This window comes from Crinia signifera, chromosome 6 (assembly GCF_055691185.1).
Source record: "Crinia signifera chromosome 6, ASM5569118v1, whole genome shotgun sequence".
NCBI classification, from domain to species: domain Eukaryota; kingdom Metazoa; phylum Chordata; class Amphibia; order Anura; family Myobatrachidae; genus Crinia; species Crinia signifera.
The window spans coordinates 156,647,423-156,791,601 of record NC_139222.1 but is presented as its reverse complement, the minus strand read 5'-3'; the positions used below and the strand labels follow the sequence as shown (position 1 = coordinate 156,791,601).

General features: G+C 42.8%; 2 protein-coding genes across 6 annotated transcripts; one reads left to right on the top strand and one right to left on the bottom strand.

Annotated features, from left to right (window-relative positions):
• Window positions 1-27,634: 27,634 nt before the first annotated feature.
• Window positions 27,635-90,724, bottom strand: ARHGAP40 (Rho GTPase activating protein 40). Of its 4 annotated transcripts, none has more exons than XM_083147718.1 (15): window positions 90,616-90,724; window positions 48,066-48,235; window positions 44,774-44,982; window positions 44,267-44,348; window positions 43,918-44,045; window positions 42,162-42,327; window positions 38,593-38,684; window positions 38,368-38,445; window positions 36,029-36,188; window positions 33,791-33,873; window positions 32,328-32,534; window positions 30,620-30,754; window positions 30,179-30,339; window positions 28,423-28,478; window positions 27,635-28,340 (listed from the first exon to the last, which is right to left on the bottom strand). In XM_083147718.1, exons 1-15 carry the CDS (start codon window positions 90,657-90,659, stop codon window positions 28,234-28,236), a joined length of 1,878 nt encoding a protein of 625 aa, XP_083003844.1. In that variant the 5' UTR covers window positions 90,660-90,724; the 3' UTR covers window positions 27,635-28,233. The 4 variants fall into 4 exon arrangements, with proteins under 4 accessions (XP_083003844.1, XP_083003845.1, XP_083003846.1 ...); XM_083147719.1 differs by lacking the exon at window positions 90,616-90,724 and adding an exon at window positions 89,653-90,114 and having other exon boundaries at window positions 27,636-28,340; XM_083147720.1 differs by lacking the exon at window positions 90,616-90,724 and adding an exon at window positions 82,474-82,595 and having other exon boundaries at window positions 27,636-28,340.
• On the top strand, window positions 89,659-112,543 carry ACTR5 (actin related protein 5). Of its 2 annotated transcripts, none has more exons than XM_083147722.1 (9): window positions 89,659-90,131; window positions 101,704-101,933; window positions 102,101-102,270; window positions 103,167-103,384; window positions 107,899-108,060; window positions 108,465-108,575; window positions 108,666-108,805; window positions 109,312-109,444; window positions 112,077-112,543. In XM_083147722.1, the coding sequence occupies exons 1-9, from the start codon at window positions 89,778-89,780 to the stop codon at window positions 112,335-112,337; spliced, it is 1,779 nt and encodes a 592-aa protein (XP_083003848.1). In that variant the 5' UTR covers window positions 89,659-89,777; the 3' UTR covers window positions 112,338-112,543. The 2 variants fall into 2 exon arrangements, with proteins under 2 accessions (XP_083003848.1, XP_083003849.1); XM_083147723.1 differs by lacking the exon at window positions 89,659-90,131 and adding an exon at window positions 90,250-90,273.
• Window positions 112,544-144,179: the final 31,636 nt, after the last annotated feature.

Here is a 144,179-nt window from a genome sequence, read left to right as displayed (position 1 = left end):
AGCAAAAAGTCCTGCTCGCAGTCACCGCTCGCCCACGGCATTGAATATATGCCATTTAGTATTACCTGAATGCAGAGCCGGCCTTAGGCATAGGCAAACTAGGCAATTGCCTAGGGCATTTGGATTGCCTAGGGGCACCAGCAGCTTCTGCTGATTAAAATGATATGCAGCATGCTTATATTCTGCGTGAGTGAGGCTGTATCTTTATATGAAATAGTGTATTCATGGAAATCACTGTAACATAGCATTCTGTACGCAGGTACAGCCACAGTCGCACACAGAATAAAAAGGCACCCAACGTTAGCAGAACTGGCCAGGAGTTGCATAGACTATTGAGGCAAAATGTATGAGGAAACATCTGTATCCAAGCAGAGGCAGAGGTCACAGTGTTAGCGGCTGTGCGAGTGCTGTCTGTGGGTGGGTTGCTTGTGCAATAGTGTTCGACATATGTGTAAGAGGCATTATGTGTGTCATGTATAAATGCATTAATAATGTGCAACATATGTGTAACATGCATTATGTGTGTCATGTGTATAAGGGCATTAATAATGTGCAACATATGTGTAATGGGCATTATGTGTGTCATGTGTATAAGGGCATTAATAATGTGCAACATATGTGTAAGGGGCATTATGTGTGTCACTGTGTATGAAGGGCATTAATAAAGGTTGGCCTAATGTGTAAGGGGCATTATGGTTATAAGGACATTAATAATGTGTGTCATGTGTAAAGGGCATTACTGTGTGGTATTATCAGGGGTGCAGAGAGAAAGGGGTAGGGGGTACAAATTACCCAGGCCAAAGTCTGATGGAAGGGCCCAGCGGGGGCCCCGGGCCCCCTCCCCTTAAGTGACAGCAGCAGCTGCAGCTCTTCTCCTCTGCCCAGCACACACTGCTTTGTGCTGGGTTGCAGTGTGGCCATGGAAGTGCTTAAAATACAATATTTTCTCAGGATTTTTTTCTAAGGGTATAATGTGAATAATGTGAGGAGTAATGTACATAAGGTAAAGTGGTACTACTGTGTGATGTAACGTGAATAAGGGACACCACCGCATAATATAATGTGAATAAAGTTGCACTACTGTGTGGCAAAATTAGATTTGGGGGTACTATTGTGTGGCCATGCCCCTTCCCAGCAAGAACACACCCCTGTTTGGGCTGCACACCGAATGTGTGCGCTGTTTCTATTTAAAATATTGCAGGTAGGAGCTCAAAATGATGACTGCTATGATGAGGGTTGATGGTGCTGGGAAAGGGGAGCAGGGTCAGAGGCGGAACTAGTGGCGGTGCTAGGGGGCACCAGACAAAATTTTGCCTAGGGCGTCATTTAGGCTAGGGCCGGCTCTGCCTGAATGTATTAAAGGGCTTTTAAAGGAGCTTTCATGAAAAACTGTTCCAAAGCCTTTAACTTTTGTTAACCAGATCGCATTTCCTATACTTCTAATTGGAAATGTGATTTGGGCAAATTTACTTAAAAGCCTGTAAAACAATACTCCACAGCGAGCCCTGTAATAAAATGTCAGCTTTAGCTGGCGAATTTACAGGTCTCACTGGTAATCACGGCTTCTGCACAGCTTTTATGCCACTAGTGTGTGTATGTGTGTATGTGTGTGTGTGTGTGTGTGTGTGTGTGTGTATGTGTTTGGTATATCGTGATATGGCAGAGAGAATCATCATGGGGATGGGGCTTTCTTGCCAGTTCTGTCCCTGCATGCGATAATTGATACATCCATGCTATGTAGTCAATTAAAACATTGATAATTGGGAGGATACGGATGCAGATGGTGATAAATCGGCCCCATCATGTTTTATATGAGTTATGGATCCCTTTTATTAGGTAACATTGGGCCTTATTCTGGTTCATTCGTTCGGACACGTGCACGCACTCTTGCAAATTTCCCAAAGCCCGCCTTGCGAATGGTTAGCCTGCACCACCCATTCGCACACCAAATTAATTTGCAAGGCTTGCGGATGGATGGTTTACATGAACATCCATTCACATGCCAGTGGGAACCTCGAATGATGACAAAGGCGCACGCATATGTAAGGGTGGCCCAGACCACTCGTACATATGAGCAAAGAAATGCAGGGAATTGGGTGGGCAGCTGACATCTGGCCCTGCACGGGCATCACAATCGCATTACCATTTGTATGGCCAGCATTTTAATGGGAACGTCCAAGAAATTTAGGGAGTACACATATGCTAATGCCCCGGCCCAGCACCCCATGCTCCTATCCACCCCCCACTCGTAAGGCTAGGAGCATGCACTCAGCGACCAGACTTCTCGACGAGTTCACAAGACCCCTTGTGAACGAAGGAGTCTGAGCGAATGAACCAGAATAAGGCCCACTGTGTAAAAGAAATATATATATTGTATCTCCTTCATTGCATAATGACACTAAAGGGTCGATCCTACTATGCATGAAGGGTGTGATTGCCGTTGCCACTGTGTATTTTTGGCGGCAACAGCACCCAAAAGCACATCCTTCACAGGCTGAAATCAGCCTGAATTTGGACAAAACTGTTCGGAGCCTTATGGTTGTACGAATATCGGCCACCGTGAAGATCGTGTCTAATTAGACGGACCCCTAAAAAATACCATAAATCTGTGGCCCACCTGGAAGTGGACAGGGCCGTATGACATGATTCTATTGTTATTGTGTCATTTTGCCTGAGAATACTGTTGTACCCCCACAGATGCAGACATCCTCCCTGCAAATCCATGAACTTTCCCACAATCCTCCCCATAATCTAGGCATGTAATAGAGCATTTTGCTGCAGTCTTCACAATTTTATTATTTGTAAATAAGCTTTACTCGCACTCCAGTCCTAATGGTACCCAATGCAAATACACACATAACCCACTCATTTTAATTTCCAATATAATTACTAACATCAGCATTAAGCCAATGTACTGTTCCTTTTATGGGACATATTCTAAACAGGTATAAAAGTAGGATTGGTATTAAATTGCTTTTTGAAATGTTCTTCTCAATAACTGTATACTGATTAATGGTGCAACGACAAAAAGTGTACCGTACTAATAGGTTAGAGTGGAGGTTGAAAAAAATGTCACATGCAGTAGTAAAATAAGCTAAAATGAACTAAATTCCCGATACATCAGTAAAACCTTTCATCTGAGATTAATATATTGCTTCTAAAACATATTTTATCATCTTTGATACTGTAACATAAACAAGGGCATTTTTACAATGGGAAGAGTCATGCACCTGCTGGCTGCCACCTCGCTTGTGCTGCACCTGTGCAGCTAATTGGAGATGCCGATCAGTGCCGTAGTATTACACAGGTGCAGTTTAATTGAAATAAAAAAAATAAAAAAGCTATAAGCAGGGGAGGAAGACCTCTGCTATTGGCCGAGCCATCCTCTGCTGCACATATTTTAGCAGCTCCTGGGGAATAGATAATGGTGGCTGCTGCTGGCTAGTGTCCTGGTATCCTCTTTGAGGCTGTAACTGTGATTGGCAATGAGCATGTAATCCCCTGTGTCAATGAGCATGTTTCCCCTCTGGTATCGAGCATATTAATGCCTGGTAAAAAGCATGTAGGTAATAGTGGTGTGGCATAATGTGTAATGGGCATTACGGCGTGTGATATAATGTGCAATGGGCTTTATAGTGTGTGGAATAATGTGTTATGGACATTACAGCATGGGGTATAATGTGTAATAGGCATTACGGCATGTGACTTAATGTGTAATAGGCATTACGGTTAAACAGAGTATATTGATTTAAGTAGCCTGGCACTGTTTGGGCTTTGTGGGTCCTACTCTCGAATGCACATAGCAGTTTCTTTAAATCCTTAGTGGAAATGGTCAGGTGAACTTATCAGTAAAATACCAACACTTACTTCATCCTTCGTACTCGCATGCATTAAAGGTTATCTTTAACAAAAACCCCACTGAGATTTCAATCAGCAAAAAGGAATCAGAATAACTTACTTGGGTACTCATGTAGAAGCAGGGTGCCCACTAAGAAATTTGCTTAGTGGGCTATTCTGCGTAAGAAAATCGCATCGCATCGCATGTCCCATTTTAGTGCCGTGTGATGCGATGAGATTTTCCTATGTAATTTATTCACTGCTCTCTTGCCGCGGGCGGATCGCATCGAATGCGATCGCACAGTGCACAAAATCGCATGTGATCGCATTTTATATGCCATTTACTTTTCTATATACTTCTATGAGATGCAATGAGATTTAGGCACCCCCCCCCACACACTTTCCACGCCACCCCGAAGCATGGGGAGCGCAGGGGAGCGCAGCGGAACGCGTCCTCCCAACCTTTTCAGAGCCCCACTATCCACGTTGGCGTGAAGTTGATTTTATAGGCCACACTTCTTGTAATTAGCCACACCCCTTTTGTGCATGCATGCCTTCGTCGTGCGAAATTTATTCTATACAAATTATCTGGGGGCACATTTTAACTGCTTGCACTGGGAGCCAAATTGTCTAGAAGCAGCCCTAAACACAAATCACAATCTTGCTAAATTAAGTTGTATTATACAGTAATTTGCACCAGTTTACAATCATCCCCCATACACACACACACACACACACACACTGATTACATATGCAGGGGAATTCCTAGGGTGACCAACTCATCCCTTTAATCCGGGACACATTAATTACACAGGTTCTGTGGCAGTTTAAAACCAGGTGAAATGGAGTCTTGAGGTGTGACAGTTTAAAACCAGGTGAAAGCCAGCCACAGAACCTGTGTAATTAATATGTGTCCCGGATTAAAGGGATGAGTTGGTCACCCTAGGAATTCCCTTAATTTTACTTTCTCTGTCTCATGTCCACATTTCTCCCTGATAACTCTTTGTTCAGTTATCCTTTCATACTATTTCTCAGTAACATTTCAGATGTTTTCCTTTTCCCAAATAACTGTTCCCCCTGCCATCTTCTATTCCCTGCTCTGACCATTCGTCCATATTCTCTCCTGCACACACTTTTGATATAGTCCATATATTCACAGCGATTGTCGAGCCCTCTTGATGTCCCTTTGCCTGCCTTCCTCCCGGAGCCAGCAGATTATCTGTGCTCCGCCAGCCCTCCCCTGGGACACTAGAACATAATTGCCTCGTTTTCTGTGTCAGAGTTGATAAGAGACTGATTATTTCTCCACCGCCCGGCCTCTCCCTGCTTCCACGCCATCTCTATTGTGGAAGAGATTTCTGGATAAAATGGATGCAGCACTTTGGTTTTTGATAACGATTTAATGTAAAATAAATACATTGATATTTTGATTATTGGAAAGGTCAGCATCACATGAAAAAATATAAAAAGACTATATGTAGATAGGGCTGTGCTAATGGTGCAAGAGAATATGCTATCCTGAGATGTTACATGGGTCTTTGTGTACTGTATATGGAGTATATGGAGTAGTATGTAAGTGGTATAGGAAGGAAAAATAGATATTTAATTTAAAATAAATAATAATTTTATCCATATAGTAAAATGGTTGATGTTATGCAGTTTCTACAGGGTTTCAGAAAAGGTAGGGATCACACGGAACCGAAAACAAGGCAAGCAGAAACACATCATTCACTGATGATGACTAGGGCTGTTTCTAATGCTTAGTACACGCTGAATGATAATTTTGTCCAATTAATCGAAATATGTCGATAGTCAGTGTGTACAAGCGATATGCCTGTGAACGTAGTCATTCACAGACACATTGTGTCACTTGTGCAACACAGCCGCTGCCCAATATATCTAAAGATATATATACAGTATATATGCATTGTGCTGTGTGTACAGGCAATCCGCCGACCACCCATACACCCGCGCCATGAGCCGGCAGTGCTTGACAGCTCAACTGGGTGGGCACCTGTAAATGTGCCCATCCAGTTGTGATGTCAATCAGGATGGATCGATGCAGTGTGCACGGAGAACAGGCTGCCCGATCCGAGAGATATATCTACAGATCAAATCATCTTCTAGTATGTGCCCAGCACAAGCAAATTGGTTGTTATTACAGGTAGCAATGGGAGCCAGATTGTCAGAGGCGTAACTAGAACTTTGTGGGCCCCATAGCAACATTTTTTAAGGGGCCCCCCAACTCAGATCTCCACCATAGTGAGTGTGGCTACTGGCGCACAAAAGGCCACTTTGAAGTGCCAGATGACAGGGAAATCTTGCTGAGCAAATAGTCCACGGAATTAGGCATGAGGAGAACAGTTATATGTGTGTGCCATACAGCAGGTCCACAATTACATGTATGCTACAAAGTGTTGGCAGCAGAGAAAGGGGACAGCCTGGGGGGACCCCAAGTCACCCCATGTCAGGAGAGGGGGGGGGGGGGGGAATACATCAGGAGGAATACATGTTGGTTCTTTGTCTGCAGAGGGGAGAATAGGCTATAACACTGTCAGCATAGTACAAGCAATACCATGTCTAAAGCTCCTGGACACATACAGTAATAAATAAAATATTTATTGAAGTGTATGCAAAAATAAAAAGTGCATTATTCTGTATTTTATATAAGAACATGACATGTGTATGATATAGCTCTAGAATCCCAAATTATAGTCCTCCAAATAGGTTTACATCTAGTAATCCTGAGTGGCATATGTGTGGCATCATTAGGGAGCAGCGTCTGCAAGGATGGGGGAGCATGGGTTCTTCCTGTGGACTGTGCAGCCTAGGGGACACACAGAGGACAGGCTGATACAGGGAATGTGCAGGTGGGGGTAATACATAGAATGGGGGGGGGGGGGGGGCACTGGGAGCAGCAGGGCAGGTAAATGGTAAGGGGGATTGTTACAGGGTTGTTTATTTGTAGCAGGGAAAAGAGTGCAGGGAGGGCAGTTACAAGCAGAGAGCAAGGGTTTAAGTTGTAGGGAGGGCATTTAAATTGAGCAGAGGTGGCAGTTATAGGATCCAGGCATGTTAGATACAGAGTGAATACATGAAAGGTGCAGGTGGCAGGGGTGGCCAGTTACAGGGTGCTGGGAATGGGTAGACAATAGGAGATTAAGGAACAAATGGACACCTGCATTTTATACACATACACACAGATACTGTAAATGGCAACCTTCTCCCTTACCTTACAGGGTAGGGTAAGAAGTAAGAACACTCGAAGAACAGCTCCTCATTCCCCATGCTGCTGGGCTGCCTTGAGTGGCTGCCGAGTAGCCCCGCCCCCTGCTTCTATTCCTTCACTGGCTTTTCACTCAGTTGGAAGCCTCCCAGTGGGTGGAGCCATAGACGGAGTCAGGCAGCATCATAGAGTTGCTGGCTCTGTCTCATGTCTGCTTGTGCTACGCTTCAGCATTTTAGAGGGTCCCTGTATGTAAGTGTAAACAGAACCCACTTCAGCAGCGTGACAGGGTGCAGGGGAAGCAGCGGGCCCTAGGAACAGCTCGGGCCCCATAGCAGCTGCACCCCCTGCACCCTCGGTAGTTACGCCACTGCAGATTGTGCTAACTTCTTCTAATGCAAGGTGGTGTACAGCAAACACATGTTGAAAGCCATGGCATCCACTCATGTTATTCCAGCCACCGCAACATCCATCATTATTAGCGACAACTGCACCAATTCCATAGTAGGTGGAAGGGATCCACTAGAAACAGTCCTCCCTTTTCTTTAAGTTTCCAGTAATACCCACAATGCTAGCCTACATTCATATATATATATATATATATATATATATATATATATATATATATATATACATACATACATACAAACAAAATACCAATCTGTGCAACACTTAGGTGTGTTCAGGTCCATCCAATGAATAGTAATAGGTGCAGCTCACTCCAACAGAGGCTTGCTCGAGCCTCAAGCAATAGAGGACATGTAAAACAGAAAAGAAGGAGCGCACAAATGAGCAAGTATATCAAGTTTTACTTAAAAAAGTGTATAAAGCTCACATACAAGATAAAAAAGAAATGTCGGCATATCCACCAAGTCACCAGCATACGTCCATGTCTGGAGCCAAATGCGGGGATATCCAGCAGGAGAGATGGTATGAATCAACCTGGCGGTGTGGCGGCGTCAGCAGCACGACCAAAGAAGACAGATCTGGACAGAACAGCAAGTTCTGATCAGCACGTCAGGTAACCACGCCCCAACGCGTTTCGTCACTGGGGACTTATATATATATATATATATATATATATATATACACACACACACCCAATTATCCTATAAGAATAGGAAAAAAAACACTCTCCAAAAGAAACAGTTTAGGTTTGAAACAGTACTATGCATGTAATCCAGTCATGCAATGTTCAATAATATTAAACCTGAACACGTCCTCCAACATCTCGGCCCCGTTGAGGGACCTTTGTCAAGGAGTAAACATCAGGGATCAATCCAGCAACAGCGTTCAACAATGTAAATGGAGACAGCAGGTAAATTCACCCAGGGAGCTGGATCCACAACAACCGTCTCTGGTCGCTGATGAAAATGGGACACTGAGCAATATATTGGACCATGTGTACACAGCTTTACATTAACACTACTGAATTGTTTGTATACCTTGATAAAGGGGTTTTTATTGCCCTGAAACGTCGGTTTCACTCACCACTAAAGTTGCTTTCTAAAAACCCAGTGGAGTGCTGCTGATTGTTCTTACACCGCCGTCTACATCTTTGATCCAGAAGACACCCAAGTCAATCACCCCATTGAGGAGAGTGCCGGGCTGAAGCATATATATTGATCTATCTACACATAGGACTGTCCTAGTCAAAGTATGTGGGTAATGTTGAGAAATACCTAAAGAAGTTAATATGATCACAGAATGATTTCCTTCTCAGCATCTCTTCCTGTGGTAAATGCAGGAGCTGAAGATGATTGAACAACATTATCATATTGATAGAAACTTTGAAGATGCTACAGAAGGGTGGCTACTTGTGTGTGCATTGCAGCACTGTCTGATAAGTGGCCATAATGAATAATTTCCATCTCACACTAAATAAGCACTTGCCTATGATAATATTAATGTAGATTGCCTTGGGATATTGTGAGCACAGTTATGGTGGAGTATGCCACTGCTGTCAGCAGATCTGGGGTCTGTGCCTTATGCAAAAGAAGGTTTTGTACATACTGGCACATTAGCTGCAGAAACATCCTTCCAACAACCCCACATCCTGAGAAAAAAAATCTATCACATATATAAAAATATGAATTCAGGATCATCAGTAAATTTTTACTGATGATCCTGAAGAGTTTGTATTCATCATGTTGATATTGACATTTTGTCAGCTGAATATCTACCAAGAAATGTATTGAATTTATCATTTGTAAGACCACAAAAGAAAGATCTAAAGCTATTTGGGCTAAAGCCAACTTGCCTACATTACCTTTACAATTATTCTGGTCTAGGCCGAAACAAATATGAAACATGAGCAAATAAACTCATTCATAGTTGTCAGAAATATACACAAGTAATATTTAAGCCAGGTCTGCTAGCACACATCATCAAGTGACGATAGTCCAAAAAATAATGCACGTTGACTAAAATGATCCAATGTCAACAACACAAATAGCAAGGTGTTCTTTTAAAAAACCTGTATATACTGTAGGTCTTCATACAGCTTCAGAAGCCAAGTGGGTGATTTTCAGACTTATGCGCAAACGCAGTGCCCGTGCATTAACTTCCAAAGTGCAATCACAATATGTCCGGAGTATCGGGGGGGGGGGGGGGGGCAGCAATGCAGTGCTTTGGGGAGTAATCCGCAGGTGGGTCCGAATCGTTTTCAGGGAAGATGCTGCAAATGGAAGGATGGTGGTGGTGTGTCTGCCTTCACAGCCATGCTGTGCAGGCAGGGGTCGACCCTAAATGCTGTGATCATGGCAATTCCTGCAATGCAATCGCAAAAAGATTAAAATGGCAGGGCAGGTTGGACCTTCTCATGCTAGGTAGCCTTGTCCTGCGCTGGTTGTCCACCAGCACACGATTTTAGCAAAACTGCAATTGAAACTGATTAAGGCCCATAGTATCATATACTCAATGCACTGTGGTAAGTGCTTAAAGAAAGTAAAAAAAAGCTAACTAAGCCCATTTTTAGCTACATCTGCTCAATACCTGATAAAAGATTAATCTTAATAGCATAGTCTTAGTTGAATAAAATAAAGCAAAATAAAGAAAGCGGACAACCCCTAGGAATAAATGTATCTAAATTAAATTAAACTAAAATATGAATTACTCCAGCCTGGGTATCTCCTGCACAATTGTAGTTATGGCCCTTGTATGAGTCAGACATATTGGGTCGATCCTATTAGGCGGATGATTTGTGAGAGTGAATTATCACGGCACTGTGCGCACTTTATGGCGGACTGAATTCGCCTAAAAGCACTCGCACCTCCATAGGGATGCAAGCAACTTTAGGTGAATTCGACAGGAGTTTTCTCCTCGGATTCATAGGACAAATACCCAAAAATAGAAAGGAAACAGAAAAACAACAATAGTGTGATATTGTTTTGGCATCTTGACAAAAAGACCATTGTGGTCAGGAAACGCGTTGGGCGTGGAGTGGAGGGCAAGGAACTTTGGACTTTACACCAGGAGAGGCAGCAGGGACGCCTGTGTTACACCATCTGCCTATTTTGTCTACATTTCTTGTGTGGACAATACTGCTCGGTGAGAGTCTGATGTTTTAAAACCCTGCTGTATGTATTTTAAATTGTGTGTGAATAAAGCGGTATTACACTATACCAGCTTTTTTTATTTCATATACTACAAGTGAATGAGTGGACAACGTGGGAATCTAATGGTGATCTGACCGCCCCTATACAAGCGATTTAAGTCTACCCTAAAAAGTAGACCAACCTAAAGGGTACGAGTCCCCCTGTGTCCATTAAGGATTGAAGTGTACTGATTTAGGATTGAAGATAGTTCACCAAAACAATATCACACTATTGTGGTTTTTTTGTTTCCTTTGTATTTTTGGGTATTTGTCCTATGAATCTGAGGAGAAAACTCCTGTTGAACAGCGCCTAGAGGACAGTGTTGGTATTTCTCTTGTTTGTATTTGTGCTTTGTATGTAAGGTGATTCATACTTTCCAACATTACCTAAGGCTGCGACCCAGCGCACTGTTAATCCAAAAAAGTCCCTTTTATAATTTTTAGGTGAATTCGGCCCAGCAAAGGGTGCGAGACCGGTTTAATTTTGGTGCCCTTGCCGGTGTTTACATGGCACCCAAGAGGCACCTCGCAACCTTTGGAGCTAATAGGATGGACCCTATAGTGGGAAGAAGTTGGAGAATAGGAAACAGCAAAGTTTGATTATGAGATATAAGCTACTTTTAAGAAAATGAGGGGGTGGGGTGATAGAAGGATGAAGGGTGAACAGTAGAAACTTTCAGATAAGGGAGGTAAATTGGTTTATGAATAATCTATCTGACTTCTATTAACCAGGTGTAACTGATTAATTCATATAACTGCAATCTAATGGAGTTTGAAGCATATATAGTAATGTAGTAACTTCCAGAAAATAGTTCTGGGCCTGGGTATTGTTGGGGGCATGGCTTATTTACTGACCAGTCCTCCTTACCTGCAGATTGAGAAGACTGCTGTTGCTCAGCGGCAACAGGTTATTGAACTGGGTACCGACGGCAACAGATTATCAGACTGGGTATTGATGCATACCTCCCAACGTCTAGGTACATTGAAGAGGGTCAAAGGCACATGCTCAAAATTAGGGTGTGTGGCTTGCTGAGAAAGGGCATGGCCTATAATTGCATCGTCTCACGAGGTTACACTTCCATTTTGATGCTGTGGGGGCGTGGCCCAGAGGCAACAGCATCTATTTAGTGCTGCCCCCCCCCCCCCCCACAGGAATATCCCCAAAAAACGGGATGTTCCCACAGTAAACAGGACAGTTGGGAGGTATGCTGATGGCGACAGGTTATCAGGCTGTTCTGCTGAATCCCAGACTGAGCACAGAGACTATCAGATGGTAGCAAAGGTGGAGAAATGCAGGAGTCTATCTTGCAGCAGGAAAGTAACCAGGAGCAATAGCAGCAGAATCCAAACAGGAATGTAAGAAGCAGCCTGGAGCCTTGGGAGAACTCTAGAACAAACACAGGAAGCAACAAGTTGTTCAAGGCACTGGAGGGTAGTGGGAGGCCTGCTTATATCCCCCCTGATGCTTGATGGATTGGCTGCTGGCTGCAGCAGCAACCTGGAGAGAACCAGGAAGCTCCTGCACCTGGATTTACCTGTGTCACATGATCGCACCTGGGATTACTGGAGGTTCTGGATAGATAAGCGGAGATCACCTGATCAGAGGTGTCATGGCGGCGCCCATGTCCAGGATGATTTGGGGAAGACACATGTCACCACGTGGGAACCTGACACATGGACATCATGCCATCCCGTTCTAACTGCTGCTCTGAGGCACAGCATGCTCCAGCGGGCCGGTAGGTCACATGCATGGACCCTGCTTAGCGCACAGTCCGTTATTCCTGAACCATACCTCTTAACTGCCCCGATTTAGGGGAACAGTCACATTTTTTGGGGATGGACTCACTTCGCACCCATGGCTGGCAGTATTGCACGGGTGGGGGCAGTTGGGAGTGCCCCCTGTCACTTGCTGCAGTGAAAAAAAATGCTGTGTGCATGCTCTGTATTAACAGCAGCCAGAGGGACAGGGGGCCTGGCCAACAGCTCATAGAGCGCTAGCCATGCCCCCAGACAAACATGGGAGGCGTGGCTTGTAGGATCATCATTCCAGCAAAGCCAAACCCACATTAAGCAAGGCCACGTTCCCTAAGGCGACAGAATGTTGGAAGGTAAAAATGAACCTCTTTCATGTACAATAGTATTGTACCTAGTCAGTTAGTGATTCTGTGGTAGTTTCATAGTTATACCACCTGAAACCTTGCCTTACAATTACCCGTTTATAGTAGGGATGCCATCGACCATAGAGGATTGATAATCATCGAAGATTTATGGTCTATGTAGAATACTTTTGCCATTGGTGGTCTTATATCGATGGCACAGCATAACTGAATACTTCTTTTCCATCAGGTGCTGGCACAAGGAGCATAGTTCTTCCCAGACAACCGTTAAGCCCCACTGCCAGATTTTGATTGGCCCATGATAAGTATTGGCGGTTCTTGTATAGTTTCATGGCGCCGTGCTACTTCCGGGTTGTACGCTCGCCAAACTATATAAAATAAAGTAACTTAACTCAATGCCAACGTGGATAGTTCATACCCCCACTATCCACGTTGGCATGGAGATGATTTTAGATAGCGTGGCGAGCGTGGCGAGCCACCGAGCCCGCTGGCGCTGTGAAACTACACAAGTACCGTATTGGCTAAAACACCTGTCCAATTAGGAGTTCCAATATATCACAACTCAACTTTGGGAATTTTTCAATATTGACTTTGCAATTGTAATGATAAAGGTGTACTCCTAGTTGAATAAATCACTGTAAATAACAGTGAATCCTCTTTCAAGTTGGTCGAGACTAAAGTGGAAAATTCCATTAATCATTTAATGCTATTTTTATCTTTGACTACAACAAAAAAATAGATGAATGAATATTTCAGCAAATCAATGTGTAATAAAGCAATAAGCCAGATGATATATTTTTTAATGTTTAGTCTGTCCTCACTTCATGCTGCGGCACTGACACAATCAGAGGAGAGCCATGGGACACAACGTGTATGCTTAGAAAAGTAATTTTTTTCTTAGCAAAATAACAATTCTACCTGTTATTGCCCTGAGGTGACAAAGCAGAAAGTGACAAAAGTCATTTGTGTTTACAAGGAGGGAATTCTGTATTGAATACACATAGCTTTGGGCCAATCCCCCTCCTCTTTTCACGCTCCATCTGAAAATGTGTGTGGCATTTTGTTGGCATTAAATTTTCATTTTATTTTAAATAGGCAAGCTGCTATTTTCAATGCTCCCTGGTGAGAAGATGATTGGCGGTGGGTGGGAGAGAGACAGACATACAGAGGGGCGGCAAATAGAGAGAGTAAGCAGGGAGGAGGGGAGAGAATGGGACTAGACATTCAGATGGATGATCAATCTGAAGAAGGCAGGCACTGTATGTAAGCCAGCTGTTATTCACCAAATAATAAGTCTTACATCAGAGGCAGATAATGACTCTAATTACACCCGCCCCCTCCTCTTCTGTCACTGGCCAGACAGTTTGACCCTTTCCATGCCACACCTGGCTCTGCTATGCTGTATCTCTAGCAGAACACGGGTTACAAACATCAATAGGGTAATGAATTTGACTTTTCCTGCTGAGTGTTTAGTAGCCCAAGGGCAGCCAAAATCAGTTCAGGGGGAGCGAAAGCAGAAAGGAACAGAGCAATCATGGCAGCTTGATGTTCAGTCAGAGACGTTCAGAAAAATTGCTGCACAGGACAAAAAAATGATGTTGCCCTCAGCAACCAATCAGGCTCTTGCTTTCCTTGTATAAACTGTTCTTGAAAATTATGGCTAAAATTTGATTTATTGCTACTGACAGAATTTATCAACCGCAGAATATATATATATGAACAGTACATTTGATTGTGCTTAAATTCCCGTTTATCCATGCATAAACATCCACACCATTCTCTGTTGGTTACCCCAGCACACTTCCCTACTTTCTCTACCTGGCTTCTGGGATATCCCAGGAGGAGACGGTGCAGCATAATGCCACTATACCAGTGGAGAAATGGGCAGAATGCTGTAGGATTGCCTATCGTTCCAGGAGCTGGAAACGTTCTCCCAAATTCAATAGACTCCCACAAATTCCAGAAGTAGTGGCAACTATGCTGCTCAGTAAAGATGGTCACTGAAACCTTTTGTAGGAATGTCAGTAACAAACATCAATTCAGAGCTCAGATATTTATTAATTTTGTGTCATCCCCTTCCATAAAAATTGTATTCATTCTTCTGCTACAATACTATTTGCCCTTCATTTAAATTAGGGCAGTAAGGGCATATCAGGACAGGACTCATTCTATATACTGGAGGTCAAAAGAACGGTCCTGGCATCATGATATGGAGATCACTTAAGGGACCACTGGACATGAGCCTAACTCTCTCCCTCTACCCACTAACCCTTCCTTGCAGCAGCCTAACCCCTTTCACCAGAGCCGGATTAACAATGGGCCTGATGGAGGTACAGCTCCAGGCCCACTCTCCAAATAGGCCCATTTTGTAGCTGAGGGTCAGGGCTTTCCAACGAGCCCGGCCCCGCCTTTCTAGCCCCCCGGGAACCGGAGATACTGCCAGGCAAAGCTGAAACGTTTTCCCCATAGGATAACATGAGACCCGCAAATTCCGACTCCCACCTGGTTCCAACAGCATCACAGAAGCTCAGTCTAACCCAAATTGCTGGGCCTTCAATCTGATACCAGGCTGGTCCATATGGGTTCATTGGCTCTAGAGATATTGCGGGTAAACCGATTTTTTCATTTTTGAAATGTAATTTCATGGCTGTTCATGTTGTTTCACAGGACCAAAATCATTTGAAAATAATTCGAAACCCACATGTAAAGGGTCAGTTGGTTCCGAAGATATAGCTGGTTGTTTAAAGGGGGGGGGGTAGTTTTCTCTCCTCCTCATGCCAGAAAATGCAGGAACTAGGCTGGTGGTAAAAGGGGCCAGCCTGGGTAAATCCCTGCATTTTCTGGTGTGAAAGGGGTATTATTTCTAATAGCTGGGACCTGCATTTCTCTCAATACAGCCGGGCAGCCCCCTGCTCTCTGTCCGGCTGTCAATGGCTGTCATTTCTGCCCAGCGGCGGCTGTCCCCCAGTTACTGCAAGCATGTATTCCCCCTTGGCAATGAGCATGTAATCCCACATGGCAATGAGCATGGCGTTTGGCTTAATACGTAATGGACATTATGGTGTGTGGCTTAACATGTAATGGACATTATGGTGTAATTTTTAATTAATTAATGGTATAGTGTGTATTTTGTCTCAATCCATGTGGCAAAATGTGAATTTTGCCTTAATCTGTGTGGCATAACGTGAATTTTGACTCAATCCGCGTGCCATAGTGTGAATTTTGGCTCAGTCAGTGTGAATTTTTTCTCATTCCATGTGGCATAATGTGTAAGAGTATAAAGGGGTGTGTACAGTATAAAGGGGTTACTATTGTGTTGCATGATTTGTCTAAGGAGTATATGGGGTCCGGTATGATATGCTGGCGGTTGAAATACTGCCGCCGGACTCCCGACCGCCGCAATGCTGACAAGGGGGGGCTGTGGATCGCTCCCCCTTTCGGGCTTGCTACACTCGCCACGCAGACGGCCCGGTGCCTTGCTACGCTCGGCACACTATTTTATTCTCCCTCTGTGGGTGTCATGGACACCCATAGAGTGACAAAGTCTATGATAGCCCCCTGCTTTTTCCAGGCATACTGTATATAATTAGTTGAAAGAATTTACACAAATAGGGACACACCCATGAGCATACCACCCAACCAGGACACTGGTCATGCCCCCCACATTATTAGGTGCTGGCCGCATCCCCTATTATTGCACATAATAGGCCCTTGATAATTTTCAGCTCCAGGCCCATTTAGACCTTAATCTGGCACTGCCCTTCACCCCCCTTAGTCCTCCCATATACTTGCCAATCAGCATGCCATCTGTTGGTATTCCATGTCAGCATCCTGATCCTTTTCAAACTTCCATCAAGATAGTCTTTATTTCATATAGTAAGTCAGATTTTTGGGTTGTAAGGTGCACCTTGCTGATGTTTTGGTTGCTGAATAATAGAGAATATAGAAATAAAGCGTTTACAAAATGAATCCTGGCACACACATAGAGACAGAGCTGTGGATTTGTGTTGCTTGTGGTGAGGCAATTTTATTACACAGTATGACCTCTTTTATGTGCAGGCCTTCCCAAGGACAAGTTTAAAAAAGAAAAAGCAATTTATACCTGATTTTTATTTATAACTTAACATGATAAAAATGTCTAGGTTTTTTTATAAAGTGCAAAGTATAGTAGAACCTAGAACCCCAATTATCTGGGTCAAATTATTGTGGTGGTGCAAACTAACCAGGCAGCTAAACATATTTCTTATTTTTAATACTCACTGGTACCAGTGGTGTCACAACGTGGGTGTTACCTGCAGAGGTCAGATGTGTTGAATTTAAGCTGTTTTATGGAGATGTATGCATGTAGGCAGCCATCTTGGGTGCCAGACAATACCTACTGTATTTGGCATAATGTGCAGTATTACTACTGTGGGCATTATATGCAATGGAGAAAGAAGTCAAAATATTGAACTCTTTTTCATGTTCCTTATACCATTCTTGAACAATATCCGCAGTGGGACAGGACACGTCCTTCTGAAAGAGGTCACTGCCATCAGGGTCCAGTACACTGTTGCAAAGAAAGGGTGTACTTGGCCTGCCACAATGCATAGGTAGGTGCTAAGTGCCAAAGTAACACCCACATGAATGGCAGGTTCCAAGGTTTTCTAACAAACCGTTGTCTAGAGCATCACAGTGCATCCACTGGCTTGTCTTTTTCCCACAACATATGCTGGTGCCATCCCTTCCCCAGGTAAATGACACACATGAACCCAGACATTTACATGATGCTAACTTTGCTCCGTACCTTTGGGTCGTACTAGCCACTGCATACTATAAACACCCCACAAGACCTGCTGTTTTGAAAATGCTCTGAATCATAACAACATGGCCTTTGTAAAAAGTCATTCAGATTCTTACACTTGCCTATTGGTTCAACAAGTTATACACAGAGTATTTACTGCCAAATGCATTGCGCCCCTGAAAACTGTGCCATTGTAACAAGATAATCAGTGTTTTTCACTTATGAGTTGGGAGTATACTGTAAGAGAACAAACAGATGTATGGAAGGATGATCGTGCTGCATGGAGTTACTGCAATTCTCACTCTATTTCACAGGGTCTCATAATGGAATATGCACTTTTGGACTAGGTTAGGACATAGATTATTTCACACAGGACAGGGACATGTGGGAACATCTTACATGTCAGCCCCAATCAGTGATCAAAGACGACTATTTTGAAGCCTGCAACTCAAATGCATCACAGAGAGGCAGTAGCGCATGCAGGGGGGGGGGGTTTCTGAGTACCCAGAACCCCCCCCCAGGAGTCTAAGGACCCTAGCCTTAAAGCGGAGGGTCCCCTCTTTCCATGGGTACAAGAATTTTAAAAATCAGCCCTTGGGAACCGGAGATATCTGACTTCAAAGTAGTGGTCCCCATCCAAGCCTGTTAATTGCTCTTCCCAGTCAGATATTTCAGGTTCTGTCTGACTTAGAGTTTTTTCGAGGGTATATTCCAAAAGCTGAGACTCTCCCCCTTTGAGCGGCACTTGCAGCTTGTCTCTACTGTTCCCAGAACCAGAGATATCAGCCTTCCAGCAGCTGGTTACTGCTTCAGCTCCACACACCTGGTATGTAGTTCTATATACTCGTTGCCAGATTGCTCTGCCTCCTGAATTCTGATCCCCTAGTTCCCAATAGCATTTGATAGGTGGGATTCTCTAGTTTTTATTTCCATTAAAATCTAAGAAATCTATTTCCGGGAACTGGAGATATCTGCAGTCAAGCAAGCTCTCCTCCCACCAGAAAATTATGAATAATAAGCCCACTCCACTATACACCCCTCCTCTGCGTATTAAACATCCTCTACCACCCTGGAAGTTATGTATCAGGGCCCCTTCATTCAGCCCAATGCCCCCTTCTCCCACCCCATCTCCCACCATCTGTGCAGTAAAGGGGTAAAATTACTGATCCAGGCCCTACATGCTGAGCGGTTGATATAATACCCCCTACCACCCGCGGGACATCAAAGCTTCCCCCACCCCTACCGCTGGAGGATCGGTAGGGGCCCCAATACATTGCTATGCCCAGGGTCTACACCGCTGTTATATTTATATGTGTGTGTGTGTGTATAAATATATATATATATATATATTATTATTATTTATATACATTTGGTCTATCTATAATACTTTAACTGACCCGGCATATACTGGGTCACCTAAGTGTCCATCTCCGTGCTTTGCTCCGCCCCTCTAGAAACCCCCTTCTGAAAATCCTGCGTTTGCCCCTAAGAGGGGTAAGCGACACATCAGAGCCAGCCATAGACATATGCAAACTAGGCCAGGGGGTCCTCAAACTATTTTGCTCTGGGACCCCAGCAGACAATAAAAATAATTACAGGATTCCAACAAGTTACTGCAGAAGGTGATCACATCACATGTGTAGTCAGCAGACAGCACATACATGGTAGCATTGTGGAGGCACAAAATCATGGGAGGAGTCTAAAATAATACCCCTTTCAGACAGAATAATCCCAAAAACCCAGGTATTTCCCGGATACAAAAACCCGGGTAGAACTAGGCAGCAAGGTGCTGACCCCCTTTCACACAGGAGCAAAAACCCGGGTATTTCCCGTGTCGACCCCTTTCACACAGAAGCCGGATTTTTCCTGCAAAACTCTGTGTGTCATAAGAAAAGGACAGTTTTAAAGGCACACAGAAATGAGGTCATCAAAAGTGGGTGGTGACTGCTCACTGCATTGTATTAACCATGGCATGACACAAGGATATGTGGTAAACAAGTTTTATTGTTTTTATATACTGGAAGGTACATGTTACCTCACATGGCTGTCAGTATATTTGCAATGTTTGAGTACACGGTGGCATCTTTGACTATCCCAGTCATCTATTTGCCGATATACTCCTCCCCTCTCACTGCCAGTAGCTCTCACCTCTTGCTTCTATCAGTGGGCCATGCTGTCCTTTCTTCAGCTCCCTAATGACCTCAGAGGCCAGCCCCATTGCCATGCCCTCCCAGCCAATCAGAGAGGCCCATCCTCACAACCAATCAGCCAGCACCCCACCAGGAGAGCCAATCACTGCCTAACAATGTGTAATAATCCCCAAAACCTGGTTGGTTCAAACAGCCGGCGACCAAGGTTTTTGGAAAACAGACCCGGGAAAAACCCAGGTAAATTCCTGGGTGGAAGTCCTGGCATTTTACACCCGGGTCTTTTTTTCTGTCTGAAAGGGATATAACAGACAATTCAACTGATTTTTCAGACACCTTGAATCACTGACTGGAGATTAGAAAAGTGGACAGCAACATGGATTCGCCACCCCATGCTAAGAAGGTCAGGACCCACTTTGGGGTCAGGACCCACAGTTTGAGAACCGCTGAACTAGGCAAATGATTAGGTGCAGTAGTTCCCAAACTTTTTCATTCTAAGGCACGCATGACTTTTTCAATGTACCCTTAAGCCAAAATAATTAATATGGGTAAGTAGGTGGCTAGTGGGAAAATTTCACATGCGACCCGGGACCCCCAGCATGCTCTGCCAGGGACAGCAGCGAGCGCGGCACTGCACCCACCTAACCTTTTTACCCACTGCGCCAACCTGCACTGCAACACCATGCCACACTACACCCACTTAACCCCCTACACACACCTGCACTGCCAGCCCCTGCTACACTGGTACCCACCTAACCCACTGCACCCACCTAAACACCTGCTCCACTGCAACCACCCACACTGCACTCGCTTAACCCCTGCCAACTGTACCTGCCTAACCCCCTACCACACTGCATACACCTGCACTGCCATAATGCGCCACCTGCACAACACCACTGCACCCAGCTGTGTGCTGAGTGACCTAGTTAAGTACAGATCGCTTAGCACACAGCACTGCACCAGTGCTGTGTGATGAGCGATCTGTCACTGCCCATGATATTACTAGAGAGAACAGGGGTGATTACTAGATTTTGACTGCATGCATCAGAGTGATTTGTGCTTCATTTCTAAGTGATAGTTTAGAAATAGAGCTGAAATACCCAGTTTGTATGCCCAATTAGGTAAAAAAAAAAAATGAAATAATGAATGAGGGGGTGTCCACTGGAACTCTCAAATCAGGCTTTGCCAACCAGGAGGAATCATCAGATGAATTCAAAGAGATACTTGGAGTAGACAGCAAAATGCAAAGTGGAGGTGTTTTGGTCAGAAAGGGTTGGGATCGTTTGGTCTACAGCATGTTGGTCGACAAGCATTAGGTCGACATGGGGAAAGGTCGACACAAGCATTAGGTCGACATGGGGTTTTTCACAGTTTTTTGACCCGAATGTCGACACAGTGAAGATGGACACAGTTTACAGGGCACCGGATCCCCTCGCATCGCTTGCGATGCTTCAGACACGGTGCCTCGTTGCCCTCAGCACACTATTTTATTCTCCCACCATGCCCTAGTGGATGGTAGGGCATGAAATACCGCCTGTTGGCACATGTCGGCTCAGCGCGCTTGTGCATTGCACCCCTGGGACCGGAGTTGCCGCTGTGGACATCGGGGGATGAAGTAAACAAAAAAAATATATATATATATATATATATATATATTCTGGGGAAAAAACACGGTTTTCGGAATATTTCAGTTTTTGGAATAAAGGATATGTATAATATAAAAGGGAGAAAGTTGTTAAGGTAAATATGGGAATATACAGCACAGGAACATGAATGGAGAAATTAATACAGAAGCAAACTGCATACTACTGTAGGAGGAGGATGGGAAGGAGAGGAACTCACATATAAATGGCAATCATTCCCTTCCTGCACACCCATGCTAATGTCCTTTAACCACTACTACAGAGTTTTTTAAGTTAATAGGTACTAATGGACTGATGCGATGCAATGAAGTACAAAAAGTACTGTCTGCAGATACCTTTTGTGCTTTACAATATTGTACCTGTGGGGATGAGCATCACATCGCATCCCACCAGGTACACGGTGCGATTATCACACATGCGATGCGTTTTGTACTTTAAAAGTACAAAACGCATGCGATAATCACAGCGTGTATGGGCACCTTAAGGCTTAATTGATCTAATTGTGAAGATCAACACTATATTATATACACATACACACAAAGTGTGTGTGTGTGTTACATTGCACTGAAAAATTCTAACATTGTACATGAAAACACTAAAACTTATAACATTTTGATTGAAGAGCCGGTTAAAAAACTGTACGGATGTATTACACCCAGAGCAGAGCCCAGATATTATTGTACGGTGTGTTTTATGTCATGGACGGTAATATACACAAATTCAGCTGACAGGATCCTCACTGGGCTGCAGACTGGGCCCTGTGCAATGCGGGGATCCTCTTATCTGACAGCACTAGGGGATTTACACATATCACAGGCGTACTGGGCATTGTTGAGGTGTTATCTCCTGCTGCACAGAGACTCTCTGCTGTGAATGGGGGAACGGGGGATCTGCGAGTCTCCAGCAGTAAGCATGGACAGGCATTTGCTAAGGCAGGAAAAAAAATACAAGGATTGAAATAACAATATGTGCATTACAGTTACCAAGAAACTTGGTAACTTACCAAAATAATAATAATAAAAATGACCAAGTGATACAGTACCTAGTACAAAAAAATTCTATATACTGTAAAGGACAGCTGATGGATTTGCATTGTGACATTTACACAGGGCTAATTTATTATATTTATTTAAGTCTTATTTATTAGATCCCCCTATAAATATATTTCCAGTGTAGTTCTTTATTAGTAGTTGCCTCCACCCCCCACCTGTTTATCCTGTCTCCCCACCCCCCTTGCTCACTCTGCTCCACTTTCTTTACAAATTTCAAAGCTGTAATTTTCCCTGTAATGGAACAATTTTCTATACTTATGCACAATCAGAGTGAGAGGGGTAGAGGGGGGGGGGGGGCTACTATTATTTCTAGCTGCAGGAGCACGGAGAAGAGGTGGGTAAAAATTGACAGTGGAAGTGGAAACACCAAAATGAGAGACTGGCATGTCCACAGCGCAAGTCATCAGAGAGAAATAAGCAGTGCGAGATAATCCTGCCCGATTACTTAGAACGACCGTATTACAATCTATATATAAAAAATGTAGATCTTACTAATTAGACAAATAACACAGGAAACGTAAACATGTCTAGCTTAAACACAAATAATGAGCTGCTATTTCTGACTGTTTTACAAAGCAGTGCTCACCTAGAGAGAGCGCCCCCCAGTGACTATCAAGACTTCCTCTACATGTGCAAGAGGATGGAGCTCACAGACCACCATCCAACATAAAAAAGTGATGCAATGAGTTAATATTACACAAACGGGGGAAAAGCACATTTCACAAATGAATTCTTTGTATGCAGAATGCTACGTGTACAGACACCTGTACGGGAAAAATATCCACACACTTTATATCTCCAATTCTACAGTCTGCAGCTGAATCTCTTCTTTTTTTGTGACACACTAAGCTGTTTTTTTTGGGGAGGGTACAGCTATTTTGGATAGGCTCAGCTATGGACCAATCTGGGTTGCCTGGCAACTGTGAGGCCTGCACTTTGCTGATAACACAGAGGCATCATTTCCATGGCTGAATGGCTTGGAAGCAGAGAAGCTAATCAAGGCAGTGAGCACAAGAGAAACAATTCCAGCAACATTTTAAAAACCCTCTGGCCGTAACATACGATGGGGTTTGGAGGGAGGGAACGTGACGCCAGTGACAAACGACAAAACAGGGGACAAAATGTCCGACAGTAGCAGTAAGTCAAAATGGAAGGCAGGAAGAGAGCAGTAAGACCCAGGTACATATCACAAATACAAGCAAGGGAATTATGTTAATGATAACAGAAGAATATTAATAATCATTAATACTACAATAATAAAAATAATTTATGCAAATGACAATGCTGCCAAATAAAAAGCTGTTGTCACAGACATATTATTTATAGCAATCCAGTCAGTGTGTATACCTCATGTATTGTGTACAATATTATTGGTATTGCAAGCTTCTGTTCATATTAATCCAAATAGCTGCTGGCTAATTCACTCTGCTAACTATCATTTATTGTGATGTGGCCCAGCAGGGAAATGCTCGCTTTTCATGAATTAATACAGAAACAATTGCTAGTTGAAGGCCTTGGGGCAATGTTGATTGAAAGTCTGTGTCTATTTTCTTTTAAGTGGCCGGAGGGATTTCAGTAGCGTTTAACATTTATTGCCTCACAGTTAAACCTTGTGACAATCCCTGTAATCTACCTTCAGTACTATGTGAATCAATAAATGCCTGGATAGGCTATGGAGAACCAGTTCATGTATTTACCAATGCCATGTTTTTTAGGGTGCTCCACTTACAGCAGGGGTGTCAAACTCAAATTCATCGGGGGCCGCATCAGCAGTTTGGTCACCCTCAAAGGGCCGGTTGTATCTGTAGGTCCCCCGGTATAATTATAATGCCATGACACCACAGGCTGCTCCCCCTGTATAATAATAATGCCATGACACCACAGACTGCTCCCCCTGTATAATATAATAAAAGTAATGCCATGACACATAAATGATTATACAGGAGGAGCAGTCTGTGGTGTCATGGCATTATTATTATACACGGGAACACCTCAGGAAACAGCAGATATATATATATTTTTTATTGTGAGTGTGATCCTCATCCTCACTTACTGTTTCTCCATCTGTCCTGCAGCTGCTGCGGCTTCCAGCTTTTCTTCACTGCTTGCTGCGGCCACACTGTCCCCGACTCCAGGTCCAGCTTCCCTGCCTGCTCCTACTTCTCTACAGACACATGGGCGGGCGGCGTCATCGTCATGACTTCCCCACCCAGTGTCTGTCATTGCCGGGCATCAGAGGGAACAGGCGGCCGGGCCCTCCTCCACGTAGCCGTGGAGGCCGGTGGCCATGTTTCTGTAGCCGCATACATATGTGCCTACAGGAACAAGGCCGCCGACAGTGGAGGAACAGGTAAGGCGGCCGCGGTGGGGTGGGTGAGAGGAGGTGGCCTAGGCAGGAGCTGGGACACACTGCCCTGCGTGCTATCTCCTCGCGCGGGCCACATGATGAGGTCTGGCGGGCCGGATTTGGCCCACGGGCCTTGTGTTTGACACCCGTGACTTACAGTATCTATTCAACTTTTTAGGTCATATGCTTTTAGTTTAGAAACTATGGGGAACATTACTTCGAATTTTATCTCACGTGTTTGCCAGAGATTAAACATGGATGAGATCGACAAGAACTAAAACACAGCAATTTACTATGTGTACATGTTTTTTAATTAATCGTGTTTTTTATAGTATACATATTTAATGGACGTGTTTGCTGACAGCCAAAACACTCACGAACAGGAAGCCTGCACCGATCAGTGAGATCTGTGCAGGCTTCTCTGTTAAAATGTGTTTAAAGTGTCAGGCATAATAAGCCCCAGGTTCTCTGAGGCGGTCCTGGTCAAAAATCCAGGAGGGAAAAAGTCCCCCTGCAACCAGCACGTGCTCTTGGACCGGTCCTGGTTTCAAACCTCCACCCCCCTTATTTTTTAAGCCAGGACAGGGCTCCCTCTAGCCGGGTAGGTGAGGCCAGAGCTAGGTTGCATGCACACACACACACACACATGGTGGTACTTGGAGAATCATACATACTAGCATGCAGAGCATTAAGGGCCTGGTGGTAGATATAGTACACCAGTAAAAAAAAAAAAAAGTGTTAAAGAAAACAGCGCACATGCCAACATAGAATAAATTGAATAAGCACTCTTGCATACTCACAGACTCACAGACACACATACTTACCTACACTCCATGTAGCCTTTCAGTCCTCATAGACTATAAATACATCAAGTCCTCTTCAGTACAAGTAGGCAGCACAGGGGTAAAAAAAAATAATAATAATATACTTGCAAGACCTGAACCAAGACAAGACAGACATGAGGAAGTGTATGTGTTAATACATACTGTACACTTTCTCTATGTGAATGAGCACCCACAGCCCAGGGGTGCCAGTTATAGCAACAGGCTTCAGCCCTGGCCCTGAGTGCCTCTTTATTGGGGGGGGGGGGGGGGGGGGGGGGGGGCATCCCCATTCAAACACTGGGCATGAATGGAAACTACCTCAGAGTTTGTCCAATGATGTATTTATCATATATACACGTCTACCAGTGTTTTGTACTTCTATTTGAACAAATACTTGTGTTTGTTCTTTAGTAAATTCCCATGACTGAAACGGTCAAGACTACCGTGTTTGCCAACTTGGGCAGAGAAGGGGCTCATGTGAAGGTTGAAACCTGTAAAATCAATAAGCTCTGAAACACAATATATTAAGTATTTACACCCCTATATGTTGAGTCAGAGGTATCAAAATATGCATCCAACTGTACACTAGTGGTGTATGCACCAAGCTTTGTTTTATTTGTTTTGATAGCAGAGAAATGCTGCTGTTAAAATTTTTATAAATAAATAAATTAAAAAAACATACACCACCTAAATGAGCATACACACAGGGACATTTGGGCAAGAGATGTGTTATGAACAATTTCAGTGTGGGAAATTTCCCACTGTCTAGATCTCCCATACATACTGAGAGATTTGCGCTGAGCAATCTAGTATGGGATATTTGTGTTGAGCACAAAAAAAAATAACATTATGGGAGGGTATTACAGGAGTGAGGGTGACACAGATCGATCAGATCGTTTCTTGCTAAGCGATCTGACTAGACATACAGTATATACTGCATGATTGAATGATCTAGTTCGGTGATAGCCGCACGTGGGGCAGGCATCACCATCGCTATGGGGCACACACACTGGGCAAATTGTGCTTGATTTCTAAGTGATTTAGTAAAAAAAAAAAACTACACAAACAAAAAAAAATCACAATATTTAGGCCTATGCTCAATCAATGAAGAAATCTCCTATCAGCTGTTTGCAATGAATCCACAATCAGTAGCAGCTAGCTAGAAATGAAACAGTCATTGTGTATCAGTGAATATATATTGTAGCTATCACTTCTCGTAGGATTACATTGGAAAGAATAGGAAAAGCTTGGAACTTGTGACACAAAATGGAAGAGATAAAATTCTCAGCAAGATGAATGTAAGTACATCAGAGCCATGTACTTTCATTCACAGAGTACCAGGTAAGGCAGCCATTTTGGGCTTACTACATTGGTTTACAGTGCGCAAATAAACATTACATGGAAAATAGAACATACAAGGATAAAATAATGAACTAACAGGATATCACCTACCTGAATAATTCCATGGGTTGCCCATGCTGCCCTTTAAGTACCAAGTAAGGCCACCATCTAGGGCTAACTACATAGATTACTAGGGGCAGGATAAGCAATCCAAAGCATAACATACAGTGGAAAGTTGCATAGAAATGTAACAGCTGGTGTGACACCTTACGTCACCTCAGTCACACCACATACACACACTATCTTTTACTAATCCCATTTCAAACATACAGGTGTAAATGTGCTGGAACATGAGTGACATAATAATGCAGGTACATTGATGTGTTCTAGTCTGGCTGCAGTCTGATGACTGGATTGAAGCTCACAGAAACATGAAATAAATGTGAAGAGGTTAATACTTGCAGCTGGTGATCCCCAGCCATCCCATTTAATAAGCCCCATTAAGTGCTTTTTGTTAGAGGGGCTAATAGATTTCTTAATTACAGTTATTTCCCAAAGTTGGACACAGCTGCCAGTTCTAACAGATCAGAAACAAATTTATATTACAGACGATGGCTTAGTAAGAGAAATATGGGTTCCACAAACATGGGAATGATGGCAGAACGGAGATTATATTTTCTTTAAAACAGAGTAAAGCCCGTAACATTTTTATTAGTAAATGTTCAATAAAATCATGTTTATTTAAAGTATTAAATACAGTTGGAACATATAAAAACTGCAAAAAAGAAAAAAAATATATATATAAACCAGCTCTGTGTCAACATACAGAACGAACACATTTATCTGTACAGTCCATGAGAAAGGATCTCTAAATCCTGTGCATACAAAGCACAAAGTGGAGAAGGTGGCCCTCTGCTGGCAGAGATCAGCACCTTCCTGCTTCCATTTTGCCCAGTAACCTTATTCTCTTTACCTCCTGGAACAAACACTGCCATGAATTTGTACTTCAGATGGTGAAGAACTGGAAAAGCTGCACTGTAAGCCTTTCTCATGTACAGATATGAAGGCCCATAAAGACCTAACCTGAGATCATCAGTTTGCATTATACACTCCTCTAGGGAGAATATGTTAAGACCACTAGTCAGACTTGTCACAGTATGGCCGGCATTACAAGTATGGCCTAAGTATAAGTGAAGACTTCATAAATCTTTGAGGCATACAGCAATCTTATTCCTGGACACACTAAGCTGTATAGACTTTCCTCCATTGTTCTGAAATTCCAGCATTGAAAACAGTATAACCACAAACAAGCCTCATAACCCTAGGAAATGGGTGTTGAATGAGGACCTGGTTTAATCACCCACTCTCCATTAGGATTGGCATTGTATAAGTCCAGCATGTAGGTATCAGGATCCAAACAGTGTTCACCTACAAATATAAGGCACAGATTAAATGAAATCTCACAACTGTTATCTGATGGCTTAGTGGTTTAATATCAGGGCAAACGTACCTATATTCCCTCCTACTTCATACAGCTCCAGGTTGGGAAACGCAAAGGGACCATTACTGAAAAAACAGAAACAGTTTCATTTGCTTAGTACATTACGAGTAAATGATAGAAATGTAAACCATCATATATTTTTTCCACTGCATGCTAGCTAACCTGATATACGAGTATAATGTATTTGTTTTATATGTATTATGGGGTAAATTTACTAACATAGGAGTTCTATTTCACATAGGATGTTGCTAGGGGCAACCAATCAGATACTATTATCTAGAAGGTGCTCATAAAATAAGTAGATTCTGATGGGTTGCCCGTAGCAACATCCTATGTGAAATAGAACTCCCATCTTAGTAAATTTCCCCCTAAGAATCAAATCTCACCCATGTTTGACAGAGATCAAACATGGATTTACTATGTTCCCAGGTGTTACCACAAGACTGACCTCCACTGACCTTGTGGTTTTCTCTTATGTGCGGGTAGCAGAATATGCTGCTATGGCACTTTCCCCCCATACCAGTTTATAGGATCCGATTATGAACTCAGAGTGGCACATATGCGGTGCTCCCTGATTGGTTTCTGGATCCTCTAGTTACAGAAGTCACATGGAGGCTGGCATTACGAAAGGGGATAATTCCCCTATATTGGATGGTTTGGTTAATTCATTTTTAACTCATGGATTCCTACATGGAATGAAAAGGACCAATCTACACAGGAAACAGGTAAGTATTTTTGTTTTTCTACAGTTTATGTGGATTACTCCCAGAGAAGAGGACTGAGAGGGAAATGGGGGGGATGTAGGTTTGCATGATTGAGTATGTGTATTTCTGTGAGTAGGGATGAATGCATTAATAAAGTTGTACTATGTATGGTGTGTACTGTACTTATTGTAATATTTAATTTTACAGGGGGACTACAGGTACCCGCAGATCCCTTCAATGCCCCCACAAGCTCATACTTGTGGTTCTTCAAGTACCAGCAATGCAAGGGAGGCCTACTGTGACCTGTAGTTTCACCTGGAAAAGACAATGTTATTTCTGTTTTTTTACATTTCAATGCTTTTGGCTCAGAACCTACCGAGCGCTTTATTTATCTGGTATTTTTAGAATCATTACCAACCATAAAGATCCCGGGACTGATCATTTTGTTTTTAACCAGAGAATCACTGCACGGATCTCATTGATCTCTGTAGGCTTCTCTAAACATGCTGCAGGGACGTCTAATTGCAAACTGCATTTTGATCCCAATTGCACTAATTACATGTGTGTTTGTAGAAACTATTCTACAATTCTGTCAGTTTTCTACTGATGTCTATGGGAAATACACCAGTGTTTGGTCTTTAATAAATTAGCGAGATTGCAATTACCCCCATGTGTCTATTACACATAACGTATAATAGTTATGCAAAATTATTTTGTGTACACATACGGATGAGCAGTGTCATTTCTTGGTAATGACGTTATTAAACTCTATATTAATAAGCTGATCACTGATAATAAACAGCATCAGTCCACATCCAGAGTTTCTAGAAACAGCACCACACATGTTAGACTGGTATGAAATAACTAACAATTACAACATCCGATGGCTATAATGATGGCATTACTAGTCCTCAGAATTTTCTAATGCTTTTATTTCTCCACCATAATTTGCTACATACAGTACACTGAAGTGTACCCACATACCCACAGCCCTGCGTAGATCTATCTGTTGATGTGCAGCTACACTATACACCGGTCTAATGCAGAAATTACCCATGTACCATTTCATCAGTCCCATAGTGTTGATCATCTGCCAGCTACGTTTTGTCAGATGCTCCTGAAATTTCTTCATGACATCTGCTGCTTGCAAACCTTCCTCCAGTGAAATGGCCAAAGAGTCATTTAGAAACAGAGAAGCCCGAATCTGTACTTGTTTACATTGCTGGAGTGGAGGTAGGAACACGATAAGGCAATGTCATTAAATTCCTGGTTATCACATTCAAACATTTATTTTTAAGGATATCCATCACAAGAAACGCAGCTATTTCATACAAACATTTAATATTCACAGCCTATGAATTCACTAGGTGACATAACAGAGAGAGTTACAGTGTTTTCTGATTTACGTGATGCCCAACACCATCTATAATATGCCAGCTCAGGTCTTTATGCAGCCTTGACCCCAGCATGTGTTTTGCCACCTCCCACAAATATGGACACACCTTGGTATGATTCTTCTCTGGCCTTTCCTTGTCCGAGTGGATTTTACGTAGGAAGTTCAGTAGCCGTCGGTCATTGAATCTCTTAACACTATTCTCATTCAGCTTTCGTACTTGGGATAGCAGAAAGGTGGGAACCTGCAAAATAACAGCAGATGAATTTAACATTTTTCCAGAAAAAACATAACAGCTATTAGCGTTATAGGACTATGAAACCATATTAACAGGCCTTAAATCTGAGGTACAAAAAAGTCACAAAATCACATTGCAGATTTTCCCCTGCACCCAAAGAGGAGCGCAGGAAAATCGATGATATAGTAACAACCATAACTGACAAATACATGCACAGCAAAGATATGCTCAGTGGCACATGAAGCCTAACTGAACCGACCAGGGGCTTTTAAGTGAGTGTGCTGCTTTCTCTGGTCAGGCCCCCTCCTCTCTGCCGGAAGCAGCGCTCTGTAGCAGGGTGTGAGCACTAGAGTGCACAGACCATACTAAGCATGCGCCATTTTCCTGGCGATTTGCACTGTGGAGTCTGATTACTAAAATGCTCAGACTCCACTGCGTGTGCACAGATTGCTGGAAAAATGGCCACAGCCGCTGGACTCCAGAGGGTAAGTATTAGAAAAATAAGTGCAGCATCTCTGGTGTGGGCCCCCCTGGGACTCAGGGCTCAGTGTGCACTGCACACACTGTACCCATCATATATGCACCACTGGAACTGATTCCTTATGTTTGCAATAATACGTTTATACTGTATTTAGTATATAGCATGTGAGTGTGTGAGTTCCGGCACACATGCATTTCCTAAAATGAAGGTCTGTGGTGATGGGCAGATATGTGGTGGTGACTGTAGCTAAATCCAGTCTTGTATGGACAGGAACTATAGGTAAGCCGCTCTGTAGATGTGTTTACCATACTTATCCTATACTACTAGAGCTCTCTTCTTCATGGAAATGATGCTGCTATTTAACAACAGGACTCAGGGGTGGAAACGCTTGTATTAATTGTATACCTTTTTAAGGATTTCCAAACAAGAGCTGATGTAGTATTATTTGTTTACAGTATCACACATCTCCTTATACAATGTGATCTTAGAACACTGTTATTAAGAAGGGCATGTATCTAAATTGTAGTTAATGGGCAGTTACACAAACAATAAAAACACCTGCAACTCTCAATATATATAGCTTGGAGCAGAGAAGCGAAAGGGAGGACATTATAGAAACTTTCAAATATATTAAGGGTTTTACCAAGGTCTAGGAGGGAAGCATTCTTGATCAAATGAAGAGAAGTATTAGAACACAAGGACATGCACTGAAACCGGATGGAGGGAGGGTCAGGGGAAATCTAAGGAAAAATGACATCACAGGAAGGGTAGTGGACAAGTGGCATCGTCTTCCATCAGTGGTGACAGAGGCTAAGAAAGTCTAAAGCTGTTCCCGGACCGTCCGTTCTGTACTATGAGATGCGCGCTCCCGCGCATCTCATCGTACGGTACAAAAAGTATATGCTGCACATACTTTTTGTACTAGCTGCTCATCACATTGCATGCACACTGCATGCACAAGGCATGCGATGTGATGTGATGTGTACTATTTAAGTCCCGAACGGATCCGTTAAACGGACCGTGTATGGGCAGCTTTACAATTTAAACATGCATGGGATAGACATAAGAATATCCTTACACAGAAATTAATGTACTTACCGTCCATAGTAAGTCCTGATAATGAACCATGGCCATGACCAGGCCAGCCACTTCCTCTGCTTGCTGTTTCTCCCCGCCCTCTGAGTTCTTGGGGCTGCTCCCACGATACAGAAAAAGGTTAGGTGCCATAATGGTGGCAATATTCCACAAAGACATGAGGTTACTCTTTTCCTGAGAAGCCACTTTGTGAAGGAACTCAAGCAAGGCCTGTGGGTTACACAATTATAGAGTTGAGGTTACTAGATACAGGTAGAAACAAAGTTTGAGGGGACAAGCAGAAATGGAGTAATGCCCCACACTGAGGGACAAAATAAAAAATTGAACAACAATGAACACTGATTTTTTTAAATCTTTCAGATCCAACACTTGACAATCTCTACAGTTTTGGTGATGTTACCTTAAGCCGTGGAGTGCAATATTATTTGAAACATGGTACAAAAAATAAATACTTGTTTCCTAGCAAGGCACCCAGATTTTCTACGTACGGCACCGTAGTGAAATCGCATCGCATTGCATGGGCCATTATAGCGGCATGCGATGTGATGTGATTTTTTTCATGTACTTTTTTTTTCTCATTGTACACCACTATATCGTATGTCCCGCAAAATCGCATGTGATCACATGCGATTTCATAGGGTGTGCGATGCCATGACATTAGGTATACAATAATATGATTGTATGTCCCAAAAATAGATTTAACGCACCCCCCCCCCCACTATCCACGACACCCCTCGCAGTGTTCGCTGCGCTTGCCATGCTTTGGGGTGGCAGAACGCATCCTGCCACTTTTTCATTACCCCACTATCCACATTGGCGTGGAGTTGATTTTATATAGTGTGGCGAGCGCACGCGGATTACTTTACATGTATTCCGCGTCTGCTCGCCACGCTTCGGGCTCGGTGGGTCGCTGTGCTCGCCATACTATATAACATCAATTCCACGCCGACGTGGATAGTGGGGTAATGAAAAAGTCGGAGGACGTGTTCTGCCGTCGCTCGCCACGCTTCGGGGTGGCGTGGATAGTGGGGGGTGCGTTAAACCTATTTTTATTACAATCATATTATTGTATACCTAATGTCATGGCATCACACACCCTATAAAATGACATGCGATCGCATGCGATTTTGCGGCAGATGCGATGTGATGGCCCAGGGGTGAGAGCAGTGAATAAATTACATAGGAAAATCGCATCGCATGGACCTAAAATGGCCCATGCGATGCGATTTCACTATGCAGAATAGCCGACTAATTCTGCATTGGTGTAACTGTGGTCAGCGATTTCTTTTTTGCAGTCTTATTGTTATAGGAACTGCTTAAATTGGAACCAAAAATAATTTTTATTATCTTTTGAACTTCCTTTTACTGGGAAAGATATATAATTATTTGTATAGGTTAACTAGACAGCATGAAACAAGTGTGATGGTCAGGAATAGGTATATGAAATGTGGCATTGAACACATTACCTTTAAAGTGAAGCGATTCGCCTCTGGAAGGACCATAATCAGTAGGTTCAGAGCTTGGAGTCTTTGTTTTAGGTCAGATATTTCTAAGTGCAAAAGATAGCATTATTATTATATTTTACCAGCTTCTATTATTTCCTTGTGTATGTTACACACTACAATACAGGCAGTAATATTAATAACATTGTGTGGCATAGATTTCAAGAGCATATGAAAAATACATGGACACTAGATTAACTCCTTGATCACATTATGAATCACATTTTTCAGCACGAAGATCAGTCTGGTTTGGAAATTCACCCTTGTCACACAATGCTACATTAAGGGGGGTATTCAATGTGCCGCCGCTATTTCCGACGGGGGAAATAGTGGCGGCTCACTATTCAATGCTATCTTTAGTGACAGCATTTAAGTGGGATCACAGCAGAACAAGCCCGACTTTAGAAACTGTCGGGCCCATTCTGCCGATAACGGCCGTTGATTGTCGCGATCCTGGCCGCAGATTGACAATCCACGGACGTTTTCGTGGCCATGCCCCCATTGCGCCGATTGGCAGGCGGGACATTGAATCCCGCCTGTCATTCAGCTGTCGGGCTGACCGCAAATGGGCCAGGATCATGGCTGTCGGCAGGGATAGACAGCTGTGATCCTAGATTGAATACCCCCCATATGACAATACAAAAGCACTAACACTATTCTCCTGCAAATCTATTATATACCATGTAAGTCAGGTTATCTTTCTTATAACATCACACATTTGTCTCAATCATTGCTACAACAACATTACATACCACACCACAGAACTTTTCAGTATGCACAAATGGTGTTGCATATGTCAAGGTACATAAAATACTATTCCAGACTTTCCTGATGTACCTTTCTCAAGGCAAATAAATATATGTTCATAGGGATGGCAATAGAGGCGGTGTCATCTGTAATTAACATTGATGGCATGGATAGGAATCCATCAATGGCTTGCACTGACCAATAGACATCTTTGCTAGGACAGACAGATGGAAAGCCAAGACAAGACTAAGCTCTGTTTCCCAAAAGAGGTGGGGTGGAGTGTGATCATCTTGAGAATAATGATGACTGCTCTACCATCAATAGCAGGGAACCACTGGCACCCTACCATCAATAGCAAAACCATCAATCTGAGCAAAATCACTTAGGGTTCTTAAGAGTCAACGGCCATTCTACATTCTTAAAATAGGCATTTTGTCAAGGGGCTGCTTGGCTGAGAGGAATCTGTCATTTTGATATTAACAAACTCTAATTCCAGCTATCAAGACTAGTTCTTAGTTTAGTCCCAAGTCTAACTTTATATAGAAACATGCATGTTGTACTACATTGAGAAAACCTCTTAGTGTTAAATGTGTGTACACACTATACAATATCGTTAACAATTTTGCCCTTGCACTGCCTATGTTCCTGGAAAATGATAAAGTGCATACACACAGAATTGTTCAGAAGCCACATCAAGAAACATGCTCTCACTGACGAGATTTCATGCTCTCACTCATGATTTCACTGCATATTCAGGTGAAGGGGGATATGGGGTCGATAACAGATCGCGGGAGCAAGCATCGTTAATGATATAGTGTGTAGTATACTAGACAATATGCATGATAACATTGTTAGCTAGCGTTAGCAAGCATATGATTACAAATAAGTTGTATAGTGTGTACGCATCTGAAGACACTGTGGCCCTTATGTATTAGCTTGTGAGATGCAGAACCTGTCACAATTTGGAGAATTTTGGCCATAGATTTAAAGCAGCACTTTAAAATGCAAAACTAATCTAGAAGCTTCTCTTCCTGGGTTTTATTCACTAGATGTTGGCATTTCAGTGAGATAAAGGTTTTAGGGCAGTATTCAATCTGTGCCGATATTTCCTACAGAGGGAAATAATCGTCACACACATATTCAATGCTGCCGCTACCAACAGCATTGAGTGCTGTCAGTTTCTTATTTTATTATAGACTAAACTGTTTTGTTAGAAACGGCCGTGGATCTATGAATTTGCGCTTATTTCCCAACAATCCGTAGCCGTTTTCACTGATCCACGGACTTTCCAATACTCAATAGTATGAACATTGAATTCCAACTGTTGAGCTAGTGTCGAAAGTCAGCAACAAAGGCCTGGATTCCGACTTTCAAAAAACTGGATTGAATACCCCCTTTTTGTACAATGCAGTTCTGAAAACTATTTTTAAAAATGGTACAACTAGCTGCACTTACGCTGAACAGCAGTGAACGCCGGCAGATATTCAGCAGTGAGTAAGGGGGCAGGAAGCTCTCTGAGGAACATTTTGAGGAGACCAGCAGCATCATGTGGATTAACATCATTCCAAGAGAAGAGCCCAGCATAGAAATTTCTCTCCAGGTTCTGCTGTAGGGACTGAAAATATAAAAGAACACATCAAAAAAACAAGTTGGAGTGACAGTAAAAATAAATAAATAGGAAGCTATAATCTATATATACAGTATATATAAAATGCTAAATACTTCTCAACTCTGAGGTAAAGTACTGCCAGTAACCACTAGAGGCCACTCGATGGACAAAATTACTCCTCAACAGAAAATGAAAGCAAAATTATGTTTCAATTAGGAATAGCATTCGTTGCATTTGCCATCGATGGCAAATGTGCAACTGGCCATCGATAGTGTATAACTATACAATGGATGACCATCAATGTTTTTACATATCAATGGTCATCCATTTTCATTGATTGGCCTGTGGGCCAATCAAAATATGGGGGTGGGGCTTCATGGGTGTCAGAGGTGGGACTAGGCTCAGTGTTTCGGCCCCTTGGGCGAAAAAAAAAAGCAATACTATTTGTTGAAGCTTGACATCGATGGTGGAAAACTATCTGGTTCTCCCCCCTCAATGTCAAAACTATTAGACATCGGCCATAAACCATCGATGATTTCTTATCATCGATGACCATCCCCAGTTTCAATCTTGCTTGATATAGAGATGGAGCTGTAAAGACAGAGATTGGATTAATAGCATACGCAGCAATAGGACACAGAAATGCATTCTACTTATCCACAGTCATTTGTCATGTTGTATTTAATTACCAAATTAATAAATTATCTTGCAGACAGGATACGTTATCCTTTAAATAACATGTTGCTTTGTTTGACCTGAGCGACCTAGTACCTGCAGGGCCTGTTATAACTGTAATTATACACTTGTCTTATGTGAGCTACTTCTTTGAGGAATTAGTACTTATTGCTTCATGTGGTGAAAAAGATCAAACTTGCCACTACTGTGTTCATTGCCATGGCAGGACAGAAGCCTCAGTGTAGTTTAATGATATTGGCATGTTATGCTGCTTTCACATTGCAGAAATGGGTAATGACACGGTATTCTTAAATGGGACTTTAAAACGGGTCTGAGCCTTGAGACCTTTCACATTGCAGGTGAAAACCCGTTTAACCCCCAAGCGACACGTTTCAAGCCATTGAAATAGAGCTGTTCAAACTGCCCCAAAAAAACGGCTTTAAAACGTGTAGGACTCTGCTTTTTAACCGTGTTGAAATACCGGTTAACTTTAACTGGTAAATCAACTCTGGCACTTTCACGTTGCAGCCTTAAACGTTTTAAAATGGAAAAAAAACAGCAATATACCGTTTTAAAAGTGCGATGTGAAAGGGGTATTAGTGTTTCACAGCTGTGTTGTTGCTGTTGGCAGTCGCTTCCTGACTGGCATCTATTATTGTCTGTGTGTGTGTTTTGGTGTGCAATCACAAGGATGTCAGAGCTTGAACGAGGGTCAGGTGAAAATCGTTCAGTGTATATGCACTGAGCGATTTCACTCTACATACACGCTGAGAAAAAAAATCGCCCAGTGTGTATGCACCTTTAAACAACAGAAGTTTTTTGGGCAACAACTCATGGATCACCTTCCCTATTCACTGAATCTGTACCACATTACTATTTTCTGTTCCCAAAGATAAAGGAAATATATATTACTTATTCAAGTCAGTAGTTACAAGTTAGATAGGTTGAACTCTATGAACTAACATCTGTTTTCATCCTTAATTACTATGTTACTATGAATACTGAATTATTATATTGAACTAAAGGAAAATAATGCATTTTGATGACAGCAGCTCTGTCAGACATATTGGGTGAAATGTAATAGGATGAGAGATTCAGAAAGTGGGAGATTTGGTAAGAAATCTCCAGTTTTTTTAAAGCGGTAATCAATTACAAGTAGGCACTGGCAGTTGCCCCAGAAGCAAAAAAAAAAACACAGTTTCTGAACCTACCTAACCTAACAAAGCTCCGTACACAGACTATCCTACTCTCGCTAACAATCTGAAATCACGAGTGACAAATGGCGACGGATGCTTGCTATTTATATAGCGGTCCGGATCTTGCGAGAATCCGGTGCCGGGCAATGATGATTTGCCCGCGCGCCCGGATCCGAGTCAGGCAGGAAGCTGGGCTCGGATTAGTGACGTTCGGGCGGGCTTGGATCTGGGAAATCCAAGCCCGCACATCTCTAGTTATTATGTGTACACACAGTGTGACTTACTGTATATAATAACAATAGTTATGCCTTTACCTTCATTCGTGTCTGTGAGCCGCATATTCTTAATATACCTTGAACATCAAGGCCATTTTTTTCCAGACAAGTCAGAATCTGCAAAATATAAAAACAAAGAAGCAGCACATGGTTATTGGACGTTAGATAGAAAAATAAAGAAAGTTTGTGGCATTTGAAAAATAGTACTCCATCTCCAAATTGTCTTGGTCACATTTGTAAACAGTACTTAGTTACACAACTCACCGCCTGCAGGATAAGTGGGACCTGGGTGCTTGGTATCAGCTTTCGGTCCTGTTCAAGTAGAGTGTTGAGTGACACGCCAAATAACCGACTCTCTAAAGGAGGGAAAGACAGATATTACACAGCAGAAGAATGAGATCATAGTGTATATAGAAAGTAGTTGTACTTGCATCTTCCCTCAGATTTAGCGTCTGTGGGCTATCTCAATGCCAATACTATGGAGGAACTAATGACAGCCCTGAAAACTCAAAAATGATCTAAAGTCCTAGGTCCCTATGGCTTTCCAATAATTACAAAACAATTATTTTGTTCCGCAACTAGCCCAGCTGTTCAACACCGTCCTTCATGGTGTCACTTTCAACCTGACTTCACAGCCTTGTGCATAGTTGTGATCCTCATACCATTTAAATATACCACACTTTGCTCAAACTATCAGCCAATGTTCCTGCTAAATGCGTATCTAAATAGATCTAAAATATTGGCATCTAAACTGAACGTGGTCCTACCCACACTGATAGACCAAGACTAGGTGGGATTCATCCCCATCGGATAACACAAGACACATGATTAATCTCATTCACCATGTGAATGTTACTTATACTATTAGTCCCGGTAAAACATTGCGAGTGAAAAAACCAACAGTTTTTTTCCGTAAATATTTTTTTTAACAGGCAATCCTATTGGATTGCCAATAAAAGACAAGTTTTGGTCCAAAAACACACAGGTTTAGTGAAAGAAAGTTTGGGAAATAGTCATTTAGGTTGTGAAATAGTACACGTCAGGGCTGCCCGTGCTCTGCCCTGCTCTTTACGCTCTGTATCTGCCAGACTTAGGGCTAACACTGTCTCTGGTATATACCTGTTTTCTTATAACGTATTGATACTTTACTCATCCAATCACTTTTCTCTCTAATTTATACTCTGAAATAAATACCTACGCTCCCTTGTCCTGCTATAAAATACATTATTCCAAAAGAGGCCCTTGTACCAGCGATAAATTGTGGAAATTCTCTATTCTGGAAAGGACTGTCATAATAAATTTGTGAATATATGGTTTTCTCATACTTACAATCGTGATCAAAAATTGATAACGATTATGAAATCAGATTTTTAAACATGGTTAGAAATCTGATTTATCGGGGCTTAGTTTGGTTGGTGCATGGCAGGGAATGTCTGATAGGCACTGATTTGTCTATACACTGGCCGGGGCAGAGAAGAGTGTCAGAAGTGCGAACAGGGCTAATGACGGCGGTTGCGTTTAAGACTCCATAGCATTCCACTCCCAAATACTAGGCAAGGAACACTCATGATTGCTGGAGCGCATATTTCTAAAATGTGGCCGCAAGCCGTGATTGGCTCACACATAGTTCCACTTTTTAAAATTCAAGATAGCCGCAGTGATTCAATCATGGCCCTACTGCCTCAAGCTCTTCAATAGTCTCATTTCGGCTCCTGTAATTCTTTCCCTTTCAAAGCTGCCCACTTTTGTTATTATTATTATTATAATCGTTTATTTATATGGCGCCACAAGGGTTCCGCAGTGCCTAACAATACATAAATGAGCAAAAAACAAATAACGAATGACAGTACAAGACAATTAGGACAAGTACGTGGTAAATAAGGATAGTTATATCAGGGGACAGAACACTGAAGCAATTATCAGGGTTGCAGAGGTTTACATATTCAAAGAAAGGCACCTGAAGAGAGAGGGCCCTGCTCGTGAGAGCTTACATTCTAACATTCTAAAAGGAAGGGTAAGACAGAAAGGAGTGACACAGAAGGCGTAGCAGTGAGCATAAATAGACAGTTAGGATGAAAGATGGTTGGATTTTATGCAGGAGGGTGGGAAGATGATCAGTTCAGTCCTAGACATAGTGGGTGAGATTTAATAGGATGAGAGATTCAGAAAGTGAGAGATTTGGTAAGAAATCTCCAGGTTTTTTTAAAGCGGCAATCATTTACACGGCAAAACCAGTTTGATTTTGAAGTATAAATGATTGCCACTTTAAAAAAAACTGGAGAAATCTCACCCATTAAGTGGGATGCAGTTTAAATCCCGGCGTTCGGGATCCTGGCGTTCAGAATCCCGACGCTGGAATCCCGACACTTTCTCCCTCTGTGGGTGTTCCCGACACCCCTGGAGGGAGAATAAATTACCGTGCCGAGCGTAGCGAGGCACCGGGCCCACTGCGTGGCGAGCGAAGTGAGCCCGCAAGGGGGGGGCGATCCACGTCCCCCCCTTGTCGGGATTTCGGCGGTCGGGATTCCGGCGTCCGGATTTTGAACGCCGGGATCCCGACTGCCGGGATTTCATACTGAATCCCTTTAAGTCTAATGCTGTGTACACACCAGGATGACTAGGGTCCGATCCCCTCAATCTAGATCCAATTCCGACCAATTGGATGTAGATTGTGTGCTGATTGGGCCCTTTTCTGTCCTGGTGTGGACCGATACCGATCCGATGCGCGGTCCCGCGGGTCGGTCGGTCGTTATTGAGATCCTACCTGCTGCAGGTAGGATCTCAATGACGACCATACAGCCGGGTGCGGGTCGCCATCGGATCGGACCCGCTCACGGTGCACATCGCCCCCCCGCGTCACCGTGAGCGGGTCAGACGAGCCACTAACGACCCGCTCACGATGTGCATCGTGAGCGGGTCGTCCTGGTGTGTACCCTACATTTGAAAACGCTGTATCATTCAAGAATAGACAGTTGGAAATGAGGGGCAGATTTATTAAGCTCGTGAAGTGATAAAGTGTCTGGTTTTTATCACCGGCCTCCTACCTGTGAAGTTACAGGCTTGGTTTGAAAAATGACAGGCAGGAGCTGATTGGCCGGTGATAAAAACCAGACACTTTATCACTTCACCGAGCTTAATAAATCTACCCCTGAGTGAGGATAGAGGGAGATCAGGAAAGGAGAGGTAGAGTGGGGGGGCAGATGTATCAACCAGCGTTAAGTGCAAAAATGCACTTAACGCTGGTTAACTGGGGGGGATTACGTTTATCCTAATGTATTACTAGCGCACCTAACGTGCGCTAGTGACAGCCCGCCGAGTTACGCTCGGCGGGCTGTCCCTGCAATCCCCCCCAGGGATTAACGGCCGGGGCGATGTATTAACAGCCTTCAAGGCGTTAATTCGCCCCGGCCGCTTCGCCAGCTCAGGGCTAGCGTTGTCCTATCCCCCACTATGGGGACAACACTAGCCCTGCGTCTGGCTTGGGCTGCGCTGGAGATCTCGCGGTTTTAGCGAGATCTCACGCATGCCCAGAAAGCCGGCCAGGGGGGGGGGGGCGAGTGCGCATGTGCGGGGCGGCGAGGGAGACGATAAGGAGAGCCGTTCACGCTGGGGATAACGGCTCTCCTTATCAGCTGGGATGGGGTTAATACATCTGCCTATAATGTTTGCCCGCTTCTCCACGTTATGCTGGCGAAGCGGGAATCGTTATTCGCCAAACGTTATAGGCAGATTAATACATCTGCCCCTAGGTGCCTTCACTTGGGAACCATTAGTCCTATGAGAGCACAGAGTAAGTGAATACAAATGAACAGTAAGACCAAGGAGGTACCTACCAGTAGCCTTACGCTTGGCTGCTTTATTTCGTTTCAGCTCCAGTTCTAAAATGTCGCACAGGGCTGTCAACTCTATGAGGGCTAGTGCAGGCACCTGCTTCATGTCTAGAGACGATAGATCGGAAACCTTTGTCACACCAAGTCGGCCCTTTTGAATCTGTATTTGCTGTAGATAAATGGATAAGAAAGTAGTAGTTATAACTGAATACTATAAAAGAGGGGGTGGCTATTGATGAGGCAAACTAACGCAATAGGATTCAGGTTCCATCCTTCATTACCCTGAAAGACTGGGAATATGATTATGGGCCGTATTCATTGTGGCCGCCGAGGGGGTTAAACGTCAATGATCGCCGAAAACAAGCGTCCCTCGCCTTTTAGCCCCCGCCCCAGCCACTTACTGTATTCAACATTCCTGGGGGAATCCTTGGTGTCAGAGGACAGCGAGGTTTCCCCCAAACGGCGAGGCTCGCGGCTAATGCAGGGAGCCTGCTGCATTTAGCCACGAGCATCGCTGTTTTAGCTGCCACACATGCCGTTACGCTGTAAAAACCCATCAAGGTGGAAACGGCGTGTGCAGGGGTGTCAGTTGATTACTGACCATGGGGCAGATGTATTAAGCCTTAACAAGAGATAAATGCAAGGGTGATAAGGAGAGATAAACGTCCAGCCAATCACCTGCTAACTGCCATGTTACAGCCTGTGAAAAAAGTCAGTAAGGAGCTGATTGGCTGGACGTTTATCTCTCCTTATCACCCTTGCATTTATCTCTTGTTAAGGCTTAATACATCTGCCCCCATGCGAGCTGTGACAGCGAGCAGTCAGCACTGCTCCCGGTCACAGCTCGCAACAAGCATTGAATCCTGCCCATTGTCTGATTAACCATGCAGCACGGCTGATCAGACGATGCAGCATCAATTCTGAGTACATACCAAACAATGTAGACGATCTGTCATTATGGCAAATTGTCCCGATATCGGTCTAGTATGTACACCGCCTAAGAGTTATAGCTCTGAAAAACACATACATTTAGTTGTTCTTGGGGTTTTCACAGAGTATGATTTAAAACTAATTTTTATGAATGCAGTCCTCAGAGTGATGCATGGCCACTTCATTATTTCTCATACAAAAAATTGAAAACAACATTTTAGGCCAAACAACTGAAAGAATGTTAGACATACCTGACTGTGATGTATATGCTAAAAGGCTGTAAAAGCTCAAGGTTAGCTACAATAAAAGTGATGTTTGCAGCAGCTATCAATAATTAATAGAAAAACAGAAATAGAAAAATGAAGTAAAGGGAGATATAGGGGGATATTCAATCACCAGTGAGCATCTCCCGCCGGGGGAGATGGCCGCCAGGCCCTATTCAATGCTGAATTCTCCGACAGCATTGAACAGGGTAGCTCGTCAGAACGAGCCGGACTTCACAAGCAGTCGGGCTCGTTCTGCCGAGAACGGACAGGAATTTGCAGAGCTCACGGCCGCAGCTCGACTATTCCCGGCCACACCCCCTTCTCGCCCCTCGAGTGGACCGAGAACAGGACTGGGTCACAGCTATCGAGCCAGCTCGACAGCCGTGACCCGCAGATTGAATATCCCCCATAATGTATGTAATATCTTCAAACATAAAGTAAAGTATCCCAAAATAAACAGTAAAAAAACATATTTAAGGTATTTCCTAATAAAGATGATTGAAGTAATGTCACTGGAACAATGACACGGCCCATTATCAAATGTTGCAAGAAACAAAACGTACAGGTAATGACTCCGATTGCCACATTGTCCTGCAGTTATCGTTGTGTTCAGATGCTGCTTGTTCTGAATAGGCCACTTCTGTGTCAAATACATCAGATGCTCTGTTCTTTCTGCGTATACTGGGAGGAGCTTCAGTGCAAAAAAACAAAACAAATAAAATATGAAATCAATAAATAACTTCAAGAACTCTGCATTTTATCCTCATATGGTGAGAAAAGGTGCAATCTCAAGAGCAAAAGTGAATTTTCTGTAATTCCACCAGCTCCCTTTCAGATCCCAGGTATTAGAATTAGTTAACGGTTTAACAGCTAATACTATAGCTCAGAATTTGCACATGTACCACAGCTTACTTTCTGGTCTGCTCTCATTGGAGCTTCTCCTTTCTTCTGTTCTGCTATTTCTGTCTGTTCCCTCCTCCTCTGAGATGCTCTCCTTTAGAAGATTATAAAAAAAATAAAAAATAAATGAGAACATGAAAAATTCCAATATAGGAAAAAATAATGTGTTAAAATAAATAAAAATTAGAATCAATTTATTGGCCATGTATACTCTTGTATAATGGGAATTCAATGTGGATACAGTGTAGCTTCAAGCATGGTACAAGAGGGATAACAGGACATACATACATTGCATCAGTCTGCATACAAATGACAGTTCACATGTTATGATTTGCAAGATGAAATGTGTTTAATTGCAATTGTCATCATACAATTAAAATGTATGGAGAGACACAAGTTGACTACAAATAATAAATGCTTATCTGGGCTGAAAATTACCAGTAATAATGTCCATGTTTTCCATATTTTAATATATTTCTCCCATGCATAACATTTGGCTCTGTTAGAGGTACTACTCACTCTTCTGAATACATCCCTGACATCACGCGTTGGTTGCTTGGTACGCTTCCGGAGTGACTGGCTGTAGCTGTCAACACGTCGTTGTACAGTTGCAGTCTGTATTCTGGTAAGGGTCGACAAAATTAAGACATTGTCTTCTGTGGGACACTGGTCACCAATCAATGGGGAAAGACCAGCATCCTGCAGCCAATTGGCTTCTGCTTCTCCCTCTAAAAAAAAAATCCACAATGTAATTCTTTACACAATTAGACACCTCCAGGACTGGTCAAACTTAGGTTATACACATGGATCCTCATTCCGCTTGGCTCACAAGCGTACCGCTCTGACTGACTACGTTACATTCCTACAGCTGACTGAGTACGCTAACAGCGTACCGCTCAATCTACCAGCTTACTGACTTAGACGCTGTTTCTGACTGGGACACAACTTCTGACTATGGTGAACTAGACGCTGTTTCTCACTACGCTAAAACTAGACGCTATTTCCCAGATTTAGACAGGGACGCTTACAACCTACTGCCTACGCGGTACTTGTTTACGGACGCTGATAACGTAGATTACACAAGTAACACAGTCTCGCGGGATGCTGAAAACGTAGATTACAGATGTAAAGCAGCTGGCAAGCTGCCAGGATTCAACAGGTGCTGCGCCGATAACGTAGCTTAGTAAAGTAAGGCAGTCTGGCAAGCAGCCAAGTTTCAAAGAAAAAGAGTGGCGCGCGCTGGAGCGGTGAATCTACACAAGTACCAAAAGATTTTATGCGGTTTTATTTTTATGTTTGATTAAAATATATTAATATTTTTATTCTTCCTCCACGCCCTAGGGAATGTTAGGGCATGAATATCGGCTGAAAATTTTGTACAAAAATGCATGTCGACCTCTTTCATGTTGAACTTTTGACCATGTTGATCTATTGCATGTCAACCTTTAAACCCTGTTGACCTATTAGGTGTCTACCTTTAAACCCTGTTGACCTTTTGACTGTCGACCTTTTGACCCATGTCGACTTTAGTGGTCGACCATATGACTATGATCGGTCTGGATACCACGCTCCACTGGGGCAGGGACTGCTGTGAATTTTCTAATATTCTCTGTAAAGAACTGCGGAATATGCGTGCGCTATATAAGAAACTGTTAATAAATAAATAAAAACCCTTTTGGTTTGTGTGTCACACCCCCCCCCCCCCCTCGATTTCAGAGAAAGCTGTATTTTTAAGAATGCTTTTTTCTGTATACAGTACTATTAATATATTTGAACTATTTGAATATGACCCTTCTCACTTTCTAAGTAGTTTGGTTATTTTCATGATGCTACTTATGCAGCTTATGCACCATTTGTGTATGCTTTCTCTGATTCCCAATTCCCACTGCAGGTCTTAAACCGTATATTGCTGTTTTTTTCCCCTTCCTAAATGTTTAAGGCTGCAGTGGGAAAGTGCCAGAGTTGATTTACCAGTTAAAGTTAACCGGTATTTCAACACGTTTAAAAAGCAGAGTCCTACACGTTTCAGAGCCGTTTTTTAGGTAGAGGAAAGGTTTTATTGTTCCTCAGTGAGAAAAACAAAATAGCAATCTAGCAAATATGATACCTTTTAATGGCTAACAAAAATAAATGTTGTTAAAATGCAAGCTTTCGAGACTACTTAGGTCTCTTCCTCAGGCATGGTATATCAAGGTGTGTGAAGAAACACATATATATACACAGCAGAGTAGGAACAAGATGTGTTGGATGGACATTTTTAAGATCAAAACAAAACAAACTCACAGAATGAGCTTGTAAATTGAGTCCTTAATTAGTTTGTAGATAAGTAGTGTGAAAGTTTTATTGTCTCTAAGTTGATGACAGACCAGAGTTAGAGCTCCGATGCCCTCACTCTTTAGGTAGAGGGAATGGCTCTGAAATGGTATTTAGTAAAAATTTGCCGTTTTTTTTTTAATCCCCCCCCCCCCCCCCTCAAAAATGGCTTTTAAACGGTAATTTACCGTTTAAAAGCTGCAGTGGGAAAGGGTCTTTATGGCTCTTGCCGTTTAAAACCTGTATAAAAAAAACGGGTAATGACCCGTTTCAGCAGTGGGAAAGCAGCATGAGTTTCTATTAAGGCAGTTTTTACTAGAGATGTGCAGTTCGGATTTACTCGGTTCTTTTCTCAAATCTTACAGCAAGTTCGGATTTTTCCGATTGGCTATAGGCTGTCACATGTTTTGGATAGCCAATAAGATCCAGCTTTGAGATCAGAGTAAATCCAGGTAAAACCGAACCCACGCATCTCTAGTTTTTGCACAATAGCTTAATTTTGTAGGTTAGCACCATAATGTATAATTGTCCTAATTCAGCTGCACTTGTGAAAAAAACGCTAAACTACAACTCATTACTCTGACATGCTGGGGGCCCACCCAACGTCCCATCGTTACCCCATGCCATCATTTAGACTACGGTCTCATTTTTCAGAATGTGACCGCAGTTTAAGCAATCGGGTTGTCAGTGTTGAAGTTGAGTTATTGAGGTGCATGAAAGTAAGTGAGGGGGTTATTTTAGACAAGGAAAATAAAAAGTTTTCCCCCAGCATACCAAAAATCAGCAACAGGACTTGAACCAGTGGCATAGCTACATATGTGGCAGACCCTACGGCGGCTTGGGAGAGCGGCGCCAGCGGGGTCTGTGGTGGGCGCAGCTAGCTGAACTGACAGGCGACCCAGGCAGCAGTGATTGCTGAGCTGGTCCTGCCCTGTACATATCTAATGAGCGGGTACCCAGTACAGTGCATATTAAATAAGCGGGTCCCCGCCGCATCCATATGTAATGAGTGGGGGGGATGCCAGAATTTTTTTGGCAGGGGGAAGAAAAATTTCTAGCTACGCCACTGACTTGTTCCTTTGATACTAGTTCCTTTGATACTGGAGATCCCTAACGCTACATGATAATAGAACCCACCAGGAGTCACCTATAGATCCTACAAATGAATCTACAAGAAACTGCATGCCCATATAGTGGTCCTTTCTATGCCTCCCCGAACAGCAGTATTAAATGTTAGCTGCTATGGCTTTCAAGGTAGTGGAAATGAACACAGGGTTTTCTGATGGCATGTCCATTACCGATGGATTAGTACACCAGTGATATAATGAATCCACTAAATCCAAAATATTCTTCATATATTATAATAATCTAAAATATTCTACAAATACTAAACTGCTTTCCATGGGCATCAACAACATTGTCTAGATTAAATTGTAATTCTTTTTTTATTTTAATTGCTCCAGTAGACAGAGCAAATATTAAATACAAGGTCATTTACCTTCTGGGGTGCTGGGCTCAGAGGAGCTGCTCTCATCCCCATCAGATCCATGCATCTGTTTGATATTTTCCACCTCCAGCCAAAAGTCGTTCATTGAAAGAGGGTCAGAGTTTTTCCTGGAGCACAATCTGGCTTGGGGCTGGTTCATTTTGCAAGGGCAAGACTCTAGGCTGTGAGAGACAAGGAAACAAAATGAGTAATAAGGACACAAACACAAAAGGGAACAAAAGTGTCTTGGTTTAATTTCTATACGCTCACAGGAAAGCCTAAGCCCTGCTTTCACAGTCACCCGCTTTCCTGTGGGCATACAAATCAAGGCAAGCTTGAGCTTTTTTATTCAGAATTTCATGTAACGATGGATAAAAACATGGCAACACCTAAAAAGGAACAAACACCAGTGACTTGATTTAATTTTTTGATGGGCAAAAAAAATACATGTGCAAAAAATAAATGGTTGAATGTAACTGGAAAGTGTTTAATCGAACATACAGCTAGAAAAATTCTAGAAAAAGAACATACAGCTAGAAAGTCTCTAGAAAATGAACATACAGCTAGAAAAAGATTCATCGTAGAAAGGGATCGTGGCGTGGCAGCACTGCAGTCTTTTAGGACATGCACAAATCATGGAATTGTCCCATCAATTGCTCACTTCCTGCAGTTATTCCCGTGGCAGATGATTAATCATCCTTCACTATTCAATAGCCTAATCCCTTCCTACTTAAAATAGAAATCGGATTCTACTCTACATCCACATTCCAGCACTGCCCAATTGTGAATACAATACCAAACCGCATACTACTAGTATAACAAAATAAATGAAATGTTATGGGAGTTAATGTTGAACCAGCATCTATTTTTTTTCTGTTTAGATCAACAAGTGTCCAGTTTCTGTGCATTGCTGTTTGTTTCATCCGAGACGTATAAACTGGTCCCATGAGTCATAAATAATTAATACAGTTCAATAGACAGAGAGAGCGCTGAGACTCTCACACCAGGCATATGTAATTATGTAGTGTTTATGTCATTGCTGTTCAACAAAAGGCAACTGTCAGCTACAGCAGCATCTTTAGATATATTTCTTAAAGAAACCTACATCAATAAACAGCGAGTTCAGATTACCCTCTACATATGGCTCTGTCACTTCATGCCAGAGTACAAGCATCAAGACAATATGCACTTGATGCTTGAATAAATATAACCATTATGTAGGAAGGCAGTAAGCCAAGTTACAACCTCAAGGTTACTAACCTCTTTCAGCCTTGAACTTATAATGTCGGAGAAGCAGCCTTGAGGAACATATACTAAATTACTTCCTTTCACATTGTTCCCGGTCCAAGTTTTTTATTTTCGTGTTAGACTACAAGAGTACAGTAAGGGGCAGCTTCATTTACTTCTGTTAGTTTAAAAACTCCAAGGGTAAGAACCCACCCTATACAAACTTCCAGGGTAAATGGAACTGAGGTAGGGACTAGGAAGGAGGGGGGGGGGGGGGGGAGGAGAGACAGATATTCAACTTGTATTAAAGTTGTGAACATCTAAAACTGTTTTGGTGTAAATGATTAACAGTCATGGATGAGTTGCCATAAACAAAAAGTCAGCATGGAAATTGTTGACACATTTGTTGTGTCAATTTGGGTATGGGTCATTGGGTCGACACCTTCAAAAGTTCGACCTGGCTTTAGGTCTACAGGGTCAGAGGGACGACACATACATTAGGTCAACAAAGGGAAAGTAGACAGTCATAGGTTGACAAGGGTTTTTCACGTTACCATTCCCAGCTTTCATGTGCCCTCATGTTTCTTTTGATAAGATATAATATCAGATGCGTCATTTTACTCAATCTCAGTAAGATATATTAATAAAGTTCTCTCAGTTTCTCTTTTTCATACAAATGTAATTTTCACCTTCTAACCCTATACATTTCTTGCACTTGTACCTTAAACTTTTAAGCTAGCTTATCAACTAAAATAAAACACATTGACACAATAACGACATAGACATCACTGCATTAGATCTAAAAGGTCATTAATTATTGATTATATGGGAGGGTCCCTCCTTTGTAAATGTTTGGCAAGTAAGGCGCCACATAGGATCAGCTCTAGTCACGTCATTTTCAAAATGGCGATGACTTAAACACTCCAACTGAAAACCATGGCAGCGACTGAAACGCCACATCTAAATTAAGCATAACCTGCATTGGGCAAGTCTCACCATCCCTTATATGGCATGGTGTGGACACTCCCCTAGAGGAGTGCCCAATTGTCCCCCTCATATGGGATGGACACACCCGCCATGTTTCAAGGGGTAGTGCTTCCCAACGACCACTTATGCTATAAGCAGCCAGTGACGCTGTACCGCCTGAATTGATCAGAGAAATATAATTTAACCAAATTGAAAAGCCTTTTTTTTTCTATACTTATGTTGTTAGAAAATAAGGTACTTGTGGAGTATCACGGCTCCCACGACCTTGATCGTATGATAAAAAATCGCATCGCATACGATCAAATCGCATGCGATGCGATCGCACCCGATTTTGCACTGAAATGCATCAAAATGCATTGAAATGTGTAGTAAACATGTGAGATAAAAGAGAAAAACAAGGGGGTACACTGCGCTAAAAAATGGGGGGTAATAAACAATGTGTGCCAATAGAATATAAAAATTAGGTATTTATTTAAAACATATATAAGAACATGGGGTATGACATCGGATAAAAATATATATAAATTCGCTAGATAGAATTAATGGAGGGGTATTGAAAATTGTCCAGTAGATACGGTACCGTATTTTTGTAGCCACTGATAGGTAGGTCCGTTCCTATAGTATCTCCTTGTAAGTAGCTGGGTCATATGGTAACCAAGTGTCCAGAGTCACCCGCGGTAGGAATGGATGTGGAGTGTTAATCTCCTCTTAGAAAAGATGACCTCCGTTCGGGTTTAGGGCCTTATTTTGGTTCATTCTTTCTGACAAAATCCTTCTTAGATGGACAAAACCATGTGCACTGCAGGGGGGGGCAGATGTAACATGTGCAGAGAGAATTAGATTTGGGTGGGGTTTTACTTCAAAGTGAGATCTATATTGCAGTGTAAAAATAAAGCAGTCAGTATTTTCCCTGCACAGAAACAAAATTACTCACCCAAATCTAATTCTCTCTGCACATGTTACATCTACCCCCCTGCAGTGCACATGGTTTTGTCCATCTAAGAAGGATTTTGTCAGAAAGAATGAACCAAAATAAGGCCCTCAGTCCTAGATGGGTCCTTTGTTAGGTTCCCAATAGATATCCGTGATGTTTTAGGATAATAAACAAGGAGACTGGTCCGGATCAAGGCAATTGTGGATGGCAAAGGGCTAAACCTGTATAAGAGCACCCTCTTAGTTCACCAACGCGTTTCGCCAAGAATTGGCTTTATCACACCTTGATAAAGCCAATTCTTGGCGAAACGCGTTAGTGAACTAAGAGGGTGCTCTTATCCAGGTTTGGACCTTTGCCATCCACAATTGCCTTGATCCGGACCAGTCTCCTTGTTTATTATCCTAAAACATCATGGATATCTATTGGGAACCTAACAAAGGACCCATCCAGGACTAAACCCGAACGGAGGTCATCTTTTCTAAGAGGAGATTAACACTCCACATCCATTCCTACCACGGGTGACTCTGGACACTTGGTTACCATATGACCCAGCTACTTACAAGGAGATACTATAGGAACGGACCTACCTATCAGTGGCTACAAAAATACGGTACCGTATGTACTGGACAATTTTCAATACCCCTCCATTAATTCTATCTGGCGAATTTATATATATTTTTATCCGATGTCATACCCCATGTTCTTATATATGTTTTAAATAAATACCTCATTTTTATATTCCATTGGCACACATTGTTTATTACCCCCCCATTTTTTAGCACAGTGTACACCCTTGTTTTTCTCTGTATTCTATAGGAGGTTGACTACCCCCTACCCACACTGCAGCTTGGCGAAGCACCCCGTATCTCTTGCGCCCCCTACACGAGGCGGTAACTCCACCCCTTCTCCCCTCAGCTCTCCATGTAAGATAAAAGCATTGAAGTAGTAGATATATGCAATAAGTACTACAGATGCAAATATTGTGTGACTAAATGAAAAGTACTTATCGATTTGCCTATTATTTTCGGTACTTGTGGAGTATCACGGCTCCCATCGTATGGCATCGTGTGCCATATGTAGTGGCATACGATGGTATACGATGCGATGCGATTTTTATCGATTTTTCAGCATTTTTGGTCAAAAGGCGTATGCGATGGCATCGGATGCCATACGATGGCATACGTTTTTGATCTTAAATGCATCCAAATGCATTAAAATTAGTATGAAACATGTTAATTGGCTCCCAACTGTCATTTTTCACTGTGTACCACCCCCAATATCAACGGCAACCCGAAGCATGGCGAGCGCAGCGAGCCCGCGAAGGGCGGCGGTACGCGTCCTACGACCTTTTCATACCCCCACTATCCACGTCGGTGTGGAGTTGAGAATAGAAAGTGTAGCGAGCGCAGCAAGCCACCGAGCACGAAGCGTGGCGAGCCCCGCGAGGGGACGCGGATACCTTCACAGAAATATGCGTCCCCTCGCGGGCTTCACAGATATCCGCTGCGCTCGCCACACTTTCTATTCTCAACTCCACGCCGACGTGGATAGTGGGGGTACGAAAAGGTCGTAGGACGCGTACCGCTGCGCTCGCCACGCTTCAGGTTGGCGTTGATATTGGGGGTGGTACACAGTGAAAAATGACAGTTGGGGGCCAATTAACATGTTTCATACTAATTTTAATGCATTTGGATGCATTTAAGATCAAAAACGTATGCCATCGCATAGGATGCCATCGTATGGCATCTGATGCGATCGCATACGATTTTTGACCAAAAATGCTGAAAAATCGGTAAAAATCGCATCGCATCGTATACCATCGTATGCCACTACATATGGCACACAATGCCATACGATGGGAGCCGTGATACTCCACAAGTACCGAAAATAATAGGCAAATCGATAAGTACTTTTCATTTAGTCACACAATATTTGCATCTGTAGTACTTATTGCATATATCTACTACTTCAATGCTTTTATCTCCCAAGTGAAAACTTGTATTGCAACACATGTGCCTCAGCCCGGCTCGGAACACTCAGAAAACAGAAGCTGTACGTCTCACCTTCTCCCAAGACATGAACATTGGTATGCACATCTCTGTATGACAATGCAGACATTAGCATTTGTGGACATCCATTTGGGACACCAAGAGCCCAATTCAGACCTGTTCGCTGAGCTGCAAATTCACAGACTGAGCAACTATCGAATGACCCCGCATGCGCACGGTCTGCAGAGTGTCCATACAAAGACAGACAGCAAAGGTTAGGGGATTGACACCCTGATGCCGTTTGGGGGTGGTAACGCAGCATTTCCTGAGCATGTCACAGGGTGCCCGTTGGGAGGGAGGGCGACTGACGTCATCAGTTGCCTCCTTCTCCTCATGGCCTCTGCACCACCGAGTGAATATAGACTTACTCGGCACTGCGAATAGAGGGGAAAACCATTCGATGGCGAGTGATTCCAAATGGTTTTCCCTTCATGTGCATGGCTGCAAATGCATTTGCAGCCGTGCACATGGGTGGGATTTCTTGTGCAGGGTGGTGGTTACCTGCTTGCTGGGCTCCGAAAACCTCGCAGTCAAGCGAGCAGGTCTGAATCGGGCCACAATTGTGTACAACACAAAGTGTATGGCAGCAGTAGAATGGCCGTATTGTTACTGCGCAGGTTGGCCCTGTGTTTTTAAAGGTTAGTCTATCTATAAAACTCACATGAATGCAACAGCTTCAGCAAACACAATACTTATTGGGACACATAAGTATATTTGGCTATTACCAAACATATAAAACATCAGAATATACAGATGCCTTGCCATGCTGTGCGAGATACCTGGCGTGAGTGATCTGCCAGGTCTCGCAGTGACACTGGGACACACAAGGAGACTGTGCTTATTAATTTGATATAGGACACATATACGGAGTGTGGCTAAGTCTGTATAGAGTAGAACAGAACTTGTACTGGGAAAAAAGGATTAACAGCGACATTGTAGAACTCTGTACATATTCAGAGACTCACTTTTGCACACAGGTAAACAATGGTCATATTTAAAATTAATCAACAAAGTCCTTGTGTATCCTAGTCGCATTACGTTGCTATTAGCACGCACTTGTAGCAAAAAAAGAAGCCAGATGGGTACTTATGTAGTATCTGGGCGTCCGATTTAGAAATCGGATCGGATCGCATCGCATCGCATGCAACCAAATCGTATGCGATGCGATGGTCAAGATTTTTCCATAGGATTCAATGTTAAAATGGTCTGAGTCCATTTTAACATAGAATTCAATGGGAAAAAGGGGTCCTTTTCCTTTCCCTACTATCCAAGTGGGCATGGAGTTGGATATAAACCTGTGGCGAGCGTAGCGAGCCACCGAGCCCGAAGTGTGGCGAGCGAACACAGAATACTTTAAGAAATATGCGTCGCTTCGCTCGCCACCCTTCGGGCTCGGTGGCTCGCTGCGCTCGCCACGCTGCACTCGCCACGCTATATAAAATCAACTCTATGCCCACTTGGATAGTGGGGAAATAAACAGGACCTTCTTAACATTGAATCCTATGCAAAAGCGTATCGAATCGCATCGCATCTGATTGTATGCCTTAAGGTAAGGCATACAATCACAAAATCGGACGCCCAGATACTACATAAGTACCGCCAGATGCTATAAGGTTTTTAAGCAACTTGGCGTGCCAAGTGCGGCTGTTTGGTGTGATGGTGGACTGTAATTTAGGAGCTTATTCAGGCCTAATCACTAGCTGATAAATTGCAGTGATCTGAGATCAGATAGCTGCAGCCCAGCCAAAGTGAAAACCCGCCCTGTGCATGTCTGCAACAGGTTGCAAAGATATCGCAGGTCAGCAATTAGCTGCAAATCCATTCGCAACTCACTCGCCACCATATGATTTTTACAGTGTGCAATCTGTACATAACCCAAACCCACTCGGCTAGTGCAATAGAGACAGGCTGATCAAGGCTGGAGATTACCTCACATGCTCTCCCTGGAAACGCCTGGGCAGATCTGCGGTTTCCCTGGCACTTCCAGAAAACTGCCGGTTATCACCCACAAACACAAGCTTCCTGTCAGTCAACTTGCGAATGGCTTGCAATCAGAATTTTGGATTTTATCGCAGGGAGGCCTCACGCATACTCGCTAGGATCTATACACATGCACAGCCAATTGATAATCGGCCAGGCTGCAACTTTGCAGCCCAGCAATCAAGTCTGCATAACCCCTTAGTTGTTAATGCTTTTTCATTTCCAAAATAAATGCCAGATTTTTCGCTGTAACGTTTGGCTCACTTTTTCAGTTCTACCAAACTGCTCAGCGCAAAGTCTCTTTTTCTGCATATTTAATGAGAATTAAATTATGCTTACTTATTGAAGCTGAGAATTACATGGCCACATTGTTTAAAATATATATATATATGGTTTAGGGATTGCAGAGAACATAGGTACTGGTTAGCAGTAAAATATCCCTAATATGTTAAGGAAAGGACATGGACCTCTTACCTCATACTATTACACAGATATCAGGAAAAAAAGAACATCCCGCTTTCTGTTGTCTCCTTACATTTGGGTATCACAATTTGACCAAAAAACACAGATACCAGAATAGATGCTCCTACCCTACATCTATACCTCTTTCCTTAATATATTGCATTCAGAATGCTAACATTTGAAACTTAACATTAACAAATAACTGTCACCCAAAACCCAAAAGGTGTGACTAGCATCACTCAACACAAACATTCAATACAACTTTGTTGTTTACACAGAAGCAATAACATCAAATATATGAAGTATATATATATATATATATATATATATATATATATATATATATATATATATATATATATATATATATATATATATATATATATATACATATATATATACAAAGTCCAATGCAGCCGGCACTCACGTGAATAATAACAGCTGGCCTCGGTGCCCAGGTAGAAGAAGTCATACACAATGTCCAATAATAAATGGCACTCCAGAGACACGTTTCAGCTGAGTCAAATTGTATTGTGAAAGGCTAAGCTTTCGGGGTTTGACCCCCTTCGTCAGAGCACACAATCCTGTGTGCTCTGACGAAGGGGGTCAAACCCCGAAAGCTTAGCCTTTCACAATACAATTTGACTCAGCTGAAACGTGTCTCTGGAGTGCCATTTATTATTGGACATTGTATATATATATATATATATATATATATATATATATATATATATATATATATATATATATATATATATATATATACACATATATACATATATATACACACACACACACAGATTGATTGCCTGGCACTCCTGAGGATACGAGCAACTGTCGCGGTGCCTACTTAAAAAGTGGATGTATGTACGATTTCCTTAGTCCCCAAAGGGGAGGAAGAAGTGGCACTCAGCTGGCTTTTTGTAGAAAGAGGATGTAATCCACGTTAGGACAATATACAATAAAGTGCAAAGTTCGTCATGTCGACGTTTCAAGGCCTCTTGGCCTTTTCATCAGGACGTGTACAAAATGGTGCATAAAGTGCTGTGCTGTAAGGTGCAAACAGAGCTAAGTGCTCTTCTTACCTTAAATAGCAGAGTGACTGTGTAAACTCGTGCAGCAACGCAGGAGCGATGCTGCACGAGTTTACAAAGTCACTCTGCTATTTTATTTTTTATTATTTTAATTATTGGCTGTGGTGAAATATAATACTATTACCTAGTATATAGGCAATATATATATAAACCTCCCTGCATTATACTACAGATGGAGCGGGTGGTGTCATCTTTGCAGGGGCTGGCGGTGGATTCGGCATGCGCCAGCCCTTGGAAGGAGACGCATGCACACGAGATGCGTGTGCGCCCCTTACAATGGAGCTCCCCCTGCTGCCTCGCCGCCGGTCCCCCCATCCCCTAACCCTGCCTGTCTCCCTGAAGCGGATAGGGGCAGAGCTCCCATCCCCCACCAACGGGAAACTGGGACGCGCTTGCAGTCAGATGTAGCGTCCGCTCGCCAGCGGGGGTGGTCTGGCGAGCCATGGCGCTGGATGAGCGGCGCTACATCTGTATAATGTGTACTGTGCAGCATACCATACTATGTACAGTGCTTACAGTTCTTGTAAAATTGAAGTCTGTTGCAAAAGTTGACATTACTACAAAATAAATAGAACACTTGTCAAAAAGTGTGTGTATATATACACACACAAATCTATTCACTTTAAATTCAACAGAAAATAGCACTCACATATTCTAAAATGCAGATATTACTTAAGTGATACAAAAAAAGCAAACCATAAGCTTAAAATAGAATAATAGCCTATTAAATTGCTTAAGTAGTTACCTGTTCGAGAGGGGATAAAAGTGTCTGGAAAGGAGGACTTGGGGTCTTGGTATCCTAGTTATAGGAAACAAGGAGGTTACCTCCATCTGTTTAGAACAGTTTGGACAACACGATGGCAGCCCAGTGATCCTAGATTCCGTTTGCAAGGCTTGTAGGTCAGAGGAGGCAGCATACTCTGATCTTAGGAGTGACAGAGAATCCATTCCAAAAAGTAGCAAACAAACATTATATCTCAGATTAATGTGGTTTCCTCATCTAATTTATCCAATGTGGATTTATTCTTGCATGAGAAGTCCATGTTAAACAACAGAGCTACGAAGGAACATTTTGGAAAGTCTTTTCAACCCCTTTCTCTCCCCAGCTCATGTTCATTCCTACAGTACACTGAACTTGCCATACTGGTTTTACAGCATCTACATTTCGGGCAATCCTTTTTGCTATGCCTACATGCCAGAGGGCGGGGGTTCAAGAAAGGTACGCATTTTTAGATCCACGTGGAAGAAACAGATGTAGAATAGGGAAGAACATAGGGAGCAAGGTTCCCCAATATTGCATTAAATTTCCTATTCGGCTTCTGTGATTAAGAGAAGAAATGCATTGCCCATTTCCCAGGCTATGTAACACTTTGGAGCCAGTCACTCAATAGACAACAGAGTAATTGTAATTAAAAGCCTGATGCAGGCGGGCCGAATTCGTCCGCTTTTCCTATGGTGGGGTTTGCGCATGTTATGTTTTATGGTTAGACAGTCAGTTAGCAAATGTTATGTTTTATGGTTAGACAGTCAGTGGCCTCAACTACACCAAAAGCTTGACATGCAATAGATCGACACCATCAAAAGGTCTTCAGGGGAAAAATGTTGACCGGGTCAAGATGTCAAAATGAAAAAGGTAAACATTACTTTTTCACATTTTATTGGTGTCAATGTCAACTGTCAACATGGACCCCCAATTAGTGTCACACTCGCCATGCTTCAGGCACTATTATATACTTCCCATATAGCGACATAGATGGTGAACAAGCTGGTTAAACAATAAAATAAAATAAAATCATTAAAAAAACCTCATGTCAACAGTGTGTTTACCTTTTTAATAGAATAGAATCAACTTTATTGGTCATGTATGCTTGCGCACACTAGGTTTTTATTGAGGATTACAGTGCAGCATCAAACAGGGGTAAGGTGGGGGGGAGGAGACCTTACATACATTACATTAAGACATTACATGCATTCTATTTCTAGCTACGACTATGGTGGATAGGTCGCCAAGTAGGGTCACGTTGTTTGGCTGTTGATATTGGGATTGCATTTGCTTTGATTGGATTGTGCAGGTGATGGATGGCTAACGGAAAGAAGCTTCTTGCGGATCTGGATGTTTTAATGGGGACAGACCTGAACCGTCTTCTGGATGGTAGGATGTTGAACAGGTTGTGACTGGGATGCAGCTTGTCCTTCGCGATCTTCTCGGCGCGTTTCCTTACCCTGGATTAGAACAGATCCCTTATCGGGGGGAGGTTGGTCCTTTCCGCAGTCTTCACTACCCTCTGCAGTTTTTGTTTGTCATTCTCGCTTGCGCCACCATACCAGATTGTGATCGAGGAACATAGGATAGACTCTACAATGGCGAGGTAGAATACGCACAGCAGCTCCTGTGGGATGTTGAATTTCCTGAGTTGACTCAGAAAGAACTGGCGCTGATATGTTTAATCCCCATCTTAGGTCGCTGGACATGGTTGTTCCTAAGAATTTGAAGGATTCACCCCTTGATACCACTGTGTTGGCTATTGTTAGCGGAACCAGTGCATTTGGTTTTTTCCTGTAGTCGACCACCATCTCAACTGTTTTGGTGCGGTTTAGATTGAGGTTGTTGCTGCTGCACCACTGTCAGCTTCTCCACTTCACGCCTGTACGCGGATTCGTCACCATCCTTGATTAGGCCGATATTAGTGGTGTCGTCTGCAAATTTGATGATTTTCACTGACTGCTCAGCTGAGGTGCAGTCATTCATGTAGAGAGAGAAGAGCAGAGGGAGAGGACGCATCCTTGGGGGGCTTCAGTACTGATTGTTCGTGTGCTGGACGAGAAGGCACCGGCTTTGACCACCGTTAGAAAGTCCACTATCCATGAGCATGTTGATCCTGGGACTCCTAAGGAGAGGAGTTTTGGCTGCAGGATGCCGGGGACGATAGAGTTAAATGCTGAGCTGAAGTCCACGAATAGGACTCTCGCATAGGTGCTTGGATGGTCGAGGTGTTGTAAAATATGGTGCAGCCCGTGGTTGACCGCATCCTCTACACTTCTGTTCGCCAGGTAGGCAAACTGCATGGGGTCAAGGTGAGAGTTGGTCACTTCTCTCAGGTGCTTCAGTACTAGTCTTTTGAATGCTTTCATGGCCACTGAAGTTAGTGCAATTGGCCTGAAGTCATTTAGTCCTTTAGGTCATTTAGGTCCTTCGCGGGTGTTTTCTTCGGGACCGGGACGATGATAGAGCGTTTGAAGCAGGCAGGAACCGTGCACAAGTCCAGGGAGGAGTTGAATATCGTTGTGAAGAAGGGGGCGAGCTGAGCTGCACAGGTCCTGGCTGGATGGCGACACACCATCCGGTCCGGAAGCCTTCTTAGGTTTTATTCTTTGGAGTACTGCTTCTACCTCGACTTGGTCCACGTGGAGGGCCTGTGAGTGGTGGTCTTTGCGATGGAGTGGGGGAGGTATGGCCTGCTCAATTCTGCAGTAGAACTTGTTCAGGTCTTCTGCAAGTTCATGGCTGGTTTCAGACAGTGGTTGGGCTTTCTTGTAATTTGTGATGGTTTGCATGCCCTTCCATGCTGCCGCAGGGTCCTTTGCTGTGAGGTTGCGCGTCAGCTTGTTTGTATATTCCTTTTTGCGAGTTTGATATCCCGAGTCAAGGAATTCCTGGCTCTTTTGTACTGTGCCCTGTCCCCACTGCTGTATGCCTCCTCCTTGGCTCGACAGAGTTTCCTGAGCTGGCAACCTAACCATGGCTTGTTGTTGTTGAAGGATCGGATTCGCTTGATTGGTACACATAAATCCTTGCAGAAGCTGATGTAGGATGTTACTGTATCCGCTAGTTCATCTATGTCAGAGGCAGAGGCTATGAACACCGTCCAGTCAGTGCAGTCGAAGCAGGACTGGAGCTTTGTTTTTGCCTCAATTTACCAGTTTTTGACAGACTTGATAACAGGCTTAGCAGTCTTTAGCTTCTGGATATATGTTGGAAGAAGGTGGAACATGCAGTGGTCAGAGAGACCCAGTGCTGCATGGGGGATGGATCGGTATGCAGACATTATGGTGGTGTAGCAGTGGTCTAGCGTTCGCTCCTCTCTTGTGTGGCACGTGACCTGCTGCATGTATTTTGGGAGCTCCTGGCTCAGGTTGGCACAGTTCAAGTTGCCAAGCACAATGAGCAGTGAGTCTGGGTGTCTAAGTTCAATGTCCGTTATCAGAGTGGCCAGCTGAAGTTGGGCTTCTGTCGGACTTGGTTGTGGGGGGGGGGGGGGGATGTATACTCCTACTAGGCTAATAGAGGCAATTTCCCAAGGGGAGTAAAAAGGTTTGCATTTGAGGGTAAGAGTCTCTAGTTGGGGGCTGCATGACTTGCTTAGGGACTTTATGTCGGTGCACCACCTGATGTTTATGTAGAGGCAGATGCCCCCTTCTTTGGATTTGCCAGAGAGCTCTTTGTCGCGGTCGGCCCTGAAGAGGCTGAAGCTTGACAGTCACTGAGGATTTGGCAATATGGTCTTCCAGCCAGGTTTCTGTGAAGCATAGGATGGAGGATCTTGCAGTGGCCGACCTTGCATCTTGTATTAGCAGAGACAGCTCAGCCATCTTGTTCGCAAGAGATCTGGTGTTTGATAGCAGGATTGCTGGGAGGGCAGATCTATGGCCTCTGCGTCTCTACCTGACAGAGACTCCGGCCTGGCAGCCCCTCTTGCACCATTCGACCATGCCAGACTTCCCTGCTGGCTGCAACTTTGTTGCATCCTTTCTGCACAGGGCAGCGTGGACTGTGAGGGCTGCCAATCTGTCCACCTCCCACTCCGTCAGGCCCATACGGGTGGTCTGCTCCAGGGGTATGCTCCATTTCAGAAGGGTTTCTCTGCTGTGCTTGGTCACCACACTTGGCAGGGTCACCGCACTCGAGGGAGTGATGAATGAGGACAAGGACAGGGGGAGACAAGAGGAGACATATAGTTTGGTTGAGCTGCACAGCTCAGATGCAGCCTTCTGCGGTGCCATATTTGTTGTATCCAGTATGATGAAAACACTTTCTCAAGTGTCAACCTTTTGACCATGATGACCTATTGTATGTAAACATTTAAACCATGTCGACCTTTTGGGGTCAGACCTGTTGACTGTCTATATAGACATGGTAGATCTATCAACCGGAACTATATATAGAGATGGTATGCACAGCTCTAGTTCATTTAAATTAGCACATTATTTTGAACCTAATGTAGAACATAACAAAATGGAAGCATTATGTGTAAGGGCCACTAAACCTAAATTTCAAATTTTACAATGTTATTTATGAGCATCAAGCACATGGCCAAAAGATTTGCACAAAATAGAGTGAAAAGATTAAAGATTTCCTGCAAAATTAAAGAATCATTAGGATAACCACTCCCCCAATTAGCTGCATTGAAGCAATGTCTCTCTCTAGTGACATATTTCTACCTCTCCCTATCGCCCAATACCCAATTTGAATAATGATGCTTCTGAGAGATCACGGCTTAGATGTGTCATGTATATTGACTGCTCCAAATAAATAGCTACTACAATTATTGCTTACTGTTCCGTATTACTCAGCTTCCCAGGACACTGTTCTCTACTAATTACCAGTACCACAAGTATCAACATAAAAAAAAAAAAAAAATACCTCATAGCTTTTGTTGTCTGGTTACTTCCTTGCTACTACTGCAATATTAAACTCTAAAAACATATCTGACTTGAGAACTCCCTGGATCATCTAGATAGGTGACCACTAATTTAAATGCTAGTACTCAAGTCTTCTATTTCTTTGAAAAAGCCAGTAAATGGAGACATTTATTCATTTCACAAGCTGTTTTAGAGGTCAAATTGCCCTCCATTCTTCCTGGAATTTGTATAAAAAGTGCATAACCAAGTAAGTTCTCCAATGAGGCTTCATGTCATATTCCAAGATGGCTGCCAAGATCAATACTGAGCAGGCACAGGGGCCATCTTGTCCTTACTGTGTAGAATGATATGGAGTGAGACAGAAGTCTCCTGCTCAGCGCTTATGTGAGACCTGGTTATTGCCAGTTATAAAGTAATTCCTGTATCCCTGCACAGGTATCTGATTGCAAAAAACTCTCACTGTCTGGTAAGTTATATGAACCCCTACTCCAATCCATTGCCAGTGCACATGTAACTATATATATATATATATATATATATATATATATATATATATATATATATATATATATATATATATATATATATAATGTCCGATGGATGGCCGGCACTCCAAAAGTCAAAGCAATCAAAGCAATAGGGTCGGGTGCCCTCCCAGAGGGAGAGAGACAAACTCTGTCCAATATAGCGATGCTGCACGGGTGGCACTCCAGAAATAACGACAGGTAGACAGGTGTCAGGTGACCAACGTTTCAAATGTTATATTAACATTTTTCATCAGGGTGTGATGAAAAATGTTAATATAACATTTGAAACGTTGGTCACCTGACACCTGTCGTTATTTCTGGAGTGCCACCCGTGCAGCATCGATATATATATATATATATATATATATATATATATATATATATATATATATATATATATATATATAATTTCACCTGTCTGAATTCAAAGTACAACTCCACACTAACTTTAGAAAACAACATTAACACTTTAGAATTACTATATGATTTTTTGGGTATCATTTTTCTTCTCTTTAAATTACTATGCAGATGACTGCTTTTGTCTATTTTCCAGCTTTTGGGAGCAAATGGTCGATTGTAATTTGTTCCCAGAAATTTCCAGATTTTCATTTCAACCAGCCAGATTGGAAAAATAATCTTCTAGTGTATATGTGCCTTTTCCGTTCAGTTTTAAATCATGAATATTAAATTTAGCGATATGCACCGGCCACTTTTCACGTTTTGGGTTTTGAGTTCTGATTACCTTCAGGTTTTGGGTTCTATTGGGTTTTGCCAAAACACCCCCTCAACGTTTTAGGTTCTGATTTCTTTTCATTTTAAAGCATATTTGCTCCTAAGCTATTATTAACCTCAATAGCATTCATCTCCACTCATTTCCAGTCTATTCTGAACACCTCACAATATTGTTTTTAGGCCAAAAGGTTGCACCAAAGTAGCTGGATAACTATAAGCGACACAAGTGGACAGCACACAGTGGCGTAACTAATAATTCTGCGCCCCCCTGCCAAAATTGCAGGGGGGTGCCCCCCTAGGGTAAACACCCCCTCCCCCCCCCCCACCTGCTGACCCCCGTGCGGCCGTTACCTCATAAATATTACTTCAATGAGAGTGTGCACTCCCGTGCCCTGGTGAGGACCGCAGCGCAGCCGGGTGGTGGGACAGTCAGCCGCTGCCATGATTGTGGGGGGCGGGGGGGTGTTTGAGTCGTGTCCCGGCTCTCACCGCTACTGCTGATAATGAAAAGTGACACTTGGAAAATGGCTGCCCCCATACAGCAGCCATTTTCCATGTGTAGCTTTTTGTATTAGCAGCAGTAGCCGGGAGAGCTGGGACCCGTTGCAGACAAAAGCACAGGCGGCAGAAGGCAGTGAGTTTTAATAGTCCCGCAGCCCGCCCCCAGCGCCCACATCAGCTCAGCGCCTCCCCGCCACCGCTTGGGCTGTGGGACTACAGTTACGCCACAGACGGCACAAACAGTAGACTGATATGGCACACTTAGCATCACCCCTGGACTGATATGGCACACTTAGCATCACCCCTGGACTAATACAGCACTTCACAACACCCCATGAATTATACAGCACACTTGGCTCACCCCTGCCATATATTATATCACACTTAACAGCCCTTGCCGTAAAAAGAAGGGCAACTTCCCTGGTCTAATAAGGGACACATGGGGGCACCCCTGGACTGATACAAGACACATGGGGGACAACTGAAATTATTAGGCACACATGCGGGCATCCCATGACCGATAAGGGACACATGGGGGCACCCATGGAATTATATGGCACAGATGCGGGCACCCCTGGACTGATACGGGACACATGGGGGCACCCATGTTATTATATAGCACACAAGCGGGCACCCCTGGACTGATACAGGACACATGGGGGCACCCATGGAAATACGGCACACATGTGGGCACCCCTGGACTTATACGGGAAAAATGGAGGCACCCATGTTATTATATAGCACACAAGCGGGCACCCCTGGACTGATACAGGACACATGGGGGCACCCATGGAAATACGGCACACATGTGGGCACCCCTGGACTGATACGGGACACATGTGGGCCCCCGTGGACTAATACAGCACACATGCGGGCACCCTGGCCTTATCCTGATACACTGGCAGCAGTAATTTAATTTAAAAAATATATATTTTAGTGCTTTGAATTTTTCTTATTTTATTAAAATAATGCAGCCCCTTCTATGCATAAAATCAACCCCCTCACCCCCCCACCCCCCCCCCCCCCCCGTGTTGTATGGACAGTGGACAGTGTCTGCCCAATCAAGCCACTCACTGGACAGACATACATATGCTAATTTTGCTGAATCAAACATCCAGTGCTACCACATATTTCAGGCAGCAGGTATAATAAACATAATCTGCATAAGGTCATTTAGCAAGATTATATAAACAACATGTAGATAAGTGCAATACTTATTTACACACAAGGTAATAGATCATATTCAATATCCTCATAAACAGCCTACATGTACTTAGCAGAATCATATAAATGTCCTATATTTAGTCAATATAATGCTTATTTTCTACCATGGGCATTTTCTCATACATGACACCAGCATACAAATATCAGCATATAGAACACAATAGAACCACAAAAAAATATATACATTAAAAATATATATTTTTATTTTATAAATGCATAAAAGATACACGTTATTTATCTAATTATATGAGCTGAATTGCTCTTAAGCAGACAGTTTAAAAAATAATTAATTAACAAAAACAAAGCATACAAACTATTTAAAAACTACATATTGCTTATACACCACTGCACTGCTTAGTTGTTCAAAAAATCCTCTACTATATTACATATATGAGCCTATACTATACATTATATTGTAAAGAAGGGTGGTAGACTGTGCTTATTGATGACAGAGTGAGGAAAATGAAAAAATATTTTTAATTCTATAATAGCATGCTACAATGTAAGCACATAAATTACAATAAACACAATAAAAGAAGGGGGGGGGGGAGGGGAGAGGGAAATGTAAAATGCTGCATCCACTGAAATATTGATATCACCTTTGTAAGTCCACAGCTCAAATGGGTGACCGGAAGATTGAATGATCCTTTAGAGCTTGGCCACAGCGGTGCTCAGTTGTGACTTCATCCAGATTTAATAGGGGGTTGCAAGCCTCCCAATTCGGAATATGAGGTATTGTTGAGACATCCGCAGGATGACTCTGGGTGGGTATTAGATAGGCGGCTTGCCTTCAGAAGATGAGTGCCTCACTCTAGGTCAAATGGGCCGATGGTGGTAAGCAGGTATGGATCTCCAGTGAGCTTTAGGTGGAAGATGGTGATGGTGGAAAGCAGGGTATTGGGTGGGCAGTTAGGAGCCTGGGCCACACTATACATTATATATCAGACATTGGGACGGGCTGCCTATGAAGTATTTTTTGGTCAACAAAACTCACTTGGTCTGAATTGCAGTAGCCCAGGCAAGTCCAAACTATGGCCCTCTAGCTGTTGTGAAACTACAAGTCCCATCATGCCTTGCCACAGTTTTGCTATTAGGGAATGCTAAAACTATGGCAAGTTATGCTGGGATGTGTAGTTTCACAACAGCTGGAGGGCCATAGTTTGGACATGCCTGCAGTAGCCACTGTCGTACTAAAACCGCTGCCCAGCCTGCAGTGATGGGGATCCGCAAAGGCCCACTGGAGGAGCTACCTGTAGACACACATGCGCTGCAGCCCTCTCAAGTCTTGTGGCCATCTTGTTTACTGGCACATTTAAGAGGGGTGGTAGAGCAGCCCTTTTGGGGACATTGGGGGCGGCCGACCAGACCAGGGACTTATAAAAAAAAAAAGTATGTGCTGGGCAAGTGGGTGGTCCGATGCACCCCTGGACCACCCCGCAGCTCTGTCATTTTAATTGGTGAATAGGGGCCTCAGTACATTGAATATGGCTAGCCCCAAGAGTGTACTCTCATGGGTAGGGCCATTCCCTCTTTGGTTCTCATTCTGCACTGCACATCCAACTCAACTCTGGATACGGTCATTAGATCTACAACAACTAGGTCGACAAGCATTGGGTCGACACCACTATTTCGACATGTAGCAAGTTCGACATGGGCTAGGTCGACAGTCAAAAGGTCGACATGGGGTTTTTCACAGATTTTTGAGCCGACATGTGCTGACAGGTGGTATTTCATGCCCTACCATCCACTAGGGTGTGGTGGGAGAATAAAATAGTGTGCCCGAAGCATAGCGAGCTATGCAAGGGGATGCGGTGCACTTCAAACTGTCTCTATGTCGACATTCGGGTAAAAAAACTGTGAAAAAACCCTTATCGACCTTTTGACTGTCAACCTAATGTTAAGTCGACCTTGACCCATGTCGACCTTGTGGTGTCGACCTAGTTGTTGTAGACCAAACGATCCACACCCCTCAACTCATTGGCTCTAATCTTATCTCCTGCCAGCTATATAGAAATATTAGTTTGCGCATTTATTTACCCTTTGCACATATTGTATTAATTATGTGCTTTTTTTTTGTAATTTCCCTGCTACAGACTTTTTGGTGCAATAAAAATAAATAATTATAATACGTCACCCTTAAATCTATTAAAGCAGGCATGGCCAAACTGTGGCCCTCCAGCTGTTGTAAATATACATATCCCAGCATGCCTTGCCATAGTTTTAGCATTCCAGAATATCAAAACTGTGGCTAGGCATGATGGGACTTGTAGTTTCACAACAGCTGGAGGGCCATAGTTTGGACATGCCTGTATTAAAGGATCATTCAGTACAAATTTCTGGTACTAAAAAAACTGAACTGAACAAAAATGCTTTTTTGCACTTTCCTATTCAAAAATCCAAACACGATGCCAAACATTTCAACATATTTCAACACATGGGACTCGTATTATTGTAGGATGTACTCTTTTGATGGTAACTAAATATGTATACTTAATATGAAGTACATCAAACTAAAGGTGTGTACACACGGCAGGATATGCCGTGCTATGCGAGTCCCGATACGATCAGATTGTATCGGGACTCGCATCTCACGGCATGCATGCAGATGGACAATTTAGACTATATAGTACAGATCTGCACTATATAGTCTTGGCTGCCCTCTTTATTTCACTGCCGATTTGCGCTCACACAAGCATGCGATATGGCTTCCGATGTTCACTATGTCGGAAACATCGGAAGCCATATCGCCCTGTGTGTACACACTATAAAATGAAAAAACAATGTTCTGTATTTAGGGTATTGTTTCCATTCTTAGGGTGCTTTAAAGTTTTACTTTGAGTTACATTTAATAAGTGGAAGTAATCGTTAATGGCCTACAAATAGCAGCGATTTTCTGACATCAAAGTAATATAAAGTTTCAAGATGATGTCATGACATTCACATTTATGTAGATTACAGGTGATCTTGAAATGGAAGTTTACATTGATAATAAGCTGTACATAGCTATGTCGGCTATCATCAGAAACACATGAAAATCTTGTGATGAGCTCCTTTCAACCTTTGTATATACAATAAATTCAGTCTGTAATTACAGCACTGAAGTCTCACTACAATGCATAATGTATTTGGCGATACGCATTCCACTATTTTACAGAATATTTTTACGTGTCACCAATCCTATAGATTGTAAGCTTGCAGCAGGGCCCTCTAACCTCCAAGTCTGTCTGTTGTTACCCAGTTTGTTTTATCACTGTCTACTATTGTAAAGCGCAACGGAATCTGCTGCTTTACAATAGTAAAACTGTAGAAACTGTAAATAAATAAATTAATATGTGTAAACAAGCATGCTGTAATATACACATCATCTTGACCCACATACCCAGTGTAAAGTCAGTTACCCATAGTACACACACACACATACGTACTTGTTCCTATATATAGCTGCGCTTGAGGGCTAGGCCTGTAATTAGCCGCAATGATGAACTGGCATCAGTGTGACAATAAGATCCTTATGTAACCAATATCCAAAACTGTCCGTAAACTCAGAGAAAAGGTGTGTCTCCTCAGACAAGCAAAATACCATGGCCAATAAGTTTCTGCCTTGTTTTCTTGGTGAGGGGGGACATTTTTTTAGTTAGCACAGGTTGATACAAGCCTTAGTGACAAAAAGCAGAAATACATGTTTTTGGAATGCAAGCAGTGACCTTCCAGGAACAGCTAATACTCATCTTCAGCTGCAAATGAGAACAGTCCCTGGGGTAGATTTACTAAAGCAGACATTTCCAAACTATGGCCCTCCAGCTGTTTTGAAACTACAAGTCCCATCATGCCTTGCCACAGTTTTGCGATTAGGAAAAGCTAAAACTATGGCAAGGCATGCTGGGATGTGTAGTTTCACAACAGCTGGAGGGCCACAGTTTGGACAAGCCTGTACTAAAGCTTTGAAACAGACCAGTGTTAGTGTTAAATTATATAAAACATGCTGGAAACAATGTATATATAAATAAATCTCTTATATAATAGCCCAGAACTTTCAATCTGCGGGTGTGTGTATATAATGCTGGGCGGTGTCAGAGTGAACTCCGCCCCCCGCCCAGTGTTATACACACAGATCTTGGCTATATATGAAAAGACCAAGCGGTAGCACCTGTATCCCTGGCCTGCAGCACGTCCACCCGACCAGCCTACATGCTCCCCGTGATTACTATTGTGCTTCCTCCTAGAGGTGCTCGAAGATATGCGAATGGTCTTCTGCTCTGAATTTCTATCATTCCCAGCCTGCGGCCATCTTGGATGGGGCAGTGTGCACAGCTGCAGACTATGCCATCGGCGATTTTACAGCTGTTCCCGCCGCCTGTGCACCTGCCTATGGAGGTGCCCCACCCCTGTGAGTACTATTGTGCTTCCTCTTAGCGGTGCTCGGGGACGGGTGGGCAGCCGGACTTCTGATCATTCCCGGGAGGTGACCATCTTGGATGGGTCAGTGTGTACAGCAGGGAGGCGACCATCTTGGATGGGTCATTGTGTACAGCTGCAACCTATGCCTGCCGTCGACTCACTGCTCGCTCTCCCTCCTGGAACAACAGACGTCCTCCAACAATGTGGCACTGTCTCGGGCCCCCGCACCTCATTTAACCGGTGCACCCCTGCAACACACCAACCCACACAGAGCACCCCCACTCCTGCAACTCCACCACCTCCAATCAACCTCACCCACCAACGGCACCCGAACCACACCCACCTGCCACACCACCACATCCACATGTGAAAACCGCACACCCGCCCCTCCCACACCCGCAATATTTCCCAACACGGCCCCTCCCACACAAACCATATTTCACCCAATAAAGGTGCTCACAGATTAAGGGGACGGAGCCCTTTACGACGGTGTGAAGAATGCCCGTAGGGTGCAATGAATCACCTAGTAGAAGAGATTTATTAAACTTAAACTCACTGGCCAATGATACAAATAGTACAAAATACATTATTTGAATGAAAAATAATAATAATTATAGTAGTAATAATAATAATAATAATAATAAGGAAAATTAATTTCCACGACAGGAGATGGATCTTAGGTTAGTAGGATTAACTTTTGATTGTAGGAGTGGTAATTCCAACCCAATTAGTAGTTAATTGTTGCCCCAACAGGATTAGTTATTAAGAATAAGGTCTGTATAGAAAACTGTAAGTGTCCCAGAATCTGTACGGTCCTACTTGGAGCTGGATAATGGGTATGTCCACTGTGTGTGAGATAGAGGCATGCACTCTCTATTCCCTTGTCTGGCCAGACACAATTAAAATATACATTTATAAGGGAGAAACCTCCCTATACCTGCTAGTAGTGCGACACTCAGGATTTTCTGCTTGTGGCTGCATTGGCAGCAATCCGTGTTCTCTCCAGAAGCCCAGGTTTCTGGTTTGAAGCTGGAATGGCAGCAATCAGAAACGGCAGGATTTTTGAAAAATAGGGGATCTCCTATATACGGGATCCCCAAAGAAGGAAGGTTGCTCAAAAAAGAATAATTCAAATCATGCGTTTCCCCATCTCCTTAGGGAATCAGCGACTTTATCAGATAGTGAGCTCACTATCTAAGGAAATGTGTATGCACTGAGCAATTTTCCTCATCATAGTTATCCATACACGATGGGCAAATTCGTCCTGTGTGTATGGTATCAACTGGGCAGCTACTGTACCTTGCAAACATATGCAAGCCATCAGTTTTATAGGAGTGTCATGGGCATGTACTCAGACGGTCATACTATTTTGAGGCATGCCTATGCTGTCGGAAAGCCTGATTCTAAAGGATTTTGGTACTTGTGTATTATAGCGGCGCCCCCGATGTTGGTTGTGCGATGTTTTTATCGCATTGCATCGTATGCCATACAACCGATGGCATACGATGCGATGCGATTTTCCACGACTATTCGACTAAAAATTATACAAGCACCCGAATGGGTGCTTACAATGTAAAATGCATCCCCACGCCACCCCCCACTATAAACGTGAACCCGAAGCGTGGCGAGCGATGTGAGCCCGCGAGGGGCGGCGGTACGCGTCCTACGACCTTTTCATACCCCCACTATCCACGTTGGCGTGGAGTTGATTTTATATAGTGTGGCGAGCGCAGCGAGCCCCGCGAGGGGACGCGTATACCTTTGAAGTTATGCGCGTCCCCTCGCGGGCCGCGCTGCGCTCGCCACGCTTCGGGCTCGGTGGCTCGCCACACTATATAAAATCAACTCCACGCCGACGTGGATAGTGGGGGTATGAAAAGGTTGTAGGACGCGTACCGCCGCCCCTCGCTGCGCTCGCCACGCTTCGGGTTCACGTTTATACTGGGGGGTGGCGTGGGGGTGCATTTAACATTGTGAGCACCCATCAGGGTGCATTTAACATTGTAAGCACCCATTAGGGTGCTTATACAATTTATAAATCGCATCCCATCGCATTGTATGGCCATAAACAATGTCATACAATTTTAAAATTGTATGCCATTGTACAATATCGCATCGTATGCCTTATGGTATACGATGCGATGGGCGCCGCTATAATACACAAGTACCCATTTTTTGCACTCCGCAATAGTAAGATGTCAATTCCAGCACCATATAAAACATTTGCATCTGCAGACACACTCGGTGATACAACTATACGTAAGATAGTTTGAATGAATACACTATCTATCTATCTATCTATACATTCGAGTAAGGATTATCGCTTTACTGGTTGTATGCACACCATCAAAATTACTGCCTAACAGATTTTAATAATTAATGATATATTTACTATATTCTCTATACAGTGTTAAAATATTATAGCTATAAAAGAACCTCTCATTATATATTCCTCTGAATTTATTCCTCTGATTAAGCAAATTACAGTGTATTTGTTACTTGAAACGTACAATCATTTATTATTCTTTTGTATCTACTCCTCTGTATAAATTAATATACATTGTATCCGCTATTTGGAATGCATAAGCATTCCACAATTAAGTTCTAGACACTGTTAAATGCTTCCTGAGGAATGGAACGCAGGGAAGCAGTTTCTCATGATCCGGTCCCTTAACCCAGAAGCAGTATATCCATAAACATTAGCCTGACTCCGGGCATCGTACCAGGAAGTAATTAAAAGACAACAGTTACGTTGGAAGCATAATGGAGAAATTGTAGCGAGGTTTTATGCGCAGCTACCTAGATAGCATGCTTTAACATCGAGCCTAATATCCACTGCACCTACAATAATGATAATAGATTACAAACCGCAAACATGCAGTCCACCTGCTTTCCATTCAACCGGAAGTGCATCACCGGAAGTCCGGAAACACTTCTAACCTTTGTCACTTTAATATTAAATTTCAATTATGTTTTCCACTATTTCCAAGCCTCATTTTTTAACTTTAAATATAGATATATGCTCTAGTCTGTCTCCTTGTCATACTGATATGGTTTTTATTGTGTTTTATGAATGCTTAAAGTTAATTGAACAAACACAGGTGTGCATAATGTTTTAATCACTATGGGTATTTATACCTGGATGCTGTACCTAACAAACCACCTTGAAAAAGCTGCAGGAGCAGCGAAACGCGTCCACGACCCCCATAGAGGGAGAATAAAATAGGTGGTGAGCGCAGCTCGCCACCTATTTTATTCTCCCTCTATGGGGGTGAGCACAGCGAGCCCGCAAGGGGCTTCATTGCGCTCCCCCAGCTGTGCATTCGGGATTCCGACGTTGGAGTAATGACTGTCGGAATCCCAAATGTTGGTGTGTTATACCCTACCCGGTCAAATGGCCCGCCACATCCCTCCATGCTTAATCAGGCTGCTCGTATGCTGTCTAGGTGCCTCAGTCTCTGCTGCTATGTTATACAGCTGCCCTTTAAACCAGATATATTTCACTTTAGCTTTGTTATACTGTACGCTTAGATATTCGGATATTTATATGATGTCAAATTATACATGTAATACAATTTAATTGAAACAAGGGGGTGACTCAGGTTGGCTCGCAAAGCATATTTGGGACATTATTCTGGTCCGTTCGCAGCAGCTGCTTGTTTGCACGGGGACTGATGTTATGCAAATGCACAGCCACATTTCTGCGCATGTGCATACGCCAAGTGCATGCGGCCACGGTGAACAAATTGTACGCTGGGTGCACGCACCTAAGATTGTGGGCGGGGCGTGTGGGGCAGCGGCAGATGGTCACACCCATGGGAACGCCTAGCGTTTCATGGGCATTCCCATAAAAAACGCACGGTGACGTGGGCGGGCAGCCTTGCGAATCAACCAGAATAACCCCCTTGGTTTGCTAATGGGCAAAACCATGTGCACTGCAGGTGGGGCTGATGTATTTAAGCCATAACTTCCTACTTTTGAATACTAGTTTCAAGGAGATTATACTTGGTAGTAGAATTTTGGGTACTTATGTAATATCTGGGCTCCCGTTTTTCTTATGAGACCGCGTCCGCTCGCCACGCTTCGGGCACGGTGGCTCGCTGCGCTCGCCACACTATATAAAATCAACTCCATGCATAGTTGGATAGTAGGGGTATGAAAAAATGGGGTGCATTTAACATGGGAGCCCAGATAATACATAAGTACCGAATTTTGCATAGCGCTCCATTGAAGGGGTGTGTCATGCTCCACCCATGTTCCATATATGGGTGTAAATGTGCATAAATGCTTGTTGTAGGATATTTATACATAACATTAACAACTATATATTTTGGGAAATGTAGCAAGTATTGTTAATAATATTTATGCTTCTAGCTGCCTGGTTATGTTTTTGCAACTATTTGCTGTGATATTTATTTTCCTATCACTCCGCACAATGTACATGATAATAAATGGCAATAAAATCCAAATGCATTTTAACCATACTTGCCTTCTTTTGAATAAGCATGTCAGTGAGATTGTGCATATGACACCTAGAAGCGTGGGCATGTACTGCTACTGCTTATAGGCGTGTCATTAAACCACTGATAAGAGTCAGGGCTTGTTCACGTTTTGTGCTATACAAATGGCCCCATATAAGTGGCCACAAGAAGCCTTATTTAAAATGCACGTAGCAATCATGATCATTGTGCCTTATAACCAATTCAGGGAATGGCATTGATGATCCCAATTCCAAAGCAGTCTTGTGCAGATATAATTGGAGCCAGATATAAGTTTCCCTTTTGCCCATTGTTTGAATAACCGGAGCCAACTATACTCTTACTTCTTGTCCGGCGCCCTCCCTCCACACCATCTGTTTAGATGGAGGCATTCAACATACAATCATTTGCTTCACCCTGACAAAAGTACCGTCAACAACGTGTGTGGTCTTCCATCACGGGGACATTGAGAAGCCGCTGTGTATGGTATAGGCTACACCGACGTCTCTGGAGAGTTTTTATTGGACACAAAAAGGTATTTGTGCTTATTGCTGAATTACAACAGAGTCTATACCTGCGTGTGGATAATATCTCTTTACTAAGAGACTTGCGTGAACCGTGCACCAAAAGCCTATTGCAGCAGCGGCCCTGCTGAATTCTATATGCCGATTATCATTATCCTTTGATTGAGGCTAGATACTGACAAATAAATATATTGTGGAGGTAGAGCAAAGCGCTAGATAATTGAAATCCTTGATTGCAAAATCATGCTGGCCATAACACTATGCACAAATTGAAAGTGCGACTGCTAATTTTGAATTAGAATTTCCTGCTTAATAGATCAGAATCTGGGTCTGATTTGATTGTGTATTATGTTTTAAATTGTTTAATTTTTCTTTAGGAACTAAATATATAATTTTTTAAGTGCTCTCTGAATATTGATAAGCAGCTAAGGCATGTCTGGCCCTCGCAACCAACCCAAAAGCTATGCTTAACCCTTTGAGTGCCAACATCTTTGTGAGAGATGTTCAAAATATCCCCTAAAAATACCAGCGGCTCACATTTGTTATATAAATTGTTGTGCAAAAAAAGATTATTTCCTATATAAAAAAGGTAAACACAGGGCCGGCGCCACCACTAGGCAGCTTTAGGCATTGGCCTATGGGTGCCGGCCACTGGAGGGCGGCACTGCACACTGACACTGTATATGCTGTATTGAATTGACCTTCACCTCTTTAAAAGGTGAGGACGGAGCTTATGCAGCCATCCGGCGCCCACTTGTGAGCAGCCAGAGCCGGCAATCAGGGACCGACACCAATTAAAGTAAGGAATCAGTGCTGTAAATAGGTTGTATTCAACAAAACCCCTTGCCCGTCCGTTGTTGCACACCGCAAAACTGTGCTACACAACCATCCCACCCCCCTCCTCCTTTCCCAAACATTACATACAACAGAGCACTTCCCTCCTCGTAGCTGAGTGCTAGGGTCCGCAACAGGAGGCAGCCAAAACACCGCTCCTCTTATGTTACTGACCAGTGGTGGGCTCACTGGGCTAGCAGGGGGGCAGCAATAAAGCCGTCTGTGAGCTGAATGTGATCATACTTGACAGACAGGGAGGCTCTGTGCGGTCTCTCAGCTGTAAGGCTACTGCACACTGCTGGGCCCTGTAACTGTTCATCAGACAGCATCCGGACAGGGCCACCATAAGGGGAAACATAATTTGCAGCAGGGGTAGATTATAAGAAGTCTGCCTACTCTGGGAAGCCCCTTTTACAGGTTCCCCCACAGGCACTACATCAGTTAGCTTCCCTTTCCTCCGTGCTCTGCAGTAGCCCCGCCCCCAAATATCTTCTTCTCAAAATTCTCCCACCCTGGTCCCTGCATCTACTGGCACCTCGCACCTGACCATATGGAAGAAGGCTGGACCTGGCACTCATCCTACCAGCTGTAGAGCCAACACAGAGGTACCCCTGTCCATGTCCCCCTCTGTGTCTTTCCCTCCCTGTCCCCTGCAGCGTCTCTCTCTGTCTCCCCTTTTCTCCCACCCCCACCCCGGGTGCAAGTATGGCGGTACGGAGTACCGGTAAAAAGATATAATGCTGGTACCCCGTACCCCATAACAAATACCTCCCCCCCCCCGAAGTGTTTAATGCGCATATTAAGTGGCGGGGGCGTGGCCTCTGCCTTCCCCTCCTTGTGTCACTGTGACTGGGCTTTCGCCTGTCAGCCAATCAGAGCTCGCGAGCTGGCAGCCAAACAGGAGCCAGCCCACGAGATATGATTGGCTGATGGCCCAGTCACACAGTCAGAGTCAGTGAAGCTGGGGCAGGAGAGACGCGAGATGCTCTCCCCTCCCCAGGGAAGCAGAAGCAGGAAGCAGGGGACTGGAGGGGGGGGGGGGGGGGAGGAGAGGACTGGACCAGACACAGCCAGCACTGCAGGAGTCACTCACGGAGGGTGAGTTGTGCTGCTGCTTACTTCTGGAACTGTGGGGGCATTTATGTGTGGCACAGTAGGGGCATATCAATAATCTTCTCTGGGGGCATATCCAGCACAGGGGGCGTGTGTGGCACTGTGGGGGTATATGATATCTGGTACTGGGGGCATATTAGTAATGGGCATCAGTTGTGCTCTGCAATGAGCATTATGGTGTGGGGCATAATGTGTAACGGGCATTATGGCATGGGTCATATGTATTGGGTGTGTGACACGTAACAGGCATTACTGTGTAAATTTTGGCCGTGTGCCTTCGGCGTGCAATATTGCAGCCACTCCCCCTAGTGTCATATGACCACACCACTGATCACGCCCATTTCTCGCCGTGCGGCACAGTACCACTAAGTCATTTTTTTTTCTTGCACCACTGCCCCCACCCTCCTGCAATGTTCCCACTATCCTTTTTCCCTGTAGTCTACATCACTCTATGGTAGGGATGTTATACATGCTGTTTTTTTTAATATTGCATGTTTCCAGCCTTTTATCCCAGCGTACTTATCCTTTGGGATACACAAATGTCCCAGCCAATAGAATTAGACTGGCCATGGTAGGACAGAAGAGACCGGTTTTCTCTTTCAGATATACAGTAGTAACCCCTATTCCAATTTTTCCCCCCATGCTGAAAGCTGCCAGCCAGCCCCTGTAAGTGACCCCTTAACAGCTGCATTAAAAGGGACATGGGGTGGCAGGTTATACCTGTCCTCATATCACTTTGCAGCTGGCTATGGACACGCCATGCAGATTTCCCCCCAGCTAGTGTCCGATTTGGGTATGAATGACCCACCAGGGTAAATTTTTTGGGGCGAGCGGTTTGTCCAGCTTTTGGCTGACAGTTGTGCCTTTCACATGCACCGGCTCCATGGGCAGGTGCTGTGTAAATTTGGGGGCGGGGATTACCAATGCTGTCACCCAAAAAACGGTGTGAGTGAGTGAGAGAAAGGTCCCCATCTCCCTCTGCACACAAACATGTTAGGATGGGACGGCCTGGGCCCGGCAGCCATCCTTTTTTTAATTTATAGATCCGGCTGGTACCCAATGGAAAGGACACATAAGCTGATGATTAACATGTCTGGTGCGGATTTTGGCCCTTATTCAGATCTGATCGCAGTAAAAATTTGTTCTCAAAATGGGCAAAACCATGTGCACTGCAGGTGGGTCAGGTGTAACATGTGCAGAGAGAGTTACATTTGGGTCTGTGAAATTTGGACTGTGTTGAAACTGAAATCTAAATTGCAGTGTAAAAATAATGCAGCCAGCATTTACCCTGCACAGGAACAAAATAACTCACCCAAATCTAACTCTCTCTATACAGGTTACATCTGCCCCACCTGCAGTGCACATGGTTTTGCCCGAAACTACATAACCATAGAGAATTCAAAAGCCAAAAAAAAACCTATTTATCAAACACAAAAGCATGACTGTCTAGAAAGCAAAGTAGTACAAGTTGTTTTTCACCTAAAAGAATGTCACTTGGGAAAAATGTATACGTGTAAGGTGACCTGGAATGGAACAAAAATAAATAAAAGTTTAAACTCACTCGCCGGTATTTAACAGCAAAATACTTTAGGTAACAATAACATCAGGCAAGAATTCCCATGCTACTTAATTATGATGAGAATGAGGAACTGGTGCTATACATTGAATATGATTTTTTTCTGAATTAGTGGATTTCCTTATTCTGCTGCCAAGACCTTCACAGAACTAAAACAGATACAAGGACAAAGGCTTGTGGAAGTGATATTGTCTGAGCCAAGTCAACTTCCTCTCCAGATGTTTTATTTTTGTTTTTATATTATTTCATAATGGGTTTTTTTGTTTTTTGTTTTTTTAATTTAAAGGTGTAGTCCTTAGTAAAAACAGCATGTGTGTTGTTTTTTTTAACAAAGTGTTGCTTGACTGTAACAAAATACAGTTTTGCTAGGATTTAATTCAAGCGGTCATTAATGTTAAGTGGAACCATGGCAGCCAAAATCATGTGAGAAATGACATAAAGATGGAAAACCCCTTCTGTCAGCATGGATGCCCTACCCCCATCTTCTGTCATCATGAGGAGGTCTTCGACTGACTGACTCTCACTAATGTCAGACTGCACAAGTAGGAAAAAGCATTTCAAAATGATAGTCATTGAAATTTGGCAAACAAAGGAATTTTGCAAAAGTGAGAAAATACTAGCTAATCCGCTCCTAATTACCATGTTACAGTCTGGGTTTGAAAATTACAGAAGGTGGTTGTTTATCACTCTCCACTTTATCACTTTTCGAAGATTAGTAGATCTGGCCCTATGAATGAATAATAGACATGGAAATTTGGAAAATACTTGCTAGAACTCACTGGAATCAAATCAAATTTGATACAGTTGCCTTTTGACAGGCACTGGGTAGTGCACAAAAAAAACTGTTCAAAATGCATCAACAGGTTTATAAATGATCAATAAATATATTGTGACCAATTTAAGTTAGCCATACAATTTTGCCTGATTTCTCCAGATTCTGATGCATCAAGCCAAGATATTGGGCAAATTGCATGTGTTTTAGAGCCAATGCATGGTCCCGTGTGAATCGGTTCATAGCCCCTAGATTGCAAATGCTGCCGGTAGAATTTGTTAGATTAGGGAGCCTCCGACAGCACTTGCTGGGATCGCATGAGATATATCACATGCAAAAGGACCATATGCGATAATCGCATTGGATCCTGATGCCCGGGAAGCTCCCAGGCAGTTCAAGGGGGATCGGAGCCAACCTCTCCCCTTAAATTAATGTGAACATGGTAGATTTAGTACAATTTGATGATGGTTAAGGTAAGGTGCTGCCATGCAGGGGTGGATTAAGACTGGAGAAGGCCCATGTAAAGTCTGCATTTGGCAAGGGCTGCATTGCTGTAGACTTTGTGCCTGTGCCTCATTGCCAACTCTACATTTCTACTGCTCACACCTAAATCACTGGAATCCACCTCTTAATCTACATATATTTTCACTTACATTCAGGACTGCATGCTGAATTGTGCCCCATCACATATCCAACCTCATCTTCCGTTTAGAAGCATAGATTCAATCAAAAAGCATAGGACTCTGCAGTATGTTCTTGGGTGCTCTAATTTTTGGAGCATGCACAGTGCTACAATATAATGTCCCTCTACCTCATATAGCTGTACATTCAACTGTGAATAAGCTTTAGAATGCACTGATGGATTTATACAGATGCTGGGACAGTGGTGGTGCAACAGGACTGGGAGGCAGAAAGGCAAAGTTACGAGGTAGAGCAATACTTCAGGGCTCCAAGATCATCGTTGGGGGTATGCTGGTGGGCAGAGCAGAGTATTGGTGGAATCCTCTACTGTTTAAAACATTTGCTAGTGGATAGACACTCATTTTTCCAAATTCATAATGGGAAGTGGAACAGATGCCACATGCAGCTCAGTGGATTAAGTACAAAAAAAGCCTGAAAAGATTATGATTATTGATTTACTGATTCTGTGCAAATTCCTGAACACATACATGCTCATAGCATACATCCCAACTGTCTCAATTAAGGAGGGATATTTTATATCCGCAGACTTTATGCCTCATCCCTATTTGGACAACGGATGTGTAGAAGGGGTTCTGCATAGGTATATACTGTATAATACTGCACTACATGAAAGGTCTGTACAGCACTGAAGGGAAAGCTATAACTAGGGCAGTACCAAAGGGAAAGTTGCAGAGAGACAAATCTGAAGAGGGGTGCAGGGAATAAATTTATCTTTATGTGATTATTATTGAAGAACGGGAGCATAACATAACACAGTGAAGGGTACTTTTTGGAAAGACAGCTGGGGCATGGCACAGAACTTCAGGAAGACCTGGCCATGACCATTTTTCTTGACTACACCTCTCCCCTGTGCATGTTATATTTTAGGGAGACATGCTTTAAGCTAGGCATGTCCAACGTTGGCCCTCCAGATGTTGTGAAACTACACATCCCAGCATGCTTTGCCACAGTTTTGCTATTAGAGAATGCTAAAACTATTGCAAAGCGTGCTGGGATGTGTAGTTTCAAAACATCTGGAGGGCCAACGTTGGACATGCCTGCTTTAAACTGTACTTTCATCTGAATACAATGGGGCAGACATCAAATTAGACACTGAATTTGAAAGCCAAGCGATCATTTTCTTGAACACAGTTAGTGCCAGTTACATATCATGTCCCCAGTAGTGCCAGTTACAGATGTACCCAGTAGGTTTTTAGCAAAAAAAAAAAAAAAAACATTTTGGAGACTATGGGTCAGATTCTCTAACCTTCAAAAGTGATAAAATCCAGAGTGATAAACAGCCAGCCAATCAGCTCCTACCTGCCATGTCACAGGCTGTGTTTGAAAAATGTCAGGCAAGAGCTGATTGGCTGGCTGTTTATCACTCTCTATTTTATCACTTTTGAAGCTTAGAGAATCTGGCCCTATGGCTGTTGGAATAATTTGGATAAGCGATACTCAAGCTGTATTTAAAAACCCCAAGTGAATGAATATATTTTTACACAGAGACATGAATTTTGTGTTTGGAATGTATTCACCCTATTACTATAAGAGATTGGGGGCCTATACTACTGTATAGGTCCATACACACTGGGCGACTATGCCCAGTGTGTATGGACAGCGATGATCGCTATCATCACTGGGGGGGGGAAGCCGCTCAGTGCATATACACAGAGCGGCTTTCCCCCTGCCCGGCACCGACAACAGGGGGAGGACAGCTTTGCATAGCACAGAGCTATGCAAAGCCATCCTCAAAGCCGCTCATCTGCTGGTAATACCAAACTTGCTGTTTTGAGCGTCTTTCAGCTCAAAGTCACCCAGTGTGTATGGGCCTCATTACTTGGTGTGGCAGTAATGTCAGTTCTGTGCTGCTTTGTCCTGGCATTGTCTAATATTTATGACAAAAACAAAAATAATCCCTCCTAAACAAGGCTACACTATGCAGCCTCTGTTCTTGTGCTAGTCATAGACAAATCCTGTCTTGCAGCATACTATGCACTGGTGATGCTGAACATGCCCCTGGGCAGCATCAGACATACACAGAGTTAGGCACATCCCCCACACATCATCATGGTATGCAAGCTGACCAGTCATTGTTTTCACAATTTCCCTGGAATATTTATTTGCACAAGTAGGACTAAATGAAACCTACCTTCTAACCATATTAGCTTAAGCATAATAGTTGGGAACTTCTATAGTGGGAGGGAATATTCCCTTTATAATACAACAATGGAACAAAACATCTGTCAAATTTAGGAATAAATTGTATTTAACAAATCAATAACTTATGTAGCATTTTTTTCGGAGGACCCAAGCACTCAGAATCAGGGGGGGGGATAATGGAATAACCTATGCCAGTTGTAACACATTGTTATAATTTATAATAAAATGAGAACAATAATTTGGAGGTATTCCTGAAATACAACATCACATGGAGGAAAAAAACAGCAGCAACTGAGTTAATCAAGTGCTGTTATTAAAGGACTTTTAGAAGAAGTAAAAGATCACAAAGCATTCAATAACGTGAAGGAAAAAAAAAAAAAAAAGGTCCACACTGATTCATTGCTGACCTACTGTCTAAGGAAAAATGCAGATAAGACAAACTCATTAGTTAAAAACATCCTGTATTAGATGGAATGTGTGAACTAGAGATGTGCAGATCTGTATTGTGAACCCATGGTACAGTACCTGCTCACGTACCGGATGATAGTGACACTAGGCTATTGCAAAGCTTGCAAGCCCTACAGTTCCTTCTCGCAGCCTGTTGCCTGTCTGTCCCATCTCAGTATAGCAGCTGGCAGAAAGAGGATGGGCGGGAGCAGCACTAAGATCTTTTAAACCTGCTCAGCTGCTGCTGTTCCCATGGACAATGCACATGCCCACTAACTGCTGTTCCCATGGACAATGCACATGCCCTTCTCCAATATATTACTATGAATATGTTGTTCACCGCTGTGAGGTTAAATCCTCTATTTCAGTTTTATCAGTGTGTCAGGGCTGAGATCCAATTTCAAATCAACGTCTGATCCGATCTAAATGATAGATAAGTAAATACACATCCTAAATTGGAATGTATTTTAGAAATGCAGTGTCCGTTCTTACAGTACAATTACAGGCTGACCACAGATGTATTCTGGTGTTACCAGATGTCCATTTTCAGAACAAAATAATGACAACTGCAGGCTGCAGGATATCAGTATATTCAATATAGTGCGTTTCATTTATGCATTCCCTTAAACAGGAACTAGCACACTGCAGCGTCTTTCCCACATGAGAATTGCATCATTGCACCATACATAGGGGGAAATTTACTAAGATGTGTATTCTACTTCACATGTGATGTTGCTATGGGCAACCAATCAGAATCTACTTTTTATTTAGCACCTTCTAGAACAGGGCTGGGCAATTGTGGCCCTCCAGATGTTGAGAAACTACACATCCCAGCCTGCCTTGCATCAGTTTCAGCATGGCCACATAGCAAAACGAATGCAAAGCATCCTGGGATGTGTAGTTCCTCAACATCTAGAGGGCCGCAATTGCCCAGTCCTGTTCTAGAAGATAGTAGACAGGATCTGATTGGTTGCCCATAGCAACATTACATGTGACGAGATGTGTATTTACTAATACACATCTTAGTAAATTTCCCCCATAGAGTAACATTAAGAGTAGCACACAAGTGAATATGTACAGTGTATAATAAATGGATGTTGGTGCAAATTCAAGCAATACACATGCACACAGTTGTCATCGGTATTTCAAGTTGCAATGCTGCACATAACTTGTAACACAAGAATTGCTATCTTATTGTAGAACAAGCTCTGATCGCTCCAGCTCTATTCAAAACTAGTTCAATCCTTTACACATTTTAGGTAAAAAAAAAAAAAAACAGGTACTGTCATAGCAATAAAATTGAACTTATCTGCCATGGAATTTTAGAAGTACAGGTTGAGTATACTTCATCCAAACTGCTCGGGACCAGAAGCATTTTGAATAATGTATTATCCCATATTTTGGAATATTTTTATATTTCAATGAAGTATCTTCCATTTATTTTGTATAAACACATCAAACACATGACATACACACAAATAGATTTTATTTGTGCATGAAACAAGGTTTCAAAACATGAAACAAAGTTTGTGTACAAAATATATACAGATATCTGGATTAGGGATACTCAACTGTAACCTGCAGTCAGTGGACAGGGCCCTCTAACGCTGAGTGCTGGAGTCCCGTCCGCGCTGCTGCTGCCCTGATATTGTGGCAAACCACTTTTCATCCCTGCCTCTCCTCCTTTCTCATCTGCAGATATTTCATCCCCACAGTGGCAGGAAGGCAAGAGGGTTTTTCTGAGGCAACATAAGAGCTTAAAGAATGTAAGATCATATTTATTTTATAATTATTACAGAATTGCAATTATTTTATATGTCTCTCCTCTCTTATACCCCATTCACAACAGCCTAAATTCCCGGGTTGAGTCCGGGAACAACCCGGTAGTAGCGCTGGTGTGAAAGGTTCCCGGGACAAAATCCCGGGCAAATTTCAACCCGGCTAGGTACCAGGGTTGTTCCCGGGTTCAACCCGGGGACCTGGCTGGTGTGAAAGGTACAGGGTATACTGACCCGGGTTGCCGTGTCCTGTCCGATGGGAATTAATGCAGGAGGCGGGCGCAAATGACGGGACAGCCGGTGGATGATGATGACGCAGCTCTCCGGCGGCAGTGAGGACGCCGGAGAGCTGCATCATCTTCATCCACAGCCTGTCCCGTCATTTGCGCCGCCGCCTGTGTGGATCCCTGGCCTGCACGGAGGACCAGCAACTGGGGTGAGTATTCTCCCCACCTCCGCCGCCATCCCGTCGGCCTCCTTCCCGCCCCCTTCTCACACCAGAAAATGCAGGGACATTTCTGGTGTGAATGGGTCCAAACCCGGGAATGTCCCTGCTTGTCCCGGGAACTGAATTCCCGGATTTGTCCCTGCATTTCTGGTGTGAATGGGGTATAACTCTCCCTGTCCCTCCTCTCTATCCCCGTCGCTGTCCCTCCTTCTCTCTCCCCCCATCGCTGTCCCTCCCCCCGTTGCTGTCCCTCCTTGCTCTCTCCCCCCCCCGTCGATGTCCCTCCTTGCTCTCTCCCCCCGTCGCTGTCCCTCCTTCTGTCTCTCCCCATCGCTGTCCCTCCTTCTCTAGCCCTCTTCACGACACTGTCCCTGGGGGTAGGGTGGGGGCATTCAGTATTTTTCTATGGGGCCTATGAAGTTCAAGTTACGCCCCTGGCTGAACCTCTTTCAATTTCGAAGAGAACTAAGCATGATTTGTCTTTCATCTGATTGGCCAACCACTGCATCTACTGTCCTCAATGCTGCCCATTTCTTTGTGCATCTTCAAAAGAGCTTGAACAGCACAACTTGTAACAAAGTCCGGTGTATAAGAATATTAATGTTTCCTTAAAAAAACTAAATTGTTCAATGCACAATGAATTTGGTCAGAATTCAGCCGAACACCTGACATAATGAAAGTAAATACATGCTCCCTGCATTGTGTGCTATAGTAGTCTATTTAAAATAAAGAAATTCATAACATAAGGATTTGAATACTTTTGTTGCGTTGCCGCATCATTACCAAATACATATTAGCCTTTAAGTGGTTTGATTAAATGATAATAGCTTTTTTATTTGTTAAGGTGTCAGTGAATTTGATATTAATTGTATCATTATAATGACCCCATACCTTTGTATGACATTACAAATAATACTTATTCTAAAAAGGGACCAGAAAAAAAACCCAGGGCGAGCAATTTGGCATCTCATCCTGGGCAGACCTACCCTGGTAGCAGTGCAGCGTAAACACGTAACTCATGTCAATGCAAATCAGCACCAGTTTACATCATCAATAAAACATCTCCAAGCCCAGCATTGCACACAAGAGCAATGACATTGCTGAATTGCCACCATTCTAAAAGAAGTTACATCTACAAAATCCTGGGTGCTACCAAGCAGTGTAATCTGAAAGGCAAACAAGAGTCTTTAGGGCTTTAAGGTCTCCTGCTGGACTAGTCCACATCATTTTTTCTTGTTTTCTTTTCCATTTGTATCATGCTAAAGCTTTACAACTAATCCTGAAGCTTAAGCGGGCAGCCTTTTGTAATCACAATACAGCTCTCTATTCACAGCTCTGGCTGATATTAGTCAGCTCATCCATGATTTCTAGTCTAATTTGTACATTGGCTCCTCCCCTATCCTCAGTGCCATAGGTAAATTAAAAGCCAAAGCTGAACCCCCATCAATGGTCTTTCTGTTTTCCCCCACCACTTTTTCTCATACTCACCTGGTCCCCCGATGGCCATTGGATTAGTCGTCAGCAGCATCCCCGGTCCCAAGGATGCATTGCGCGGGTGCACGGGTGACATCACCGGCACACACGCGCAATAATTTCTTGGGACTGGAGATGCCGCTGAAGAGGAATCCGGGGACAGTGGACCAGGTGAGTACGGTGAGTATGTAGAAAAAAAAAGCCATTAATAAATGACATTATACATTTAATGCTATAGTACATTAAATGCCATTATAAGCGTCAAAATCGCATTGCATCGCATGCCATACCATAACGGCATGCGATGCGATTTTACTACGTTTGCGTACGTAGTAAATTTGGGCGCCGTGATAATACACAAGTACCATATATAGTCTAATGTTTACCTGGTGAGATTCCCTTGCTATTTGACTTGCTATGCAATCTTTGCTAACTCTGTACTATTTACATACAATTCATACAATCTGCATTAGATTTGCACTATACAGTCATTACTGCCCTGTCTATCTGGGTTTCGATTTGTGCTGTCACGGGAGCGTGCATTGGAATCACAAGGTAAAAAACCTGTGTGATCTGCATGCGATTTTGACTATATAGTCAAAATCTAATGTCAAATCTCACTGTGTGTACAAGAGGTGGGCAATCAGACAAACAATGAAGTAATTTCAGAATACATAGGTTTTGACAGAAAGTTCCAGGAATGAATATACATGGGTTCTGGATGCTTGTAAAACTTGATCAGTCCCAGTTTATGCCGTTTCATGCTCATGGGAGCAGTTTTCCATTCTCTAATTTTGGATTTCCTGATTTCAAAAGCTCAAAATTCCTGAAAATGAAAGCTAGCAAAACTAACTTCCTTGGGTATTTTCTTTGTTCTTTCAGTCTGCATTAAACTAAAGTGATATGACTAATGAAGACATATTTCCATCATATCGATTAGCAATATCGTTCACTGATGCCACCAGGTCCCCCAATGTGCATGCAATCGCTAGCGATATACTCAGTTTGAGCTGCATCCACAGATGAAGGGGTGCGGGCAAGCACATTGTTAATGATATTGAGCATACACACTACACTTTTTTTTTTAAACAATATTGCTTCCGGATCGCGGTGAAGCAGATCCACATATCTTCGGAATGTATTATAAGTGATGAAGCCAATGAATGGAGTGCATTAAATTTCCCTTCAATAATATCAGCTGTCCTGTTCATTTGTATAGGTGCTAGGTCTCCCACTCCCAGTGGCCCCCTGTGCCTCGAGCATGCAGGTTTATTTTTGCAGGACAGTGAGGCTCTGTAGAGGACTGCATGACTTAAGTAATAGATAAGGAGGGGCCTTAGACATACAGTAGCTTATGTCACTTTTGACTCTATCACATTGCAGACTGCTACACAGCAAAAGCATGGGATTGGATACCAAGATGGTTGAATGGATAAGTTCTTGGTTGCAGGATAGAAAACAGAGTTGAAGTAAATGGAGTGCATTCACAGTAGGTGAATGTTATGAGTGGCATACCTCAGGGATCTGTACTTTTTTAATCGGAATTCATGAAATTGCAAGTGGTCTTAAAGGGAAAGTATGCCTTTTTGCCAATGACACAAAGGAATGCAACAGGGTAGACACACCAGCACTATTTTTGTAACTACTGAGGTGGAAAGGGTACCAAGATTTACCATTACAGGTGACTTAAAAGCAGGTAAGAAATGTAACAAAGCAATGTGGAAGGCAAGTCAGATACTTGGTTGCATAGGGAGAGGAATACGCAGCAGAAATAAGTAATAATGACACTATATAGGTCACAAGTTCTCAAACTTGAAGAAAAAGCAAATCCTGCCCTTTACCACATATCTGACCCTAAGAAGCGCATATAAACCCAATCTACTTCATTTTATATATTTTTTTTTGGGCCTAGGGGTGCCGTGATTCAAAAAAGATTGGGAACCCCTGGTGTATACTGACGGGGATGGGGAGAAAAAAAAAATCACTGAGCTGAAAAACGCTCAGTACATATACATGGAGTGATTTTCCCTGAGGTGGACAACATTCCACAGCAGGACGCTACCGAAAGTCGTCCACCCTGTCGCTCAGCTGCTGGTAATTCCAGCAGATGAGTAGCTGGGCCAGTGATGATGCGGGAGTGAGCATCACCGCTCATCGCTGCCCCTTAAACAAGGAGCGGCTTTCGAGCTGAAAGCAGCTCAAACGAGTAAACTGAGTTGCTTTTAGCTCAAAGTCGCCCAATGTGTACAGGCCTTAAGGATGTTATTCAGAACGGATTGCTGCTCTGCTATCAGATGACCGCCAATCTGCCAAAGTGAAATCCCACCCTATGAAAGGCTGTGAGAGGCTTGCGGAAACCACACCAATCAGAAAATAGTTGCAAATCCATTTGCAGCTAACTCACCATCAAATGAAATTTACAGTGTGTGCAGTCTGTGCATAACCGTACTCTGCTTAAATTATATAAACAGGCTTTAGCACTTATAACTGCAAATGTATTAATGTTAACAACGGACACAATTTTGGGTCCATCGTTAATTATCATCAGTTAAGTTCGTATAATTTAGGAATTATTTACCATCATTTTTCGAATAAATTGTTGCAGTGAAGTACTGCACATTTATGCACATCACACAATTATCAAGTACATTTAACACTATAAGCCAATGTGACTTCACCACTACACTTAGGGGTTTATTCTGGTTCACTCGCAAAGACAAATTCACTCTCAGATGGACACAACCAGGTGCACTACAGGTGTGCCTGATGTAACATGTGCAGTGAGAGTTACACTTGGGTAGGGTGTGTACACCAAACTGATACCTATACTGCAGTGTAAAAATAAAACAGCCAGTAGTTACCCTGCACAGAAACAAAATAACGCACCCAAATCTTACTCTCTCAGCCCCACCTGCAGTGCATACGGTTTTGTCCATCTGAGAGTGAATTTGTGAGTGAACCAGAATAATCCCCTTAATTCAAAGAGGCACCATAATATTTTTCTAAAATGATCTTACCACCTACCATAACACAATACTACACAAAGCACTCCCTTGACCATACCTCTATGCAGGGCCACAATACAATTATATTGCACAATACATACATACATTTATTTACATGAAAAAAAAAAATTATAATACTGATAGGTGATGAGAACTGCATGCAGAATACTAAAGACAATTGGAAACCATGGTCCATTGTCCACTAATGTCTCGGTTGAGACTAGTTCCCCTTCACCGTAAGGACCTGGGGAGGAGATGGGGCAGGGAGAGGAGGAGCAAGTTCAGAAGAAGGGACCCAAATGGACCCTCGCATAGCTCGCTTCGCTCGCAATGCTTCGGGCACGGTGGCTCGCTTCGCTCGCCACAGCTTTAATAACCTCCTCCACGCCCTAGTGGATGGTAGGGCATGAAATACCGCCTGTCGGCACATGTCGGCTCAAAAAAAAGTTGTCTTGTTCTGACCTTGCTCCTCCTCTCCCGCCCCCTCTCCCGCCCCCTCTCCTCCCCAGGTCCTTACGGCGAAGGGGAACTAGCTGCTACCCTAATGTCTCACCTAAGTGCAGCACTGCACTTCCGCAGACTCACTGAAACAGCGTCTGTTGCTAGGAACTCTTCTACCTCGGAATCCTGTTGCAAAAGCACCGGAGGATTGGTTTCCTAACGGACTGCATATCCAAAATGGCAGCGCCCAGGCCAGTGTGTAACGTATTCAGATTCCGGGATACCCGAGCGGTTCCAGATCCCGTACACACCCCAGTGGCGGAGGGACCGGCCGTGCTGGTGTTTGATAACGGCTCCTTCCAACTGCGAGCGGGATGGGCGGGACTGGGACCCAGTTTGCAATTGCGCTCAGTGGTGGCCCGAAGCCGCGGAGGGCCCCGCAGCCTGAGCCGGGTGGGGAATGACATACCGAGCCTGGAGCCGCTACGCTGGCTGCTCCGGACACCGTTCGATAGGAACCTGCCGGTGAATCTGGAGCTGCAGGAGCTCCTGTGTGATCACGTGTTCCAAAGACTAGGCGTGACGTCAGAGGTAACCCATTTACCACCACCAGCCCCCTAAAAAGTGAAGTGTGGTCCCCAGCATCAACTAAACATGCAGCACGTGTGGGGGTCACTGGCATAGAGAAGACAATTTGTGCGCATAACATCCAGCATGCAGGTGTATGGCTCTGGTAGTACAATTTAAATTATATAGAGAGCGCATTTACTTGTTTATTAGTATACACAAGCGTTGAAAGTTCACAGTAGAAATATATAGCTAAAGAGGATTCAACAAATAGTTTAATTATTCAAGAAAGTATCTAAAAACTGTGTGATCTAATCAGTTTTTGTTGGTTGAACTTACACAAATACTTACAAAAATTTACTCTGAGACACACATGAAGGGTTTAAACAAATGCAATTCCTATTGTTTTTAATAAAACACTGATGCAACAATGTTTCAGCTGTTAAGTCAGCATGCAAAAAAAAAAGTAATTTACTCAATTTTTTTTTCACTATGTAAAGTAAATTACCTGGCTGTGGCATATACTGTAAGAAGACCTTCTGACTTGTTCATTGTGTTGAGGGGCAGTTTCTTGCTAATTAAATCTTGAGAACATCAGTGTCAGGTGAGGTAACCTTAACTTTACAGTGTGTCTCTATTTATGATTGATTTATACAAATTGCAACCATTTTCCTGGAGGCCAAATCTGCACATGGCCCTATGCAAATAACCTAGCTTAAATGTTGTGGTCAAAATTGTGGAACAGTTGATCACCAAGTGGTAAGTAAATGGAGAAACAATTCAGTGAAATGTAGGACAGGACACTCCCCCATACATTTGTACCCCACTAATGGCAGCCATAAATATGACTGGTTTAAATTAATCTGGAGAAAGAGGTGCACTATAGTGAGTAAGTTATTTATGGCTAAATCTTAATTAATTACTCATTTACTGATCACACTCATTGATTGGTTCCTGTTGGAAACAGTGTGGGCCATGGGTCCTCAAACTGGTAAACTACAATTCCCAGCATGCCTTGCCACAGTTTTAACACTCCCTTATAGGAAAACTGTGGCAAGGCATGCTGGGATTTGTAGTTTCACCACATCTGGAGGGCCGCAGTTTGAGGACCCATGGTGTGGGCAGTCATATTGTGTTCAAAGTCCTTTTTATTTTTCTCCAGTTAGGTCCAAATCATATTTATATGTTTTGAGGTCCAAGACAACACATTTGCCATTGAAATTGGAAGAAGTATGGGAACTTTAAAGTGCTTACAGTGTTCCTAAATTATGACTACAAGGAATCAGTGTAGCTTTAAAGTAGTTACAAAGGATATGTGGCCAATAATACCTCTTTTAGACATAAGCAAAATCTTTGGATTTTTGGGAAGGGGAGGGCGGAGTGAATATCTTGGTTTACCATGGTCCAAAATTGACCTAATTTGGAGTGCAGCCAGGTAAGCCTCATCTGTCCAACCCTTTCCAAATTTGTAGAGGTACCAAAAAAAAAAAAAATGGGCCTCCTCTAGTTTAAGATGACGTCACAATGAATGCAAGTGGATATGGCTTATTTATGAAAGGTGGTGACCCTTCAGAAACCCATGTCAGAGCTGTGTATTTGCTAGGATTTATGTATTTAAAGGGATGTAAGGGTGAAGAAGTCACATAATAAGTATACTGTGACAAGGATCATGTGCATGGGGATTCAGATGAAGACTTTGATCTTTATTTTATAAAGCAGGTCACAACATACCAGATTAATTCCATAGACAAGCGTAGTTACAGGCAGCAACATACAGGTAATCACAGCATAAACAGACACTTGCAAATGCTTCAGTGGTCCCTATCATAGCCCACACCCTGGCCTATCATGTTGGCAACTAAGCCACCATCAAGAGCATTTGCACTCTGCCCTGTAAACACTTATATCAGGGGATCACAGGTGCTGCTGATTACACCCTTGGCATCTGCTTCTGTTCCAAAACCTGGTCCGAATCCTCCACATTCTTCTCATGAGGAGTGATGCTGTCTCTGCCACAATACCTTTCAGAGAGCTAGAAAATACCTATTTTACACCACCGCAAAAACCCGGGTTTTTTCCTCGTGAACCCGGGTCAGCAGCAGTGTAAAAGGGGTTAACCAGTGTCTCTTTACATGGGACTTCTAACCAGGTCTTGACCAGGGCAGGACCTGGGTAGAGGGCAGTGCAGGATCATCCAACCCGGCTCCCGTTTGTAGCAATGGGGGAAGCCCAACCTCCATACCGCAGCGTCCTGTGGTCAACATGGGGGTTGGGCGGGGAGCACACACAGCATCCGCTGCTGTCTGCTGTACTTAGGGTGACCAACTCATCCCTTTAATCCGGAACACATATTAATTACACAAGTTCTGTGGCTTGCTTTCACCTGGTTTTAAACTGCCACAGAACCTGTGTAATTAATATGTGTCCTGGATTAAAGGGATGAGTTGGTCACCCTAGCTGTACTCTGCAGACAGCAGCAGAGGCAGGGAGGAGGTGAATGGATACCTGTGTGTGGCATCCATTCACCTCATGGACAGGGGCTGGGGTAAGCCCAGCATCTTACCTGGGTGCTGGGCTTGCCCCCAGCACGGCGATCGGTGGGGTGATTGGCGATCTCGGCGCTTGGAGATTATGTAATTTCCAAGCGCTGCCCCCCATTAACTCTGCTGATAGGCACTGCAGTGTAAACAGTGCAAATACTGGATCCGCCCTGGCTTGGAACCGAGTTCCAAATACGGGGTCGGATCCGGGATTTGGGTGTAAAAGGGGTATTACATGCATACCTATGCATAGGCCCACTTCACATTGCCATGTACTCTGTCTAACTTTAGTGGTTTTGAAATCCTTTGGCTAAATAGAGAAATAAAAAAAACCTGCAGTTGTGGAGCTTCATTCAGTGCAACAAACAGAGCTTTCATAAGCACATTAAAACCATATAGGCACATTCATACGCTATTCATGCATCACAGGACTTGAATTAAAGTCATTAAAAGCACATGACAAGGAATGTATTTTTGTTTGCATGCATGCAGTGTTCTATTTGACTGTGTTGTGTAATACTGCGACCATACATATGTTGTTGAATGGATTTCTTGTTCCTATTATATTTCCCTCCTCTACATCATTGTGTAATATTTACCATTCTTATTTAAATGTTTTTCTCTCCTTTTAGAATTGAATCTCTCTATGTTAACATTAAATTGGTTATCTTTTCCACATATCTCTATTTGGGACCTTTAAAATAAATTTCAAGGGTTTTTTAGAACCGGGCACTTAGTAGCTACACATACAATGGGGAAATTTACTAACTGGGAATTTATTTCAGATGGGATGTTACTATGGGCAACCAGTCTGATACTGTATATCATATTCTAGAAGGTGCTAAATAAATAAGAAGTAGATTCTGATTGGTTGCCCATAGCAACATTCCATGTGAAATGGAACTCCCATCTTAGTGTATTTCCCAAAATATCTTCAACCTATATTGAATATAGATGCATGTGTGTGTGTGTGTGTATTCATTCTAGCACCCGCTATCTTTGAAAACCCATGCAGTTCCTGTTCACTGCCTGGGGTGTCGCTGTCTGCTGTGGTGTTTCTAGCACAGGTCTGGTTTGCATATCAGTGCTAATATACAGACCACACTGTGCTAGAAACACTACAGCAGACAGTGACACCTCAGGCAGGAAACAGGAACTGCATGGGCTGTCAAAGATAGCAGGTGCTAGAATGAACACTATATACAGGTTCCTGAGGTGGCACTCCAGGATTGGTGGGTCTTGCAGCCCATAATTATGAAATACAAAAGCTGGTGCCTTCCAGGAGAGTGCTGGCCGATGTCAGCACTCTAGTATTGTGGTGCGGCGGCACTCAGCAAAAAAGCAAGAGACAGCAGGCCGGGGTTGCCGACGTTTTAAAGCCGGCAGGCTTTTTTATCAAAGTGCTGGTGGTATCTATCTATCTATCAATCATAGAGGGAGAATAAATTAGTGTGGCAAGCATAGCAAGGCACCGGGCCCGCTGCGTGGTGAGCACAGCGACCCCGCAAGGGGGGGTGATCCAATGATCCAAGTGTCGCACACCCCCCGCCCCCCTTGTCGGGATTTCGGCGGTTGGGATTTTGACCGCCGGGATTTCGGATCAATCCCTTATGGAACACTTGTTCTCATTGCTTCTTTAGATTGTACCTGCTGGATCCAGGAATACCCTTAGGGTGGAGAACAAAGCTGCTGGGTTGTTAATCAAGCCTGAGTGCTTGGAAATGAAACAACGTGTAGGAGATTAGACTCTTGTGGTGCACATACAGCTGGGACTTGTAGTGCAAAGTAAATTTTTTGCACACTATTTATAGTTTGATATATATATATATATATAATGGAGAAAAGGGGGGTTTTCAGGGTGCGCTAAAGACCTTATACGATTGAATTGTACAATTCAAATGGCAGTAAAAAACTATTTATTAAAAGGTTGCTCACAGGAGTGTAGCAGTATATAAACAAGGTCCGATTACAGTTACTGTGAACCGATGGTATAACAACAATTTGTACAATTAGATAGTAGACGGATGTCCATAAACGTCAGTTAAGCCCAACGCGTTTCATCGTTCACACGACTTCCTCAGGGGCATGGTACAATACGATGGTCAAACTGTAAGTTACAATACATAAACAAATCAATATAGCATCCTTGATAAATAAAAACACTTTTTTCAATTTTTATAATTTTTTTTAAAAAAAGGTTAGCTGGAAAATTAAAATATGAAAGAGAAAGAGAGCGGCAGGTGTAGGATAGAAGGACAAAGATTATATTTGGAACAAATAGATCCTTTTGGATCACATACCAAAAAAAGGGTCGAACGCTAGGATACTCCTAGGAGGCACAATATTTTGGCTGTAGAGACTCGATGGGTATACAGAAATGGACGTGGTGTCCTACAATTGGAACCAATAGAATCCTCAATATAACATCAATTTGACCGAAGACACCAAAAAAAAGGGGCGGACCGATTTAAGAAGACAATACATACCACCAGCCGTAGTGCATATGAGTATGGAAATAAAATTCTTGATGTGCAAAAGGTATCTGATAATGGAAATGAAATGTATATCCAATTAGCTGAAGAGAATTTTTAGGCTACCAAACATACAGCTACAGGATGATTACTGCCGAGCTGGCATGAATTAGGTATAAACATATGACATCCAATCTTAAATGCCTGCTGGTCGATTTTACAGGTTCAAAACATAGGTATTATCCATTTAGTACAAAACTGTTACATTATACAATATGTCAATTGCATCGTGACTGAAATGGCCCAATATTGGCCATATACAAAAAAAGAAAGTGTCACTTGCTAATATTGAGCCGTGACTTCAAAGCTTAAGTTAATGAAGGGTTTAAGTGAACATACTTACTCAGTCTTCCAGTCAATGTAGAGTTTACTGCTAGGCTCCACACAAGTGAATGACTGGGAAAGAATGAACAGGGTATATATAGGGAGAGATTAAAACGTCACTTCCTGTATACCTGTATAGGGTTTGTGTTCAGTATACCCGTTTCTAAGCATCCTAAGTGCTTGTGAATAGCTATGGTGAAGTGTTATTATGGCGCCACATTGGGAGTGTTTAAAGACTAGTTAAATACTAAATAATAAGAGGAGAAATTAATAATTCATCAATTGGAACGCATGGTGGATTCCCCGTGCGTTCCAGTGATATCACTTCCGTCCGTGTACTGTAGGCACAAGGTGGGAGGAGTGAAATCCGTGTATGGGGATTGGCGTTGCTGATAACGTGCGGTGGAACGCAATATGCGTTCCAGCTATAGACGCTGACACCGTGAGGGATGTGGGCGTGGGATAGTGGGCGCCGTAATTATCGTATTTTGGAACGCAATATGCGTTCCAACTGTGGGCGCAGTGATCGCGAAGGGGGTGGACCTAGATATCGATGGCTTCCGCTGTTTATAGGAAGCGTGCAGTCCGGACATCCGGTCTGTGGAACGCATTGCGTTCCAACTATGTGTAAACCCTGTGCGTGTATGTGCAGTCTATTAAAGGGAAGTGTGTGTGGAAACGATAATCCTCAATGAACTAAATGATTATTACGTTAACTCATGATGTGTGATAGTTAGTGTGTGTTGTACAGAAAATGCGCAATAGGGAAAATAGCATAAAATATAGATGAACATATAGATATGTGTGAATATGTAAGGGAGTAGATCTAAATAAATATGAATAATAATAAAATAAAAATAAAAATAGATATAAAAATAAAAATATAAAAATGAAGATAAATAAAAATAAGAATGAGAATAAAAATAAATAAAAATAAATAAAAGTAAAAATGAAAATGAAAATTAAAACAATAAATATAAAAATAAATAAATTAAAAAAATAAAAATAAATCACCAAAAAATATATTAAATGAACAATGAGTAAAAAATGAATTCTAATCCTAATGGGATAAGAGGTGTGGTGTGTTGATAAACCTGGCTGAGAAGTTACAGCTCAATTTACACAAAAAAAGGTGAATAACATGAAAATAGGTACAGAATTTGTTAACATAAATACAGGTTAAGAAATGATTCAATGGAATGAGAATATTTGGGCATGTAGGGGTAATTGGAGAAAAAATGGGACCAACTGAACATGAGAATTTCTTTATCTACATATATAGAACCCTTTGGGGACTGAAAAAGAATGTATATAAAGAAAAGGACCCAGAAACCGCTAGAGAAAGGCCACAATGTCTATTCCCTCATTTAAGCCTTTAGGGGACAGAGTGTTGAGGGTATAAATCCAATAGCTCTCTTGTTGGATGAGTCTAAGACCCCTATCTCCGCCTCTTGGATTTTCTTTGACCTTTTCAAGAATGGTGAATTTGAAGTTGTCCTTTGTGACGGTCGAATTGTGTTTGTCCAGGAAATGTCTTGGTACACTATGGATGCATACTTTGTTTTTTATATTTCTCATATGTTCCTGTATCCGTATTTTGGCTTGCCAAATCGTTTTGCCAATGTACCGAAGGTTGCAGCTGCAGATAATCATGTAGATTACATGGTCGGAATTGCATGTTACGCAATCCTTAATGGTGTAAGTTCTTCCATTAGGCTGAGTGCAGGAGAATTTGGTTTTATCTATGAATTTACAACAAATGCATTTGTTGCATGGCAAAATGCCTGTTTTTTTCTCCAAAAAATTGGAGGTATTGGGTGTTTTTTGGTCTGTTGATTTTAGCCTACTCGGTGCAAGCAAGGTCTTAGAAACGGGTATACTGAACACAAACCCTATACAGGTATACAGGAAGTGACGTTTTAATCTCTCCCTATATATACCCTGTTCATTCTTTCCCAGTCATTCACTTGTGTGGAGCCTAGCAGTACACTCTACATTGACTGGAAGACTGAGTAAGTTTGTTCACTTAAACCCTTCATTAATTTAAGCTTTGAAGTCACGGCTCAATATTAGCAAGTGACACTTTCTTTTTTTGTATATGGCCAATATTGGGCCATTTCAGTCACGATGCAATTGACATATTGTATAATGTAACAGTTTTGTACTAAATGGATAATACCTATGTTTTGAACCTGTAAAATCGACCAGCAGGCATTTAAGATTGGATGTCATATGTTTATACCTAATTCATGCCAGCTCGGCAGTAATCATCCTGTAGCTGTATGTTTGGTAGCCTAAAAATTCTCTTCAGCTAATTGGATATACATTTCATTTCCATTATCAGATACCTTTTGCACATCAAGAATTTTATTTCCATACTCATATGCACTACGGCTGGTGGTATGTATTGTCTTCTTAAATCGGTCCCCCCCTTTTTTCTGGTGTCTTCGGTCAAATTGATGTTATATTGAGGATTCTATTGGTTCCAATTGTAGGACACCACGTCCATTTCTGTATACCCATCGAGTCTCTACAGCCAAAATATTGTGCCTCCTAGGAGTATCCTAGCGTTCGACCATTTTTTTGGTATGTGATCCAAAAGGATCTATTTGTTCCAAATATAATCTTTGTCCTTCTATCCTACACCTGCTGCTCTCTTTCTCTTTCATATTTTATTTTCCAGCTAACCTTTTTTTTTTTAAATTATAAAAATTGAAAAAAGTGTTTTTATTTATCAAGGATGCTATATTGATTTGTTTATGTATTGTAACTTACAGTTTGACCATCGTATTGTACCATGCCCCTGAGGAAGTCGTGTGAACGACGAAACGCGTTGGTCTTAACTGACGTTTATGGACATCCGTCTACTATCTAATTGTACAAATTGTTGTTATACCATCGGTTTACAGTAACTGTAATCGGACCTTGTTTATATACTGCTACGCTCCTGTGAGCAACCTTTTAATAAATTGTTTTTTACTGCCATTTGAATTGTACAGTTCAATCGTATAAGGTCTTTAGCGCACCCTGAAAACCCCCCTTTTCTCCATTTCTTTAACCGGGTCCCATCTAATAGGGGATCCTTTCAGGGTTGCAGCTCTTTCCATTACTCCCATTGAGCGCACTGTGTGGCCCCCCCTTTGCCATTTCCCATATATATATAATTAGTAAGCACGCTCGAAGCAAAAGCTTTGAAAGCTAGTCTGCTACCTTCTGTGTTTGTGCATGTGTGAGAGAGATGTACTTTCACTCTCTGCCAGCAGATGGCAGTGTTTCGGAGACTCACAGACACTAGTCTGTATATTATCACTATCATAATGTACTATCAGTTTGTTTTATTAAGGCAAAACAATATTTTGTTAATCTAATTTTAGATGTAAGTAACCAGCTTACCACTGTGGTTTCCGATCTGTAATAAAATGCTTATTTAGTACAATTATTAATTATTTAGAGTCCTTTTTCCAGTGTTTAAGGCAGTCTTGCTTTATCTGGGCCAGATTCCAAAATGAATTACTCTCTAGACAACGTATTTAAATTCCTCTATTTTTACTTTCTACAGTGACGTACAATTATATGGCTCTGAGCATTATTTATTAATTAACAGATATTTATAGGCGCTCATATTCCTCAGCGTTTGACAGAGAATATTTCAGTCAGTCACATCAGTCCCTGTACCACTGAAGTTTAAAATCTATACTCCATATCACATGGACATACATGTTACACAATATGGTTACATTTTGTTTGCAAGCAGTATGATTTTGCAGTGTGTGTGTGAGATTCAGAGCAGAAGAAACCCATTCAAACAGAGAGAACATACAAATGCCACACAGATAGTACATTTGGCAGAAATTGAACTCATGACCTTAGGGTTGTGAGGCAGAAAAAGTGGCCATACACTACAGTGACAAGTCCCAGCAGTATATGGCCATCCAATCCCCCTTGAACCAACTGGGATCTTCCCGGGCGGCAGGATCGCATTTGATACTTCGATTTTGGTCTTTCTGCATGTTATGTATCAAATGCGATTCGGAGGTTGGGTGTGCAGGCAGATCCGACCTTGGATCCAGTGCGCAGAGGGCCGTGCCTCTGATCGGATCCAATGTCAAACACGTGATGTGAGCCGATTTAACCCAATTTCTCCGCCCTTTATGCCGGAATCGGGTAAAATCGGCCCATAGTGCATAAGTGTATAGTGTTCACTCAAGGGTTTTTTTTAGGGCAGGGTGCTGACCACCGGGCAGGGCACTTTTTTCAATCGGGAAGGCACATTTTATATTAGAAATTTACAGTACAAAAAGAAACCATATATAAAAGAATTGCACACTGCACTAGGATTATGCCCATTAAACATTGTCATACTCTGCTATTACCATTACATATACTGTCGTAATGACAATTACACATTATGGCACACACAGTAATGCATTTAGAAAGAAGAAGAAGAAAGACTCTCTTTTTTTGTCGGGGCTCTTTAGTCAAGATTACATTACGCTATCCTTAAGTATTGATATAGTATGGCTTTGTATGGTTCAAGAACGTAAGGCAGGGTGCAGCAAAGATTCAACTTAACAGGAGCCTTTCCTAAGTTAAGATGGGTACTAGTATAACAGTATTTTCGGGACTGGGAAAGTGCCCTGATTTAACGGAAGTGTGTTAAGATTTAACTTTTAAAGATACATTTAAAATAAATACTAGACAGACAAATACACATAGGCACACATAGAAATTGCTAACAACAATAATGCATAACACTTCTTATGTAGGTACACTGTATAGTTTGGAAGCGATACTTGAAATCTTGATTGACTGTTAATAAATAAATAAATAAATAAATAAATAATGTGTGCACTTGGTCTCCGGCAAGAGAGAGGTAATGATTAGTTTCAAAGACCAGCTACCACACAGTCTATGTCAGAGAAACAGTGTGTCTGGCAGGATTTGTTTCTACAATGTTTCAAAATTGCTCAATACAATAAACCATCCAATATTTGAAATCATGCCATGTTGTCAAAAGGTTGGGCTAAAGTGTGCAGGGTAGAATTTTCCCTGCCACACTGCAGCACGCTCACCCGCCATACCTACAATAGCCCACCACAATCACGTTGATGGCAGCTGGTAAAACGTGGAGAATACACTAGAAGAGAAGGATGACCTCTCAGATAATCTATGTAAAACTCCCACCTTTACTGATGGTATAATAAGTCGGGCAGCAGCTGCTCTCTGAAGGGATATACAAGAGGTTTTTCTATCCCTTATATCATCCCTAAGACGTGATCTTCCACAATACCTAAAGAGCCCACTTTACACACAGTGGCAGCTGGCAAATTTTGGGGGGTCCTGCTAAATGGGAAAGGTGACTTCCCTGTAAACTTACCAGGCAACCCATATATGCTATAGGTATATAAAATCGGTTTGAGACCACTCATTTGGGCCAATTGGGAGACTTTAATCTACACTTTATCTCTCTTTCTTTTTTTCCCCCCTATCTTCTCTCTCCTTCCTTGCTCAATCTATTTCTCTCCACAGGGAAGGGGGGGGGGGGATTTATTACCTACATTGCCTACTGATAAATTACTTTGCAAAATAATCCTTTTTTGGCATTTATCTCCTACCACTCATAGGAACTGTCAAAACAATATATATGCAAATAATTCCTTTAGCACTAACTGCTGCGGTATACAACTGGCGTATATTGAACGCCACTATCTAAAATTATACTTTTACGCTATTATACCATTATTTTTCACTGGTTATTCCTCAAATAATCACACTTGTTTAGATCTACATACGGTTGTTATATAGCGATATATAACAATGTTTTGTGCTCTCCAACCTTTTGACAAGATGGCAGGATTTCAAATATTGGATGGATTATTGTATTGAGCAATTTTGAAATATTGTAGAAACAAATCCTGCCAGACACACTGTTTCTCTGACATAGACTGTGTGATAGCTGGTCTTTGAAACTAAGCATTACCTCTCTCTTGCTGGAGACCAAGTGCACGAATTAACAGTCAATCAAGATTTCAAGTATTGCTTCCAAACTATACAGTGTACCTACATAAGAAGTGTTATGCATTATTGCTGTTAGCAATTTCTACCTTGCTATTCCTTTATCCCTTTATTTTGTGTAAATACATTTTGTGAGTCTTAACTTGGGGGAAGCTTGATGACTAATGAGTTTATTTTTCTGACCAGGGCTGTGTTGATTACCCCCTTGTGTTTACTGAAGCACCGTGCACCCCTCTTCATATAAGGCAGATGATGTCTGAACTATTGTTCGAGTGCTACCAAGTGCCCAAAGTGTCATTTGGAATAGATGGTCTGTACAGCTTTTATCACAACAAAAAAGATGAGTTTCCCACCAGTGGGCTTGTTGTGTCATCTGGATACCACTGTACACATATACTTCCCTTTCTGAATGGCAGGTGAGTTCACAGTCCAATCCGTGTTTATAAAAAATAGCTAACAGAAGTTAGCAGGAGCGCTCACTTAAATGCACCGTAATGTCCAGTGGTTATAGCCACCCTGATGGATTAAAGAGAGAGTAGGTGTTAAGTGTATGAGTGATGTCCTGAGAGTGCCCTTTATATAGGTTGGATGCCAAGAACTGCAAACGCATGAACCTTGGAGGCTTCCAGTCTGTGACCTATCTCCATCGCCTGCTGCAGCTGAAGTATCCTGGACATCAATCAGCTATTACGCTGAGCCGCATGGAGGAGATCTTGCACGAGCACTGCTATGTTCCGGATGATTATATGGAAGGTGATTCTCTTAATAAACTATATACGTTAGAAGCTTTCATAGTGTCCCTTAACGACACTGGCAAATTGTGTTCTTTATACCCATACAGGTGTGTCCTAATACCATATGTCATGTGGCATGAGAAGCCTGGTGTGAGTGACCCACCAGGTCCAGTGCAACTCTCCTAGTGCCAGACGTCCATTTTTTTTTTAAACCTAGATAAGTAGACAATGAGTGTTACATAACAGCACAAAGACTTGAGTAGGTGGCTTTCAAGATGGTATGGTAGGTGTAAAATAGAGCATGCATTCACAGTACAAGGAATTATTCTAAACCATATAGGCCAAACAGAGATTCTGAGGAATCTATGTAAATGAAAGCCATAAACAAAACATAGGGATCTCACAGGGGAATTTATCATAAGTCATAGTAATAAATAATATCAGTAATCTCAAATCTAAAAATCTAAGCTGGTGCATCTAAGCTATTCAGCTTAGATGCACCAAGTCTATGACTATGTATAGTCTGTATAAGAAGCACAACAGAACTTGACAAGAATAAAAAAGCCATGGCTGCTGCATTATAGCGCTTAGTATAAGATTTAGTGACCAAGATTTAGAGAGTGCTGTCTTCATTTTGACTGCACTGATCATGAATTCTGTCCTTCCCACTAGAAAAGCCGGAAGGCTAGATTTGCCGCCCCTTGTTGTTCTTTCATCCTAGGTTTTCCAGACCATGCCCGAAAGGTACAAATTAAGACTATATCAACACAAGAGTGGCCACTTTATTTGTCTGCAGTTCTTCTGTACTATATGATAATAAACACAATGATTTGTGATGCCATTTAATAGTAGAAATGACTGCCTGTTGAAAACCATGTTCTTAATCCCCATAAAAATGTGTTGTATCTATCACAGAGCTCAAAAAGTGGCGGTGCCCAGATTACTATGAGCAGAATGTGCACAAGATGCAGTTGCCGTTTTCCTCGAAGCTTCTGGGCACAGCTGTGCCATCAGAGGAGAAGCAGGAGCGCAGGCAGCAGCAGCTTAGACGCCTTCAGGAACTGAATGCACGACGTAGGGAAGAGAAGCTTCACCAGGACCAGGAACGACTGGACAGACTGCTCTATGTGCAGGTACTGTAAGGAACAACTAGGCTACCATCCTATTGCCATATAGCAGTGTTTTCCAACCACCTTTAATCTGGTTGACAATCTTGCAGTCAACAGTAGTAAAGCCCCATACACACTACACGGCTGTGGCCGATATAGTTAACCACTAACAATGTCAACCAACGATACCATTCAGTTACATTACCGGGACCCGCTGAACATTCAGGCCATTTGGCTATATTGCCATATTTACCTGCATGTACAGTAGATATCACTTATCATTAAGGACATGCAATATTGAGTGTTCACAATAGAGGATATTGTGAACAATATGGCCAAGAAGACCCTTTGTAGTGTGTGTGTGGCTTAACACAACCTTCTGCCAAGTAAATGGCAGCGAATGCTGACAGTCACGTATTGATAGAAGAGAATAATCAGAAATGTCAGTATCCTCTCAGCCAAACGCAAACATTTTGCATGTGATTTAGTGGCAATGAGAGGGGTTCTTTCATTTGAGCACTAATTTTATTTTTGATCACACATCTCTCTCGGCATGGTAAACAGAAAGTGTATCAGAACTGTTGGTTGTTCTGTGTGTGGGTCGCCATACTTGTCCTGGTTCCCCCGTTAAATCTAAATCCATCAGCTCTAGTTATCTGTGGCACATTCATTTTAGTGAGGTGTTCTACATTTAGCACATAACCCAATATAAATGTAAAGGTAATAGGAATTATGGGCAAAGTATTGAACAAAGGGCCTGTATTTTCTCCTGCTGCATCTCACTTCTGTAGATAGAGATCCTTTCACTTTTGGTACTGCACAATGAAGTTACACAGTATGTAAGTGCTGAAATTGATCAAACAGTATTCAAATGGTTTGGGGCATATTGGGGGGTATTCAATCCAGGATTCCAGCTGTCGGAACACCCGACAGTCAAAATCCCAGGCTGTTTTTGTCCGATCCAACAGTAACTCAGCAGTCGGAATTCAATGTTCTGGCTGTCGTATGTCGGTAGCGAAAGCAGACGTGAATTCAACAATTCGTCGCTGTTTCCGACAAAACTGATCCAGCTGCCTTCAATACTGTCAGCAACTGCAGCATTGAATATGCGAGTGCCGCTATTTCAACCGGCAGAAATTGTTGCACATATTGAATACCCCACAAACATGCGTTTGACATTTTACTTGCATTTTAAATGCCTATGGATAATGTCCCTTATGCTATAAATTTGAAATGCGAATTTCATCTTTCACATCCTCCTCTACTTACACACAATTCGGCAGGCAAATAAAAGACTATATAGACCTGTACACACAGGGCAATTTAAGACATTATCTCTGGCTAAATGGTTGCTGAGCAACCATATCGTCATTGTTTTATTTTTATTTTTTTTTGTGTTGTGGGCGATAAATCGCTAGGAGCAAGCTCCAGCTGTTAATGGTCGCTGTGCACCAGCGAACAGAGATTTCTAGCCAGAATGAGGTAAAGACAGAATTGCTTGCAATTTTTCTCAGTATATAAAACAAAAGGGATGGTCCACAGTAAAATTGCAAGGCCTGGCGGGATTTGTTTTCCTCACAATGGGCCTTATTCTAGTTCACTCTTTCTGACCAAATCCTTCTTAAGGCCCATACACAATTGAAGATTTTCATTTCAAAAGACTTTGCCAAAATCTTTGAAAGATATATCTGTCACCAAAATAGTGCGTACACACTGAACTATTTTCCTAAAGAGCGAGAGATTTTCAGGAGGAGAAAGACTTTGCTGAAAATCTTTCATATAAAAGGCTATTTACATAATGGGCGGGGTTTGTATTCCAAGGGTGGGAGCAGCGGCCATTTTATTCAGTGCATTTCTGTTCTTGGGGCCTGATTCAGAACTGATCGCTGGGCTGTGTATATTCGGAGCCAAGCAAACAGGTAAAATCCCGAAACGCCATTGGCAGCGCAGTAAAAGTACTGTAGTTTCAAGAGCCTGGAGTGACGTTATTTCTTCCATAATTGTGTGTGTATGTGTAATATATATATATATATATATATATATATATATATATGTAGAGGTGTAGGCCTGGCACTCCTCCAGCAGTACAGATAACCCAGGTGCCTTCAGGAACAGAAGTACAGGATAGTGAAGAGACAACAGCGGCACTCTGGGGATTTTTTAAAAAAATATATTTTCAGCAAAAAAGCTTCCAACGTTTCGGGGTATGTGACACCCCTTTGTCAAGGTTATACGTGCAAGGTTTGCACGTATAACCTTGACAAAGGGGTGTCACATACCCCGAAACGTTGGAAGCTTTTTTGCTGAAAATATATTTTTTCAAAAAATCCCCAGAGTGCCGCTGTTGTCTCTTCACTATCATATATATATATATATATATATATATATATATATATATATATATATATATATATATATATATATATATATATATATGTGTGTGTGGGTAGTGGAGCCATTAATATATACATTGCTGGCATGTGCCAGCAATGTCTATATTATTACTGACCAATATATAAATATTCATTGGTGGGTAGTGGTGCCAGTAGTATATACATTGCTGGCATGTGCCAGCAATGTCTATATTATTACTGGCCAATATATAAATATTCATTGGTGGGTAGTGGTGCCAGTAATATAGACATTGCTGGCATGTGCCAGCAATGTCTATATTACCGGCTAATAACATTGGTGGCCAGTGTACAGTTATATGCTCCGTTTGGAGCAAGTCGGAGTGAGCAGGGCGGGTAGAAGCCGGGAGGGGCGGGGCGTCAGTTGACTCAGTCTGTGGCCGGGCGAGAGCAGCTGCAGCCTGGAGAACTATGGAGCCAGGTAGACGAGCGGGGCGGTGCTTCAGCGGCGGTGAGTATGATCTGCAGCCGGCGGGGGAGCAGGGGGAGGGAGCGGGGCGGTCAGCTGGGCTGAAAGCGTATCATCTTTCAGCCCGCGCTGCGTACACACCTGGCGATGATGGCTGAAAAACCAGCCATCATCGCTAGATGTGCTGGTAAAACCAGCAGACTGCCCACCTCGCTGGCGATGATGCGGGAGCGCGCATCATCGCCAGTCGGCAGTCGGGGGTGCATACACACCAGGCGACTTTCAGGTGAAAATCCCTCAAAACGGCTGTTTTGAGCGATTTTCAGCTGAAAGTCGTCGAGTGTGTATGGGCCTTTAGATGGACAAAACCATGTGCACTGCAGGGGGGCAGCTGTAAAATGTGCAGAGATAATTAGATTTGGGTGAGTTATTTAGTTTCAGTGCAGGGTAAATACTGGCTGCTTTATTTTTACACTGCAATATAGATCTCACTTTGAAGTAAAACCCCACCCAAATCAAATTCTCTCTGCACAAGTAACATCTGCCCCACCTGCAGTGCACATGGTTTTGTCCATCTAAGAAGGATTTTGTCAGAGTGAACTAGAATAAGGCCCAATATGTAGAAAGTCTTCTGTCCCCATATTCCCCTTCTGGCCCGTCACCTCCCCGCTCTGCATATAAACGTGTGCTAGCAGTGCAGCATTTCTGGCACACATCTACGGACTGTATCGGTTGCGATACATCGCGGGTGCTTAAAAGCACACAAAATGTTCTGCTGGCGGCTAACTCTGATCCAATGTGCACAGGGCCACACAATGGATCGGAGTGGATACGATTTGGGGCGCTTTCTTGGCCCGATTCAAAAGAATCGGGTGATATCGGGCACAAATCATCACATAGTGTATGGAGGGCCTTATGTCACCTATCATCTATACCAGGCATGTCCAACCTGTGGCCCTCCAGATGTTGTGAGTCTACACATCCCAACATGTCTTGCCATAGTTTTGCTATTAGGGAATGCTAAAACTATGGCAATGCATGCTGGAATGTGCAGTTTCACAACAGCTGAAGGGCCACAGGTTGGACATGCCTGATCTATACCCTCATCTCTTCTCACCTGTGTTCTTTAATCTCTACCAATGACAACTTCCCCTGGTAGCATGCTGATAACTCCTCTATTTGCCTACATCTCAGCTTTATTATGTACTAATAATTGTGTTGCTAATTGTTACCTGTGCTATGCTTTAGTTCTTCAGCTACTGTTATGTTTAGTACTGTGTACCCTGTATTGTTCTAATGTGTGCTATTTGTACAGCACTGCGAACCACTTGTGGCGGCTTATAAATAAAATGTAGTAATTCTTTCATTCTCTCTACCAGTAAAGAGTATTTATCCTTGGTGGAAACTTCACATGAGTTTTCATGGTTTACAACTAAATCAGTGTTTGTAGTAGCAATTAAGTCTGTCCATAGAGTAGTACAACTATGGGATAGATATTCTTGTTCTCACTCATTAAGAATGTTTTATTTATTTTAATTTAATTCAATTATAAGTCTAGTTTGTAGTTATTTTTAGGTACTTAAAGTAATGGCTCTACCATGTTTAACTTTTTGTTAGATTTAAGCCGTTGCTATGCTACGAGCCCCTTTCGGAATGTGTTCATTTCAACATCTTCTCAATGTGCCCTAATCTAACTCCAGTGCCTCCTTTTACAATAGGAACTTCTTGAGGATGGACAAGTGGAGCAATTCCACAAAGCCCTGGTGGAACTGAATATGGACTCTGCTGAGGAGCTGCAGTCTTACATTCACAAGTTAAATATAGCTATTGAGCAGGGACGGCAGCGAGTGCTGGGCGATACAATAGATGGAAAACCACAGGTGGGTCATTTTCACATTAGTCTACACATACAATAAGAATGCATTGGGTGAAGTTTTAAGTGCTCGATATCTTTATTGGGTTTAAGAAAAAAGAAACCCACAGAGATCCGATAGCTCAAAAACAAAATGGATGCATTATACAAAGTAATGTCAATACAATAATTAATTGCAGATAAACCGTATGAGGTGTAAAGAACTGAGAAGTAAAGAAAAATAAGGAGTTAAACAAATCAAAGGGGAAAAAAAGATGAGCGAAGAGTATGGGGTAATAAGGGATAGTATCTATGTGTCCCAAGAATGACATGGGGTGGAGAAGAGGAAGAGACTAAGTGGAAGTTTCTCCACATTATATGGAAATGTCTGATGCCATCCAAATCCAGCTTAAAATTTGTATTCGTCATTAGACACCAGAAACTATGGGAGGGGAACAAGAAGATATGGAAGGGATTTCAGAGCTGGAACCTCTTTATTCTGAAGAGCAAATGGATCTTGAGAAGCCTACGCCAAATGTTCAGGTACAAAGTGTTATGGTACAAAACGAATCTACATGTGTGTCTTTTTCTTAAATATTCGATTTAAATCAAGCCTTTTTTATTTATTGACAGGCCATGTTTAACATTGCAGAATACCACCAGATGTACCTGGGCACTGAGAGGATTCGCGTGCCCGAAGTCTTGTTTCAGCCATCACTGATTGGAGAAGACCAGGCTGGCCTGGCTGAGACAATGCAATATATATTGGACAGGTAAGTGTTATTCTTTTTGGCTAAGATTTGGAAATATACTGAATCCCATACTGGCCTACCTTTTAAAGTTTACTTCCTGGGGGAAGAACATAAAAGGAGATGCTGCTTTCACCTTATGGGGGTAAGGCTGGACTGTCAGTCAATAGGCCCCACTTCTTATTGCAGAGATTTGTGGGTCTGCCGTGGGGGGACAGAACTAAATTACACAAATTTAGAATATTAAGCCCCACCCCCTCCATACAGCACCACAATTCCTGATCAAATCTCCTCATCCTGCCCACTACGCTAGGAAGCGAGCAGAATGCAGGTGATCTTGCCACTCTTTCGTGAGTGTGGGACTGCCTGAAAAATCCTGACTCTCCAGACACTTGCAGGAGAGCAGGCAAATATGCTGTATGCTAATTATTGTTATTAATCAGAAGTTGCTGACAAAGTGAATGCAAATTGTGTTTGTTGGGTCTGTTTAGAGGTACTCTGTTCATTGCTTTTACGTTTTTCTTTCTTAGGTACCCACAGGAAGTGCAGCAGGAACTAGTACAAAATGTCTTTTTAACAGGAGGCAATGTGATGTACCCTGGAATACAGGCCCGGATGGAAAAGGAACTGCTGCAGATGAGACCATTTGGGTCAACTTTTCGTGTATGTTACTTTGCAAGCTTAAGCCCTTCTTTTGTTTTGCATTCTCCAAGTCTTGGGGTACAGTGCATCTGGAAACTATTCACAGTGCTTTACCTTTTCCACTTTTTGTTATGTTAAATTCATTTTTTTCCCCTCAAAATTCTACATACAATACCCCATAATGATAAAGTGAAAAAAGTTTTTGGGAGATTTCTGCAAATTCAAATAAAAACACCAAGCAATCACATGTACATAAGTATTCACTTTCCACGGATTATCCTTGAGATGTTCCTACAGCTTAATTGGAGTACACCTGTGGTAAAGTCAGTTGATTGGGTGTGATTTGAAAAGGCACACACCTGTCTATACAAGGTCCCATACTTGACAATGCATGTCAGAGCACAAGCCAAGCATGAAGTCAAAGGAATTGTCTATAGACCTCGGAGATGGGATAGTCTCAAGGCACAAATCTAGGGGAGGGTATAGAAAAATATCTGCTGCTTGCTTTGAAGGTCCCAATGAGCACAGTGATCTCCATCATCTATAAATGGAAAAAGTTTGGAACCACCAGGATTCTTCCTAGAGCTGGCCTGCCATCTAAATTTAGCAATTGGGGGAGAAGAGCACTAGTCAGGGAGGTGACGAAGAACCTGATGGTCACTCTGTCAGAGCTACAGCATTCCTGTGTGGAGAAAGGAGAACCTTCCAGAAGGACAACCAACTCTGCAGCCATCCACCAATCAGGCCTATATGGTAGAGTGGCCAGATGGAAGCCACTCCTAAGTAAAAAGTACATGGCAGCCCACCTGGAGTTTTACTAAATGCGCTTGAAGGACGTTCAGACCATGAGAAACAAAATTCTCTAGTCTGATGAGACAAATATTGAACTCTTTGGTGTGAATGCCAGGCATCATGTTTGGAGGAAACCCAGGCACTGCTCATCACCAGGCCAATCCCATCCCTACAGTGAAGCATGTTGGTGGCAGCATCATGCTGTGGGGTTGATTTACAGTGGAAAGAACTGGGAGACTAGTCAGGATAGAGGGAAAAGATGAATGTACAGAGACACCCTGGCTGAAAAACTGCTCCAGTGCGCTCTTGACCTCAGACTGGGGCAATGGTTCATCTTTCAGCAGGAAAAATGACCGTAAGCACACATCCAAGATATCAAAGGAGTGGCTTCAGGACAACTCTGAATGTCCTTGAGTGGCCCAGCCAGAGCCGAGACTTTAATCCAATTAAACATCTCTGGAGAGATCTGAAAATGGCTGTGCATCAACGCTTCCCATCCAACCTGATGGAGGTGGAGAGGTGCTGCAAAGAGGAATGGGTGAAACTGGCCAAAGATAGGTGTGCCAAGCTTGTGGCATCATATTCAGAAAGATTTGAGGTTGTAATTGCTGCCAAAGGGGGCATCAACAAAGTATTGAGCAAAGGCTGTGAATACTTATGTACATGTGATGTCTTAAGGTGTGTACACACGGTCGACATGTCGTGCAATGCAAGTCCCGATGCGATCTGGAGAGGAGAGGTCAGTCAGCAACAGCTTCCCCCCGCCGCCCCCCATGCATATATCAGAGGCCCCCCGCTCTCCTCTATACAGCGGACTGGGTCACTGCGCTTCAGCCATGCAGCCCCAGGAGAAGCGGCCGCCGGAGCTATGTGAGTAAAGGCACAAAAACTATATAGTGCAGATCTGCACTATATAGTCTTGCCTGACCTCACTATGTCGCTGCCTATTTGTGCTCACTCTGGAGCGTGCATCAGCAGCGCATCGGGCTCGTTAGCCCTAAAAAGTACACAATCGGCATGCGATATGGCTTCCGATGTGCACTATATCTGCAACATCGGAAGCCATATCGTGCCCATGTCTACACACCATTAGTTTTTTATTTTTAATACATTTGGAAACATTTCCAAAACTTTTTTTATGTTGTCATTATGGGTTATGGTGTGTAGAATTTTAAGGGGAAAAAAATCACTAATTCCATTTTGGAATAAGGATGTAACATCACAAAATGTGGAAAAAGTGAAGCGCTGTGAATACTTTCAGGATGCTTTGTATATTCACGGTCAATTTGTGTTGAATTTCGAATTATGAAAATCTGTCTGAATCGATATTATGTTTTAATCGGCTAAAAAACTTTTGGCTTTTAAAATGTGTGCTTTAGCCCCTGAAACATTATCTATTTAGATTTTCCATCTATTTAAATTCCAATAAGAAATATATAAAAAGATTGAAATCAAACTTCACTAAAATAACCCCTAGTTCTAAACGTCTAATATATTTTAATGATTTGGACAGATAGCGAGCTATGGTTGTCTGCAATTACATGAGCTCCTATTTACCAATTTCAAAATGTCACCTGTGCTTTTTTCGAGGACCATTGTCCCATGCGCCAGCTTTAATCTATTTGCTCACAGCACCAGATCCAGGGACAGGCACCCCTCGCTGACTGGGTCTGGGACTGGAGTCCCAACAGTCGCCCTCCCCCTGTTGGCAGTCCTGCCTGTTGTTTTGCTAGGGAATGCCTCCTAGTATATACAACTTTAGAGGTTGGCATTGTATTTTTCTTTAATTATTATTTCTGCTCAAAACAAACTGTGTGTGTTCTATATCATCTTTATAAGTATGTCCAATTTGCTTCCACAGGTTTACCAGGCCACCCATCCTGTTCTTGACTCTTGGCATGGTGCCTCTGACTGGGCTCTTCAAAACCTGGAGGGTGATGAGGGTTGGATAAACCGTAAGGACTATGAGGAAATGGGAGGAGAGTATTTGAAGGAGCATGTTGCATCCAATCTCTACACTTCCATCCGCCTACCCAAACCTGCTCCACGTAGTGCAGCAGCTCCTACTAGTCAGGAGAGCGAAAGTGTTCCACAGACCATCTCTGGTGCTGCTCCATTATAGGGGAACAAGGCTGTGCATTATTCAGAGATCTGGATTTATATACAGATACAGTTACTCCACCATTTACAAGATATGCATTAGGGAATATATGCAGTGTTAGAATGATGTGTAATTTTCAAAAAGGCCAGTTAGATATTGGACATTTCAGAGAAATTAGTTTTTTGTATGTATATTTATTTTTATAATAAAACTGGAAACAATCTAAAGTCAGGACAGTATCACTATTACATTCAAGATTTACCGCATAATCCTAATGTGTGCAGGAACCTCTTCTGTCCATGTGTTGGTTAAATGATACTTCAGGTAAATCCCTCATGGCGTAAATTATCTGAATAGCTTCTTGTTCACAAGTACAGTATGTGGCTGCCAGACTTCTTGTTTGCACAGGGTTGTGGGAAACTAATATTTGTAGGGGCAAAATATGCGTGCCCATTAAAAAGGCCTACTCCTCTATCCATGTACATATTTGGTACTTACACCTCCTTACTCTTGGAGATGTGAAACTGGGGTTAAAATGGACATCTAAATGCAGACCTTCACAGAGATCCATATACTGTATGCCTGATGGTAGCTGTATCACTAGCAAGTGAACAAGGCTGGTGTAAATATACACATTCGTGATAAGGAATCACCAGCACTAGGCACAGGCACTTCTAACAGATGAGCAGATGTATTAAGCCTAGTAAAGTGATAAAGTGAAGGGTGACAATGCGCCAGCCAATCAGTTGTTTTAAAATGACAGTTAGCAGCTCATTGGCTGGTGCGTTATCACCTTCCACTTTATCACCGCTTTATCACTTTACCAGGCTTAATAAATCTGCCCCTAAATCTGGTTTTATCTGTGAAGCTGTTACCCATATTAAATCATTTGAGAAGGAAGATTATACCTGCTCTATTATCATTATTCTATTTAGAACAAACTTTTTTCACTGTCAAAACAAATGTTAAAAAAAAATAATGTTCTGCTTATAACCTGGTTGGGTCTCAGTATATCTGGGTGTAAGGTAAAGGTAGGGCAGAATTGGATGTAAATAAGTTATTTGTGTGCTTGAGGCTTTTTCCAGCTTACAGTATTTCTCCCACGTGCGTATCTAACTCCACATGAGCTGCTGTACAATTACATATTTCTATACAATATTACTTTATAATCAGCCAGCTGTTAAATCAGAACTCATCAACTTTATTTTGTTCAACGCACCTCCATGAGGATATGAACATGTCATACTCATGTGAAAGTAGGTAAATTATTCCTATGGGAGAGTTTAATAGCCCCCCTCCAAAAGAAACAAAAACTTGGTTGAGATTAAATACCCCCCCCCCCCCAATATGGCGTTGTAAGAACACAAATCTAAAATAGTGCTATAATAACAATAAATTACAAATTCATTTGATGTTTAAGAAAATCGCTATATTAAAAACAGATAAGTCATATATAGATTGCTAGACAACAATTACATGCACTTGATTTATATAAGCAATTATCTCACCGAGGGTGGGATGTTCCAACCACTTGTGGTACATTCTGCCACCTATCACATACTAACTTAATAGTAACGCAAAGGGCAGCTCTCCCAATAAGAACTGCACTTAGTGATGCGCTCTTGTATCAAGACTTCTGGTTTATGACCATGGTAGTCCCGCTGTGTATGTGCAGAGTGTTGCAGGCAGATACAGTGCATGCTGGGAGGAATCCAGTCAGTTCCCACACATACTGTTGTGGAAAGAAGCCCTTAAGCTCCTTGTTCATGGAGCTTGATTGGAAATAGGCACTTTGTGGTTACCTTTGGGCGATGTGGACCACGATGGTAGTGTGTCTCCCAGATCTTATTCGTAAGGCTCTCAGCAGGTCCCAATTGGGGTGCGTGGGTGCGCTCTACCCTACAGTGTTTGGTTGTGGGAAGCAGCTACACCGGCCAGCGACCCGAGTGTGAGCCGCTGAACACTGCGGCGGGTGGAAGCGTCCTCTCTGTGCGTGCGTCCTCTCTATTTGGTGCGTGCACGCTCCTGCCGTGTGCCGCCGGGATGACAAGTGTCTGTCCGGAGTGCGGGAGCTGCTGCGTGTCCGGAGTGCGGATCTCGGATCACTTTAGTCTGAGACGCCTTTAAATTTTAGGCGGTCTGCTGGATCCAGCTCGTAACAAAGACACCTCCCGGCGCCGGGGACTGGTGTAACCCTGTGCTGCCCGGAGTAACCCACTCTTGCTATGAGCTTGTTTATCTTCGCACCTCCAGAACCAGGTTGTAATACTTAAAACATTCCAGATGAGATAGCAAAGGAAAACAGAAAGAATGTCGCTATGTGGCGCACCAAGGAGAATTAACAATAAAATATAACTTTTATTATTTGCATACTTAAAAAGCGAAATAAAACACAAACATATAACATATACACACAGACGTGGTTAAAATGGGATATTTCTTTCCCTATAACGTGGGACCCCAATGTCTTTGTATTTCATTCAATAAAGCAATCATATAATGCAGGTGGGTGTTTTAGGTATGCGTTCTATACTGGTGGCGGCAACTTTTTATCTATGGAAAGAATTTCTCTAGCCTTTATTCCCTGTTTTAGTGATCGCCAAGCTTAAATAAAGCTATTCTGTGGGTACAGGCTAAGTATGAAGTGGGTGGCACACTTTCTCATCTAGAAACCTGTGTGTGTTGTGTAACAGGTTAGTTCTAGTCCTTATATATCGCACTCGTGGACAAGTTATTATGAAAAATCGGCTAAGTGACTGGGATCACTCTGGGTACGGTGCCAAACGTACAATGGTCCTTCAGAACTCAGGTTTCGTACCGCGTGTATATAGCAATCTCCAGTGACGGAGGTTGCAGCGGTGTATGTAGTATTGCCGGTACCAGCCCAGATGCCGCTCACGGTCTTGCGTCCCTCCTCTTGAAGTGTAACTCCGGAATGCCGGAGAACAGCCGAATAAGAGGCGCCTACCATTCTTTACTAAATATACTCTACTGTGCGACTGGTTTTCCTTTCTTTTGTGCATTCCAGATGAGAGCCCGTCAGCCCCATTTTCTGGGCATACCGAGTCCAGTGGCCGTGTCCTTGGACATAACTTTACTGGTCCTGGATGCATGATATCAAAGCCATTCTGAGTAAATCAAAGTAAACATTGAACTGGAATTTTCTTACCTCCTTTTAGGGCAACGTTTACAGGGATGTGTTTGTCTCCCTGATTGATAAATCTCCATTTCCCCTGTTTTAACTTTTTTTGGCATGAACAAATAATTATATGATCATTTCCTGGTTCATGTAGGGTAACAATAGATGTGTCATATTCTCCTAAATGTTCAGCATGCTGGCATAAATATGCGGTACATCCGGGCTTAATCTGCAGTTAGGAATGTTTTTATATTTAGCTGTATATGACTAAGTACATATTGGCACTGGATTTAAAGGTGTGTTTGCCTGCGATTCGAACCCGATCCGATCGGGATCTGAATTGAACGGCAAGCGAAACACATTCGACTTGCACAGATCTGTACTATATAGTCTTGCCTGCACAGTCTATTTTACTGTTCGATTTTCAGTAAACGGGATCAAATCGGCATTTAATGAGGCTGAAAACCATTCGATTTCGACTACATAGTCAAAATCGAACACACAATCTCACCCTGTATAAGCATTAGTGTTCAGCTCTTACTTCATAGTACTAATAAACACATATCAAAATATGTCCAAGGGTGGACTTTCAAAGGAATAAAGATTGTGTCCAAAATATAATTTTGTTCTTTTTATGTGTTCTGTGAATGGTGAATGTTTCAAATGGAATAGACTGGGAAAACATAGGCTACAGCGATGAGTGGAAAACCGTACAGCATACAATGCTAAAAAGCAAAGTAAGGTCCCTTATGAGTTGGATTGCAGGTATTATAATGGCATTTTCATATTGCATCCAGAAAATGAATAGTCTATTGTATACTCCCAATTTTTTCATAAATAATAGTAGTTTCTGTGATATTTATCATGAAAATCAATGTATAACTGACTGGTCTGTGTATTCCTACCTTTGTTTGAGACTTCTTCCTAAACCAAGCATGTCCAAACTATGGCCCTCCAGATGTTGTGAAACTACAAGTCCCATCATGCCTTGCCACAGTTTTGCGATTAGGGAATGCTAAACTATGGCAAGGCATGCTGGGATGTGCAGTTTCATAATAGCTGGAGGGCCATAGTTTGGACATGCCTGTCCTAAACCATTGGTATTTCTGAGAAAATACAATTATTATATATTAGTTTCAATGACAGGCAGGAATATTCATACCTACCTTTATCTACATTGATTTGCCTGATAAATATTGTAGAAGCAACTGTGAGTGTTGCTAAACATCTGGTGGTAGTATACATTACACCTTACCTTGTAGTTCTTTTGTTGAAATATTTTATTATTTTCCCGCTTCACATACCATTAAAACAGTTATAGTAGCTGTTCTTTTTACATTGAGTTCAGAAAAGTAATCTAACAAATGTTTATTAACAATTTGAGTGCTAACACCTCAGTGCAAATTTAAAGATCAGTTTGGGTCTGTTTCAAGTTATTGACAATTTATCAACCCCATTGATTTTTGGGGGGCGGGGGGGTTGTTTACCTCTGCAAAAACTTCCAAAGCGCAAGTAACCTGGATGCTGGTTCTTCTAAAGAGATGCTGCTCTGGAGAATGGACTAGTAAATCCTATAAAGGAAATGCACAAGAAGATATTATAGCTGCTTTTAATACATGAAAGTGGGCTTGTCTGTAATTGTAAAATTATTTTAATATACTTCTAAAAAAAAACTATGAAACATATTTCCGTGATCATCCACTAACTGCATATATTGTAAATAGTATATACATTACGTCACACTTTGGGGGTTTGGAGGGATAGGCAGGAGAGGGACTGAGGAGGTGATGGTAGGCTTGTGATGAAAGCTTGGTGGCAGTATATAATGCTCACTCATGTACAACAGTACTGGATGAAAAGGAGGAGAGTTAAATATTGTTTTAGAAGATTTAATGAACAACTGGCGATACAGTTCCAAATTGGTATGAAGCAAAACAGAACTTGAGCAATATCAATGTCTTTAACTGAAAAAGAGTTCACAGTGGTAGCTAGGAGACTGTGGATCGAAGAACTACTGAAAAGACTGGTAGAATGACTGAAGAAGACTGTATTTTGAAGAAGACTGTATTCTGAAGATGATATTGAAGAAGACTGTACTTTGAAGAAGATATTGAAGAGGAGAATTGACACTGCAGACTTGGGCTTGACACCGGGAGCTGGTAGTCGAAACCAGGAGCTGGGGATCAACATTGGAATCGGGCAGTTAACACTGGACACTGGAAGTCAACACTGAGAGCTGGAAGTTGACACTGGAAGTCAACACTGGAAATTTGCAGCCGCCACCGGACACTGGCTGTCGACACTGGGATGCTGGGAGTCTACACTGAAAACTGTCAGTCAACATTGGACACTGGGAGCCGGAAGTCGATACCGCTGCCTGGGAGGGGATACTGAAATCCAGATGCTGTATCCCAGACAAGGGAAGGCAGTTTCCCTGCAGCACACTGGTGGATCAACAGGTAAGGCAACCACTCAGGAACACTGGACAGGAACAGCAACAGGTTAAACAAGGTAACTATGGAGCACAGAGCCAGAGAACCATACACCAAGAAGTAACTTGAAGCACTGGCACAGAGGCTGGAAACCTGATCCCTTTTAAGGAAGTGGATTAAACCATAGCACAGGGACTCAGGGATAATGGTCTGATCCAGTCTCCAACATGGCACCTCCCTGCAAAGAGGACACCTGTAGTATCCGGAGTACATCAGCTCCCAGCACCAATACCCACACGGGCCTCAGCAAGATGGAGATCATCGCTGCACCAGAGCCCCCTCTGGCTGCCCTATCCGGAGATGTCGCTCTGCCAGCCCGAGCCTGCAACGCTGCCTGCCGCCACACACACCCCACTGGACGTTTCCTGCTGTGGAGGTAAGCCTCTGGAGCGTGACAAATTAGGCGATATATTCTGAACATGTTTGGTCAAGATGGATAAGCAACCTGTGATTGATGTTAGAAGCTACCCATTGAGTTAAGTTAAGTTACCCATTGAGTTAAAAAAGTTAAGGGCCTAATATCATCTCTTTACCAAGTACTATTAAATTATAAGAAACAGGAGCATCTCCCACAGGATTTAGCATGGGAGTCTGAGCTTGGGAAACAATTAAAGCAAGAAGACTGGTTGAGGATCAGGAAAAATCTGATCTCAGTCTCCCAGTCAATTCGCTTTAGAGAAAATGCTTATAAAATATACTCTCGATGGTATCTTACGCCGAATAGACTAAACCATATATATGGGGGGGCTTCCAATTTATGTTGGCGGGGATGCGGGGATAGAGGAGATCTCTTACACATCTTCTGGACGTGTCCCCACATTCAACAAACCTGGAAAGCTGTGTTGGAGCTAATCAAACAAATTACTAAGGTAGAGGTACCTAGACTTCCAGAATACATGCTACTTCCTTTAAAAATCTCAGGGATTAAAACATCGACCCAAAAACTTATATGGTTCATACTAAGCGCAGTAAAAATAAAGATAGCAACTCACTGGAAATCGAATAGGACCCCCGCTATGGCAGCTATAAAAGAGATGATCTGGCACCTTTATCAAATGGAATATTTATCTGGTATAGTGGAGGAAAAAAGGGAAGTTTTTAAGGAAATATGGGCACCTTGGGCAGAATTCCATAACACTATGATCTGAGGTTTTCGAACTGATTGAGAGGTAGTAGGCAGAACCATTTAGATAAAAGTGAAGAGATCAAGAATCAGTAAATTAGAGGTCTAATCAGGGAACACCTACCCCCCCCCTTCCCCCCTCCTTCCCCCCACCTTGTATCCCCACAAGTCTTATGTGTTCAAGGATGGTTTTATATGAATTATATTGAAGATGAAAATCTTATTAGAGCTGGAATATATTGTTAAAAAAAAAAAAAAAACCAATGCCTATGTAAAACCGTCTTAATTGTATGTTATGTGAATTAATTTGAAATAAAAAATTTAGAAGTAAAAAAAAGAAAAAAAAGAAGCTACCCATTGAATGGAAATGTCCTGATAGTGTCCAGACTGGGTCCAAGGAAGCATTGTAGAGTTTGGGTATGATGTGTAGCAGTGAATGTAGTAGACATCTGACCTGTTTCACTGCCAGCTGCAGCTTTTTCAAAGGTGGTTTGTGAAGTGCACGTCCAGGGTTTAAATGCCCATTATGATTACATGATAGTACACACCTGGTACAATCACATTTCATATCATGTAAAAACTTGCTAAATTACAAAATAAACATTTCTAATGATGTAGGAGATGGACTTAAGTTTGAAATAGTGACTCTACTGAGACTGAGAATGAGCATTGTACATGCTTAAGAAAGCTTCTTATTTCTGAATTACACCTGTCCTGATGTTTTTAAAGTAGCGACCTAGCATTTGATGACTGCAAAATTGTATAGCCAAACCACATGTATGATCCTTATTATATAGCAAGTTAGATGTGGGTGAACTTTTGGTTGTGGGGTACCCCAGATTGCTCTGTTTGGGGCACCACCATTAAAAAAAAATATTTGTCTTTTATCTATGTCACACTTTCACACACCTACTTTTTTTTAACACTAAGCAGCCATTTTCACTTACCTAACACTCTGATACTTCACTTTTATTTTTATACTAACACTCACCGCTTTCTCTCTTTTAACACTTGAGGCCCATACACACTGGGCGACTTTGAGCTGAGAGCCGCTCAAAACAGCAAGTTTGAGCGGCTTTCAGCTCAAAGCCGCCCAGTGTGTATGGCCCGGCGATGATCAGTGATGTGCTCTCCCACATGGTCACCGGGAAAGCTGCTCATCTGCTGGTATTACCAGCAGATGAGTGACTTTGAGGACGGCTTTGCGTAGCGCTACGCTATGCAAAGCCGTCCACCCCCCTGCTGGCCTCGCTGGGCAGGGGGAAAGCCAATCAGTGTGTATGCACGGTCATCGCTGTCTATACACGCCCAGTTTGTATGGACCTTAACACTCTGATACCAACCGTGTTCATAGTGTGGACTTTCCTATTTCCAAGTGCTTTACTCAGAACTTCCAAAACATTCCTCCCTCGCGAAGGTCGTTGGAATTTATACTGTTACTATATGATCAGCTGTCACTGCTGAGTGTGCTATCTTCAAGCTTTCTCATAAGTCCACTCCAGCCTTTCCAAACCACGATCCTCAAGGCACACCAACAGTGCAGGTTTTAGTGATATCCAGGCTTCAGCACAGACGGATTAATCAGAATCACTCAGGTACTAATTAAGTCACCTGTGCTCAAGCCTGGCTATCACTTAAACCTGCACTGTTGGTGTGCCTTGAGGACCGTGGTTGGGAAAGCCTGGACTAGAGGAACAAGACAGGTTGTCCTCTCTAACCTCTACTTTTTAACTTGGCACTAGACCCAATGCTTAGAGTATTACTGAACTGGACACAAGTTAAGGGCATTGGTTTGGGAGATGAGATTAAAATATCTGCTTTTGCTTATGATGTTCATTTCTTTATTTCTAGACCAAAAGGGACCCTTAGGCCATTAATTAATCGTATGTGCTGCTGGGTTTAGAATATTGCTTAGTGAACCACGCTGAATATAAGGACACCAGACACACTGCGCTATTGTGGACTTTATATTTTATATAAGAAGAAACATATAGTTAATAATCACAAGTAAAAATGGAATACACACACAGAAATATAATGTAAAATAAACAGAATTAAATGTAAATAAAAAAAAATTAAGACGAAACACATGTGCCTTTAAATAGCACAGGGGTGGACGCTAGCAACCTGTCTTGAAAAAGTTTCCGGTTGCCTAGGAAATGAAATGCGTCGACGTCACTTCACAAGGTATTAAAAACATTTGAACTATATGTTAAATTGATTCCAGCAGCGTCCTATATGGAATTATTCTTAAATATACTCCATAATATATACAGCAGGCATGTCCAAAGTCAGGGCCGGGGGCCAATTGCTGTCATTTCAAGCGGCCCTCAGCCTCCAGCTGGAAGCGGGCAGAGCATCAGAAGTGGGAAGCACAGGACACTAAAGGTGGGGCCCCGGCGAGCGCGCCTTTACCTTGCTGCCTGCTGCAGTGAGGGGTGCCGGCCGCCACAGTCAGATGTGTTTGGCATCCTACCCCTGCTGCTGCAATCGTATATCACCCTACTCCACAATCACAGTGACAGCAGTGTTTGGGGAGGGGGCAGCAAGGGGGAAGCTTGCTCCCGTAACATGCAGAGCGGAGGAGGGCAGCAGCGGGAGCCCAAGCATCTCCTGTCCTTGCAGTGCCTGCTTTGCCTCTCCTTCCTCTGGCTCACACAAGGGGCTGGGAAACATACAGAGAAGGGAGGGGGCAAAGTGGGGGACATACAGTGAATGGAGGCAGTGATGGCCATTCAGAGAAGGGGGAGTAGGGGCAGGCTGGGGGACATACAGTGAATGGGGGCAGAGTGGGGTACATAGTGAATGGGGGTCATACAGTGAATGGGAGTCATACAGTGAAGGGGGGTCAGGCTTGGGGACATACAATGAATGGAGGCACTGATGGACATTAACAGAATGGGGGCAGGCTGGGGGAAATAAAGTGAAGTGGCAGGCTGGGGGACATACAGTGAATGGTGGCAGAGTGGGGGACCATTCTGATGTGATTAATTATTCAAAGAATGTCAGGATAAAAGGTCGGCCCCCACACATTTACACTTCACCAAATCTGGCCCTCGTTGCAAAAAGTTTGGACACCCCTGACATACAGTATCTATCGCCACATCGTCTATACTTTATGGGAATGCTAACAAATCATTCCTGTCCTAGATGCTGTTCCCAAAGGGCAGAATTATTTCACTGCTTATGGAACTGCCCAATAATAATGAGATTGTGGGTCCAGGTTTGGAGATTCGTTACTCAGCATCTAGTTAATTGCTTACCACTGACCCCTAAATGGGCAATATTTGGTATAACACTGGAACAAATTAGAATAGCACTGTGAGTTATAAAGTTACTTTATATCTATATATGTTATTTGTTTGTGTTTTATTTTGCTCCTTTTAATATGCAATTAATAAAGGTTACATTTTATTGTTAAAAATCCTCTGGTGCGCTACACAGCGACATCCTTGCTGTTTCCCTTTTTTCCCATAAAAAATGCACCCTCCAATTATGGATACAAACCACAGCCCCCCTCTTTCACTCTTCTTGACTAAATTGTTCTATATTTTTAGAATGAAGTGGGTTGAGGATTCGTTTCAAAAAGAAAAATTTACTGAGAAGTTCTTCGAGACGTGGGGAACTTCTATAGAAACCCTATCGTAATCGCTGAAAGAGCAGATATGGAAGTGTTCTAAAAACACATTGTGGTATACAGGACCCTCAAATATCACTTTCCATGACGTGATCTGCTCTTATACAGATGAAGTGCCTCTAAACCTTGCCCGCGGGACAGCAGCATGCCTGCGCTGGTGATCGCCGGCGCAGAGGCGCTCCATCTGACTGGGATGCGCCTGCGTCTCACACGCACACGCTTCCCAGTTCCTCTTCAGGGAGACGGGCAGGGATAGGGGGGCGGCGAGGGGCACCGGGGGAAGCGGCGGCTTTGAGGATGGCTTTGCATTGCACTGCCCTATGCAGAGCCAACCGCCCTCCCCGCTGACATCTTCCCCCAGCGATGAATGCAATCATCGCTGTCCATACACGCTGGGCATATTTGCCCAGTGTGTATGGACCTTAACCATGACTGTCTTGAGTAAAGCCTGATATTGCAGAACTGACATGAGACACTGTAATATATCCTTTGATCACTTTTATGTGCTTTATAGCTTTCTCTAACACATTTTTCATAGTAGACTGTCACCTTGTTGGGTTGTATTTTTTTTTTAGTCAGTGGCGAGTGCGCTGGGTCTGAGTGCACTATAGTCAGCTTTTCAGTGGCGGCATTGGGAGGGCGGACGTGGGCTAGCATGGGGGCAGCAGCATCACAGAGGTCCTGCCGCTCTCCAACTCCAGGGCCTGCTGAGAGCCCGCCACGTGATTTGGGAGTTTACTCCTGGCAGAGCATGTAACCCTTGGCAGAGCAGGTTAATCCCATGGCAAAGAGCATGTTAATCCCTGGCAGAGCATGTAACCCATGGCAGAGCATGTAACTCCGGGCAGAGCATGTAACCCCCGGACAGAGCATGTAACCCATGGCAGAGCAGGTTAATCCCATGGCAAAGAGCATGTTAACCCCTGGCAGAAAATGTTAACCCCTGGCAGAGCAGGTTAATCCAATGGCAAAGAGTATGTTAACCCCTGGCAGAGAATGTTAACCCCTGGCAAAACAGGTTAATCCCATAGCAAAGAGCATGTTAACCCCTGGCAGAGCATGTTAACCCCTGGCAGAGCAGGTTAATCCCATGGAAAAGAGTATGTTAACCCTTGGCATCAAGCATGAAGCCCATAGCAATGAGTATTTAGGTAAGTGGAACTTACAAGGGTCCACAGAGCTCCATCCGTGGGGGCCCCAGGAAGTTGTACTGGGGGGCAGCTGTGAACTCCTTAGTCCTCAGGGGCCCTGGTGCAGTGCACCTGCTGCACCAATGGTAGTTCCGCCTCTGGCCCGTGTCCCTGTATGTCAAGGAGATTTTCCTCATAGCCTCAGGAGCTGCAAGGAAAATGTAGCCTCTGGTGCTTAACACACAGAGAAAACCCATAAATTCCATCATTTAATGTGGAATCTATGGGTTGTGGGATACGGTCATTTGGTCTAACAGTATGTTGGTCAACAAGCATTGGGTCGACATGGAGATAGGTCGACAGGTCATTAGGTCAACATGGTCTAGGTCGACATTCAAAAGGTCGATATGGGAGTTTTCACTGTTTTTTGAGCCGACATGTGCCGACAGGTGGTATTTCATGGAATTTATGTGGTTCGGGGTTTCTATCTCAGGCGCTCCTATAAGTTGCAGCCGGTGATATATCAATAGGGTCCAACCTTGAGGCCCAAAATATGAACTTGGAAAATGTGGGGTGATATATCACAACTCAGCGCTACTTTTGTTGGGACATCAAAGTGACGTGAAAAAAGAAAAAATGAAAAAATGAAAATAAATGAATACTTCCCCTTTTCTGAGTTCAGGTATACTTCTTATTTTTGATTGGATGATTCTGTCTAGTGTGTTTCAAATTGGTTATCCAGATGTATATAAGAAAAATGGAGAAAAGACAAAAAACCGCTGGTTTTGTATTTGACGTTATTTCTCTCTTTGAAATATTGTATTCATGAGGTTTGAAATAATGGCGTACCTCACTTACACAATATTAAATTCAGATAATCACATAAAGGTATCTTTTAAATACGTTGGGTGGCGTACCCGTACTCACGATGCAATGGTGATGTCGACACGTATCTAGGTATCTTTTTCCAGACTCTTGTGCCAAAAATTGTGTTTATTGGGTAAGTACAAGGAAAAATTTTTTTTTTTTTTTTTTTTTCTTAAAATTTGAGGTTGGAGCGTGGCAGGTTCTTAGGGTGACTGGCAATATTAACAGCAGCGCTTGGTCCGGACAAGACACAGCTGGTATGTTTGCCAGGTACTCTATAGTTCCTACCTTCGGTCCACAACAAAATGGTAAATGAAAAGGTGGTTGCAAGCTTCCTAAACCGACATGTTTCGGGACTCCAAGTCCCTTTTTCAAGGTGGGAGCTTGAACCACATTATACTGATTTATATACCCTCCTCCTGAGGGACTTCCTGTTTCCGGAAGTCTCGCTTCCGGTCACTCCTTTAGATTAAAAATCATACAACAGATATAAGCATTCCACATATAAATACAATATTCCTCCTGCTGTTATAACGCTATGTCAAAAGATAATTACTGTAAGGAGGACGCTGTACTGTAGCGTCTGAGAGGTACTTAAGTTCTTTCTTTCCGGAAGTCATCTTCCGCTGTGTGGAGCGCACCGCTTGCGTTCCAACTGCCGGATGTCGTCGACGTATCACTCTGTGGAACGCACGGCTTGCGTTCCAGCCGCCGGATGTTGTGGGCGCTGGTCTTCCTGGTTTCTGGATTATACGATGGTCTTAATTTGCGGAAGTTATCTCTTTCTCTGGAACGCATTGTTTGCGTTTCAGTGGCCGGATATAAAGAGTCAAGAAGGTGTATTTACACGTTTCCATGTCAACGGAAAATACACCTTCTTGACTCTTTATATCCGGCCACTGAAACGCAAACAATGCGTTCCAGAGAAAGAGATAACTTCCGCAAATTAAGACCATCGTATAATCCAGAAACCAGGAAGACCAGCGCCCACAACATCCGGCGGCTGGAACGCAAGCCGTGCGTTCCACAGAGTGATACGTCGACGACATCCGGCAGTTGGAACGTAAGCGGTGCGCTCCACACAGCGGAAGATGACTTCCGGAAAGAAAGAACTTAAGTACCTCTCAGACGCTACAGTACAGCGTCCTCCTTACAGTAATTATCTTTTGACATAGCGTTATAACAGCAGGAGGAATATTGTATTTATATGTGGAATGCTTATATCTGTTGTATGATTTTTAATCTAAAGGAGTGACCGGAAGCGAGACTTCCGGAAACAGGAAGTCCCTCAGGAGGAGGGTATATAAATCAGTATAATGTGGTTCAAGCTCCCACCTTGAAAAAGGGACTTGGAGTCCCGAAACATGTCGGTTTAGGAAGCTTGCAACCACCTTTTCATTTACCATTTTGTTGTGGACCGAAGGTAGGAACTATAGAGTACCTGGCAAACATACCAGCTGTGTCTTGTCCGGACCAAGCGCTGCTGTTAATATTGCCAGTCACCCTAAGAACCTGCCACGCTCCAACCTCAAATTTTAAGGAAAAAAAAAATAAAATTTTTTTTTCCTTGTACTTACCCAATAAACACAATTTTTGGCACAAGAGTCTGGAAAAAGATACCTAGATACGTGTCGACATCACCATTGCATCGTGAGTACGGGTACGACACCCAACGTATTTAAAAGATACCTTTATGTGATTATCTGAATTTAATATTGTGTAAGTGAGGTACGCCATTATTTCAAACCTCATAAATACAATATTTCAAAGAGAGAAATAACGTCAAATACAAAACCAGCGTTTTTTTGTCTTTTCTCCATTTTTCTTATATACATCTGGATAACCAATTTGGAGCACACTAGACAGAATCATCCAATCAAAAATAAGAAGTATACCTGAACTCAGAAAAGGGGAAGTATTCATTTATTTTCATTTTTTCATTTTTTCTTTTTTCACGTCACTTTGATGTCCCAACAAAAGTAGCGCTGAGTTGTGATATATCACCCCACATTTTCCAGGTGGTATTTCATGCCCTGCCATCCACTAGGGTGTGGTGGGAGAATAAAATAGTGTGCTGAGTGCAGCGAGGCATCGTGCCCGAAGCATCGCGAGCGCAGAGCGCGATGTGAGGGTATGTGGTGCACTTCAAACTGTGTCCATGTCGACTGTGTCAACATTCAGGTAAAAAAACTGTGAAAAACCCCATGTCAACCTTTTACTGTCGACCTAGACCATGTTAACCTAATGCTTGTGCCAACCTGATGTCCTGTCGACCTAGAACCATGTCGACCTAATGGTGTCAACCTTATGCATGTCGACCAACATACTGTAGACCAGAGGCGTAACTAGAACGATGTGGGCCCCATAGCAAAATCTTGGATGGCCTTGCGCCAGAAGAAAGAGTGAGAGAGGGTGTCAGGAGAGAAACAGTGCGGGGTAGAGTCGGGGAGAAAGACTGTCAGAGAGGGTGTTGGGAAGAGACAGGGCTAGAGAGAGAGAGCACAGGATAGAGAGAGGGGGTTGGATACTGAAAGAGAGAGAAAGAGGAGATGGAGGACAGAGAGAGGGAGGAAGTGTGGGGAAGAGAGAGGACTAAAACCAGGGGCAAACGCAGGATTTTCAGAAGGGGGTTTCCAGAGGGGCGGAGCAAAGCACGGAGATGGACACTTAGGTGACCCAGTATATGCTTTGATGTCCCGCGGGTGGTAGGGGGTATTATATCAACCGCTCAGCATGTAGGGCCTGGATCAGTAATTTTCACTAATTATCCTTTACGGCACAGATGGTGGGAGATGAGGTGGGAGAAGGGGCTGAATGAAGGGGCCCTGATACATAACTTCCGGGGTGGTAGAAGATGTTTAATACGCAGAGGAAGGGTGTATAGTGGAGTGGGCTTATTAATCATAATTTTCTGGTGGGAGGACAACTTGCTTGACTGCAGATATCTCCAGTTCCCGGAAATAGATTTCTTAGATTTTAATGTAATTAAAAAATAGAGAATCCCACCTACCAAATGGTACTGGGGACTAGGGGATCAGACTTCAGGAGGCAGAGCAATCTGCCAACGAGTATATAAAACTACATACCAGGTGTATGGAGCTGGAGCAGTAACCAGCTGCTGGAAGGCTGATATCTCTGGTTCTGGGAACAGGAGAGACAAGCTGCTAGTGTCCATCAAAGGGGGAGAGTCCCAGCTTTTGTAATATACCCTCAGATAAACTCTTATTCAGACAGCACCTGAAATATCTGACTGGGAAAGCAATTAAAAGGCTTGGATGGGGACCACTTCTTTGAAGTCAGATATCTCTGGTTCCCAAGGTCCGATTTTAAAAATTCTTGTACTCATGGAAAGAGGGGACCCTCAGCTTTCAGGCTAGGGCCCTTAGACTCATGGGGGGGTTTCTGGGTACTCGGAAACCCCCCCTGCGTGCGCTACTAAAAACTAAGGGCAGAGAGACAGGACATGACAGGCAAACCCCCCACACACACACACACACACACAAACACACACACAGGTGCCGCTGTGTAATTACCCCCCACACACACACACACCCAGTAAAGGTGATGCTGTGCCCCCCCCAGGGCAGATGACAGTACCATTGGCAGCACAGTGTGTCCCCTCTACACCTCTTCACCCGGCCGGGCCTCCGCACCGTCGGGCCTCCACGGCACGCCACCTGATCTCCTCTGCGCTCGGTCTCTGCGTCATGAGCCGGGAGCTGCACACGCGCTGGGTCTCCCGAGTCCTCACCGCCGCACCAGTCTGCACACTGCACATCAGTGGCGGAAACTGTATGCAGGCGCTTTTGTATGTCGCGCTGGGGCTGGTCACTACTAGAGATTAACGTTGAGCCCCAGGACAGACTAGCTGGAGTCTGGACTACCACGTTTATAGTGCTGCGCTGTCCCTGGGACACAGGACAGGGGCGCTTTCAGCCTGCCACTGCCCGCAGCATTACTTTAAAAAATGTAAAGGGTGCAGGGGATGTTTGCTTGGCCCCAGGTCCCCCCAGCCACTTAGTTTTCCGCGGCCCCTCACGGGGCTCGCTACACTCCCCACGCTTCGGGCTCGCTGTGCTCACCACACTATATATAATCATCTCCATGCTGACATGGATAGTGGGGGTATGAGCGTACTAACTATAGTGGGCGCCCAACTAACATACGAAAATAGTCCACAAATGTATACTTACAATTGCAATATAAAACAAGCCAGCAGGGGGAGCACAAAGCATCACAATTCTATGTACTTCCAATATACACAAGGAAAAAAATAAAACGTAGACATTCTAATCTGTAATGTTCTAGCCGAGTTTAATGGCACATGCACCATCAATGTGTTACCACTCCTAGGTAGACTTCCATATCTTTGAATATGAGAAATAGGGGTGGGCAGGAATATTATAATTACACATGGAGGCATCAGCCCATATTTGTTTAGAGGTGTACTGTATTGTTGGCGTTGGAAGGTATATAGCTACTTGGATTTTTGTATTTCATGTGCACTTACATTTCTTACTATATTCAAATTTGTGTATGTGATTCTTCATTATATTATTACATTGTACTATTTTACTTCTAACACTGTCAAGCCACAGGTCTATACTATCTCTATGCTATTGTAGGACAGTATGTATGCCCACATGTTCTCAGTGTATTTGAGTTACATTGAACCAGAAATGCATCTTATTAAACATATACAATTCTAACTACTGAGTATATGTTTCCTCATCTAAAGAGAACGTTTCCTAACAATTCTGTATATTGGGAAATAAAAGGGTTTTTATTCATGTTTTTGAATTAAGTCCTAATACAGTGCTGCAACATGATACTCTTAGGTCCCTCACAAGTGACAACACATTACATAGGTAGGTCGAGAAACAACAAGAAACATAAAGATTTCTGAGATGCAGACTGTTCACACACATATATTATGATGCGAGTTAACCCAATGAGCAGCACAGTAGGATAGTGGTTAGCTGGGGACTTTGCATAAGCATAGTGTTAGGTTATTTGTTGTATGGGTCATAGGCAGGGCCGGCGCCACCACTAGGCAAACCTAGGCATTTGCCTAGGGCGCCGGCCACTGGAGGGCGGAAAATGCCGCCCGGGTACCTGTCCTACCGGCGCTGTCTATTTCAATCTGGCGGCGGAGGCAGCGGGGGTCCCTGCAGTCTATTAAAAATCACGAGCGCTATCCGCCGGGCTATGCGGAAGCGCTTCTAGTGTGAAAACTCTGGCAGCACGGTGCACGCTGATCTCAGCCAATCAGCGTGCTGCCAGAGTTTTCACACTAGAAGCGCTTCCGCATAGCCCGGCGGATAGCGCTCGTGATTTTTAATAGACTGCAGGGACCCCCGCTGCCTCCGCCGCCAGATTGAAATAGACAGCGCCGGTAGGACAGGTACCACCCCACACCTCACACACACCACCCCCCCCACCCCCCCCCCCCCCCCCGGCACCGGGGCGCCCCCAGCCCGACTCGCCTGGGGCGCTCCGGTGCCTTGCACCGGCCCTGGTCATAGGGTTGACTATAAGAAGTAATTAGGTCCATACGTCAAACATGGACACGGTATAAGTGTACTGTGTTACTCGCTATGCTCTGCAAACTATTATATTCTCCCCCTATATAGGAGATTACATGAGGCAAATTGTTATAGATACTGCTGGAGGATTCATCTGTGCAACCTGTTGTTTATAACATCCACAAAGTATGCATACAATTATACTGCACTGTATATACCATAGCTCAGTGGTTCCCAAACTGTGGGTTGCCTTGGAGCACGTGCAGGGTTACCTTGGGTTGGCAGTCCATGGAAAATTCAAATTATATAATAGTCACATCCCATGCTTGTGGCTTCCAGTCATAATGGGCCTTATTCTTGTTCACTCTTTCTGACAAAATTCTTCTTAGATGGACAAAACCATGTGCACTGCAGGGGGGCAGATGTAACATGTGCAGAGAGAATTAGATTTCGGTGAGTTATTTGGTTTCTGTGCAGGGTAAATACTGGCTGCTTTATTTTTACACTGCAATATAGATCTTACTTTGAAGTAAAACCCCACCCAAATCTAATTCTCTCTGCACAAGTTACATCTGCCCCACCTGCAGTGCGCATGGTTTTGTCCATCTAAGAAGGATTTTGTCAGAAAGAGTGAACTAGAATAAGGCCCAATGTGTGGACAAACAGAAGAGAATGGTGTCCCTCACCACAGGATATGGTCATTGGGTCTACAGCAAGTTGGGCAACAAGCATTGGGTCGACACCGTTAGGTTGACATGGGTTTAGGTCGACAGGTCATTAGATCGACAGGGTATAGGTCGACAGTCAAAAGGTCAACATGGGGTTTTTTGAGCCAACATGCTGACATGCGGTATTTTCTACCCTACCATCCACTAGGGCAGGGCTTGGCAATTGCGGCCCTCCAGATGTTGAGGAACTTCACATCCCAGCATCAGTTTCAGCATGGTCACACAGCAAAACTAATGCAAAGCATCCTGGGATGTGTAGTTCCTCAACATCTGGAGGGCCGCAATTGCCCAGCTCTGCACTAGGGCATGGTGGGAGAATAAAAAAGTGTGCAGAGCGCAGCAAGGCACCGTGCCCGAAGCATTGTGAGTGAAGTGAGTGATGCGAGGGGTATGCTGTGCACTGGAAACTGTGTCCATGTCGACGGTGTCGACTATCGGATAAAAAAAGTGAAAATTCCCATATCGACCTTTTGACTGTCGACCTAGACTCTGTCGATCTATTGCTTTTGTCGACCTATTGACCTTTCAACCTAGACCCATGTCGACCTAACGGTGTTGACCTAATGCTTGTCGACCAACTTGCTGTAGACCAAACGATCCCAATCCCCTCACCACATAACTGTATCTAAGCATGAGCTATAAACACAAATTATTAATTTAACATTTTTCTCTGAATATCTAAGTGAAATACTTATGGCCTCAGTGTGCTATTAAAAAAAATTCTGATACTCTAGGTCACCATGATACAGAAAAGTTTGGGAACCACTAACGTAACTAGTATGCATGTAAAATGCTAGATACAGTAGAGTTATTATCAGTTTGTGGTAATGTAATGTAACCTGGAAATATCATCAGAGGCATAGGTGTGCGCACATTGAGTGTGAGGGGTGCACAGTCACCCCCTATTGCTGTGCACACCTTATGAACACCTCCCTGTTGCTAGCAATACCTTTTACCAAAGACTTGTGCTTTTTAGAACAGTATTCCATTAAAAGAAGTGCCCATCAATTAATTGTGTGCTTTGCATTGTTACTTGTACTAGACCATTGACCTATAATTACAGACCTGCATTATCCATACCGTACTGTACTGTACTGTTACAAAGAGTAATTACCATATATGTTTTTTACTTTATTTGCATGTACTGTTACAAAGAGTAAATTAAACATTAAAACTGAAATAGGCAGTAGAATATGGTGTGTCTGAGAGACGTTTTATATTGTAGCAAGTGCCAATAGATGATGGAAGACACGCCTAATTGGCAGTGTTAGACTCACCCAATAGGAGGGGGTAGATACACCCAATAGGTGGTGCTAAGCACACCCCTTTGACGGTGCACCCCCTAATAAAATGTGCTGCGCACACCTATGATGAGTTTGAAATTCTAACTAGTGCACAACTGACTGATGCCTAATTTACACAAAGAGGAAATGAACACAGAAACAAACTGCAACACCAAATTCATTTTTAGATCTGTTGGTCTATGAAAACGTGACATTTTATATGTGGGTGGAGAAAGGTGAACTTAATAATAGAGCAAACATTTCTACCTCTGCGTCTACCAAAAGCTGTATTTGTTGAGCCATGTCATGATGCTACCTACAGTATATTATAGCACTGTTCTTCTCTCCCTCTCCCCTTTCCCCCATTATTATCCTTCCTGCATTTTCTATTGTTATACCCCATTGAGCTGGAACCTATCTCTAGTTTTTCCATGGCTCTCGTGTACGTAACTAATGAATATGTTTTCATTTTAAGTTAGATAAGCAAAAATGAAAAATATTGTGGAATATTCATCTCATTCAGCATTTTGGTGCAGTTTTTCAACATAGTAATTTGGCCTTAGAGTAAGTATTCCATATACAATTATTTTTATCAATTTGTTTCTACACAGAATTCCCAGTCTTCCACCAATCAAAATATAATGAATTGTCAGAATAGTTAGTTACTATCACATCCAAAACTTTCATCCTTGTAATAGAAAATGATAATATCAAAGTTTATTATCCCTTCTACCCTACTCATTTACACTGAACATAAGCAAATATGTGGCATATTCACCGTGATAGTGCCATTGTGTTTCATTTGCATTAAATATAAGATTGTGTGCCTTATAAATAATATTTTATTATTGATTAATCACAAGCATGCAATTGATTTAATCTATGAACTGAATGGTTGGCATAGTGGTTAGCATAACTGGCATCATGTTATGAATTCTCATTCTCACATTCTCCCCATGTTTGCATTAGTTTCCATCAGATGCTCTGGGTTTCTTCCCACACTCTAAAAATATACTGGTAAGTAGTTGGCTTCTGGAATCATCTATATATATATATATACATATATATGTCTAGTGTCCGTGTGTCTCCCAAACACTGCCATCTGCTGGAAGAGAGTGAAACTACAGCTCATCCTCACACATGCACAAACACAGAAGCTAGCAGACTAGCTCTAAAGGCTTACTAGTTATCTATATAACTATATATATAGGGTGTGGGGGGTCCGGCACTCTCAATGAATATGTGCAGCAATTCCGGTGCCCTCACTGGAACAATTTGCAGGCACTGCGGAGGGTGCGGCACTCGGAACAACATTAACGTCTCCAAGTCTCAGCGTACATTTTGTTCTGAGTGCCGCACCCTCCGCAGTGCCTATATATATATATATGTCTAGTGTACATTTGTGTATCTCCAAAAAACGCTGCCATCTGTTGCGACTGAAACTCTACATCTCTCTCTCACACATGCACAAACACAGAGGCAGTCACATGGTAGCAGGCTAGCTTTCAAAGCATTTGCTTTGAGTGGGCTTACTAGTAAAACATAACCATAGTGTGTGTCCATGAGAGAGGTAATATAGATTGTAAGCTCTGCTGCGGCAGGACTGATGGGAAATTGAATGACTGGAATATCCTATGAAAAGCGCTGTGGAATATAATAAATAATAAACAGATCCAATCACAGATAAATGTACCAGCAAGATGTCAGTATTTCCTATACCCATATTTCACAAGTGTTGGACAGGGACAAGTACAGATACATTTCCATGTTACAGTATATACTGATTTCTGTAACACAGTAGTATCATACCTCCCAACATTGTACAAATACAAAAATAATCATTTGTTCCTCCAAAGTGTAAAAAATGTACTTGATTTTTTTTTTCTGGTGGGCACATGTCATTACTGTGTCATAGTTATATATTATTAGCTATTCAATACCTTCCTACTGTCCTGATTTCAGGGGTCACAGTTGACTTTCTCAATGTCCCACTTGCGGTTTGCACTGTGTACACCTGACACAAACTGCAGAGCATACACCTACCATTCACACACACTTTGGGCCTGATTCAGACCAGTTCGCTAGGCTGTGTACGTTCGCAGCTTAGCAGGCAGGTAGACACCACCCATCAGCCTTCTATCCGAATGCCCCCCCCCCCCCCCATCACGCAAATCCCCTCGCATGCAGCCACACAGGTGAAAAACCATTCGCTTGGTCGTCGACCGTCGAATTATTGGTTTTTCCGTTCGCAGATAAAAGGCAGTCTAGACTTGGCACGGAGATACCGGAGATAGATGAATTCAGGTTGGGCACCGATGTCGTGCAACGTCAGCCACCCACTCCGAGCAGGCATCGACCCATAAAACTCTGGGTGTTCCGCTCCCATGCCCCTTTGAACGCCTCTGCGAGTTTGATACTCAATGAAGGCATTCATACAGAGGGTCTGCACATGCGTTTATTTGCCCATCCACATGTGCAGCCCCACACCATCAGAAACGGGGCCGAGTAAACCTGAATCAGGACCTTTATTTGATCTTGGAGAGGCTGGGGACTGTTCAGCCAGGGGTTGTGGTGTGCAGGACCAACATTACCCACAAGGCCATGCTCCTTAACACTAAGCCACAGGTACGTGCATTTGTCTCAACCTCTGCTCCTCACGAGTGTTTCAGTTTAGCTATACTGTAGTATATGTGTATGGTTTGGTTGGTTCTACTTTATCAGAAACCACACTGACTTTCCGTCAGCTAAAAATATGTTACTTTATACAAATTTTCAGAAGTTTCAATATGATGTGTATACTAATGAGAAAAGGCATTGACCTTTATAACCAGAAACTTTGATAAAGGGTTTGAAGGATAATATGTTTGGCAAGGTCTAATTATGAATTGGACACATAAATCACATCTTAGACATGTAGAGGTTATAAAAACATAGAAAGAAAGGGAACATTGCAGGAGGTTGGTGCCTGTAGTTTAAAAGTTTAAAAGTTGGTTGCAACTGGCAAATAAAAAGAATGAGCATAATCTTTAAAACAAACAAAAAACATAAAAAACTTGCTCTGCAACATAAAGGAGAACTCAAAAGGTAAAAACACTTCCCAGCACTCTGACAAACTATGTGGCCTTATTTAGTATGGATCGGTAATAAGAGAGTTTTCAATGTCCGCATAGCACATGCACAGGGTCAGTTAGTGAAAAAACATCCGTACGCATAGAAGTTGCCGCAGCTTGATTAAAAGAAAGCTGGCATTTAGGGGCAGGGACACTGTGATGTGTGGTGTATTTATGAAAACGCAGGCGTTTACATTTGTTTTTTTGGGTGGGTCTCTGACATCAGCGATGACCACTTCCAGCCTGGTTGTTGAACAGATCAGTGAAAGCCCCAGACTGTTGGGAAAAACTGTTTGATGGTTCCGTTGTTGCAGCAGGATCTGCGAATATGGTATTTGCAATGCATTCATAATTTTACAAGGGACATTTTTTCTTTCTGCCTGCGCGATGGCTTTATGTTCGCAGTGCACTTCTTTTTCTCTAATTAGCAGTCCATGCTGAATAAGGCCCCGTGTGTGAATTTGCAAGAAAAAGATATAAGCCAAAAACTGAAAAGATATAGGCGCTTATTTGGGTTCACTTGAAAAGGCAAATCCCTTGTAAAATGGACAAAACCATGTGCACTGCAAGGGGGGGGGGGGGGCAGATGTAACATGTGCAGACAAATGTTAGATTTGGGTGGGTATTTTGTTTCTGTGCAGGGAAAATACTGACTGCTTTATTTTTACACTGCAATATCTCACTTTGAAGTAAAACCCCACCCAAATCTGATTCTCTCTGCACAATCTACATCTGCCCCCCCCCCCCTGCAGTGCACATGGTTTTGCCCATTTTGAAAAGCAATTTGTCTTTGCAAGTTAACCAGAATAAGGGACATAATCCAAAGATAATCATCAGCACTGAACCCGTGTAGCTGCGGTAACTCAGTAAAAAATATACATATAACAGGAGTTATATGTATATCCAGAAAAATCCAGCAATTGGGCTAATAGGTTATACAGTATATTGCATTAAATAAAAATGAGTGCGATGCTCTTGTAATGAAGGAGAAAACAAATTTGGGGGCTGATTCAGACCCATTTGTAATGGGGTAAATTTGTACCTTTCCCCAATCGTTGGGTTTGCGCATGCGCAAATATGAGCATACACAGCATGCCGTTCTCTCCATAGTGGGTGGTATGGGGGTGGGCATGGAGCTGGAGCAAGGGAATGCCAAGTGTTTTATGGATGTGCCCATAAAAAAGGGCACATCCATGCCATGCACACGTAGGCATGGCAGTGCCTGCTTGGGGCAGGCGGCTGACGTCACATGACATCAGCGTCATCGGCCATATCTGGCCAAGATAAAAGTCAGTCACTGTCTAGCCTGTCTTTTATCTACAAACTGGGGGGAAAAATCATTTGATGTTGAGCTGCAAACATATGCAACCTAGCAAACAGGTCTGAATCAGGCCCTTTGTACTTTTAGTAAGTTAATAGTAGAAGGGAAGACAGCAGGCAGACAAGTAGTAATCTGGTCTTATAGAGCAAGTAGTGAAACTCTGCAGTTAAATGTCCATTTAAACCCTTATGTATGCTCAAAATAATCCAAAATCCAATCAGTGAATGAGTCATGTGATCTGCAGTGGACAATATTGTCCTGAAGCAGTAGGGCTGTTTCTCTGAAAATGCCATCATAGTCATAAAGACAGGGCCATCCTAACATATACACACCAGGGCCCCAACATTCTAGGGCACTATGAGCAGGGCCACAATCAGAGCGACTAGGCAGCATTCTCTACCTGCCCCCCAGCTTACAGACAGACAGTAGAGGGTGCATTTAACGCAGGTGTCAGACCTATCAGATTCTACTTATTGTCTTAGCTCTTTTAGAATCTAATAGTGATAATCTGATTGATTGCTATAGGAAACATTTCCACACTTTAGTATATATGCCCCTGGATGTCTGCCCGCATGCTGATTGGTGGATGGATGGAGCTATCCACCGGTCGGAGTGCCGACTACAAGGCACTGTATGGAGACATGACGCATGATCACAGGAGGGGCATGTTATGATGTTTTTTAAATTGGTTCTCATAAATGGGTGTGTATTGCTTTTCCTATTATGCTGCTAAGATGGCCCTTTATCAGGACAGCTACCACCATCTGGGGATGGTGGCAGCCTTTGAATCAAGGTAAGAAGCAACACTTTTTGTAGCGTACATAGAGATCAGATTGCACAAGTGACCTGTGAGGTATTCAGGTACTGCCTATTCCATCTACCTCACAGGTCACTTGTGCACCTTTTTGTATTAATAAACCTGCTTTTACTGAGACCATTCTCTCTATTGCATTTATGATACTGGATGAATACTTGGGGACAGTCAGACCTTTATCATAGGGAATCCCCAAAAAGATACCTTGATGTGAAAGATCTACCCTGAACTCATGTGAGTGTGGTACGAAGGATTTAGTTACCTTAAGGAGGTGTCAAGGTGCAGGTCTTCTGAAACACTTGTGTCCAGTGATCCCTACTAACATAAAGATATCTTTATGTGAACAAACCCCTCCCCATTGTGTGAATGAGGGTACGCATAACTTAGCTAAGTTACCCCTCCTTTCTTTGAAAATCGGATCTGTCAGTGACCTTCATCTCTTTTTCTCTCTCGCTCGGTTTCACTACGCATGAGAAAATCATTGAGTGATCATATCGAGAGAATTGTGAAAAAGAATTGGAGGACCAATAAGATTTCAGCGCCAAAACACATATTGTTACCTTCCATAGCTTTACAAGCAGGAAGTTCAGCTTTGAGATCCTTTATATACAGCTTAATGTACAGTATACAGTATACAATTTGACAGAAAATTGTGAATATTGATTCATCATTGAAGCTTGAACTAGAGTAGACATTGTAGACATTTCTCTTCTCCTTAATAGTAGCTTATTCACTACGTACAACAAGGCTTTGGATAAAATAGAAATACTGTATAAGCTTGGCTCCTATGTAATCCTGCTGCCAGCTGCTTGGATGCCTTTAGCTGATTGGCAGTGCTAAAGATGGTGCGGCCCATGGTCTTCCCCAGAATAGTGGCCGGTTGCACTTATGCGGGGGAGAGGCTTTGAGAATTAGTGAAGCGGTGAGTGTGCAGAGCTTGGACTACAAGCAGAACTGGCTATAGACCCATGTGGATAGGAAGAGATCACATTGGTGTCCATCGACTGTCAGATAAGTGGTCACAAATAGCTCTTTGATCACACCTTGCATACGATATAAAATCCATATACTTGAACTGTGTATCTATATACAGCTCGCACAGGCAATGCCTACACTCTGTGACTGGGGTGCAGGTTCCTTTTTCATCTCCATGGAGTATGCCTTTATCCATTCCTGTGAAACTTATAGGGATAACTGACTTACTGTAGACAGACACAGGTCTGGAGTGGAAGGTCAGTGGATTGCCATCTATATATAGACATTTATACCAGTCTACATCCACAAGGAGACGTGTTGTTATACCTATACAAGTGCACTAACATTTTCCCATAATAATATCTAATATTGGGAAAGCCAAGCCGGTAGTTTCAATGTCAAATAAATGATGTGGCAAATGGGAGCGGCTTAAGCTGCGTGAGAATGATGCTTAGTAGCAGTTTGACACCCCAGACGCTTGGGGAGATGGGGCAGATTGGGGGGAGGACCTATTAAAAATATTTTTCGGCTTGATGTTAAGGACAACCACCAAGAAGCTTAAATTCAGCTTATTAAGCAAATTAGTTCTGTTAGAATTGTTAAATTAGAGACAATGGTAAAGTGAAAGTTTGTAACTAGAGGAATTGCTTTCAGCATTCTATACCTTGGTAACAGCACTAAGTGTTAACAGTATAAGGTGTTGAAATTTTATCTGCAGCTGAGTAATCAGCCTATAAATCCAGCATGCAAACAGCAGTGTTCTCTCCCTGAGAACAGAAACATATGATTATATACACCTCAAGGTCTTAACCAATTACATTCTGCCTGGTTGCATGCTGTACAGTATATGCTGTATATTCATGTATGCTTTGACTTATTCTGGATCAGTATGCACACAAAATCTATATAAATAATTGTGTGTATTGTTTAATATGCTCTAATATAGCGTTAGTCTATAGAAATGTCTTCACTATACCACAGGGCTGCTCAACATGCTGCTATCCAGCTGTTGGGGAACTGCTCATCCTAGAATGCCATGCCGCTATTTTAGAAGCAACTAGACAGTGTTGCCAATAGCCTTCATCATTGTTGCATTTTTTTCACTAGCCCCACAGCCACAATGCCTAAACCATCTAAAAGGCTCATCTGCTGATGCATTCCTGTATAACTGTGTTGCATTTGCATAAATCTGCTCTTACTCTACTAAGCCTACATTTGCCTGCCTCTGCAAGTGTATGGAGATGCAAGTCATATACAGTATATATATAGGATCCCGGCACCCATCACAATACATCCTACACAATAAATTATTAAGTAAGGTCCATTTGAATGGACAAAAGGTCATAAAAGGTTAATTGAAAAAAGGATATAACAAGTGCATCTAAGTTAGATTTTCAAACTTCAGTAATACTTGTACGTTAATATTAAATAGCAATCATATACGAGCATTTGACAAATCAAAGCTGTAATGTTACCATCGGTTATTTATAAGATTTATTTTCAACCCTTATTGTAAAAGGTGCTGATTTAGTGTTGTCCATATGTTAGGGATGGCCATCGATTATACATTATCATTGACGTAGAATAGTTTTGCCATAGATGGGAGATAACCAGATGGTTCCCCTCCATCGATGGCACAGCCTAACTGACACCTGCGGCTCCATTGATGGCTCCACAACCAACACCTGTAAAGCTTCGCCCGAAGGTTCTGATTGGCCCATGGGTCAGTCAGTCAAAGAAAATGGGTGACCATCGATAGGTAAAACCATTAATGGTATATATATATATATATATATATATATATATATATATATACCATATATACTCGAGTATAAGCCTACTTTTTCAGAACTTTTTTCAGGTCACCTGCACAGAAGCCACTTAAAGATCTGGAGGACCGGAGGAGACCCACTCAGAAGTGCCCAGCAGCATTTATCTTGATGTGAGATATCTCATGCGATTGTGGAACTGCTTCATTGCCAGTTCCATAGGATCCGGTAATTACAATACTCCATTCATTTAAGGACTCATTGAAAGTTTTTAATAGAGAACGTTTGCATTTTTAGTGCTATCTTTAACACCACCTGTGTTTTAAGAAATATGTGTTTTAAAGTAATAAAGTGTGTTGTATTTTGAACGTACTTCGTATTTTGAATGTACCATTTCTTTCCCATTTCTTTACATGCCATATGGGAGGAACTCTGGTAATGATCAAAACTCCAAGCGCTGGCTAAGTCATATTCCATTTTTGTGTGTTGGTGTTTGGTGAAGGGTTTTTGAGGAACCTGTTGGGAATATTTGACTGTCCTGCAGCTGGGTGCGCATTTTTATTTGTTCGCTTATCTGTGTTTCTATCAATACAGAATGATTTATTCCATGGAGGTTATTCTGGTTGGTGCGTACATTTCCGAATTATTTCGGAGCGGTCCGCACGCCACGCTGTGCGGACATCGTCCGAAGAAACGCCCACCGGACCTCCGCATACGGACGGACTCACACTTTCAGAACAGGGCGTGTTTACGGACGACATCCAAACCTTGCGTGTGCGGTGGACACACACATATTCTGCACGGTCTTACTGCATTTGCACGGTCTTACCGCGTCAGAACGGACGGGAACCTGGCCGTACGCACCGATGCGGTGTATTTTCGCAAAATTCACCACTCTTATCTGACCTACGAAATCGATCACATGACACACTTATGCAATTAGGTTACCTCATTAAAAAGTGTTTGTTTGGAATTGGAATCAATTAAATCCTAATACATACTTAAACACATTACTACCACATCCATTACACACATTAACCCTTACATCATGTGAAGTGATATTTTAATCATTGTCACCCCTTTATGTAGCTTTTATGTATGCATATGATATCAGAATTGCACGTCAAATGCAATATTCTACAATGTGCTAATGATTAGTAGCACATAATAAAGCAAATTTAACAACAGTTATTAACAGAGTGTGTGTGTATTTTGTTGTTTGGATAATGTAAATAGATCTACAATTATCTTACCTTTGTGTCTTGCAAGGATGTATACACTACAATAACATACATCTATATACAGTATGTACCTTTCGGATCAGAACATTTTTCTAAACAATTTACACATATACTGTTTATTGTGTAAAAAACACACATACAACTTCAAAATGGGATAAACATTTTATTAACAACAATAAAAATTAAATAATTTAATAAAAAAAAAAAACATTTACAACAGTAGATCTGTCAGATCCTGGAGGTCTGCAAGGACCAGCTGCACGTGATGCCGCAGTCTGAGGAGGGCCCCACGTACACCCTCCTCTGCTTGGGTAGGCTCATCTGTGGGCATGTTAAAGGGGGTAAAATTAGTAATGATATTCATGAATACATTTAACATAGTCATACATAAATTGAATAAATGCAAGGAGACAGGTGTGTGTGTGTGTGTGTGTGTGTGTGTGTATATATATATATATATATATATATATATATGTTTATAGAGACATATATAACTATATATATGACACATACATCTATACATACATGCATACATACTAAATGGAAAGCCTTTTTTTTTTCCTCTACCCTTTACTCTGAAGAACACCTCACAGTCATAGTGCTCCTTCTGAATCCAAACCCACCCATGACTAAGCTATGAGAACCATGTAATGAGTTCCACCAATAACAACTCATAAAAAAGCGCTCAGTGTCTGTTCTCTGATGCAACGTGGCATGGGACTTAGTCAACTCTCAGGAATGCACAGTACATTTGTGCAATCATGCATGGCTTGGCTGCTGATGGTCTGCTCCATAAATCATTGTCATAATGCCAGGTAGGTGAAGCTGCAGCACTAACGAAATCCCATGCACAAAATCATTATTAAGACAAAATCAACCAACAATCATGTTAGCAAAAATACATGCAAACCACAGGGGGTGGTTAGCTAGAGGAGGGCCCAGGGGCACTGACCACTTGTGACTCCATTCTAAGCCACGCCTGTCCATACTCCATTTATGCCATACTTAATCTAGTTTAGAAATATCAATCAACTGTAAACTCAATTCACCTATATGAGGCTACAGATTGTACGCTTGCAGCAGGGACATGTAACCCTTAGATGAGCACATCATCCCTTTCTTCCAGGATACAGATTAACTACACAGGTTCAGTGGCAGTTAAATCGACCTGAAAGCCATCCCCACAACCTGTGTAATTAACATGTGTCCAGGATGAAAGGGATGGTTTGGACACCCTATCTAACCCCTAAGTGTGACTGTTGGTACCCAGTTTGTTTTATGACTTTATACTATTGTAAAACACAATTGAATCACCAGTGCTACATAGCAAATAGACAAAAAAATGAATAATGATTCATTATGTATACATACCACTTTCGGGCACCACCTCACAGGCCTCCTCCTCCGGCTCCACCTCCTCCTCTTCTTCCCTGGCCTCCTCCACTGCCACCACCTCCTCCTCCACTGCCACCACCTCCTCCTCCACTTCCTCCGCCACCTCCACTTCCTCCGGCACCTCCTCCGCCTCCACTTCCTCCACCTCCCCTTCCTCCGACACCACCTCCTCTGCCATCTCCTCCGTCACCTCCTCCTGGCCCTGCGCCGCCTCTGCCTCCTCCCGGGCCTCTCATGCTCGATCCTGTGCTGTGTTTGAGAAAAGAAACATTAGTGCCAATTAGGGGTCATTGGGGCAGATGTATTAAGCCTTAACAAGCAATAAATGCAAAGGTGATAAGTAGAGATAAATGTCCAGCCAATCAGCTCCTTACTGGCTTCTATCAAACACAGCCTGTAACATGGCAGTTATGATGTGACATTTGGCCCATTGTATGCATCACAAACAATAATCCTATACAATTACATATTATATCCACATTACAGGATGTCAAACAGGAAGTAGCACACATATAGTGTATGCCATGTTTAACTCATGATCAGCCAGTTTACCTTATTGGCTTCCAAAAGTTCATGTAAGCAATAATGTACAAATGGCCATTTAATGTGTAAACACTCACATCGCGCAATCCTGGCCCTGATTTGCTGGAGCAAATCTGGCTGTCGACGCCTGAGGTCTGACCATCGCCGCTCCAGCTGAGCGATGGTCCTCCGCACCTGGGTGCGGGCGTAGATTCGGCGGTGGGCCGCAGCATAGGCACTACGCTTCTGCCTATTAGTGATGAATGGGCCCGCACGGCCCAGCCTAGTCTCCATAACGGAGACCAGTGCCCTGAGCTCTGCAGGTGAGAATGGGGCTGCTCTCCCATAGGACGCCATCTTAGCAATGGCGCAATACAAGCAATCATGTCCTGTAATTGGTTGTTCACAGTGATATTTGGTATTAACTTTATTGTTCATTTTTACATTAACAGCGTGTATGCGCCACAACAGACGGCTAAAATATTGCATCACAAAACAACACATGCTCTAGCTTTGCATCGCTGAGCTGACCTTGGCATTACTTAGTATCTACAAAACAGACAGGGTGAAAGAAGTTGGGAAACCATTATACTCACCAAACATGGCTGAAAACAACAGATGAAATAGTGTGCAACACTATCCAGTTACACATAACTCTACAAGGTACTAAAATAGACAGCTTTATTACTGTGAAAGCTATACACCAGAAACATAGCAAATAGTGCAAGACCTTTTCCCAATATTAGGCCATGGTGCCATGTAAACACTTACCTTATACCGGCCCACACTAGA

Bases quoted from the DNA above. Each gene is read 5' to 3' on its own strand.
- ACTR5 (XM_083147722.1), top strand. From the start codon at position 89,778: ATGGCAGCGCCCAGGCCAGTGTGTAACGTATTCAGATTCCGGGATACC. The intron at 101,934-102,100 runs GTGAGTTCACAG...CCCTTTATATAG, and splicing joins CTTCCCTTTCTGAATGGCAG to GTTGGATGCCAAGAACTGCA. The intron at 108,806-109,311 runs GTAAGTGTTATT...TTTCTTTCTTAG, and splicing joins ATGCAATATATATTGGACAG to GTACCCACAGGAAGTGCAGC.
- ARHGAP40 (XM_083147718.1), bottom strand. From the start codon at position 90,659: ATGAACAAGTCAGAAGGTCTTCTTACAGTATATGCCACAGCCAG. The intron at 38,685-42,161 runs GTAGGTACCTCC...TCCCTCCTTTAG, and splicing joins AGCCAAGCGTAAGGCTACTG to AGAGTCGGTTATTTGGCGTG. The intron at 30,340-30,619 runs GTGTGTCCATAT...CCTCCACTCCAG, and splicing joins CAGAGAAGAATCATACCAAG to CAATGTAAACAAGTACAGAT.